The sequence below is a fragment of the Hyaloscypha bicolor genome (assembly GCF_002865645.1).
Source record: "Hyaloscypha bicolor E unplaced genomic scaffold K444scaffold_118, whole genome shotgun sequence".
Taxonomy (NCBI): domain Eukaryota; kingdom Fungi; phylum Ascomycota; class Leotiomycetes; order Helotiales; family Hyaloscyphaceae; genus Hyaloscypha; species Hyaloscypha bicolor.
The window spans coordinates 2,166,248-2,299,063 of NW_020194620.1; the positions used below are offsets into that span (position 1 = coordinate 2,166,248).

Genomic DNA, 132,816 nt, shown 5'->3' on the forward strand with positions numbered 1-132,816 from the left:
TCACCTATAAGGACAACATACCACGGCTCAAAAAGATTACTGGGCTAAAGCCTTCACGGAGTAGTTAAGACGGCGCTCTTGAATCTCGTGGAATGTTTTGCTTTGCGTAAGGTATTATATAAATATATTATTTGTCACGACAGTCATAGTACGTTTCCTTGTGTTCATGACAGACAGGAATGCATACTGACTATCTGGTGCAGTTGATGGAAATTTCAAGTAACGGTCTTCGTTCGCGGCCTATGGGATAGGTCAGCCGGTGTACGACGCTGGAAGACGAGGGAAACCTTCTCTAGCTTGAAGTGCATGCACCTCGTGTCTGTCGTCAGCACCAGGTCCATGTCATCAGTGTCATGGAGGAAGTCCATGTGGGAGTGATTGAAGTGCTGCCCATACTGACACCATCCCTGTCACGAACTTTCGATCATTGTACCACCAATAGCTGACAGAACGAGGCGCCATACTCGTCAAAGGCTTCCTTCAAGATGAAGATACGCGCTCTCCAGTAATTGGAGCTATCGATTCGCCGATCTACAGGGCTCAAGTGGACGCAGCAGATTGCATGAAGGTTTAATTATACTCCGCGTTGGCGGAAACGTGGCACAACCCGGAACTTTCGGGGGGTTACCACGATGACACGGCTAAAAAGCAAAATAAAACATGGGGTGCAGGGGCCACGCGGACCGCGTTTCTCTTCTAAGATCGATCAAAAGGGCCGTATTCTTGTACAGTACAGTCCTTTATTCTTTATCTGACTAGAGCTTTCTGGAAATCTACAGAATTATTTACATTAACAAAACGCCGCCTATACAGCAGAACAGATTATAATAGAAATACAATAGTATCATTAAACGTATAGGCATAAAACGTGTCGAGTGCCTCTCATCGAAGGCTGTCTTAAATTTGAAAGCTTCGAGTTCACAGGGCGAGACTACTTCTAATGACAATTCTTTCCCCTTACCTGATCAGCGTGAAACCCAGGTAGATGTCCAACAATGGGTATGGGAATCGATTACGAGAACGTCCAAGCACATATTGATTGTTGCCACACCGATTGGAAGATCCAATAATTAATTTGGCCCGCACCTTCGTCCCGATGTACGTCTTCGGCTTCCTAGCCGACCCAGTGGCCACAATGATTCAGGGCCCAGGAACTGCCGGAGATTATTAACCAGTCAAGAGAACTTCCAATCATTTGGAATCATGTAGAAAAGCAGGGGAAAGATTAAGATAGGATGGGATAGCGCAGGATGGGGATGAGTTTTGGCCGCTCCCCCACCCCACTGGCGTCGCCATATCCTTCGCTGGATATAGCACAAGGCTACTTGGTAACCCCGATTTTTAACACATTTCGCGGCATCCCTTTCTTGATTACACCACAAACGACGATATACCCAGCCAGTCAGAATCTCTTATTATTCCATCAGAGTAGCTAGTATGCGTTCACATGTGAAGCTGGGATGTCCGAGCCCACGGGCCGGCACAGGGATCGGGGTTTGAGGGGAAGGGAGATATCGCACCACTATTTTGTGGCTTCGTTGACATCGGGACAGTCTCCTTTTCCAGTCTGCCGTTTGACCAACAGTCAACGAAACCCTAGCGGGTCTCACCGACACTGCATCACGTAAAAGCCGAGCAGTCGGTGCCCGCCACTTGTGAGGTCTTATCAGAAAGAGGAACCCTCCATTGAAAGGTTTTTGTTGTTTTTTTAACGAAAAAATGTCAAACTTAAAAAAATTTGACAAGATTCTGTCAATTCGCATGTGGTAGGCTCATAGCGAGCGGCCTTCACAATGAGGCTCCACTGTGGAGGAATTCTCACAATCCTGGCCTTACTCTCCACTGTTGGAGCTCAACAGTGGTCTATCGCAAACATCACAACATGCGGGGTTTGCTGCTCCATATCTACATAAAGCCGATCTCTGGCTAATGGCATGCAGCTCTCTTGTCTTCTAGTAACAGTGCCAGAGGCTAATTGTTCATTGGCGGATACAAGTTGCCAATGCAAAAGTACAATTCTCCCAGCATTAACTTCGGCATGTCTGCTAGAAAATTGTACAATGCACGACCAGTTCAGTGAGTCATCGATGTCTATATTTCATGTATTTTCTAATAGTCTAGTTGTTGCGAAAGTGCAAGCTGCCACTTGCGATCTGCCGCATCCGAATCGCTCTGCTGAGCTTCTTTCTATCGCTGTTACTTTATTTGCCATAACATTTGTCTTCATCACACTGCGGTTGATATCAAGGATGTGGGTGTCTAGCACAATTGGAATCGATGACTGGATCGTTGCTCTGGCTTTGGTACGCATTAAGCTCGTAGATGAGCAGATACCTTTAGCTGGTGCTGATGGTCGTAGCTCCTATCTGTCCCATCGACTGCCTTCACGATTTCTAGTAAAAGGACCCACCTCGTTGCTAGAAACTGGCTGATTGTTTTAGTGGCAAATGAAGGCTTTGGGAAACATATTTGGGATCTTGCGGATGGCGGTCTATTGGATATTCTTAGGAGCCGTAAGTTCCCCTACCTTACCACCAAAGACGTTTTTGACTCTGGGTTAGTGTACATAGCTGAAAGTTTCTATGTGGTAACCCTCGCCTCAACAAAGATCTCCGTACTACTGCTCTACCTTCGCATCTTCCCACATGAGTCATTTCGGTATGCCGCATCTGCGACAATTGGGATGATTGCTCTGAGCACAATCATCATATTTTTCATGACGGTCTTCTCTTGTCATCCTGTTGCTTTCTTTTGGAACAAGGACATTCGGGGAGGGACATGCATTAACGTCAACAAACTGGCATACGCAAACAGTGCTATGAGCATTATCCAGGACCTTCTCATTGTCGCTCTTCCACTACCAGTGCTGGTGAAGCTGAATATGGGAAGGAAGAAAAAGATTGGAGTCGGCTTCATGTTTACCGTTGGAAGTTTGTAAGTATTGCCAAAGCTTGTTGATTTCAGACAGCTATTTAACAGAATCAAGTGGCTGTGTGGTATCCATGATCCGCCTCAAGTCCTTGCTCTCCTTTGGGAATTCACTAGACCCATCCTGTAAGGCCGCCGCACTCACAATCAAATTACAAAAGCTAACCTTCTTCCAGGGGACTATGTCAACGTTGTCATATGGACTATTGCCGAGCTCGCCGTTGCCATGGTCTGCTCATGCTTTCCTGCGATGCGAAACCTCCTCATACGCATCTACCCTCGAGCGTTCCTCTCTTCGATTCGCCATACCAACGACAAAACCCCAGTATCAATACCACAGAATTCAAACACAGGACTCAGACGTGCAAACCCTGGGCAAGAGGGCTTTGTTGAGCTTCAGCAGATGAATGAATCACAACTTTCAGACACGCCGCCGGAGGTCCCACCGAAAGAACCCTCGACGGTATACACTACAAATGAACGACGGCATTGGCCTGGGAGCTCGGGTTCGGTGTAATGTATTTGTATCTATGGTGTGTAATCGAGAGAGTAAATAATTCAAAATAGAAGCACCTCCCCAGGACTAGTGCAATGCCTTCATCTCATTGACAGGCCCTACCCTCCCCTAGCATCTTGAGACAGACCCTGATAGCGAGAGACAGATTTATTGAATCCAGCAATTTCCATCTGAGACTGCCTATTCCCGTTTGGAAATGTCGGTGGGAGACAGAAGTGTTGGATTGGGGATAGATAACGTACCCATCTCAGCCCTTATCCCGCGATTGCGTGAGTTCCAGTCAACCGTGACCTATTGTTTGGAGCCGAAGAGCCGAAGCCTGTGAGTTTTAAAGTTATGGGGCTTCGGTAAATCTCTGGAACTCCCTAGCTGAATGTCGAGAAATAGCGCTCAGTCGGATCGGGATCTGGAGGGAGTCCTTGTTGACGAGATTTCCGAGCTCGGAAGCCCTAAGCTTTTCAAAGCGTTAGAATGGCCAACGGTACAGGATGAAGAGTAAACTCCTAAATGATACAAAGGCTCAATTAAGCTGCGATTTGAAGAGGTGGACAATTGATTGACAAAATCATGGCCGCTGGATAATCAAGTCCTTCTCACTCCCAACCTGACTTCTGCTCTCAGACTTGCTCTCCACATCCTGTCTCATCGATGTCGTAATGAAAATGTCTCTGCCAAGATCGCCACTGCTGTTGCTTTCTCTCAAGTTGGGATTTCCTCTCTCATTGGCCTCCACTCTCGTCACGGTCTTACCACCAAGTTCAACATCAGTAAGTCGAATGGCTTTTGCGCTGCTGTTGATTCCGAAGATGTTGTCATGAGTTTTGGAGCGTGTGCCGCTTCGAGTTGATGCTAGAAGGTTCGGGAAAAACTTCGAGACGATGGGCTTGATTGCTGGGAGCGAGGCGCAGATAATGCCAGTGTAGACTTCAATGTTGGACCAGATGGAAGCGCCAACGTTGTCATCTGATAACCAAATCAGTGTGTCGCTCATTGAATTTAAATAAGAGAGAGAATCAGTCACTTACAAGTAGGATCTTGCGATACTGATATAACATACAGACTTTGAAGTCGCAGTACGCTGACGAGACAAACACTTTGACATAACTATCAGCCGATGAACTCCGAAGCACCATTAGGGGTGCTTACAATCCTCCCAGAGCGAAAATTATCATCAACCCAATCTTCTGTCGCCTTGGGAGTCTCAGAGATTTGAGGGTTTGTATAGGAAGAATTATGATGACAAGGTCCGTCAGAATGTTAAATGAAGCATTGAAGAACCACAAGAACTTCTTGTTGATACAATGCATGTCTGGAGTGGGAGACCAGAATGCCGAGACCGGGGTGCAGGTAAAGATGTTGGACATGATAGTCCAGAGACCATATGCTCCGACGAAGGCGAGGAATCCCCAGCAGGCGCGCCGAACTCCTTTGCTAACAAAAACACGGAGATATTGGAGGATGATTGACGCTTTGGTTAGAGTTAGAGAAGCGTTGTAAAAAATAATCGCTAGCCATAAGTACTGTACGTAAACCATCAGCTGGGTTACTTGTGGTGAAACGCTGCTGGGGAAGAATGATTACCTTCAACTGGTCTGTGAAGTCTTGTGGGTTTTTGGCCAATACATCCTCGAAATGAATCCCCTCTCCATATCTCACCTCTGGTATAATTTAGAAAATAGAATCGAAAGTGTGACTAATAGAAACAACTTACGTCTTTCAGTCATGGCGAAAAGAGCTACAGAGGAAATCTAAGAGCACTGTTAGTCCTGATTTATTTCAAGTTTTTAGGAATTGCAGGTGGGGGTAGTGGAACTTACAAATGAGCCAACGATAGCCACCTCGTCAAGACCTGAGTTTTTCAACACAACCAGTCTTGCATACACTCTCATAAAGACGCATATGGCAGCAAGTACCAGGAAGACGATACTGATGATCATCACCGTCGCCCCACGCGGATTGGAAGTCGACATCGTGTGTGTTTTCGAAGCAGTTTGCTAAGAATTAATCACACGAACTAAGTATGCTTAAGACGTAGGGAACGAACGAAGAAGACAGTTCCTTTTGATGTGGATTACGTGGGTAGATTTTTTGACTTTAGGAACGGGACCCAGGGTAACGGTACATGCGCTTTTAAGAGGGGTAAGCCGCGTCGCTCCAGATTTCTGTGCCCACTCATCTCGCGGCCGACTCGAACCCCCTGCTACTTACGAATGAGGCAGTGCCTGTGTACGGAGCACTGAAATATCGCAGGGGGCGGTCCAAGACTGACATGGGCACAGGCTGCACGTCGCTTCCCCACAACTATTGTGGGGATTCAGGATCAAATCGGGACCACCCCCTTAGGATGCATTAAGGATGGGCCCACTTTTCTAAAGTAGTGCTTGAATGCATACAAATGCCGCCGTATTCTTTTATGAGATTTTCAGCTATTTGCAGGAATTAACCGTGCCGCAGCATGAAAGCTGTGTTTGGGTAGATCGGTTGTTTCCAGCGCGCCGATTCGTCGTTGAATGAGAGGTTTTACTGCCGCCTCACTCCGAGATCCGAACTCTTTGCCAATCATACTACCCCCCTCCCCCCCACCTAAATATTTGCTATGCGTGAGGGAACTCGTAGCAAACAAGGGTGTTCCAGCCTTGGGGGATCGTACGAGAACTAACTTCCCGCGAAACTTTGCCAGGCTTTACTTTGTACTGTGCTAATCGCGTCATATCTGACAAGGTAGTGTCATGGGATAAAGCCAGCCCTGATCCCTGATGAACAATCTTAAAACATCACAAGTGCTGTCCCCAAACTGTGATATTGGTACTCCGCACTTACTGTACAGCAAAGACGATGGAATTCTTCCATTGAGGGTCAAAGCGGTGGGAGCGTTCCATCACACTGGTCAGCCCGCTCGAGGCTCATCTTCAAGGTTTTGGTGATTTTGTGCCGCATCGGGTTCGAGGCTCACAGCAGTCGAGACAGTATTGCGGCCCCTTATGCCCTCTTAAGGCCTCGAAGGCTGACGTTCATGGACCACTGGAGATTTAACAACTTGAACTTTAGTATTACTTCTTCTGCAGAAGTTCTGCCAGCACGTAGAGAGAAACCCGAGCTGTATTAACTTTTGGGAGGAACAGGAATGGCAGAAAACGCTTGCTAAGGATTGTGCTATCGAGCTGGAAGCCAGCTTCACCACATGTGCATCCTCAATACTTCGGGATGTCACTGATCTGCGACGAACGTCCATCGTGCATTGACAAAGACAGGTGCTTGTCTGCCATGTGATGATGTGCTTACCATGCGCGCAATGTTTCTCCGCCCATCTCGCTAGATGTTTGACAGATAACCGTGCGGTGGCGGGGGCGTCGTTCTACTCCGTAAACAATGTTTGCATGAGTACAGTGCTTGCTCGAGTCGTGATCAGCGATCAGCGATCAGCGATCAGCTAGGTTCATCTCTGCTTTGAGCTTTCCAGCTGAAGACAACACTGCAATTGGCTTGCCCCCCAAGGAAGTGCAAGCATCAGGGTTCGAGAATCTGGGGAATTAATTTTTCGAGGAAAATTCAAACTTTCTAGCTACAGCCGGGTATCTGCTAACCCACTTCTGTTAAGAGGGGCCGAAGCCCAAAGCTCGACAGCCGGGACCCCTGAAGGCGCCACTTCGATAGCCCGCTCCGAATCGAAGGTTATCTTCACTCCATTGGATTGAACCTGGGAGTTCGAGTCAAGACTCAAGAAGTCGAACGTTTGATCCGGATGGTTGCTTCTCATTCGTCTACGGCTCGCAACACTAGCCTCCCCGCTGCTAGATACGCAACATGCGGCGATGTTGTATTGGTCCCAGAGAACCCGTTTGCGAAGCTTTGAGGCTTCGAAGCCAAAAAAAGCCTATCTCTGCAATTCGAGAGGATTAATAAAGCGCCCAGCCTCCCTAATGATTTGGTCTGTGCAGGACGCCCGATGACCCTTTGACTGGTAACGGTATTCGCGGCTGCGGCGCCAGCAATCTTAACCTAACCACTTTACACGAAAGATTGCGAAATCGGAAGGATTCGATTTGATTCCGGCTCTAAAATGATGCTGGGAAATTGAGCGTTCCTGTTAAGGGGTTGGTGGCGGAATAGCGAGTTGGTGTGCTGCCCAAGAGATTCATTCGCGCGCACCAACCTTTGCCTCCACATTGAACCCTTTCAGTGCTGGCCGACGTGGCAGGCACGAAATGCACATACGGATGAGGCGTTGGTGGGCTGCGTATTCAAAAGGTAGGGACAAGACCTGGAGCGCCACATCTCGAAGATCGTATCCTGAGATAAGTCTTCCTGAACCCCGGACTCCTGAGTTCACTGTGAGGGAATCGAGTTCGAGGCCCTCTCATGCGAGTCTCGGAACAAGATTCGAATTGAGAGTGGAATTGGCAGTCCGTGATCCGATGAGGAATCGTGAACTCCAACTGCAGGAGCCACACTTCGCAAACCTTTGCTGCATGAGAGGAATAGAATTCTGATTGAACTGAGGTAGCATTGCAGGAAGAGTTTGCGGTGATGGGCTGCATGACACTCTGCTATCGATACACTTCTGGCTGCTTCATCAGCAGGCGATTTGAACCCCTTGTGGCCGTCTTTGTCACCTACTGAATTGGACGAGCGGTGAGAGTTTGTGAGAATCTGGGCTTTCAAGTCACAGGTCTTGAATGGATGTCCCTGCGTTGTATCGGCGTTCGCTTTTGAATAGTGTAATTTTGGACAAATAATGGGCATCAACACAGAAGATGAGGCACCAACATAGCGACCCAAAAGGCGAAACAGCTCTCACAATTGCGCGAAAATAACAGCGGGCAGGGCAATTGCCTCGTTCACGTGAAACCAAAAAGGGGGGTTGCTTAAGCGAGTTTTCGTCAAAAAGTTCTCTCCTTTTCTTGAGACAAGCCAGAGAACTATAACACTCACATTTAGCATGGCATTGGCCAATAGCAATTAGCTTGATTGTCTGCCTTCTACACTCGATCAGATTTCCTGCCCCCCCCTCTCATCAGATAGCAACAACGATGTCTACGTTTCCTCCCATCGCGTATATAAATCCCAAAAATCGTCTAGCTATCCTTCTCCCTTATCCCCGTTTCTGAAACCACCCTAAATAGAAAATCTTCTCGTCGAGATTTGCCCATCTCTCGGGCTGCTTGTCACCCATCCTCTCAACAGTCCAGGTAAAAGTTTTCCAGCGGTGCCGCTGTTCGTGGTCAGCAGTGTAATGAATAAGCAGCGAGTCAAAAGAAGACTCTGGATCTGCATGAACTTCTCCTAAACTTTCACGTCGTTGGCTCCGGTTGTGAAGTGGGTGGTTGGAATCCCACCTTTGCAGTGTACTGTCACCTCGATGAAATTCTCAAAGTTTCTCGTTGGTCGTGATTTGGGACAAGCAAGGGTATTCAGCTCGGGGTACCTGAATGCGCGATGGAATAGCTGTGGACTCACTCTGAGCTGCTGATTCAACGCGTTGAACTGGGAGTCGGGCAGAGTAAGCGTTGTGTCGATGTCTACATCTTCGAGTGTTGCGTTGCAGGCGAAGCCCCCATCTGTTCTATGGAGGACTGCCGAACCTTCCCCCACATTTAGGTCCAATTCGAGCAAAGCGGAGATTCCATATTGGGCATCGGAGCTGGATATCCGAAGTAGGTATTAGGATAAACTTCAATCTTGTGTGGTGTCGACGGTTCAGTGCACCTGGTGGGGTGCGAAGCAGTACGTAAGGGGTTGTACAGCACACTAGCTGCCGCTACCACGAGTTGGTTGGTCATCGTTCCTTCTCCAAAGTTTGCAAGGGCATTGGAGGTCGCAGGGAATGGTTTTGAAATGTCTGTTTTGCCCCAGATAAAAGTGAGATTCAAATTGGTCGGAGCAGACAGTCCGCAAGCAATTCGCGATCTTGTTACAGCCAAATTGGTTCTCAGTGATTCTGGTGCACCAGAAGTGCCCCGCTTTCCAGGACTCTGATATTGATCATGGGTATACCTGGAAATACCATATCTTGATACGTGAAACGAGGTTCGGAGATGTTCCCATGTATAATGAGACCAGCGCCCAAAATGCCTTGATCAAGATCGGCAGATGATTCTCCTTCATGCATGATACTGCTATATCTTACTTGTGCATTCGTCGCGAATGGGACATCCGCGAGGCTGAAGAGTTTGCTCACAATGATAGTAAGAAATGAGCCCAAAAAGCGCGGCGAAATTAGTTGCCGATACTGCCCACTGCATTAAAAACAAAGTGACTCTCTGGCCTTTACTACCGAAGTGCGACTTTGGAAAGCAAGTTTGGTTATATCCTGGAAACTGGCGCTGGTTGATATCTGCTATAGATCGCCAATGTCCTAACTGCAAAGTCCTGAGTAGAGAATAATGTAGCCACTCTGAACATGGCTAAGGCAGGCAAACATATCCTTAAATATCTCCACAACTTGCTTCAGAGGCACCAACAAAAGCCCATTGTTGCGTTCTGAAATGCGGAGTTCAGCTAGTAGGAGGGTGATAAGAGCTACCAAAGCGCCAAACCCGAAAACTTAGCCAGTAATATTCAATGGAAACGGATCCCAAAATACGATTTGCTTCGCGGCGGGCAAAGAGTTCGACTGTGTGCTTTCCTTGTTATCATGCCCAGTATTGGGCAATAGGTTCAACCTACGCTACCTATAACCTCTGTAGGTAGGTAACCTAACCTAAATTGATTTTATAGGTAGGTTACCTATAGGTTTATAGGTTCCGTAGGTTTAACCTACAGGTTTTCACGTGATCTTGGTATTGTTTCCGGCATCAGAATCGGTGCCTACAAAGAATTAAAAAAAAAAACTCTTAAAATACCTTCATAATATCCAGCTTCTCCTCAATTAATACCATATACTTGAGTGCTTTTTGTTGTTTTTACCGTACAAAAATAGCGCTAATCAAGCTGTGCCAAGCCCCTGAAAGGCACCCCCTTTTTTCAGCTGACAAATCAAGATGTCGAGCTTCCCAAGCGATAGCATCTTTTTCCCTGATCCCCATAAGAGCTCTGAATCTGGTTTGATTAATCAAGCGTACGAATTACTCCGGAATTCGCTTGAGAAGCTAGGGCATAATCTGTGACGGCAGGAACAAAGCAATGGAACGATGCTCAAAGATCTATGATTCCAATGTCCTACAAAATCTAAAGCTAAGGAGAGAAGGAGAGAAGTGAGGTGTGGTAGTGGATAAGTAGATATGGCCAAGACCACTGAAACGCCGAGCTTTGGAAGTGAGCTTGGTTTGAACCATAGCTTGGAACCTTAGCTGAAACCAACCATGTGACACCAGCCGTCACATAATCCCTAAAGATGACGGTTTTGATAATTTGGTAAAGAAGGATAATGGAGAAGATAACCAAGTTATAATTAGTAGTCAAGGCGTAATTTTAATTTAGTGAGAGCTTATGTGGGTAAAATAGTGGAGAAGATAAGTATAATAAAGATTCAAGGAGTTAGGGAGACTATTTGGGGTTTACTTATGCTACTAGGGTTTAACCTAGCTTGTATAAAGTATAATTAAATTATTAGAATACTATTTTGTCTTGAAATATGAAGTGCGATTAAGTATTATATTGTGGAATTAACAGGATAGCTAATTTGGCTGTATTTACGTGAAAATCATAGGTTAAACCTATACTAACCTACGACCTATATAGGTAGGTAACCTTACCTATATGAGACCTGTAGGTAAGTTACCTACATAGGTATAACCTAGATTGAACCTAAATTACCTTACCTAATGCCCAACACTGATCATGCCTATTATTGTCGTGACATAATGGCTCATGTCTGTGTTTGAATAGAACAACCTGGCTTCAAGATAGGGTTTAGGCGATTTGAGGCTAGTACTACCCTTTCCGTTCAGGAGGGAGTTGAAGCCACGGCGATAACTCAGCACAGCTGCAAACGCGATGAGAGTTCTTGGGCTGAACATTGCTTTTGGGCGCCTGGAAACCAAACTTATCAACGCAAGGGATTCCACGATAAAAGGACAAGGCGTCTTCCAATAACACGTACTAACAGCACACCCACACGTAGTCTGCTTTCCCGGATAGTAGCTGTGTCGTTTCCGGGGATACCAGTGTTACTGTCCATCAATGGTGGGTGAGCGATGATGGCAGATGTTGCTCGGTAGTATATAACTACAATATCTCGCAAAGTTGATCCTTGGGAAACTTGTTCCAAGGTAAGTTTCGAATTGCTCTGCAATAATACCCCCATGTAAGATTACATTGAATTGTCAACGAAGAAAAACTGAGCCATGCTGTTGATGGCCGAATTATCCGGAAAAGTGTCGCCAGTGTCCGTGTTGTCTACTGTAGGAATAAATTTGACAGAAGCAAAAATTGTGTCCCTGCCATGTCCCAAGGCAGCCGGCGGAGTTCAATTGAATCTGTACTGAGCAGTGGTATCTCGTTGATTTCCTTAACGACTTTTTGGATCTGGCGAGTTGACTTGCGCAGAAATTGCGTTGATCTTGGAACAGAAGCATTTTTCATGGTCCCGTTGGTACAGTCCGTACTTAATCCTGTGAAGAAAGGTTCTGCTCCTGTAAATAAGGCCCCAGAAGAAATGGCGACACGTCTTGTTTCGGGAACATTCTCATTGCAGGTCCCCCTCCCGAATGTTACCCACGAGAAAAGATTATTATTCGCCATCTCTATGTTATCATTATTGCTAGTGCTGAGAGTGATGATGATGTTGGATACGGAGACAACGGCATAAAGTATGAGGACTACAGGGCATTGGGAGACTTTTAGACCCTCGAGCGTACAGACGAAGCTAGCAAACTCGCTAAGGCCCTATTCCCAGGCCCCTCCCTTAAAAGTAGCCTATGCGCCTTTGACAAGGGCCGCCACACCTTTTCAGCACTTCTCCCCCGTACTTACAAGGGAGTCGTCGCTAAGGAGGCCTATAATCGTTACCTATTCAACGTCCAAGCGCTATAGTTACTCCACCAACAGCGCTATAACCCTTGAATATCTACTTATCCCCTGCGAATGTCATATAACGCCTCTTTATATCAATTTAGGGAGCACAGTCTAGGGTTATAGGTACTTATAGTGAGCGCTTGCCCTAAATTCGTACCCTATAGAGCACCAAGGGCCAAAATGACCTGTATTCCAGGTACTTTATGCCGTTGTCCCCGTACAGTGCATGAACCCAATAGGTAACGCAGAGTTTGATTCTCCCCCACTAGAGTGACACCAACGCCGAGGATATATTAGGGTCTGTTGGTGGTGGCGTCGTACTGATAGAATCGCTGGATACACAGCCCAGAGGCTTGAAAGTTCGACGGTTTGCAATCTAAAGCGGAGAACATGCCATCTAGTGTGGCTTGTATGAGAAAATTTGATGGGATATCTATTGTATGGAAGATTTGAAAGGCTGGCTCCGAGTTGGTGCCTTCGGGGAAATTGGCATTGTTGCATGCTGTAATTCCCAGCAAGAAGTGCACCTGGGCTTTGATTTCACCTTTTCGAGCAGGGTTGGGTTGTGGGATTTTTTGAGGGGATGGGAGGCACTGGCCTAGGAATTGTTGGGTGGGAGGGGATGGCACGATCAGATGCGTAAGGCAATATTGTCAGCAATGTAGATATTGATGCTGATCTAGTAGGACGATAACGACAGACGAAATATGACCCAAATCTATCTTGACGAGGACAACAAGAAACAGAGAACTCCAAACAAGTATCTATACACCCCCCGATGATTTTGCCTGCCTGGCCCACGCTATGCAATGACCGCCCATTACAAATGAAAATCAGAGGCCATCCAGAAAGCAGTGCTGAAGATTGAGAAGTTCAAGTAAATGACTCCCACGCCTTAGACTCTGCTACCGTGATGACTGTCAATCTACATAGAGCACCCAATATCGTAGACAACCAGGCTCTGTCCGCTTGTAGGAGCAGGGACAGATGCAGCAGCAACCGAGAACAGCTTGCAGACTGGGCTGCCTCCTGAGGTCATGGTTCCAAACTCGAAACTGCGAATATGTTAGTGGTGGGAAATGATAGTGGTGGGGAGATGACTTACGACTTGCATGAAGAGTCAGCCTGGCATTTAACTTTGCAGGCAGCTGCGCTGTTGATGTTGGATGGAGTGGAGATCGGGCTCGCGTTGTTGGTTGGGCCAGTGGGAGCCGCACCACACATGTTGGCGCGCTTGTGCTGGCCTTGGGCTGGGGTGTTGCCGGTGTTTCCGGTGTTTCCAGTGTTTCCAGTGTTTCCAGTATTTCCAGTGCTTCCAGTGCTTCCTGAAGAAGAACCAGTAGCGAGTCCCTGAGGATTCGAAGTCGTAGGGACAACGGAAGGAACTGAAGAGCAGGCCTTGTCGTAGGCAACGAGGTTTGTGCTGGCCTGTTTCGGGATTGCTGATGCAGCGACAGAGTAGAGCATGCATTCATCGGCATTGTTCACCATACCGAAAATGAAGGAGAGGCAAGCAGAGTTGGCATTGCACTGTGCGAGACAAGCGGCAGCCGTGGTAATTCCAGTTGGCTGGGACATGGGGCTTTGGCTGCCACTTCCTGATGGTGCGCTTCCGCAGGTTTGTCTCTTGTGATTGCCGCCTTTGGTGTTACCGGTGTTACCGGTGTTGGCACCAGTGGGGTTCGAAGTAGTAGGAACAACTGCTGGAACGCTGGTACACGCCTTGTCGTAGGCGATGAGGTTTGTGCTCGACTGCTTGGGGACCGAGGCAGCTGCGACGGAGTACAGCATGCATTGATCAACGTTGTTGACCATTCCGAATACGAAGGACAAACAAGAATTGTTGGCCTCGCATTGTGCTTGGCAGGCTGAGGCTGTTGTGATGCCGGTTGGTTGCGAAAGAGGAGTTTGGCTACCGCTTCCTGCTGGTGCGCTACCGCATGTTGCTCGAGCTGCGAGTTGGATGGGAGATGCGGAGACGCCAGCAACGAGAGCTGAGGCGGCGAGGATGGAGGTGAATGATTGCATGTTGATGGAGGAGGATTGGAGGATGATTTCGAGGGTGTGTTGAGGTAACAGATGATAAGAAATAGACGCTATTGAAAACTCTGCGAATAGGAAAAACCTAGGAGATCGAGGAATGAAAAGCTGACTATGAAAGTAAAGATGATGATGAGGGTGAAGAGAGAATATTTAGAAGAGATTTCATCTTGACTTTATAGGTTTTCTTCACCCCATTGTTTTGCTTCAGAACCCACCGAAATGTTATTTTGAGAATATCCCAAAGCTTCTGAGCATTGGTGATATGTTTGATGTTGACTCGCGGACGGGAAAACGCGTCGGAGATGACGTGAATGCTCAGCCCAGCAAGAGGATGACAATTTCAATCTCCAGACTACGGAGATATACCCGATTCTGATTGTGGGGAAGACTGCAGTGGCTTGATTGGCCATGGTTGGTCGAAAGGAGGTGAACAACCTGCGTAGGGCAGACGCTGTGGCATAACGTCTTCCCCTGAGCCCTGAGGCGATCACGCAACACGCGTTAGGTTATGCTAGGACCAAAATAGCCTTATTATCAGACTTACGCCAATCTGGTGGTTTGAAACAAGCTCTCATCCAAAGAAGAATGCGGGGCCGCACTGCTCAGCCCCAAAAATACCCCGACAGTCATGCGTTTCGCATCACACGTGACCGGGACATCTCCGGATTGGAAATGTTTCGTTTCAATAGAAGGACAGTTTTATTAACTGTTCGTGATATGGGGCAGGGGGATACGTTGGCTTCACTCGAAGCCACGCAGTTTTGAAGAAATCATAGGTCTGAACAGCGGTTGACCCTGTTTCGAAAGCACATTCTCACCCCAGCACCAAAGAAAGCAGAACATGACATTTTTCTTCACCACAGAAATTCTTTTGCTAAGCAACTGCTGCCAGTTCTTCGTGACGATCATGGAAAAATCATAGGTTCTAAATCGGGCGAGCAGCAATTTCAGAGATTGCTCATGCAATTGCGAACGGTGGGGCCGAGACACATGATGCGAGCTGTCAAAACCTTCTAGAAGTCCTGCGTGCATTGAATATGACGATCACTAGATATCCCCTGCAAGAATCGCAGAAGGTCTTGCTGTGAGGCAAGAATTCGTCGCCCATCCACTTCGAGGGAGAATTCTTCAGAGCACGTTTTCGTCTGATTGATGGGATGCCCGGATGAATGCCCCTCCAGCAATCTGTAAGCTCGTCAAGTCGTGAGGGGGCATGCGAAGACTGAGAAGAGGCCGTGCGGGCAGGCTGTGGGGCCACGTAAGTGAGGGTGGACTCATTGAGTTCAGTTGAGTTCAATTGCCCATAAGGAACTTTGTTGAAGTTGAGAAATCATACAGGAGTAGTTGGTTGGACGAGCACCGGGAAAACTAAACTCCATCTCCGCTGGTCCCTGACAGGGGTTCACGACCCCAGTTTCCGCCTGGCAGCGATGTGAAATTTATCCTCAACCTCACCAACAGATCTCTCTCTCCACCGCCAACCATCGTCAACTTCCCAATTCGTGACAATGGCACCCGTTACCGCCCCACAAAAAAAGACGCTCGGAAAAGTCCTCGTAATCGGCGGCTGCGGCTTCCTAGGCCACCACATCGTGGACCTCCTCCTCGAATCCTACAAGTGCACCATCTCGGTGCTCGACCTGCGCACGACTCGCAATCGCCGTCCCGATTCCGACAACGTGCAATACTTCGACAGCGACATTACCTCGCTCTCATCCATTCTGCCGATCTTCGAGAAGATAAAGCCAGATATCGTCATTCACACAGCGTCTCCTGTGGCCGTTGGCGAGAGCTCCGAGAGCAAGGCGAAGCTGCGCAATGCGATGTATAAGAAGGTCAACGTGGATGGGACACAGTGTGTGATTGAGGCGTGTCAGAAGACGGATGTCAAAGGGCTGGTGTACACCAGCTCTGCGAGCGTGATTAGTGATACGGAGACAGATTTGGTAAATGCTGATGAAAGATGGCCTGTTGTTCCGGCGAAGAACCAGAAGGAGTATTATTCTACTACTAAGGTATTCCCCCTCCCCCTCCCCTCCCCTCCCCGTCCAACCCAATTCCAATTCCCACCTCCAGCCTCCGTGACTCTCAAGACTAACGACATTAACAGGCAATAGCAGAATCCCACGTCCTCGCCGCAAACCGCTCCCCTACCTCCCCCTCCCTCCTAACCTGCGCTATCCGCCCCGCCGCCATCTTCGGCGAAGGTGACGTGCAAGTAATCCCCGGCACCCTCTCCGCCTACACAACAAACAAAACCGGCTTCCAGCTCGGCGACAACAACAACCTCTTCGATTTTACTTACGTGCGCAACATCGCACACGCCCATTTACTCGCCGCCTACGCGCTCCGCGTAACCTCGCAGACCTCCATCGCCCCCTTGGACCACGAGAAAGTAGACGGTGAAGTGTTCATCATCACGAACGACCAGCCAGTGTATTTCTGGGATTTCGCACGCGCGGTGTGGAAAGCGGCGGGCAATCAGAAGGGCACCGAGCATGTGTGGGTTATCGGCAAAGATGTGGGACTCGTGCTGGCGACGGTTGTGGAGTGGGGGACCTGGTTGGTGGGCAGGGATACGCCGTTCAAGAGGCGGATTGTGAGGTTTAGTAGTATGACACGGTATTATGATTGCTCGAAGGCGAAGAGGAGGTTGGGGTACCGCCCGATTGTGAGTTTGCAGGAGGGGATACAGAGGGCGGTGGCGTACTGGCTGGAGGAGCAGAAGAGCGAGGGGGAGAAGAAGGGTCAGTAAGGTTGCCCAATGGGGAGAGTATGAAAAGGGTTTACTTCTTCTTGGTGAGATATTGTGCTGTACATTATTGATATAATCCAGGTAAATGGCAGGAACATAATGAATTAATAAGCCGCGACTCTCGGCGTTTGAAAACGGTTAGCACAACCCTTGGAGGAGTGGGAATGGCAGTTAACTGGAAGGGCCACTCTCGGGTTTCCAGTCCCAAAGTGAATCAATCACCTTCTCCACGATTTTGCTGCAAATCGTACTCAATGTTGCAGATACATTTGGTACATTGACACTCCACACTCTAAATGTGTTCCGAGATTCACTCAACGTCGCCACCAAAAGCTCACGCAGAATGAATGCTTTAAAACGAATCTCATGAGGTGCAAAGGTCAGAATCCATTCTCACTAATGCACAACGCTGAACGCCATCCTATTTCCCCCGATCCCCCATCCAGCCGAAAATAAAGCACACTCCAGACCAGTAAACCCGGTTAGCCATCGTATATCGTCATCTTATCTGCTCCCGACCAGAACTTCATTGAGTCCAGTCGAAGAACCCCACAAAGTTCAAATTCCCTACGCCAGCATGCCAGCATGACCGCAAATGCACTCTGGTTTTGCCCATTCAACGAAGCATGAAAAACAGAAACGCTAATCTCAAATCGAATCGCTACTTCGCATGTATCTGTATCTGAGGAAGGAAAAAGGTTGGGTGGTAAATGTGCACACTGAAGTGAAAAAGTCTTCGGTTTTATTCCCTGATTTTTGTAAGCAGTGAGGCGAATGGTTTGGTGGACAGGCGGATAGGCTTACTCCATGCTTCGCTGAACCGCTCTGCGCAACTTGCGGTTGTACATCTTCTTGTCGTCCTCTGAACCCCAAAACAGCTTGGCAGCTTCCGGATTGACAAGTGTTCTTGGGTCGTAAGGCGGTGATTCCTCCTCCAACGCCTCAATAATGGCTTCGATATGTGACTTGACATCCTCTGCTCGCTTCGCCGTATAGCAAGGCGTGCCATCAGATGCGATGCGGTGGTGGAAGAGCTGTGTCTCGAACCGGGCTCTGGGTTGTTCCTCGGGGAATCGCGGACTGAAGAACAGCTTGATTCTGAATAGACCGCCATCAAGGTTCGTCATCGGACGTCCGAAATAGGTGATGGCCCAAACGAATGGATTCTTGTCAACCAGTTCGATGTCGAGAGTGACGTTCTTGTCGCGCTTGTACGACTCCACGACCTGTTCATACTGTCGTTGCAGGTTTGAAGCAACACCGCTTTCCTTCTTTTTGGAAGCCAAGCCTTCTGCAGCCCATCTTTCGGTCTCCTCGTCCATGGTCTTTCGAATGAGCCTTAGACGGCGCTCGAGTTCTGTATAATTGAACTTCCCATCCATTCCATTTCCCGGGCACTCGAAAGGCATGCGCGTGAAGTTTTGTCCATCAGTGACTTCGGTCTTGGCCTTGCTAATCGCTAAGAGGTAGGAATCGTAATACCAGAGGAAGCGGCGTTTGCAGAGATCCTTGAATGGATCGAAGTGTACAGAAGCCTCGTCGTATTCCTCTCGGTCGACCTCACTGCTATCGAAATCTCCATCACTGTCATCAATCATCAAGGACACCTGCGGTTGGACAGCACCCGATGGTGAGATGCCAAGGTATTCTTCAAGTCGTTGTATGACGGAGATTCTGAGGGTTTCGTGGCGGATCTAGGGACCTGACTTAGCCACAGCCATAACAAGAGGGTGAAATTTATTTACCTTCGCAACATAGTCCTTTTGATTTTTCTTGTCGCCCTCGTCGTTTGCTGTCTCGAAACCGGGCTCGTTCTCGTAGGGATTTGAGGACATAAGACTTTGGATGGAGATCAAAATGGATTCCAGGCCTTGCGCCGAAGACCACTCCTCTCCTCGTTCACCTCGCCATGTACTATTGAATTGTTAGCTGGTGCTCATTGCCTCTTGTCAAATTGCCCTTACCCAAGAATTGATCTGAACCCCAAGTTAGTAGCGCACAGAAATTTCGCGGATGGACCAACTTACAAGCAGACTTTCCCTCCTGCGTAGATATTAGGATTGTACCGACATCTTCCTCCATTCGTGGTCGTTGCAGTCACCGCTGGTGCCTTGCCCGGGTAGTCTGGATCTTCAGCTTAGCAGATGTTCGTCGGCAACTCGAAAAAATCGTACCTTTGCCAAATCTGACAGAGAACTAGGTATAGATTAGCATATGGCTATATTGCGCCACGTTGTTTGACAAACCTCGAAGAAACCAAACTCGTATGGGGTATCAGGAGGACCGACGATGATTGCCTTCACGTTACGGACATCGACATCTCGGCAAGCGACTGCAAGGGCTATGCAAGATCGTATTAGTATTCCTCTTCGTCAGATAGCAGAGAGGTCGCCTGCTGGGGGTACCTACAGAGGTCGGAGGACTTTTGGAGGTCAGACAGCTCCTATAATGTGCGTCAGCCTTGCGACCCCACTACTGCTCCTGCGCCCAACATACCCTTGTGATGCGGATTATCGAGTGGTTTGACATGGTGATGTCGATCGCGGATCAGGCGAGCTATGCGGATATCTGTGTTTCTTGTGATGGTTCATAAGGTGATCGGGGATGGCGAGGTACAAGGAGGTTGCGGGCGTGAAGTGGGCTGCGGGAGGGTCGAAAACGAAAAGCCGTTCGTCAGAACAAGGCAGGCAGGCGCGTCTGGCTCGCTTCAACAAATTTCAGCCTCACTGGGAAACTCTATTTTTAGACTGGGACTTTTCCACTTCCGCATCATTTTTTTGAGAGGATTCTTTGGTAAGTACAAATTTCCTTTGCTGGAGAATGTTATTCTTCACAAGTTCTGTACGTAACCCATGTTTCTATTACTGGATACAAGCCTCAGAATTGATATTTCAAAGCAGACTGGACTTCCCAGACAGGGGTCTGATCCTTCGCCTCGTGACTTGCTCCTGTAAGCCTTCAAGTTGCCGCTTATGGCAGTGCTGGTCGTTGTGTTTTCCTGAAAGGGAAGCATATCTTCCTTTCGCCTTGAACTCCGATCAAGATTAGGTGAGAGTCGCTCATCTTGCTATTTTGCAGCCGAGTCGAGGATTCCAGGAATGCCACCAGAGCCTCCCAGGGAATGCTCAACCGCGAACGTGAATACGGTCTGCGATCTACACGAGTTTCCAATATGTTTAAGCAAATCTGATGTGTTAATATTCTATTTTTCCTTGATCCAGCATCACTTTTACTGGCTGCCCTGAAGCATTGTCTTTTCGGGACGTTCATCGATTTTCCATGCCTCAGGCACCAAATTCCAAATCGCCCTGGCCCTGAATTAACCGCGAAGGAGCCCATACACCGCAGTATATCCATCTCCAACCTAGTCTCTGCTCTCTTCAGCGCGCCCACCGAGCACCCGCAGACAGCACTCTTACCTGCTTTTGATGCGAATAATAACGACTCAGAAGCAACGTGCCAACTTCGACAGTCGCAAGCCCCCTCGCTGGCAACTCGAGATTATCCCCCACACCGACATCCACGCGACCAGCACACACGCAATCGGGCACGAATAGCCTTCTCGCTACAGTTCACAGCCTCATATTGATGCAACAGTGAGAGCAGGAGGCATTCTTAGGAATCCTATTGCTGCTCCTGGTGGATGGTTGCCGTTTCAGATCCTGCGGGCTGGTGGTTCCTCGATATTTGAGTCGCCAACTCACAATCGCATGCGAGGCAAATTTATTGGCTCATTGCGACTCGACGACTTCGAAATACTGTACAGATTCCGCTATCAAGCCCGAATCGTCACCGTACCCGTTTGCTCTTCAACACCTCCACGCTGGCGACTCCTACTCGAAGAGAACGATCCAGGAGTGCAACCGCCCTTCGGGAACACCCTGGCACCAGAGCGATACATTGACTCGGGACCACAGGAGGGATACAGGATTGATCTTCGATGATGGGCCCTCAATCAGAGGGACACCCATCCGGTGATGGGCGCGGCTTTGGGGGCCACCTACAACTAGAAGATGGGAGACGATATCAATCAGACAGAGAGGTCGGCATGCAGGATAGATACCAATCAGACAGGGATGTTGGGATGCAAGACCGCTTCCAGCAGCCACAAGGTCGATATCAGTCGGATAGGGACATCAATATGCAAGACGAACCACTTCCCATGCCTGGCGCATTTGCACCAGACTCTCGACTGACCGCGTCGCCCTCGGGAAGTGCCAGTGGAAAGGAAAGAGATGGCGAACCCAGAGCTAGTGGAGAACGACGGAATCGGAACGGGAGAACAGCGTCAGGGCAGCTTAAGGTGTGCAAGAAGTGCGGGGAACCACTGACTGGCCAGTTCGTCCGCGCGTTGGGCGGCACATTTCATTTGGACTGCTTTAGATGCCGGGTACGTATTCTTGCTATGCTTGCCAGAGACCGCACTCGCTGACTACATGGCACTTTAGGATTGCGGGCAAATAGTAGCCTCGAAGTTCTTCCCGGTCGACGAAGAGAACGGTGAAGGACAATACCCCCTGTGCGAAACCGATTACTTCCGAAGGCTGGATCTCATATGTCATAAATGCAATGGAGCGCTCCGAGGATCATATATCACAGCACTGGATAAAAAGTACCATATTGATCACTTCACGTGCTCCGTATGCCCTACGGTTTTTGGAGCGCAAGACAGCTACTACGAGCACGATGGCCAGGTCTATTGCCATTTCCACTATTCAACACAATTTGCCCAGCGCTGCAATGGATGTCAAACTGCGATTCTCAAACAATTCGTGGAAATATTCCGGAATGGTCAGAATCAGCACTGGCATCCTGAATGCTACATGATACACAAGTTCTGGAATGTGAGGCTTGCCTCGTCGGAAGATAGCGAAGAAATTCAACGGCGGCTGGAAGATACGACCGACGAGGAAGGAAGAAACCGAGTGAAAGAAGAAGAGGAAAGAATGGAGGAGAAGGTGTACCGAATCTGGAGTGTTCTGTCAACATTCGAAGAGTCCTCAGCGGCATGCATATCAGACATGCTCTTGCACGTCAGCAACGGTGCATATATGGATGGGGTCTTGGTTGCAAAGAAGTTCATCTGGCACGTCGATATTTTGTTCCGATCTGCGGACAAACTTGATGCCACCATGACAAAAATCGGACCAAAAGGTACGTATCCCTTTCCATACTGGCGAAACCCCGTATCTTACAATAACAGGGCTGTCCTACTCAAGAGAGGCAAAGCTTTTGTGCAAGAAGATTGTTGCATTCTTCTCCTTGCTCTCAAAGACACAAGAAACTGGTGTCCGAAAACTTGGCGTTACACAAGAGCTCCTGGCCTTGGTAACCGGCTTGGCTCATTACCTAAAGCTCTTGATCCGAATTTGTCTTCAAGGAGCTTTGAAAGTGGAACGGGAGCAGAACAACCCCAGTTGTCTAAATGAATTTTTGGCCGATCTGAGCGATATGGAGGCGATAAAGAATGATGATCGTTCACTTGAGGCCACTGCCGGCACCCCTGGACCTTCTTCGGGTAATTCCGACTATTGCTCCAGCTGCCGCCGATCTATTGAAGACGAATGCGCTCGCTGTGGTGAAAGAAGGTGGCATTTGGCATGTCTACAATGCTCCAATTGTTCACGAGAACTTGGCCAGAATCTTGAAGATGCCCGGTGGAGCGAGAAGGATCAGCGAGTATACTGCAACAACTGCGAGAGTAGAGTCTTCCAGCCCGTCAGTGGATTCGAGCGTATCACCAGGTTACAACAATACGTCTTCCTGTTGAGAATTGCACTTGCAAGGCTTTTAGAGATTCTCAGAACCAGTGGGACACTCCCTCACACATCTGATGACCCAAACTTGAATGGGTACAATTCTGCTGAAGGTCATCGACTCGACTCACAAGCAGAACCTCCACTGTTGAGATCGGATACCCGCTCAAAATCGTACGGCGGGAACGCAGATGACAATCAAGTATCATCTTCATACGAAAGCACACTCAATGACGTTCGTCGTCTGAGGAGTACACGAATGGACAAGCATCTCTCTTCCACCATCAGGAAAGCAAGAACATCTCGCATTATGGACGGGCCTGAAAGTCGAAGTGCGAGACCTGGATCACCAGGGACTGAAGGGCCGGATTCAAAGAATGCCGGCTTCCAAATAGTGGAGGAGCGTGACAGTAACGGGGAGTCACGGACGGAGCTAATGTTCGGCCATCAAGATGCCCTCACCCTGGACGATATCCCGAGAATTGTGGCGGCAGAACAAGCCAAAGAACAACGGCCCAATGCATACAAGCACGCCCGCCACGAACTTTTCAGGACTTCCATTACTGAACCCAAGCTTCTAAATGGCCACCAACGTACTTTCTCCAATGGGAACGGCCTCGATGCGCCAACACCTGGGGAACCTTCTCCTCAACGCCTCGATGTTGGAAAGAAGTACTTTTCGGAGCTGTCTGCCTTAGAATACTTCATCGTTCGTCATGTTGCTGTGCTTGCGATGCAGCCGCTCTTGGAAGGTCATTTCACTTTGGAGGAATTACTTAATTTGATCGAGGCGAGGAAACCAACTTTCTGGAACAAGATGGGCAAAGCGTTCAAGAACGATGGGAAGAAAGGAGGCAAGAAGAAGGGAGTCTTCGGTGTACCTCTAGAAGTCATCATCGATAGAGATGGTGCAGATTCGACTGATGGTATCGGCCCAGGTGCTTTGCGGATACCTGCGATTATTGATGATGCCGTCACCACAATGCGGAAGATGGATCTTTCGGTGGAAGGTGTTTTCCGGAAGAACGGGAACATCAAGAGACTGAACGAGACCATGGCAGCTATCGACAAGGATGGATGCGATGCGGTGGATTTTTCCAAGGAGAACGTTGTGCAAATTGCAGCATTGCTCAAGAAATACCTTCGAGAGCTACCCGACCCAGTCCTCACTTTCAAACTACATCGACTTTGGATTGCTGCCCAAAAGATTGGGGATGAAGATAAACGCCGGCGCGTGCTGCATCTCACTTGCTGTCTACTACCGAAGGCTCACCGAGACTGTCTGGAGATTCTTTGTGCTTTCTTCAACTTTGTAGCTTCCTTCCATGAGGTTGATGAGGAGTCGGGATCGAAGATGGACACACATAATCTCGCCACAGTTATTGCGCCCAATATTCTCTTCACGAACGCCAAAACTCCCGTCGATGATAATTTCCTTGCAATCGAAGTCGTCCATACTCTTATCGAGTATAACGACCAGATGTGTGAAGTAGGTTCATCCAAATTTTCGTCCCCAAAACTTATTGCTAATGTTTTCTAGGTTCCCGAAGACCTTCGGTCGATCTTAGCGGATCAAACCTTGTTTAATAATCCTAGTGACATTACGACGAAAGAAATCCTCAAGCGATATGGAGACATTGGCACTAACGGTGGACCTCGGCGTCAAGTTGAAACAACAGAACAGTCGCCCTTGGGACGTTCTAAAGACGGGAGCGGCCGAGCCCTGGCACCAGTGGTTACTCGAGTTGACACTGATCCTTCTCAAGCCTACGCCTGGCAGAAAGAGAGCAGTGTTCGACATGTCCAGGAACCACCTGCACCTTGGGGTGGAACCTCTAACCAAAACACTCCTCCATCGCAGCAATGGCAAGGCCAAGATCTCGAACATCCATCGCCATACTCTCAACGGAATGGTACCCCAGACAGTCAGCAAGACAACCCAAGGCGAGACTACCGCAATTCTGGATGGGGTCGAGCACCGAACGGTTCAGTTGGCGTCACAGGAGCTGGTTGACACATCCACCTTCGTCACATAATGCATAACGTATATTCACTTCTGTTCAGCGCCGGGCGCTAGATATCCACGACCATAGTACCAAAAGAGAACGGGTCACTCTACGACCCAGTCACGGCCGATCTCGTTTCCTCGACCAAAAATCTGATTTCCTTCCAACAAGTTTCTACATTTGACAAAAACCCATTTGAAGCATTCACCCACGGCGTTTTCATTTTCCCCTTCAATCGGCAGAGGATTTGCACGTATCGGCAGTTGTGCTGAAGATTTGTATGTTGTCTATTTGATATGGCGCTTCCTTCGAGGAGCAGCAAGGTTCGTTTGGAGTACATGGTTCTGGCATCTTCGGGGGTGTTAACTTGAATGAAGCCTTCTGGGTGCATCATAGCGAATGGTGATGCTGTTCCCCCCCCCCCCCCCCCCCCCCCCCCCCCCCCCCCCCCCCCCCCCCCCCTTTTCCGATTTTCCTTTCTTCGAAACGGATGTCTATAGGCTCGAGTCCAGAGATAGAAGATCAACCAATGGAAGAGGAATTACAAAGATCCCGTTCATTACTAATGCTTGTACTTGTCGGTAGTCGTGAGGTTCGAAAGCAAGACCCACCTGTTGACCCTGGAAAATGTATCCCCAAAATCTGAAGCAAACCTTAATCGAGACAAAACTTTAACGACCAACCACGTTTTCACCCTTCCTGCACACGCACTTAGCACCTCGACTTAGACTCAATCAATTTTTGTTAAAGCAACTTTGGTTTCTTTATTCCGAGTTCCCGTCGCTCGGGCAGATTTTATATCATCCCGCATTTGAGTCAATTTTGATTTCAAAGCCGATGATGCCATGCGCGGGGCGTTCCCCACTACTACGTATGAAATATAACCCCACCTAAAAATCACTTTCCCAGTACGACATCCCACCTCTTCCAACACCTTTTTCCTCTCCATCCATTCCAATCTCATTTCCTTCAACTCAACTTCAAATAAACAGTGAAGGGAAGGAACAATGCCACCAATCCGCGTCGGGTTTCTCGGCCTCTCCCAATCCGGCTGGGCACCCGGTGCTCACCTCCCGTACCTGCAAGCCTCACCCGACTACGAAATCGTCGCTATCTGCAATAGCTCTGTTGAATCTTCTAAGAAGGCAATAAAGTTGTACTCGTTGTCTGATGCTACTAAAGCTTATGGGGATCCTGAAGGTTGGTCCACATTCACACTTCGGTGTTGGAGGGAGCCGAACACGTGACTGACGAGGGGTTTTCCTAGAGCTTGCGAACGATCCAAACATTGATTTAGTTGTGTGTAGTGTGAGGGTAGACAGACATTTGAAGACGATTAGTCCAGCTTTGAAAGCGGGCAAGGATGTCTATGTTGAATGGCCTCTTGGCAAGAGTCTTGCTGAAGCGAAGGAACTGCTTCGTCTCAAAAACGAAGGAGGTGTGAAGAACGCTGTTGTGGGATTGCAAGCACGACAAGCACCGCTTATCAAGAAAGTTAAAGAGATTATTGAGAGTGGAAAGATTGGCGAGGTGTTCAGTTCAACGTGGGTTGGGCAGGGAAGTGTGGGTGGCGAGGTGACGACGGAGGGATATGAGTACTTGACTAGAAGGGACGTGGGCGGGAATTTGGTGACGATTCACTTTGGACATGCGATCGACTTCGTGCAATCCGGTAGTTCCCCTTTTCTCCCAACCCAAAAGTCCAACTGACAATAGAATGAGTGCTGGGATACGGCTTCCAAGCTCCTCCGAAGACGTTGCTTGCCAACCGACGGAAATTTCAGAAAATACTTGGCAGCGATGGGAAAGTGATTGACGAAAAACGCCCAAAGACTTCAGACGACACCATCTTCCTACACGGTACCGTCTCCTCCGGCATTCCGCTCTCCTTCTCCCTCCGGGGCGGCAAACCCTTCCCTGGTATCCCAGGCATGGACTGGACGATCCACGGTGAAAAGGGGACGATTCGCATCACGTCCCCGACACCGTTTGTGCAAATCGGGTATGAAGGGATGAAAATTGAGGTTCAGGATGGAGAGGGAGAGAAGGTTGAGGTTGCGGAAATTGTGGGCGATGAGTTTGATGGGTTTAAGCATCCGGCGAGGAATGTGGGACGGTTGTACAAGGGGTTGAAGAACAGGGAGATTAATTGTAGTTTTGAGGATGCGGTGGACAGGCATGCGTTGATTGAGGAGATATATCGGGAGAACGGAATCCAGGAGTAGAGAGGTTAGATGAGACAACAAGCCAACTGGCGAAAATGTCAGCTGTGACTTCCTTAAATGTAATGATGTTCTTGATGAATTTCAAACTAGAATGTTGAGAATTTAGGCCAGATGATGCCAAAGCTAGCGAACGTCAAAGTGATATCTTCGGACGTAGATTATGAAAAAGGCCATTCCAGACTCAACGGATTACCTGAGATCCTTACAAAGCTGCGATCTAGATTTCGGCGGGTAGATCACCCGCAGTGTGGGGTGTCTCACGCGCAGTGGCGACGAGCAGGTATAAAATGCGGGGTCGATCTTCGACAGTGGACCCCACCATCCCAACTAACTCACAGTAACAGCATCTCAAAACACATCACGAACAGCAAACTCAAAACCAAATCAGCAACGCGATGCCACCCAAGCTCGGCCAAATCGTCGAAACAATCCTCTACACCTCCGACGCCCAGAAGCTCGCCTCATGGTACACGTCTATCTTCTCCCTAACCCCTTTCCTCTCCACGCCAACCGTAGTCGGTTTCTCACTTCCCAATAACACGATCTTGCTCCTCTTCTCTCGCTCTTCTACTACCGCCGACAAAGTCTTCCCCAGCGGAACGATTCCCAAACATGGATGTGAGACGGGTTTAGGACAGCATATGGCGTTTGCGTGTAAAGACAGGGAGGAAGTGGAGGAGTGGGAAGCGTGGTTTGAGGAGAATGGCGTCGAGGTGCTTGGGAAGATGGAGTGGGAGAGGGGTGGGAGGAGTGTTTATGTTAGGGATTGGGAGGGGCATGTTATTAAAGTTACGACAAGGGGGGTTTGGGAGGTTTATTGAGAGGGGGAATAGGGGAGACTTGTCGAGAGTGGCAGTGGGTAAGAATGAGAAAATAGTTAGGTGGTTATTATTACCACTATTGAGATTATTTGTTACTAAGAGCATTGAGCAATTCAAGTAATTCCGTCGCCAACAATTCCTGACCCTGATCGACAGCTCGTTGCATGTCTTGGAGTCTGCTGGCGCTCCATCTCTGTAGAGTCTTCTTACGACGGCCTCCAAACCATCTGCAGCTGTCTACACATCCAATTACAACATGCAGTGCATGAATTGCCATCTAAATCCTTATCAGCAACCTTAAACCCCCTTCTGAAGAAAGATAAATATGATTCTTATAAGAGGGAACTGCACACATAAACCAGAATTCTTGCCAGAGTGTACTGGGACAGTTGCGCGTAAACATACCCAACGCTGCGAAAAAGAACCCAATCGCCATAGCATTCTCAAAAACTACAATCGTACCAGAATGACAGTCAGACTCCCACCTCTTGGCGATTATAAGGCCCCTCTGTCCACGCAATATTTCATGACCCAATTTGAATATGTTTTGGGAGTAGGAGTGGAAGAGGTGGTTGACCGATTGTTAGAGCTACTTTGATGTTTTTGATTTTAATCTATAATGATACGGATTCGAGATGGCCGTGCTGCACAGCATCCAGGCAGCATGTTTGTGGCAGTGCTTAGTGTTATTATTAACCAAAACGAAACCAATGCTTTAGTAGCGGATAAACTGGCCCCTACCAAGCTTCTGGGACGACCGCACTCTCATCCCTAGGGAAAGTGATATGATGGAGATGCAGCTCGAAGTTCAAATCAACCTTAAGTTTTTTCTTTTCCGTGTCAGTAAGTTAGATGATGGTTTCATTGCAAGCCTGGACAAGGAGCCCAAGTAGATCAATCTTCCTTATTCTCGTCTTAGAAGTTGTCAAGCCTTGCGCCCAGCGCTGGAAACGAGGCTACATAATGGTATTCGGGATGGAAGTTACTTTTGATAACAAGCTGTCTCAGATGGGATAAATAATTTGAGGAAGGTGATGCAACGTAGTCGGAAGGTGCTGAGGTTTTACAAGGGCTGGTCTCCAGCAACTCTGGTACACCTCGCTTAAACGTTCGCTTCAGTTGGACTGGAGCTTACACCGATTTGTCTTATGGAAATTTGGGACTTGCTCTTCTTGGTACCTGCTTTCAACGTAGTCCCAAAGGTCTTTTAATTCTCATCCCGTTAGAAGATGAAGGGCCAGAAGAAAGCAGATACTGAAACACTCTATCCATGGCATAGTCAGTGATCGAAGGATTGAATGTTACAATGTAGCGAGACCAGTTGTCATGAATTGCAACTTTGCCTCTCTCAATGCATTTGCCAATCTCCAAATCGAATTGGCGGGTGAAACCCCCATGCCGTACATGTCTTATTCACGTAACAACCCCCCTTTCTCCTTTTCGCTTAATTCGCTTAACATAGGAGTCTAGGTAAAACCTACTGGCACTAATCGGCAACGATGTCTCACCCTCACCATATTCCAGAAGCCTCAATAAGAGAGAAATACTAGTGAGGATGAACATAATGTGTTCGTCTGATAAGGTTCGTTGGACAGTGCTATATTTTGATAGTCCCCAAATTTGTACGTGCAATTTTAACACTTCCCTCTTCTATCCAATTGTTTTTGAGGTAGAACAAGAGAGACATCACCTCCCCGGCAACGACTGAGCGTTGCATACTCGCCCTGGGCTCCTTTCGAAAGAACCGACCAGGGTAGATTTTCGGAGCTAACTTCGGTTACCCTAGTAGGCAGGAGACTTTCTTTTTTCGAAGAGTAATTTTCGCGTCTTTCAAGATAGTTCGAGAGTTAATTTCATGCGATAGTGAAGCTGTAATTCGACCTAAGGTCAGGATCAAGCCGACTACGGCTACGAAGGCGCGCGGCATTAAAGACCGTCCCTGTTTCAGAAAACGCCAAGAATGCCCAATCATCACAATAATTCCGCACGATATTATAATTTCCCAAATGCTAGTTGCAATTTTAGAAAAGAATCTATAAATATTAGAGAAATTTGATTAGAGGGTTAATAATAAAAGTAGGTCCTAGTGCTCTAAATCCCTCCCTTGCTTTGGAGATGGACGGTTTTCATTGCCGCGCGCCTTCGTAATATATTGAGCACTAGCGTATTTTGGTGCATAGTCTCTAGAAACCATCAGGACCAGCCTTGACAATGAGCGTGCTGTATTCGGTGAAATGAGACTCACATGGATAAATCGTGATATTTAGAATTACAGGCGGCAATGCTGTGGGCACACGGAATCGCTTGCCTGAGAGAACTGATAATCCCCAAACCGGGCCAAGTTGCACAATCATAACATCCAGCGTCCGTATAAGAAAAACAATATCACCGTGTTCTCGCCCAATTGAGCTAATGGCAATCTTGACGTCCGTATTCTCGCTGCCTGTGATTGCAGACAAGACTGATTTGTCGATCTCAGCGTTATTTTCATCAGCCGTTCTTAAGGTTGGCAATGGCCCCGAAGCATCTACTTCCTTGGACAATTCACGACAATCACGGCAGATAAGATGAAACAGTTTCCAAAAATCCTCCGCCGACGTCACTGGATTTTGAAAAGACGCATGGTGCGACCGTTGGTAGAAGGCGGTTGGTAGGAAACTCGGTTTGCGTATTCGAGCATAGCGAAGTCCTTCAACTCCTTAACTGTTAGCTTATCGCAAAACGAGTAACGCATCATGCCGGCGTAATTCTGCTAGATACTAGAAGCTACGCCAGTGAGACAAGGATATTTTTTGGAGCCTGAAGCCAAGTCTATTTTTAGTCAATTAATGAATCATGTGGGAAATAATGCATCTCAATCACAGGGTCAGTGTCAGAGAGATGTCTCCCCGTAAACTTGAATATGAAAGACATATATAATTAGTAAAGCCTGAGAAGATGGAAGACATACGCAAGCTCTAAGGCGGCTTCCATGTGCTATTGCAACTCTCACATGCTCACAATCTCACAATTTCAGGGACCGTGGAAGCTTGTGGTTCCTGCAACAGCCAGGTTCCTTCGATGTATTTTAGCAATTACCGACAAGGCATACAGACACGGCGAAGTGCAGTCGTAAGGCTGAAGAGTGCAGCAAGGAGAATCATATCGTTTGGAGTCACATTTGATCTGATTTTAAGGCGGTCGAGCTTGCGGTCAGAAGTTTGATCGGCGCGCTTTGCAATTCACAGTGAAAGCAGCAACACTTCCTTCCTCTTGTCCTTCCTCCTTTTTCTATTTCTCTATCAGATTTTGTCCGAGATTCTGCATCTCTGCTCTGTTTATTAATACCTGTTCTTTTGTTCTTCGCTCAAAAATTGTTCAACAGCAAAGTCACCAAAGGCGCAGGGGCTGCTGGCGATGTCAGCAAGGCTTTGCTGCCAAGACCCAAGAGATGCACGCTGACAGCCCATTTCGGGAACGTGATATGCTAATAGACCAATCAGACACAAGTCTCCGGAGAGCTTCTGGAATGGCGCTGTCAGCTTGCACCGAATTCGCTTAGGGCTGATATTTCAGGGGTCTCTGTGCCGCAAGTCGCGCCCCACGGTGAGGCGAAGCATATCTTCCCTCCTAATTTTCGTTTACGGTACCTGTACGATGTACTCGGCCTTCCTAAACATAGATTGCCAACGGCGCGACATAAATGACAAGATCATAACGAGAATCATTGAGGAATCCATACTCCACTTCATAACACACATCGTTCCTCCTTTCCACAATAAAGCATCGAGAAACGGTCCCAACAATGGCAACGCCATATATTTCTGTGACGGATACTTCAACATTTATCACAACAGAACCTGAAACAAGATATGATAATGGCCACCCGAATTCACCGTGGAGGAGAATCGCAATTATTCCCATATGGTCGTGGGAGTTGGGTTTCCTAGCAGTTAACACCATAATCACAGGCATGCTGATTGGCATCACCGAGAGTGGAAGTGGACCTGGGAAGAATGAAGTACAGCCGTATGAACACGGTCACTCTATGTCGATCTTTCATTGACAAATTACAGTTGGACAGTCCTCAACATCGTTTTTGCGTTAATCGCTTTAGGCATGACCTGCGGAGAAGTCATGGTCTTCGTATACCACGAGCTGACTCCGAAATTCTTCCTGATCTCCACTGTTGCGAAAATGGTCGTTGGAATTATACCTATAGGATTCCAGATCTATGTCGCGCAAACACCATGGGTACACCAATCAAACACACCCAATATCGCGTATCTTTACACCGCATTTGGGTTTAGCATTGCAGAATAGTACGTCCTTTCTCTTGCTTCACTTCTGGGGCTCGGAAGTTGTAGATGACTAACGTTTTGCAGTATTGGCTACATTGCTGCGCTGGTATATGGGATATACGTGTTCAAGAACGTGAGGAATCACATGGAGGGGCTTTACAGCAGTTATTCGGCGGACTCGGAGAGGACACGATTAACCTACTCATATACGTGAGCAGCATTGCCCAGACCGCGGGCACGACAGCTGTATATATTTGGCGGGAATATAAATAGAAGGAGATAAATTATACCCAGGGCGCAAAGGCGAACCCGAACATCAAAAACATTCTCTCCGCATGAGCGAAGGCTGCTGGATCTGGCTGGATATTGAGCTGAGTCTGATTGAATGCTGTCAGACTCCCCATTCATTCAAGTGAATTTTAATGCGATTTTCTTCATACTGTGCCATGATATTCTCTTCCTCTGTTTTCTCATTTCTCTCCGTTCTTCTTGCCTTTCGACATCTACCTATATTTTCAGAGCTATCTGGCTTTTCTCATGAGAAAAACTCCTTCCCTCCGGGTCAGAAATTCGAAGGGCTATCGTTGATTACGAGTATTGTTAGACACCTGGACTTTGCAAATCATCACATATACTATCGATTCCGGATACATCGTTTTGACTCACTGGCATCTCCGTATCTCCAATGAGGACAGCCTTTCCCTGTGGAAAAGGACTCCAACCAACAATCCCGAGCCCATGGTGGGGATCCTTCGAAAGTCAAGCCAAAGATCCTGCACGTTATGTTGACTAAATCCTCATAGGTCGAGGAAACTCCATGATATTCACCAGCAGTTCCAAATGTCAGCGGCAGCTCAAAATCATGGTATGTACTCGGATACTCAGTCGGCGAGATATCGGCCGTGTTCATAGATGCGTTAGAAAGGAATGCAGAAGTAGGAAGAAATCGAAGCGCTCCGGTTAGAGGAAGATCATATGGAATGCCGAGGAATTGGCGGACATCAGGAAACGGTGAGTTGATGAAGCCATTAAGAATTCCACTACTGGTCGTTACTTGGAGGCGGTACATTGAAGACTGACGAGGAGTGGCGCTTCCAGTTGCCGCTGGCGCGAGGAGAATGACAAGTGTAAATCTAAGCATTGCTTCAAATTTGCCGTGCGGATGAAGTTCAACAAAGCCAGATGATGCAGAGAGATGAATACTTGCTTGTAATCGATGAAATGGGTCAAATCGTGGTAGGGAGTCCAAATGCTGCGGCTCGCTGTGGTTATAGATTTGTCTGTTGCGCCTTCCCTACTCGTCATTGTTGCTCGACGCCTTGCCATATTTAGCTGATCATGCATCTTTAGCTTATTTCACCAAGTCCTTAATTGGTTACGACGATCTAGACTGTGGTGGTGGCCATTGGTCGGATGCAGCCCGAGGAGAGGGGTGTCTTAGGAAAACTCGATAATGTCTGAAAATCACCAGGAGCACTTCAAAGAATTGAACCGATGACCATTCAGTTGAATAATCTCAAACCTCAAACCCATAATGAACTACCAAACTGGACGTTGTAACGTCATGAGATGAATCTTTCGTTTTCATCTTTGCAGGAAAGAAAGAAAGCTCGGGGCGTTTCTTTTCATTGCCTTCCCCGCGTTCGCTGAGCTCAACAGCCAACTCACCGCATGTCTTTAGCTGACCTTTGCAGCATCAATCAGAAGTTCCGCTACCTTACCAGGAATAGTGATTATCGGCGCATGTCCAACACCCTTCAACTCATGCGCAGCAATCTTCACGCCCTCCCTCTCCTCCCTCGCAACTTGTTCCTTCTGAATGTCCGTCGCAATGATAAAATCACTATCCGGGATCAAACAAGTCGTGGGGATGAATTTATATCCCGGATAAGTGAGGACACCATGCCAGCAAGCAGTGGAATGATTCTCAAGCTGGGCGGTATATCTCTTCGCTTCTTCTTCTGGAAGATCTGGAAACAGGTATTTGTAGAAGTCGCCACCAGGCATGTAAGTGTATTCTCCCTTCAAAAATTCATCAAACTGACCTTTCTCGTAAAGGGTTCTGATTGGGATAACTCACTGCATTCTTCAGCATCTCCGGTTCCTCCTGCAACGTGAAAATGCTCTTTCCCACCACAGGCATCCAGCTAGCAACATAAACCAAAGCCACAACACCACCCCGCCTTCCTTGCTTCTGAAGGTCGACTTTCCCCAATCCTTCAGTGGCTTCAGTGCCAGGATACCCACCATAGCTGCTCATCACGACAACAACCTCTTTCCCACTGTCTACGACACCAGAAATCACTTTCTTGATGGATGCGGCGTCGTCCTGCATCGTTGGGGGCACTGTGTGCTTTCCTTCGGAATTGGCTGAGGGAAGAGGTGCGTTCACCCATTCGTGTCCCGCTTTGAGAGGAAAGGCGTAACTTTTTCGTACCAAGTGGGCTCAGTGAAAGAGCCCGGAACAAGAACGAAGACTGGTTTGGTTGAGGACATTGTGATATAGATTGGTGTTGAAATCTCGAAAGGATTGTAAGAATCTGATAGGGCTGAGTTGCGATTGGAATTCGGCGCGAGAAGAAGTCAAGTTATATTTTATTTCGCTACGGAGGTAGAGTATGTTTCTACGTTGTTTGATTGATAGATTGATTGATCATCAGGCGGACAGAGTGGACTCGACGCGGTCGAAAATACCGAGGAAAGAAGAGCGGGAGGCAAATTTACAGTACTGATCTGGCTGAGTAGGCCGCATAGCCCGCTAGCTCCGAATACGAACAGGGGAAGCGCCCACATGGTGGCTCAAGTCATTGACTAAGATTGCGACCCAACAACATATTTCGGGCCTTTCGCAAAGCTATTGGGGACGTGGGGGGAGAAGTTGTGTTGGTAAGCACCAAAGGCTACGTCTGTAGCAATCCCGAGTATTCGTCATTGGAATTCAAAGGCTCAAGTGAGGTAACTTTATTCTGAGGCTAGAAAAATATTCGAGTTTGAGATCAACTTTTAATGGTGGTATTGTGAGCAAGCCTTTGGACCGGCACAACCAGCATATGAAACCAATCGAGCACGCATATGCCATCAATCATATTACCAGCCTTACTTTCAATTTATCTCCCTTGACAATTCCATCCTTCTGTGCCATCAACTCAGGCATGTCCCACGTACAATTGATATATCGTCCAGCAAGCCAATCCCTCTTCTCTCCTACAAGATATACGATGGTGTCTGCACTCAGCTCTGCTGTCTCGGTGAAAACTATCAATCTAATCAGCAACCTATCTGTCACCTTTACTTCGAGAGTGCTCACCTGGTTTCAAACGATCAGGAACTCCCTCCGGCCCGCCCATCATATCTGTAGGAATATTCCCAGGATGAATGCAGAAAGCCAAGACCCCCTTGTCCTTATACTCCTCACTCACAAACTGCGTAAATCTCAAGACAGCCAATTTACTAGGTTGATAGTCACTCAACGTCCGAGAAGTCAAATGTGCACCCACACTACTCGTCGAAATAATCGTTTTATCGCCGCCCTTCAACATAAGTGGAAGGAAGGCTCTCGTTACGAGGTACGGGCCCCTAACGTTGACATTCCACGTGTGCCACCAGACCTCTGGATCGGTATCCGCAATCAAATTCATTCCTCCAATGACCCCAGCATTGTTAATCAAAATATCGAGTTTGCCAAACTCTTTTTCAACCAGTTTCGCTGCTTCTTCAGTGCTTTGCTGGGAAGTGATGTCCAACTTGACGCACAGAATCTTGGGTTCCAGTCGCTTGGCTTTTGCGGCAGCTGCGAGGAGCGCATTTTTGAGCGATTCTAGAGATGAGCGGGCGCCGAGTGCGATGTGGGAGGCTCCAGCTTGTGCGAAGGAGGTTGCGATGGCGAGACCGATGCCTCTGGACGCTCCAACTACGAAAACGCTTTTGTTGAGAGGTGAAGGATTGGAAATCGATGAGATGGCGGGGTAGGTGTCGTTGTGGACCTCGGATGTGACAGTATAATCACCTATAGTGTTGTCATTTTATAATTCAAATTGGGTGAGAGAACCAAGGATGTACCTGGCCCTTCAAGCATATTTGGTGTTCCTTGTGGAGGAGGCATGATGACGTGACTTGGATTGGGATCCAAAATCGGGAAGTTGAGAGTGTGTGTTGAGTGTCAGAATGAAAGCAGAAGCCAGCTTGTAATAATATTGTAGTCTTATAAATATTGATAGTCTGAGTCATTTTATGTCTATTTTTTGAGGCGAGGATCTGCATTGCAGAAACTGGTTTTAGTGGGCATCTCGGACTTTTGAGGCTTGAGGTACATTAATCCCGAACCTTTATTCGGAGTTAATATCTTACTTTACATCGGGTTTTAGAGTTGTCCAATCAAATTGAGTCCTGCGCTGTATGTTAATAATAAGCTCGACTTTGAATTAGAATCGTGAATGGACACTATGCAAGGTCCACAACACTCGCGGAGAGTGGAAATGTTTGTTATGTTGGATATGTTTCTGTTAGTTGCCCCTGAAAAAGACAGGCGAAGAGCCACTGGACTTTTGCGGCCTCGCCTAAAACCACAGCGGGAGCCCCCCTGAAAAATATCTGTACGACTTCACCCCAACTGACCTATTGACATTAAGAAGCAGAAGTTTCGAGCTCGATATTTGTCTCAACGGCAGGAAACAATTCAATTGTGGGCTTGCAAGCAACAGGGGAACAATTCTTCAACTGATAATCATGTATCGGAGCTGTAATTAACATCATTATCGGGCAGAGGTTCCCCTTGCCTGGCATTAACTGTATTATCGATAGCAAAGTAAACAGAAAGGTGTTTCCCATCAAGATGGATATTACCTACCTACAGACATGAGCATTAATCCATACTCATTAACTTCCTCTAACCACATTTTCGCACGACGATTCAGATTATCACCAGATTGTATCACTGCGAGGTTTCCCATTTTCAAGTGTCAATACCCGCCCAATGCCCCAGCCAATGATCGTAAGCACACTCCCACTCATCCTGAGTTCTAGCACTCCACAGCACCTTCCCAGCAGGTGCAGGAAGGAATCCAAGCTTGGTGCACAGAAAGGTGGGGAGATTATTCATCGTATGATACATCCCCTCGAAACAATACATGGCCATCAACGTTCTATGCCTACAACTTGTTTGAATCCTCTCGCGCCAAGGCGGTCGTGCATGTGCTGTTTCGGCTGGATTGAACGAGGCCCTTTTCGGAGATGTAGAAGCCCTATTCATGGAGTGAGGCGAGAATGGAAAGGTCGCAAAGGCCGGATGAAGATTTGTGGGGAACTGGAAACAGCATGATGATGGAATAAACAAGAAGAACTTGAAAAACTACGGTCAAGGTCTCTGGGCCATAAGTGCGATACTGAATTTTGGTATCAGCAGTTTCAATTTTCAACATAACCATAGGATATTTCACATACCTCGATAAAAAGCCCATCCATTTTTGCCTTGATGGCAGTCTGCACGATATCTGAGAAGCCACCGGTATCCGCTAGGCCATCCCACATTTGTGATAGTCCAAAGCAGCGCGCAAGAGGAAGTGGTACTTTGACCCGGGGCATCTGGGCATCATGCACGACGAGAGGCAGTTGCATCATTCTCGACATCATACGAGGATACGTCCGAAAGACTCGACATAGAAGAATAATACTCCCTTTTAGTGTCGTGACTCTTGGAGGAGATTGTTTGAGGCAGGGATACAGCCACCGTTCTCGCATGGTAGTGATGCTCACATCGGTAAGTGTTGATTGCGTCGGCGAATCATCATCATGGATGGATTTCTCTGCGGATATGGACGTGGGTTCTGTAAAATCATTTGGCTTGGTAGTGTATCACAACTTACACTCTGTGTAAAATTGGAAATCGGTGTTAGATGTGTGTCGTCGATGAAGTGCTGGAGTTTACGTTACTAGAAGACGAATTCTGGAGCGAGTTATCATGGCAAATATCAAAACTGTTCCGGACCGAGGCAATTCATTCAGAGTCAAAATTCAAATCGTCGCGTGATATCTTGCGATGGTAGTGTTTGGGAGACCCAAAGGTTGGCGTCGCTGTTGAGGCTCACGGGCAGCGTATTCGCAGGTCTCATTCTGACTGGAGCATCGAGAGCAGTAGGGACGTTGTTGGTCACAACGAGTCTTCGCTTTGAACACTGATGACAGGATTTTCATCGAGGTGATGAAATCGAATTCTCCAGGCATTGTTTGAATGGAGGAGGTACGAAGAGCCTTCCACTTATGTCAGCAACGGACATAAAGCTGGGTGAAGGACATAGGCCAGTATGATGCTTATAGACTCAGGATTAATTTTCCCTTTCGCTGATTCTGTTTTAGTCTGCAGACGTGAGCAACTGCTGCTTTAACCTGAGCTGAGGGTGAATATACCTGATCAGAGGGTGAGTATACCTGAGCAAAGCCTGAGCGGAGCCTGAACGGAGCCCGAGTATCCTAAGCACGCCCTGAGTCAGCCTGCGCACTATAATATAGAACTCATTTTGGCCTCCTGTAGGTCCCGGCTATAGTTTCTTTACCGAATTTTGCCCAGGAATCCGTTTCTACTCTCTTACAGGGTTCCTGCCGGAGCAGATTTTAGATCCCTCTTACCAAAGAGCTCGTGTAGTAGTAATTCAGCCTCACAAGTCAGAATACGGTGGGCTGTTTCGACCTCTGTAGCATGACTTCAGTGCAGCTCAGCTTCTGGATTGAGCCGGCTAACTTCATTCGATAGCACTAACGCTTGGTCTATTCCTTTTCATATATTGTGTTGAGGAATGTTTGCGTGCCTTGCTCAGTCCTTTGCGGCAGCATCGATGCTTACAGGGCTTGCCGTTTCTATTCCGCCCTCCGCTGCATACGTGCTTGCACTGCGACTTCTCATTTCGGAGCTGGACCACCTTGGGTTCTGATTCTTGAGAGGTAGGAGATTCCGCTTCCTCAGTCTCCTCATCTCGATTAGGCATCTTCGCTTCCGGAACATTATTCAAAGCGCAGGCCAAAAGAATGGCTTGTTTGAAATCTCCAGCGACCAAATAACTTTGAGGCTGCTGTCTATAAGACGGTTGGCTATATTTCTGCCGACGAGCCAGTTCCAACACCCTCTCCTTTTCTGGTCGCTGAATCACTTGGTCCCTCTCTAGATGTTTCTGTGTTAACTCATCAGCCTCCCGGTCATGTCTTCATCCCCTCTTTGTACTGAGGCCATCTCATAAGGGCTCAGCTTAAAGGTGAAGAATCCATCGATATAGTCAATAATCGTCCTTCGAAGGTGCCATTCAGGGAACAGGCCATTATGAATTTTTTCTATCAAAGGCGCGGAGCATTCGGGGACGCCATATTGGATAGCCAATACTAGCAGGGTATGAGCGAGGTACCCAACAAAATCTGACTCGGAATTCCAATCCTTCATGTGATTTTCTATGATAAGCAGCACGGTCTGTAACGCGTGTATGAGTCCCCTAGAGCAGGCTTCTTGGACGTAGTCAGCACTAACAACTTTGCGGCTGAGCTTGATTGTCCCCCTTTGGCAATGGCCGACCTTTGAAGAATGGCGACACGCACAATGCTTCCTCCAGCTCGCTTTTGACTTCCAATTGGGAATTATCGGGTCATCAATAATGGAATGAATGATTTCTGCGTGGAAGACTCGTCCGGAAAAGCAACAAGGATGAAGGACAACAACACCCGGTTACCGATATAACTCAAAATATCGCTTGCATTATCAGTCCATGTTGTGCCTGCTTTTGAAAGGAAGGGCGTGTAAGGGGTCTGAGATTTCGGTAGAACAACTGCAATGTAGGTCTACTAATCGTCTCGAAGTCTTTGAATGGCGTCCTTTCCAGTGAAGAAAAGGCCTTCTGAGGCCACGGGATCCGCCAGGAAGTTCTTCACTGTTCGGTGAAGCAGTTGAACTCGGTCAGAAGGGAGCACACCTTCAATTGCATTCTCCCCCTGAACAACCCTTCGTTGTGCAGCAGGTCTGATTATCTCGATCAGAGGCCTACACAACTTCCGTAGATGATAGCGGAATTCAGTCCATTCATCGATTGGAATGAGGTTCGGCTCGATAGGGTCATCTTGCTCAACAAGCTCAGAGACCCCCTCGGGTATTGCCAGTGCCTCGCGCAATTGAATGGCGGTAAGTGAATGGAAAGTGTTGGCACCACTGACCCACATCAGGGCCTTGCGTGCCGTGCGCCATCCATGTCCATCCAGTTTTGAAGAGAGATCCCGGATAATACTTGCGTGGAGGGATCGCAGGGCTCTAGGTAGCTTCTCCATCTTTTCATGTAGTCGGCGAAATGTGAAAGCCCGTGATTCGACTTCTGTGTTTAGAATAGAAAGAATGACTGTCACCCACAATATTACGCCGTTGGCGTGGCTTTCGAGGTAGGACTTCATCTTCTGGCACTCTTTCTCCTCTTGCTCACGGGATCTTCTCTGCTGCGGTGTTTCAACCCTTTGCTTCGCATGGCCCTGGCCAGAGGAAAACTTATTGTTATCGTAGTGATCCGTGAACGAATGCATGGCTCTGCGGACAGAGCCGACCCCAGATTCAATTATCTTCTGAATATCATCTGTGTTCTCGTGCTCGAAAATGATGAACTGCAGATTCTCATGGCGGCGATAATGGCTCCAGAAATGTGTTTCTATATCTGGCGAAGGACGACCCAGGATCAAAAGCTTCATCTTGGATGTAGAACATTCCGAAGCAATGAGGCTGAATTGAGAGAGGACAGTTCTTCTCTGTTCCTCTGCGGCATATACATCCTCTGATTCGTCCATGGCATCCACAACGCAGATCATTCGTATCCCTGTAGTAGAAATTGCCTTCAGGAGCCCAAGCATTGATTCCACGGTAACCCAATCTTTAGACAGCGGTGGGTGCTGCCGAGAGATGCTTCTGAAGTATCGGAAGAGAGGGGGCGATTGAAGAAGCAGTTGATACAATAAGGACTGCATCAGTGATTTGTGAGCCATGAGGATTTCGCCACCGCGGGTACTGTAGAACCAGTCACACATAAGAGTGTCTACCACATTCAACTTTCGTTTTCTGGACGATTGGGGTGTCTGTTTGCTAGGATTTTGGTGGTCGAGTATGCTCTTAGGAAGCACCGATTTACCGCTTCCAGGTTTGCCCTGAATCCATAGGTTTCCACAATCTTGTTGCTCACAAGCAAGATACGACGGATGCGTCCATATCCATTCTGTTGTTCCAGGAGTTGGATCAGCGATTTCTTCGCGACGGGAATATTGCCTATCGAAATATAGGCAACTCAGGCACTCTGTGATTGATTACTACAGCGTTTCCACTAGGGTAAACGACATAACTCCTTCCAAGAGGTGCCATAAATGAACATGGCAGCTGCAAACGAATTGTTCTTACCTTGATATTCCGCATCGCGCTTTACCCTTTTGACCAACGGTGTAAGAGCACCAAGGCCATGGTCTGCTGTACCAGTAAAAGCGACCCGGCAAAACGTCGGATGTGTGTCGCATAGATGATAGAGGGCGCTGTAGAGCCCGTTCTCCTGACTTCTATTCCATATTTCCTCCACATTGTCAATGGCAAAGACAATGGATGCACAGAGGCTGCTTTCTATAATAGATGAAGCCAGGAGGAGGAAGGGTTTGAGAGAGCCGAGGTCGACAATTTGGGTTATATCATCAGGATCGAGCTGTATTTCTTGAAGAAACCCATAGAAACTTCGCATATTTCCAAGATTCTCGATAACACAGCGGGATAACTGGACGCCGAACTCGCGTAGAACTAATTGAGGAGTTTATATCAGTCACTCGCTGATCGGAAGAATCGCATTGGAATATAAAGATATATGCAGCCGGCGGCTCGGTTCCAAGGGCTGTTCGGCCACATACCATAGAATGGATGCAGCAACATCCTTGCAAGTAGGCGCATTTGCGTGGTCTGAAGGTTTTTGGAAAAACAGGGCTCCCCCGGAGCGGATCCAACCAGTATATGGCGATGTGTAGCGAACATCGTTGGGAAAACCCTCCTCGGGAAAGGCTTTGCTCTAGTCATGAAAGCTGTATGGCTTTGAGCGGCCAAATAGTTTCGCAAACTCTAAGAGATTATCTCATTAGCCTACTACAATGCACGTTGACAACTAGCCATCTTCCTCTACAGTGCTTTAAATAGAAAGGTCTAGTATGTTTTCTTATACTTGGGCTATGGGATCTTAAGTATAAGCAAAATCCAACAAACAGTCTCGTTTTCCTAGGTTCTCGGTACACTCTCTCATTAATGTGAACACTTCTTCCGTCTAGATATATCTCTTGGTGATGGCTTGAATTTCCGGCATCTTGAACTCTTCTTCCCAACCAATGTTCTCGAGGCCCTGGCCGACATTGAACCGGAAGCCCGACTCTCTAGGAACAAACTCGAGTGGAACTTGTGGAATGTGTCGGCAATTTGGTCAGAGTTGGTCGCAATGTCCACCAAGACTTTTCCAATATCCAATAGAGACGTACTGAATGCAGTAAGATGGAGTTTACCAGTGCCTACGGAGACAAGGCTCTGGATCTGATCCTCCACCCTCCAGTTGAGGCCTTTAGAGAAGGCATCGGTAGCCTCTGTCCAAAGTTGATGAATCAAGTTATTTGCGCTCTCGCAAATGTTTTCGGTAATGAATCTCGCTTAAAAAGGGGTTCGAAGAACGACAGCAAAAATAAATTGGAACAGTGCCACTCAGTAGTTCACCACACCATCATCAGAAAAGGCCGTTCTCATTAGCAAGGAAATAAGGTTCAAAAAATCAAAACATACAACAGCAGGTATTCGCTGGTGGTCACCCACCCAACTACTAATCTGCCGATCTGAGGCTTATGTATGGCAGAGCGGACGGGATGCCCAGTTTGTCCTCAGTCTATGGTCGTATGTGGCAGAAAAAAGCTTAATAAAATATGTAATACCATAAATGAAAGTGCAGTTTCCAACAAATTGCGACGCTTCCTTGAAGACCGGTAACCGAGCGCTTCGTGGTCAAACCTTCCTCGAAGCTCACCACCCCAACTTACCCGGTGGTGTACTTTTGTGAATATTCTGGGTGACAGCTTCTTATACTCAGTGATACACTCATCCGCAGTCATGTGGAGCCTCCCAAGCATGATAGCAATGAGTCCCCGGGTTGAAGTACCTCCAATTATGTCAAAATAATCGCAGGGCAGTGGGGGATTGTCTAGATCCAAAGATTCCATAAGCTTCTGGAAAAGAAGCAGTGAAGACAAGCCTCGAACCCCACCTCTATCCAGAGATAGAAGGCAGAGTTCTTTGCCGTTGGTTTCGCTGCCACATCCAGCGGATGTCGTCATCGCTTGTTCCATCACAATGAGAACAGTGCAGTCTTTCTAGTAGCGAGTGCTGCACGTCCGTAGTTTTATAGGAGGCCGCAGGTAGTTCTCCGTACACACGAATTATTTCGCAGTCGGGCAAGACGCAGTACTGAAGACGTGTTCTGATACAGTCCGCCTCACTTAATGACAAAAGAAAACAAAATGTTCTCTCTGCATAGGCACTGCACGTGGTCAGGGGAAACGGGATTATATTTCCATTGGGCGGAATACGAGACGACGTGATACGCGCAACTTCTGAGGTTCTGCCGTAGGCACACCCCAAGGTGAGTTTTGATTTCATCCCGAAAATAAACACAATGCGGTGAATTACTGCCGGCGGCAACCAAATCGGGCAAGGCTCCTACAAACTAGCCCAAATAGGCTAAGTGCAACTTATTTAGACTTTTTAAGTATCTTTATTGCCTATCTCGGTGAAACAGCTCGCCTTGCTTTATTCTGCTTTGCGCAATTGAATTAATCAAATTTCTTTAATGAACCTTTTTTTTACCGAGAGGGAAGGTGGGGGGTTAGAGCTAATTAAGCCGGAATAATTATAATACAAATGAAAAGTCAAATATTAATTATTGAGAGATATATAAAAGTATTATAGTGTCTTAAAAGAGGCTTAGTTTTCTATTTTATAAGTTTAGAGTCATTTATATATTCAAAGTAAATATAAGCTTTATAAATAGATTTCTTTTATATAAGCTCTTTAATTTATAAGTCTAAGGTATTTTAATCGAACTTTTAATATTAATATAATTGCAAAGCGTTTTATTAAAGCTATGAAGCGCTTAGACCATCAAGATCTGTCTACATGTGCTATAGCAACTACACAATTTCCGCTCCTAGGCATGGACTCGTCGCGCCTATTCTCAAACTCATTAAACTCTCTCTTTCTATCAACAGCGATGTTCTTTCTGGGCTCCAGACTGTGCTAATCCGTCAGTCCGCCACCGCTTCATTTTCGTTAACTTGAGTCCGTTCACTCTCCTCAAACTCCCCAGCATGGCCTTTTCACGGAGCTTTCCAAATGCCTGAAGTTGGCTTCCTACCTACCGGGCTTTCCCTATCACACGAAACCATTCGGTAGCTATCTAACCATCTCCTTAGGGTCGTCCATCGAAAACGTGATTTGAGTAGTTCGGCGAAATCCGGAATCTTACTCTAGAGGAAAAGGATCTCGCTCGTATTGTCGCCCGACGCAATATGGCCATTCCAGCATATTTTTAATTTCGTGTCCATTTCACGCCAAAGGTAGACTAAGTGTAGAGTGCGGCCTCTCGGAAGTGGCTCCCTCGAGACGCTGTCTTGACTCAACGGATACGTGCTTCATCATCACGATATCCCCCTCTCCTGCCCTTTCAATATCCCCCACTCTCACCTTCGACTTCCCACCAATCTCATCCTCAAACGAATGTAGACTCTCCAGCTCAACATCCCGCCTCATAATAGCAGCTCGACTAGTATTCACTTTTGTTCCCACCGTAGTCGGATAACCAGTGCTTCGCTCTCTCTTTGAATCCGAGATCCCGGGATTGCCTCTATTCCGAATTATCGACCGGAAAGCAGGTAAATTGGCCACGACGACAGCAACCGCTGCTTCGATTGTTGACCATAGGGAAAGTATGATGGGCGCGTCGGCCATCGTTGTTGGGTCCGTCTTCGATTCGGCGGTGGCTTTGGTGACTTTGGACAAGCGAATGAAGGCAAATACTACGACAATGATGCCGAGAGAAAAGAGGCAAGAGAGGCCGAGCTTTTGCTTGAGTGAGATTCGCAGTGTCAAAAGAAGACGGAGTGGTAACAACATAACTTATGCGATAGTTAGAAAGAATAGTTAGAACAAGTCATGAACGGGAAATAGCATACTCAACAAGTCGGCCACAATATCCGCGCCAGTAGCGAATTTTATACTTGCGTCAGAGCGCTTCAGATCTCCAGGTGCCGAGCATCCAGCTTTCTCAGAAATTAGTTTGAGATTCCGCAAACGGGGACTCTTTACTCACATGCGCTCCAGTACTTTTGCAGAGGAACACAGGTCAAGAAGTTTGACAGCATGCATCCGAGGTATGTGAGTAGAACCAGGGTGAAGACTCCCCACCATACATGCATGTACTTTGGGATCCCAACAACCATTTGACGAAAGAAGACCAAAAGTGAAAACTTTCCTGTCTCTCAAGTTTCAGTAACTACACAATGAATCTTTAGAGGTATTGTCGAAAGACTCACCAGCCCAAAGCGTCGACCAGAACAGGAGCATTTGCCTAGAAGAACGTCAGAATCCTGAAGCTGGCATTGAGGTAAATAACCCACGCAAACATCAACTTCAATGCGGTGATTGTGCGAGCAGTGAACTCCGGGAGTGGCAATGGGAGCGGAGTCAACGGATTTACTGCTGCTGCAAGCAAGTATGCTCGGGTCATCTCAAAGATTGGTGCAGCAGTTGTCACCACGGCTGTCAAGCCCGTGAGGAAAACGAAGGCAACGATTGCAAAGTAATCCTCAGCCTGGAATCTGTGTTGGACTCTGAGACGTAGGATAACACGAGCTATTGTCGTTGTCAATCCCAGCGACCATAGTGTCCACACTATCACCTTTGGAAATTTCAGCAAGAGGGAGTACAGGGTGTGGGACAAGGTGTACTAACCATGAATTGAGTGTGGGTATACATGGCTTCTCTGGGGCGAGACTGTTAATGCTTTAGGTGGTTTTAAGGAATCTTCCAACGATCTAAAAGTCGGATTTCTGCTAGTAGATGGTGAGCTCTCCTCGTCGTAGAATGATTAATAATGCCGATCCCATTTACTGCGGGGGTCTCTTGCTTTAGTAAAGCTCTCGAATCCGAGACTGTGGTGGTCCTAAACTCCAACACACACTCTATGACGGGACGGGAGGCGAAACCAACTAAATTCGATTGGGTTTTACACTTTCTCACGAATTAAAAAATCCCAGCACTATGATTTAAAGTTTCTTAACCTGGGCGACGCCACTGATTCACAGGTACCCTAGGCATCTCCTCTGGGGTAGTTGTATGCGTTTACCACATACTTTGCTATCCGAGGTGCAGCGAGAGCGGAGTTCTTCGGGGTGGCACAAGCCAGAAAGTAGACAAATCACCCCGGCGAGCCGAAATCCCCTGTCTCGGCACAATGAATGCTGTAACTCAGGGGAAGTGCAGTGCATGAGGCACAGCCGGTTTACCGCCCAGATTCGTCCGTGCCTGCATCTTCCAGGGATAAAACAAACTCGGTACGCGTTATGGAAACCTTCAGCATTATCGCACAAATGACCTGACCGGCGGCGATTCCCATGCAATAAAGTATATTCTCCACCTTGGTTCCCTTTGAGGAAGCTGCTTAGCCTCGGCAACGATTTCCGGGTTGAGAACGCCACAAAGCGACCCAAGCGCCTTATCGACGGATCGTTCATGGTTGTGGACTTGATTGGAGGATTCGTGGACTGAATCTCAAAACAATTAACTGAGCATTAGAATATAATTATCAAAGGTAATTCAAGTATCAAAATGCAAAGTCTTTCTCCTCTCCATCACGCAGCATCGACCTTCCACCCTCCAGGCATCAAGTTCGTATAAACCTTGAGAGGGTCATACTTAGCCCGAATTGACCGAAGCTTGGCGAGATTTCCAGCGCCATAATTCTGGAAAATCTCTTGACCCAATCCAGCATCATTCATGTAGTGATATTGAGCAGCCTGGCCAGCCGCCGAGAGCTTCGCCTCGATTATATCTGTGACTTGAGCAGCAAAAGCGTATATAGTCGCATCGTCTGCTGGATCAGTCCACGAGAAATTTTCAACCATCCCTGGCAGACTATTAGCATCAATATATGGAGATGTAGCGGCAAACCCTACAGAAATACGGAGCCTTCGAGATGTCTACGCCCTGAGGGTTACCGCCTTTGTTGATTCCCTGTTGAATGAAATTCTTCGTCACAGGCTGGAATGCAACACTGGCTTGCAAGCCGGCTACGTCCCAGATGTTTGCTGTAACCATGTCTACGAAGGTATCGTGCACGATGCTCAATGCCTCTGCGGTAGCAAGACTGGATACGACACGAAATGCTTGTCTAGTTCCATCCGCAATCAATGCGTCGGTCCCCTCGACATAAGTTGCGAGTGTCGTAGAGCCATAGGTATTTTCGATCGCAGGGATCGCAGTGACGTTTGCGAGAGCTGGTTGAGTGCAATTAGTGCCATCGTAGAAAAGCGCTGAGGTGTAGACAGTAATATTGAGGGAAGCCAGCATGAATATTGAAGGGATCACGGCTGCTTTTGGGTCAGCAGAGCCATATTGACCAAAGTTTGCGACTGCGCTCAAGAAGAGATCTTTTTCAGTTGACGGTATTTCGGTGATTCCGGCGCAAACGGTAGGAGAGGTGTATGTGAGCAAGTCGAAACGAGTGACAATGCCGAAGCTGTTTCCACCACCTTTCAAAGCCCAAAAAAGGTCAGAATATTGTGTTGAAGTTGCTGTCACAATCTTCCCACTCGCAAGTACGACCTGAATCCAAGTCAACATAACTCCAGTTGCATCAGCGGAGTTCTCACCTCGTATGCTACGACATTATCGGAAGCAAATCCATGTTGGTTCGAATAGAACGAGATTCCGCCGCCCAAGAGTAATCCAGGCACACCGACAATCCCAACTCTTCCACCCAACGCAACCAGCCCATATGGTTCCAGATATGCATAAACTTCCTCCCACCGCCTACCAGGCCCAACCGAGACGTAGGAATTGTCACTGGAAAGTTGTATCTCATTCAGATCCGTCAAACCAATCAACACTCCACCGATTGTATTCGCGTATCCGGGAATGGGCATGTGCCCTCCTCCCCTCACAGCAAATGTTGCTTTCAGCCCAGTGAGGATCAGAATCGCGCTCGAGACATCCGTAGTGCATTTCGGTGTGAAGACACACGTCGGGGAGAGATAATCAGTAGGAGTCCAGAAGTCTGCAATCGATTGTCAGGCATTGATGCATTAGGCTTGAGTTTGGGGAAACCTACGTTCATTCTCCGCAGTGTAATTAGCCTCGCCGGGAAAGAAGACTTGTGTGCTGTATACGAGCTTGAGGGCTTTGCAAGCAAGCACTGTTGCATTGAAGCTTGTCGATCGTTCTACTTCCGAAGACGGTAGCGCAGTGGCTACTGTTGCGAGGAACAGTGTCGACAGAACGGAGAACTTCATGATTTACCTCACGCTATATTAAAAGGGAGTGAGGAATGGAGACAACATGGAGAATCCTCTCCTTCGAAAAGAGGGGGAAGCTCCATAGCGAAATCTGAGTCTAAATCGGAGATCAATGAAATTTGTTTACTCCCACGGGCTTCAATATCCTTGTACTCCTTGCAACGGACATCGGTCCCTATTCAGCAACTTAGCTCAATTGTCGTCGCGGATAAACTTGCTTGATCCCTGTAGAACAGAACCACGCAGCCTAATTTTCAGCGGCTTTTAGAACGGAGATACTCCGTACATATGGCGCCAACACAGAATATAATCTAGCATACTTTGACAGAAAGTGCGGCATTGTATGCGATCTTCTGACAATGTTGAAATTGTTAGCTGCGAGGTGAGTCGGTGTCTAGGGAAAATGTAAAACGACACCCCCCCAGGCTTGGCAATGATACCTAATTTCGGGTATTGATCAGTATTGATACCAGAATCGTAAGGTATCAATCCTATCGATTCTGGAATTCATTCTAAGCGAGAGTTGCGGACCCCACTGTCTAACCCCTTTAATTACGATTCTTTTTATACTTATTGCCTTTAATGGAAAAAGCAAGTATAGCGTTATAATAAGGGACATCGCTTTATTAGTTTTAAATAGTTTAATAATTTTTTAAAGGACTTTAAAAAAGTCGACTTTTTTGGTGTTCCTTGGGTACCCCCTCGCTAGCTCTCTGTCCCCCTCTCGCGAGGATAGCTAGAAGTACCTCTACATATAAATTTACTATGTAAGGTACTTAGCGAATTTCTCGCTTAGAATCAATACCGGATCAATACGGATCAATACTACCGTAAGTACGTAATACTAGGTAGTATTAATACCGGGTATTGATACCTCAGGTATTATTGCCAAGCCTGCACCCCCCGGGTGTCAATTAGACATATCAATGGATTTTAGAGTTTTAATAATGCCTAATTAGTTGCTTGTACTTACTTAAGTCCTTCTCTCGAATCAGATTTCCTAATATAGGTATAAGGAAGTTTGTATATAAGAGCTCTAATTTGGGGCGTGGAACAGGCGAGGCGTACAAGGTTAATTTCCAGGCGCTTGATCGCTAAATTTTCAGGCTCTTATAGTACCTCAAAAATTCCGACTTGCCTTACCTTCTTTAAAATTTCTTAAAATTACTAATTATTATATAATAAAAACTTTATATCCTATTAGCTTATAATCTGTATTTTTATAATATAAGAAAATAAGTAAATTATAACAATTATTTATATAGTAAATTAAACTTAAAGGAAAAGTAGATTTTTTGGTGTTCCTCTCTACTATAGGTTAGTCCGGCCCCCAATCGACACCCGGGGCGTCGTTTTACATTTTCCCCGTGTCTACTCGTAAACCCCATTTTACGACTCGGAAGACGCCGCCAACCCCGCCTTCAACCCCGCAAGTTCGGCACCCAAATTCTCCCTCGCCCCAACTCCGCGCCCAACGCATTCGAGAAATACAACTTCTCTCTCGCCAGAAACCTCTCGAGAACTCCCACTCGGCCTTTTGCATAATCTATTTCACTGAAATGCGCACACTCTTGTCTTATATGGCCAGCGTAAAGCTCATACTCTTCCCCCGACCTCCCAAGAACCTCCAAGCCGAAGTCTATAGTGGGCTGGGTAGCTGAGAAAGGCGCTGTAGTGGACTTTCAGCGCATGCCCTCCCGTCACTTTATGCCGCGATCTTCGTTGTGTCAGTTTCGACTTCCTGCCCTCGAAAAATGAGTGATATATAACGACGCACGATTGAGCCCGTCTTACGGAGGACGCGGCCATAAGTCTTGCAACCGGCAAGGGTGAGCGCCAAGCCTGAGGACGCCACAAGCCGCTGACCTAGCAAAGACACTGGGGGCTTGATAGCCTGGAGAAATAGCAAGCTTAGCGATATTTATAGGGCCTGTGCGCTATCTTTTGGTTCTCGAAAGCCTATAGAGCCCTGTAATTACAGCGCCCTCTGGTTGCCGTGCAACGGCCCTACCACTTAAGCGAAAAGTGGCGCTGACCCTGTAGTTGCAGACTTATGGCCGCGTCCTCCGTACTTGCTAATGAGTCGTAATTTTTTATTATTTGCTCTACCCAGGGTGTTTCTAAAGAACTGACAAAATTCATGGTAACTATATATCTGCAGTAGAATTCTCTATACTCACTATCCTACATAATGTGTGCCCGTATTTGCACACAACCGCAGGACTAGAGTACAAATGGAACGGGCATATACCGTTGATAATAAGCCGAGTCTTACTTGACAAAGCATCAAGTTCTCCTTGTTCCAATTCGACGATCTCGAGTACTGGAAGGTGGAAGTCATTAACCTATTCCGGATTTTTACCTGGAATTTGCACATACCTGATGCTAGACGATCCCCAGTTATGCCATTCAATTATCCACCAATTTTTCAAGCTTTGTTCTTGATCTCCTTGCGACTGTCCAATTGAGATTTGTGGAGAGATTTTTTTAAGCGATGAACTTGGGGGGGGGGGTTGAGGCGTATATCTATGGGCACCCAGGGCCACAATATTATATTCTCGGGGTGTTTGTGTCATTTGAATTGTCTGTACCTTTGCTCATGGTTTGTTACTTCAGGAGAACGAGAACAAGTTTACCTGATTATACGCTTATGCTTGTTGAGAAGTTGAATCTTTAATATCACCTCATACTACTAAGTGGCAAGACTGTCTCTCAACTGTTATACCTCGATGGCATTACTGGCCATTGTCCCGTGTTTGTGTGGTAGTTTGAAGTTGTCGGGCTTTTCGCATGATATTGATTCGTGATTGAGAATCACAAAAACCGCCAAGCCCATTCAGAGAAATTTGTGCGGAACTCTGGCGCAAAGGAAAAGCCCGCTCTTCAAATCGCCGTGCTGCCCTGCGCCTTTCATTTATTCGTCGTAAGTTTTTTTCCGATTTCAAGTCACGACATGTTTCGTTCCACGGACCTTCCTTCGTCCTTTTCAAGTTTGGGTTAGATGCTTTTAGGTAAAGATAGTCTGAATTGAATGTCTAAAGTATGCAAAAGAACAGGCAATCTCTATGAAGAGATGTACTTCATGTGACTCTAGGAACAGCATACCTAGCCTGGTAATATATCTCATAAGGAGGAACCAGTTTCGTCTTGCAATGAGGGTGGCCCGATCCAATGAAATGTCTCCCACGTGATTAGACTCACGGGCTCAAAAGTGTCTTTTCTTCTTGAGGCAGAGTATTGCAGCTACTCGTTCGGCCGGGCTCACCTGGTTCTCGCTTAGCACACTTACCAGGTGAGGGAGGGTAATACGTAAAAACCAGTAATACGCAAATTTTTCCCCGCCCCCCTACCATCGACTTTTCAACCTACCAAAATGTCACCCAAAGCAGAAGCTATTGAAGAGCGAATTGCTAAGGCCTCTGAGGCTATGGATTGAGATCCTAGGCTTAAAGGAATAAAGGCTGCAGCCTATTTTGGGGCCCCGTATGATTAATTAATGGCCCGGCGAAGGGGTCGTCCTGCAAGTAACTCTCGGGGTAGATATAATAAAAAACTCTCAGTACTATAAGATAAGTCTTTAAGAGATTATCTCTTAATACTCTATATCTCCGGGCAAAGTCCTAACCTGGAAGCGATTTAAACAGGTGCCTCCAGACTAGTTTATTATAATACTAGCAATATTAATTCCTCCGTATCTCGTAGATAAATAAAAGCCTGGATTGCCCGTAATTACAAATTCCTAAAGCAAATTCGAGAGAAACTAATATCTATGAAATGTCTAAGTATATATATTATAGAGGATATTAAGAAGTATTTTGCCAATTTTGACAAGTATAGGAGAAAATGGAGTATTTATACAGAGGATATATCTAATTTTAATAAGAGTGGCTTCCAAATTAGAGTAGTAACGGGGGATATTATATATATATTACTGGATTACGAAATAGTATATAATGCCGATCCAGATAATCGAGAATTAGTTATAGTCATAGCTATAATTAATTACGGTAAAAGGAAGGTTCCTATATATATTATTTTCAAGGGAGCATATTATCTTTGCGGAAATTTTCTATAAATACTTAATAGCAGTATCGAATTTGCATACTCTCCCACTAGTTTTATAAATAATTACCTGGGTTTATAATATCTCAAGTACTTTATTAAGTACTGTCCTCCTTTACGAACGGGTACCTATAGGATCTTGATTTTCGATAGGTATGGTTCTCATTTATCTAACGAATTTTTATATCTCTGCTAGAAGAATCGCATTTGACTATTTAGATTACCTATATATATAACTTACCTTCTTTAATTACTTGATATTATTATCTTCTAATCTTTAAAATACTGGTTTTAAAAGGAGCTTTGTCGAGAGACTTTCAATAGTACGGAGGAGTTTAATAAGACAGACTTTTTTGCGATTTTCCAGAGATTTTGGGATAGGGTTTTCAAGAGCCGGCATATCATAATCTCTTTCTTTAAGAAAACTGGATTAATACCTCTCAATTCGCTCAGAGTTCTATAGAAAATAAAGGAGTATAAAGAGCTTTTAAAGCATCCGCAAACTCTAACTCCTTCTATACGGTACTCTTTACTAATTTTACCTTCTTCTCCTAGTTTTGCTACCCCGCCACCCCGTACTCCTATCTACAAAGACTGGGCAGATTAGCCTATACTATTAATATTATATATACAAAAACAAGGTATTAATTATATTAAAAATCATATAATATAATTAATAAATAGTATATCTATTACTTCTTCGGTTTTACGTATACAAGAGAAGGTAGAAGCGGTATTAGAGAGGTCAATTTTAGCTAGTACTCTTGCTAGATAAAGGGTACTAGATCTGGGCCTTACAGAGAAGGAGCGTTTAGCTAGAAAAGAAGGAGCTAGTAAGATTATTCAGAAATATAGGGAGATTACTATGGAGCAAGGAAGAAAGGATATTGAGGCAGATAATGAGGATGAAGCTCGGGTAGTTAATATGAGGCATACTAGGCTAAGTAAGCCTTGGAGAAATAAGTATAAAAAAATAATATGAAGATTTGAAGCTAATTACTGGGACGTAATTAATTAGAAAATGAAGGCTACTAATCACGATTTATGGGAAAAATAGGGGTTGTGGTGGGCTAAAACTCCATGGTTCTATATATATAGGGAAAAATTTGCGTATTACTGGTTTTTACGTATTGCCCTCCCTCACCTGGTAAGCGTGCTAAGCGAGAACCAGGTGAGCCCGGCCGAACGAGTATGGCCACAGCTACACCCCTCGTTCGAAGTCAGATGAAGATTTGCGAGATCCATCTTGAACCGGTTGCCATTGCTTCCGATTGTCAAGCTAATATCACGTGGACTTACACGATTGAAGCCTTTCTTAATTGGGTAAGCTTCGCCCCCTTTTCCTGGCACGAAAACCTTTCTCATGAAAGGCGTCCTTCACTCCTCGACTGCTCAATCAATCGACACTACATACTGCATCGGCTGTGTACGGAATTAACGAGTGTGTTCATCCATATTTGGTCTTTCAGGTGACTAAAGGCTGGGGAATGAACAGGAGCGACGCGGCTCGAACGGGAGATCTTTGCTCAATGCGTCCTGTCACAAGCAGCAATTGATTATTCATATATGCGGGGTTGCCGTCAAGCAAACATGGGCGAGGCTTGGCAATTCAACGAGGCTGAAGGAAGGGAACGTGGCCACGCGTAGAAGGTACAGAAAGTTTGCTCATTTGAGATTGGTGGTGACGCCACATGTCTCAACCAGACTCAATACATGGGAGTCTGCAGGACCACGAGTCAAGTGGGTTGCAATTGGGCACCTTGCAAGGGGTGCTGTTATGAATTCAGCCCCCCTTTTCCTATCTTTATAGAGACACCCAACCTGCAGCTGAGCCTCCAGCCCCCACTACCACCCCACAAGTTCGATGCGCCAAAGCACTGTCACACATCCCCAGAGCTGGGCGGACCCATCCATGTCGACCTCCATCATCATCGCTCCCCTCATTCCCGAATCGGAAAGTGGTGCATACCGACTGCACTGCCACTGCAGACTTGCAGTCAGCCCCAGGTGGGGTTGCAGGCGGACTTTTGGCCTGGCCGTCTTCGCTCAACTGAGTGCAACGGTGTGCTGCCAATGAGCAATTGGTGGCTTTTGTTCTGCATGGCAGGAGGCAGAGGACGGGAAATGCTCTCGAATGTACTGTTCCGCGAGGCTGCGTCCTCCCTTGGGTCCGTAAGGCCTCGTTTCTCGAATGTCTTCTGCTCTCTGGTGTCCTTCCTTCGTTTTAGGAGAGCTGTGCGCTGAATGGCTTTGCAAAATCCAAATCTTTGCAACTATCCTGTTCGATTGAACCACCCCTTCGTCTCTAAGAGTTTGCACGAGGAACACTATGCGCGACCTGAACCGTCTGGAGGAACTCGCAAGGGGACACAATGTGTTAGATTACGGCAAAGAACGGCTCTCACCTTTCGAGCGTGCTCGGCGCGACTCCATTGCCACATCGTCAGTTGATCAAGCCAATGCCAAGGACAAGTTGGCAGTCCTGCGGACTAGCAGTGTCTACTGGAAAGACCCAACCAAGCAGAAGAGGAATCTCCTCAGGACGAAGAAGGAAAAAGCCGCCCTTCTAGACACATCTAGTTGGACATACACCAAGGCTGAGAGATTTAAGATTCTCGACCAGGAGATCCGTAATGGCGGTCCGCCCGGGCTGGCTCAGGCTGTTCTTGCCTTCGACATGAGGGACCCCTTGGATGTCAATGTTGCCTATGTCACAGATACTAATGGCGACGCAGTTTGCACTGGCAAACCAACTGGATGGCTTGAACTATGCGCCGCGCGTGGTGAAATCAATGATGTTGCGTACATCAGGCTCCTTACCAATTTCGGAGCGAGCCAGGCCTCCCGAGATATGGCTCTGCGCATCGCACTCGAGAGGAAAGCAATGAATACTGCCCAGGAGCTCTTTCGAAACGATGCAGACCCAAATGTAGCTGAAACTGTTGAGCATTTCCTTGCTGCTATCCGAGATCAGAACCAGCAAGTGTACACCATGTTCCTGATGGCAACGACGCCTCTGAACCCGTTCTACATCAATCAGGCCTTGGTCGAAGCCGTCGGCAGGGACTCGGATTTAGTGGGCTTGTTGATCGCGCATGGGGCTGATGGCATGCTCAATGATGGCCAAGCCTTGTGTGCCGCAATCGCCTTGAGAAGTTTACCGGACACTGCAATGATGTTGACTAATTCTGGCAATTTGTCAACAACAAGCCTAGACATAGCCACAGAAATGGTTTGTGCTGTCGAGGACGAAAAAGCAAAGATCGATTTTCTGGACATGCTCTTGAGCGCCGGGGCAAATGCCAATACATCAAGGATATACGATGAGTTACTAGGATCCGTCAAGGAAAACAAGGCCTCTATCGCAGAGCTGTTGATCTTCCATGGGACATCTCCTGATTTCAATGACGCTGAAGTTTTGCGATTGGCCGTCAGTTCAGCTCAAACAGATCTCGTCAATATCCTTCTGCAAGGGAATGTTCCCCAAGCAAGCGTTGTAAAGGCTCTTGAAGAAGCCAGTGGTTTGGAAGACCCTGATATTTTTGAGGAAATAGTCAGAGCTCTCCTCGAGAAAGGCGTCCCCCAGAATTCACTCAGCAAATGTCTCTGCGACTCAGTGGAGAAAGGCTACATGTCACTCGTGCCTGTGCTGATTGAGAAAGGTGCCATTTTGGACTATGCCGATGCGCGATGCGTTCGACAGGCACTGAAACGCAATGACTTTGGTTTGTTCGGGCAACTGCTCGAAGCACCCTGTCAGCCCTCTGTTCTATCTCAAGTTCTTCTCGACGCTATGACAATTCAGCCTCCGTCTGAAAGATTCGACATCATAAGTAGACTTCTCAATAAGGGAGTCTCTGGTATAGGTCTTCACATTGCACTTCAAACTACAGCTGCAAACGCAAAAGATCCAACGGACTACGGTCTCATTGAGGCATTGTTGAGGCACCACGCCTCTACTGACTTCTTTGACAACAGCGGCAACTGTGTGTGCACTGCAGCTGCACAGCAAGACGAGAGGGGGCTAGACTTGCTATGTCAGGGCAACCCTAGTCCGGATACTGTCTCAGCCGCTATTAACTTCTTGCCCGTGTCTTTTGCAACTGCTGAAGCTGGCGAATATGAGAAACAAGTCGGAATGATGTCCACACTATTGGAGAAAGGAGCCTACGGAACTTCTGTAGCTGAAATGCTCATTAAGGCCGCAAGAGACGATCACCGCGGAAAGGCTTTGACAGCGCTGATACACCACGGTGCCGACGCCAACTACCAACATGGCAAATCCATCGAAGAGGCGCTGACTTTGCCGCGAATTTCTGCGCTAGAAATGATCTGCAAAGGTTGCAGGATTGACAGTCACTCATTTGCAACTCAGATTCCAAATGCTCTCAGGCCACAAGGCTTCAGTCTCGACAAAGCAAGTTTGCTGGCGCACGCTTCGAAGGATGGCGGCTTCAAAGGAGTTCTTGATAAACCCCTTCTGGATGAAGTTGAGTCCAACGGCGGCCGCAGAGAAGTCATTGAGCTTCTTTTAGGCCTGGGCGCAAGCGTCAACTTCCAACATGGCCGAGCACTACAACACAGTGTTGTCACAGGCAACCTAGAAGTTTGTTGTCTTCTCCTCAGTGCGGGCGTTGAGAGACCTAATATTGCACTGGCTTTCCCGGCAACAAGTGGAATAAAAGATCTACCAACTCGATACAGCTTAATGGAAGTCCTTCTGAAGGCCGGACAATCCAAAATAGGACAGGATCAAGCGCTTGTCCAGGCATCACAAGAGGCCGTCCACCACGACCTTTCCCACGTTGAGCTCCTTCTTGCACATCAAGCTTCTCCCAATTTCAACGATGGTGCAGCCGTTCTCTGGTCAATCCAGACGAAGAATTTACCCCTCTCGAAACGATTCATGCTCACTGAGCTGAACAAGAAGACTCTATCAAACGCATTTACCCTTGCACGAAAGATTGAATGTACAAAAGAGGAGAGATATGCCATATTCGAAACTCTCCTAGAAAAATACTCTGACCAAAAGGCGATCAGCATGACTTTGATTGAGGCCGTGAGGCGCGATCCAGCTGACATCAAGACATCTACTCTCCTGTTGGATCATGGCGCGTCAATTGAGCCTAAACATGGGTTCGCAATGCAACTGGTTGCTTCGGCGGGCACCTTAGAGTTGCTCAATCTGTTCCTGAGCAAAGGGCCGAGTCAGACTGGCCGTGATGCGAGCTTTGCTTCCGTGACGGATTCTGCGCTTGACGCTGAGCAGAGAAAACTGATTTACAAGAGTTTGCTGGAAACCGGAATTACACAAGATCTCATCAGCGCAGGCCTATTGCAGGCCACTCGAGCCAACATTATCGATCACTCTCTCCTTGCGTTGCTCATAGCCTTCAATGCTTCTTTGGACTTCGATTCTGGCAGCGCAGCCTACGAAATTACTGCGAGAGGCGACCTGCCAACGTTGACTGTTCTACTACAAGGAAATGTGTCGCAGACGCAAACCTTGGATAGGTCTTTCTCAGCGTCCATGGGATTGAAAGGTTCAGGCCGTTTGGCAATAGCGAAGGCACTGCTGGAGAAACAGCCTGGAGTCAACCGCGAAACTGTCTCGCACCACCTTGCACAGATAGTGAAGGAGAACGACCACGATCTGTTGAGTTTGATGATGGACTATGGGCCAGACCCCGCATACAATAGTGGTAAAAGCTTAATTTTGGCTGCTCGGGCCGGAGATGCTAAAGCCGCAGAAATGTTGGCAAGAGCGAAAATCACCAGCGATACAGCAGGCCAGGCATTTGAGCAACTTCTGAATGCTCGCACTATCCAGTCAACGGTGGCTGGCTTACAGACAGCAAAGATTTTACTCTCCCTGGGTGTCACACAACACCTGATCGATCAAGCTCTACTGGATGGTTTTGACGACGATGTCAGTCAGTTAACTTCGGACCTGGTAGAGTTGTTGATACCGTACAAGCCCAACGTCAGCGGTGGCGAGGGTAAAGTTTTTGTCAAAACGGCAAGCAGCGGAAACGTGGAATTGTTCAGACGCCTTGCCTCACAGAAGCCAGACTTGGATGTCGTCATCCCAGCGCTCCTACGATCAATGGAGAAGGAAGACGAGCTCATTCCCTTCCTGGAGCACCTGGAAGAATGTGCTCAGAGAGAGTCTACGCCTCTTCAAGACTTCGTAATCTTCACGGCTCTTACAGAATTCCCTGAAGGCAATCGGCTGGCGAAACATCTTCTAAATAATGGGTGCCCTGCCAATAGCAGGACTGATGCGGAGCTGGATGCTTCTGTCGGAATGGAGGCCATGACTGTACTCATTTGGGCTCTAAGCCGTACCACGCCGACAATTTCTAAGGAGGTCATCGTGGAGATTCTTGAGGACGGCCACAATGGTGAGATTAGCCTTTACTTCCCCATCACTTTTTGAACTCATTTTGCTAAGCTCACTCCCAATACAGTCGAAGTATCCTTCGCAACCTCCGTAACACACACGACATCGACAATCATTGCCAGCACAGCAGGTCGGAACACCGTTCTGAAAAGATTGATCGAGATTGGCGTTGATATATCACATCATGACAAGGACGAGCACTCTGCCTTGTTTTATGCGAGCAGGAGTGGACATGTCGAGACAGCAGAGCTGCTTATCCAAGCAGGTGCCAAAGGCGATGATGGCAGCTTGCACGAGGCTGCAAGAGAAGCGCACCCGCAACTCATCGAGCTGTTGCTTGCAAATGGCCATCGTGTCGACTTTCCTTCCGCCATTCATGCCGAGGGACTGTTTGGCCGTACTGCACTGGAAGAGTTGTGTTTGAACGCCACGCCCGGAGCGGATAACTGGCAGAAGAGAATTCGTCAGTCCATTGGATTACTTCTCCCTGCTACGGTGGCAGAAATAACACAGAGCGGCGGTAAAGCAATGCTACATCTGGCACTTGAGAATGAGCATTCAGTGGCTGTCACACGCGAGCTGCTGACATTTCCAGCGGTCTGGGAGAACATCAATCACCCAATTTACTTGTACAAGGACGCTCAGGGCTATGTCTATTCTCCAACCAAATACGCCGAACTTCTCTTGGGAGCGGACAATGACAAGAAATGCCAGCAGCTCACCAAACTGCTGCGAGCGAGAAAGTGTAAAGGCAGGTTCTATGCGCATACAGTGGATCAACCGGAAGGCGCGGTAGGATTGCCAGAAGAGGTTGCGGAGGCAGTGAATAAGCAGAAACGCGCCGACCACGAGCAACGCGAAGAGCTGAAGAGAAGAGATGCAATCGCGGTTCATCAGCGTGCCATCGAAGCAGAGGATTACGAACGTAACCTCAAGCTTGCAAAGGAACGACACAACCTCTTGATGCGACAGCTGAAAGAGGAAGAAAATGCCGAGAAGCAAGTGGCTACAAACAAGCAAGCGATGACCGTGCGCCATGCGCAGGAACTTCAACGTGAAAGACAAGACGCCCTCAGAGCAGAGAACAAAATCAGACTCGAGGGTGTAGATGAAGAAGGGGCACGTAGGAGAAGAAACGCCGCCAGCGAACAGCAAGCTGAGCTCACTCATCAAGGCAACTTGTTGCGTAGCCAGAATGCGGCTCTGAAATCGAAGCTGGATAACGAGCAACAAATTATCAACGCGCGTGCTGCAGCTGCCCGAAAAGAATACGACCTACAGGTTGCATTGGGAGAGCAGAAGGTGCAAAGTGAAAAAGATCAAGCCTATTATAGGAAGCAAGGCTACTCTGGCTAATCGCTTTGGAATGTTGGAAGCAGGAAATGCTTGTGCCGGTTGTACAAGGCAAAACTGGCAAGATGTAGTTTGTTTGTTGACTCAGACGATTTGTGACGATCACGTAACGTAACCCCTTATTCCCCTTCTGGCCTATCGGCAGGCTTCATTTGTGTTTCTCTTCACTCACTACATCCATATCACTCTCATTTCTCTGATTAGGCTCCTCGATTGATCAGTCTTTACCCGTGTATCTATTCATAAGGAAGTAACATTGAAAACGAGTGGCTTAAAGTAGAACACATGGGAGCCACCAAGTGCTGTATCACGAATCACTCATACCTAGCGTCATAACTATCGTTGTATGCTGCATCTCCTCCTCCATCGTAGCCCATATCCACGGGATCATACCCAGTGTCTGCCTGATCGTCACCATAATCCTCCACTTGGCCTCCATCATAGTCCCCGGTTCCAGAATCGTCATAATCGTTGCCTGTCTCTACCCCATATGCATCACCTTCCATACCGCCTTCGAACGCATCATCAGTCGATGGCTCGTCATAGTCGTCGACAGCATCCAGGCCCTCATCCTCCAGTCCCGCCATTGGATCATCAAACTGGTCGTCCTGCTCTAATCCGTCATCGCCTATATCTTCCCCAAAGTCATCATTTGCCAAAGGATCTTCAACTTCCGGGTCACTTTGTAGCTCATTGTCTCCCATATCACTTCCAATTCCTTCATCTACGTCCGAAAACTGATGCTGTTCATCCCCACTTTCTTCCATAAGATTATCAATGTCCTGGTTTTCTGAGACCGCATCATTCATATCTTCATCTACATCATCGTTTGCAAACGATTCGTCAAGTTCTTGGTCGCTTTCGAGGTCCTGGTCTCCTACATCACTTCCAAACTGATCGCCCAGGTCCGAGTAGGGATTCTCATCTTCATTTTCGTTTGGATCGTCCAAGTCGTTCTCTCCAGCGGAAAACTCATCGGTCCCCAAACCAGAGGCTGTTTCGTCTTCTTCGGCCTGGTCCCCAACGCCCTCACTCCCAGAGTCATGGCTCAACCCTGGCTCTGATTCCATATACGCATTAGAGTCCTCCTGTCCGTCTTCACTGCCCTCAAAGAAGTTCTCCGGATCTCTCATTTCTCCCACGTTTTCGTCCTCAGCATAACCATCGATCTCTCCATCGCTATTCTGGAATAAATCCTCGACATTGCCCGGTTCCTCGTCGTGCCCAACTTCTGATTGCCTCTCGCTATCATATGTTCCCAGAGCTTGCTCCCCAAACAACTCATCGGGGTCCTCGTCAGCTTGTCCATCCTCGTCAAAAATATCGCCAGAATCAGGTATTTCCGGTAGGAAATTTGATTCTTCGTTGAACTCTACGGTGTCCTCGTTGTGGTCTTCGTCCAACGCCCAATCACTCTCCCCACCGTCTTGCGGATCTCCAAACTGATCGTCTGCGTCCGACGGAAGAGAATGGCCAGCGTCAATATCGAATGGATCTCTGTCTTGAAACTGTTCATTTTCGCTTTCATGTTCATCAGGAAAGAGAGGATCTTCGTTTTCTAAACCAGGATTCGGAGCAAGTGAACCGGCAGCTTCATTCTCACCCCACCCATGTTCGGTGCTGAATGGTTCGTCCTCATTTTCGCCTTGCGAGGGGAACAGGTTATCATTATGGTCGTCCGGGATTTCAGGATAGTTTTCAGTGATGTTATCATCGTTGATATTATCATGGTTTCCATCGTGCATGGCGTCAAGCGATTCATGCTCATTGGTAACTGTTTCGACCCCGCCCGTGTCGTGGAATGGGTTGTCCATGTCGGTTGCCCCGGCAAATACAACACCAGAGGTTCTATCGTGGCCCCGCTCATGCTTATAGTCATCCGAAGGATATAGAGGGTCCGAATCGTGCCAATCAAGGTTGGTGTCTCGTTCCCCGTGGTCCTTATGGCCGTCAATGGTATGGGGAGCCTCATCATGTGGATCATCACTTGGATCCTTGAGACCAGGGTCATTGGGATGGGTCGGCGTCCCAACATCGTCAATGGGGGTTTGAGCGCGTTCAGCCAGGACTTCAGTATGACCATCCGCGGGCTCGTCGGGGTGGTTGAGTGGAGGCTCTTTGGAAGATTCGGGAGATTCGATAGGCGACTCGTCGGGATGTTTATTTGGATGGTCAGGATATTCAGCGGCGGGTTTGTCTTTATCGTCGTCTGAGTGCTGGTCAGAAGATTCTTCTGCAGGCTTGTCTCTATGGTTTTCCGAATGTTCTTCAGAAGGCTCGGGAGATTTGGCGTGGCGGTGGTCGGGATGGTGAAATGGACTTTCATGAAGAGATTTGTCGTGATGATTTCCACTATGCTTGATAGAATGGGGGATTGGATGTTTCTGAGATTCGGCAGTGTGATATCCGTTATGGTTGACAGGATGGTGGATTGGTCGCTGGGGAGGAACCGCAACAGGATGAATTCCAGTATTTCTGATGGCGGCCGTGGCAGCTTTTGCCGACCTGCCAATGTGTATTTCTCCTCTTAGGCCTAGAGAAAAGCTTGGTCCATGCTTTCCTTGCGTGCCTGACGTCGCTGGCATCGGCCTCTGGCCCATGCCCATCTGATTTGGTGACCCACGGCTTGGAAAGGGATTCAAGTGAGTGTTTCTTTGTGGAAGCTGGGCACCACTCGTGAACGGGTTCCTTTGCTGCACCGAATGAGCAGGATTACAGTATATAGGGCTGTTTAAACTCTGATTTCGCGTAATACTAGGCACTATTCTTCCCGGAGCTATTGTTGGGCGTCGATTTATTGTACTGTCCGTGGGGTATTGGAGAGGGCCTCTTTGCAACAGTGGTTTTGAAGGGTTGAGATTATTTAATCCTTGATCGCGAAGTCTCTGTGGTCCTCCGGAAGTTTGAATTCCGGACAACGGCGTTCCGGGAGTTCCTGTAGCGCTTTGGTTCCGTATACCGTTCATCGGTCGAGAGATCGGATCTCTTCTGGCCGTCGCATTGGAAAACCTAGGACCAACTGGCCCTTGAACATCCACTCTTGGCCCTGTGGATACCGGTTGTGGCATACCGCTTGGGCCTTGTGGATTTAGGCTGCTTCCCCTCTGGCCGGCTGCGAATGTTCGAGGCATACTTGGTGGTTTTGAGCCACCGCAAGATACATTTCCAAGAGCACGAGCAGTTCCCGAGTTTGGTGTTCTGGAAGTTTGACCCGGCGTGGCACCAGAGACGGTCCCTCTCAAAGAGGTCGCAACGCTCCCGGGTCTGTTTCGTGAACTGCCCAAGATAGGGTCAGTTTTCCGAGAGGTTGGGTTCTCGGTCGCTGCTCGCTTCTCCTCCTCTACAGAGTGTAGCCCTCGATTATTTGCTGTTTGTCCACCGGCATGTTGGGTTCTATCAGTAGTGTTTAAAGCTGCCCTTGCTGGAGGAGCTCCCAGTTGCACGCCGGGGCTTCGACCTTCAATGGGAAAGGGGGATATTTGAACAGGCTTTCGAGCTATGGCTGGTTCGATAGGGGCTCTCGCGGGTGGATTTTCAGTCTTTCTCTCCTGCGCCGTGATGTTGATTTGATGTGATGCTCTCTTTGGCCGAAGGCCCGACATCGAAAGAGGTTCTTGCTCTCTTCCTGGAGCTTGTACTCCAGATGTTGGCTGAACTGATTCTGAAGGTCTGCCTGAGTTTCTTGGTGTCGAGCCTTCTTGTCTCCTTCTGAGGCCGATTGGATATCCTGGTACCTGAGTTCCAGGCTGTATTGGTCGTCTCAGTTTCTCTACAGATGGTAGAGGAGCTCGCGGCTCTGGAACCTTGTCACAGAGTCCTTCTGGACCCGAGACCACAGGTTGAGCCGCAGCAGCCTGCTCACCGCTCCCTAATGATCTATTTGGATTCCCCGCCGTATTTGGATTGTGCGTGCTCTGGAATGCGATGTTCGAGTCCATTGTACGGCTTGTCTTGGCACCGCCAAGGACATTTCCCACTGCTGTCTCGATTCGGCCAGTATCTTGTGCTGGATTTCTCTTACCCGGAAGCTTGTATCCGCAACCATCTTCGTCCCTGAGGTGCCTCTACTTCGCACTTCTCTCGCCTAAGGTTAAATGGGGCGAAGATAACTTGGCATTTGTGAGCTGGATCAATCAAGAGGAACTTCGGACGTCCGGAGGAGCGTGGAAAGCCCGGCAATCTCTCAGCCTTGGGGCTGAGTCTGTGGCTCCTTCGTGCATTGTCTTTCTAAAGAGCAGCCCAGCCCAGTACCACCTCTACATGGCCTCGCTACCTTTAGTTTGCTTGGTGCCGCCAACAAAATGAACGTGACACCGGCTTGTTTCCATCCTCACGGCGGATGCATGCGTCCTTTGCACAACTGGAAACTTGCGACCATGTCATTCGTTGAGAATGGCAGGGTAGAGCGGTCAAAGCACCAGGTTGCTGTTGAAAACAGGGGGGTGTGTCTGTATAGATGCAGCGTAGTGCTGCATCTCAATCCCAATTCTCCTGCAATGCAACGCAAACATTGCCCAGCTTTGGCGATGTGACAGTCCTCCTCAGCCTCTCGGAACAAGGCCCCCGGCTCCCGTCAGTAATTCTGCTCAGTTATGGTCCCACCCCGGATTCAAGGAGCCTGGAAGATGAGAGGCTCAAAGCGAAGACCCCGCTCCAAGCCCAAACTGGAGCTTTCCGGCATTTCTGTACTCTGGTACTCAGTATCCAAGGCTGACGTCTGGCAAGGGAAAGCAAAGACTCTCTCCACGTATGTAGCGCACTCGGTTCGACTTAGAATACTGCGCTGACAGTAGTAGGTGTTGCTTGTTTCGAACTCGGAGCCTTGCACCCTGTCGAAGTGTTCCAACTTTACCTCAAGTCACGCCGCGATGTCCTCCCCACAGTCCCCAAGACCAGCAAGTGGTTTTGGGAGAATTGCGTCCATGCCTTCATCTCCCATCTCTGATTTTAAAGGCGGTCTGGTGAGAAGCTCAACCATGAGTACCACAATGTCGGGCAGTTCATACAAGGCTACTGAGTCTTCGAGAGGTCAATTTCAGGATCAGCTTAATGCGATGGCTGTTGGGCTCGGGATCCCATTGACACTTCCACGGTCAATGCTCTCCCTTCCGAATCAACGGGCTGTCCCTGTCTATCCCAGTGACAAGGCAGGAGCTGAAGAGTTCTTGATGTCGCAACGGCCGAAAAGATTTCTGCTTGGGAAAAATTCGAAGGGATTCGCCAGTGATGAAGTTTTGCTAGGGCTGGACAAAGCTCTGGGAGGACGAGCATCTCCCCTTATCATCGAAGGCCTACTCCAGCTTGCGGAAACTGCTGGTGCTGGTGCTGGTGCTACAGCCTCTGGGGGTACTTTTACTGCGAATAAGAAGGGACAGGCGATACCAACACTCGCTTATCTCTTTACCAAGGCAGAACACTCCCAGCCGCCTGCTATCTGGCGATTGTTTCTTAGCCGAGTCCCGCAAAGATCTCTCGATGCATCACTTGCCAGCGTGCTGACTGATCGCGGCAGTGATGTTGAACGCGTCAGATCTTTGTTAGAACATGGAGCCAACCCAGAATTGTGCCAAGATCGAATCCTCGATTTGATAGCCTCCGGTTCGGAGGAGCTCATCGAGACACTGCTGTTGTCGCCACTCCTCAACAATGTTGAATTATTAAGTCATGGCCTCCTCATAGCTGCTTCCAGCAACTCCCTGCGGAATACTTGTATGTTACTTCTGAGAGGAGCAGATGCGAACTTCAGCCAAGCCGGCGCCCTGAAAAAAGCTGTTTCCGCACAGAGTCTCGGGGTGGGACTAGCTATCGTGATAATGGCCAAAGTCCCTGTCTCTTCAAACTATCTGGATGACGCGACTGGACTGATAGGTTCCTGGAGCCAGGAAAACCAAGACCCTTTCCTGAAAATACTTCTCTACGCTGGCGCCTCAGGACCTCGAACGAGCAAGACTGTGATACCATTCATTGCAGGACAAGTACATGACATTGTCTCTATCTTGATCGACTGCCCTGCATTTCGCCACGGTACCTTTCCTGCGCCAAAGTTGTTCCAGTTTGCTATAGAAACTAGAAATTCCAATTTGGCTTCAGAGGTACTGCGTTCGAGCAATAATCGATCATCTGCAGATTATGTTAGTACTGGTACTCATCTGCAGCTTGTCAAAGACTATTCTACGCGTGCAGAAGAAACTCACAGTATCATTTCGGACCTTTTGACGTTAGGTGTCGGTGGAGATTATACTTCCCAAATGCTTGTCGAGTGCTGTAAGCCGGAGCAGATAAGGAGTCCTCACATCATGGCTTTAATCGATCTGCTCATTCACTCGGGTGCTGCAAAAGCGACTTATTCTGACGGTGCCGCTCTTCACTGGGCAATCCAAGCAGCAAACCCTGCAATTGTGGGTGAGCTTGTAGCAACGAAGCCGACAAAGAAAGCCCTCTCCTCTGCTGTTCAATACACAAGCTCTTGCCTGGGGGACGAGAGCCCAGCAAAGCTGGAGATATGGTCCATACTGCTTGATGCTGGGGCTTCTGGACCGGCCGTGGACCAAGAGCTTGTCGTCGCCATTGACAACAACCCACACGCCCATGAAAAAGTGAGACTCCTGCTCAAGGGTGCTTCTCTGGACTACCTCGAGGGCAAGGCTATCGCCAAGGCTGTACAGTTGGAGAGACTAGACCTCTTAGAGACGCTCCTCGCACAGAAAGCTCCTCAGTATCTCACGTTCACATCGGTCTGGAAACAAACACGAAAGATGTTTGCGCTTGCTGGAAGTAATGACGGAATGTTACCATACACTCTAGCTTACATGCAAAGGGTCATCGAGACATTGTATGACTCTTCAAATGGCTCTGCTCCTCTCAATGAGCTTTTGCTCGATGCAACTCAATGTACTTCAAAGGAAGCTGCCTTAGTTCTGAGCAAACTCTTCCTCCGTTGGGGAGCGTCCCCAGACCATGCGCTGGGATCTCCCTTGCAAGCTTGCATCAAGCGAGCCGACACGAAAACACTTGCAGCATTGCTCGCTGCTAAAACTTCCAAAACTTCTCTGAAGTACGGATTGGTAGAAGCATTGTCATTGCGCGGAAACGATCGCCAAGCAATGCTCGAGATACTTGTCGGTACCGGATTAGAGAAGACCTCTTTGGATGCCGCCTTGCCACAAGTTCTGAAGGAAGACCGCTACGATGGCCCTACTGTTCATCTACTCGTCGAAGCAGGTGCAACATTACATAGCTCTTTTGGCGAGAACTTGGTACCGCCTTCGGTGCATCTTGATCAGCAGGTTGTCGAGAAGCTTCTTCCGGCGGTTGGGAGAAACGACAGCCTTCTTGTGCCACTCAAAGCTGTACTCGGTTGTCATACAGATTGGCAAAGTCCGGATGGGAAAAGCTTGTCAATGGTGAAGTTACTTGTCAAGAATTGTAGCAGAGGCACATGGTCCGATAGGTATTTCATTGCTGGGGTCAAGTCAGGAAATCGGCATTCTGCACAAATATTCGCAGACAACTTGTCATCAGACGTCATATACTCTGTTGCACTGCACGAGCTTCTGGTAAGTAATGGCACCGCACTCGACCGAAAGACCCTTTCAATGACCCAATATCTTCTCCAAAATGGAGCAAGAGGAAAGGTGATTGATGAGTTCTTTACACACGCCGCCCAGGCCCTCCGACATGAATGGGTCAGCGCATTGTATCCTTACCTCTCCGACCGCACGGTTGCTCTTTCCGCTTTCGACCTTGTTGTGAATTGCAAGGGGCCAGAGACTGCTCTGGCTGGTAATCGACTTGAGGTCGTGCAGTTCCTTCTCAAGCAAGGTCTTAAAGGCCCCGTCGTAGATGACGCTTTTGTAAAAGTTGCCTCTGCTGCGGATCTCAAGGCAATGAACGATTTCTCTCCATTTGTTTCTTCGAAGGCCACATTCTCAGAATCCTTAAGCTTGCTTAGTCAACGACAAGATCTTCTGACCTCGAGAGAGGGATTAGCTGCTACCCAAATTCTACTGGGCAAGGGCGCGTCTGACGTTTCGGTGGCAGGCGCAGCTAGAGCAGCAGCAAAAGCTCTGAGCTTGGCTGGTGTGAAGTTGATCATCGAAAAGTCTCGAAACAATCCCACAACTCACGCTGCATTCCAAGGGCTTATGGAACATGTACAACCACTGAGCTCTTCCAGTCTTCGAACTATACTTTTCTATCTGTTGGAGAACGGTTTAGCAAAGCAAGACTTGGAACATGTCGCTCGTCTCGCGGCCGCCGCATATGATGTCCCTGTGGTCAAAGCCTTAGCTATACAAGAGAGCGCCTCACATCTGTACGACATCATTTTCGATGAAATTGCTCTTGCACGGAACAGATGGCTCACTCCGGAAGGTTTGCAATTTGTCGAGTATCTGCTGGGGAGAGGCGTGTCTGGGCCAGCAATCTACAAGCTTGTCGAGGTAGCTTCAAAAGCCTTGCATCTATCAGCACTTCGAATACTTTTACCTGCATGTCAGGAGGGAGCACACAAAGGGAAAGGCGCTGAGATGGCCTTCAATTCCGTCGTGTCGGACGAGAAGAAGTGGACTTCCCCAGAAGGTTTGCAGGTTGTTAAGTTTCTTTTGGAGTCTGGGGCAAAGGGGGTTGCAGTTGAGAAAGCGGCAGCATATGCAGCAAAGACCTCAAATTATGACGCCTTGGATGTGTTCCTCAAAGGCCCTGCTGCGGCTACAGCGATTCCAGCTGCTTTCAAAGCTCTGACGCGGCACAAACCAGGACAACTCTCTTCAGATCAGCTTACCATCGCTTCCACCTTGGTCAAGGAAGGAGTTTCCACCGAGGTTCTGGCTATCGCTGCTATTGAGATGGCAAAGCTTCTTGACATTGAAGGGCTGAAGGTCTTATCTGGCTCACCAAATTTCCGCCAAGTCTCAGATGATGTGCTCCGAGCCATGTTGCTGAGCGAAGACTTGTGGCGTGCCGCCGCCGGAGTTCGCATCACGCATTTTCTCCTTGAGAAGGGTATCTCAACTAAAATGGTCGAAGCGGTAGCTTTGAGAGCCGCTAGAGCGCTCGATATTGACGTGCTACGCAATGTCCTGGAGTTCAACAGCTCTGTAACTGTGATAGAATCTGCTTTCACATCTATGACTGGCCTTGAGAAGAAATGGTTATGCCCGGAAGGGCTTCGAATCGCAGATTATTTGCTACAGCGAGAGCCGTCTCAAGGAAGTATCAATAAAGCCTTCATTCAAGCCAGTCAGTATTTGAATTCCGATGCCATACAGCTGTTACACCCTCATGTAAAGGACGTTTCAGTTTTCAACGAGGCCCTCTACCGGGCCGTGAGTACAGAGTCAGAATGGCTCTCTGAACTTCACCTTATACAGCTTCTCCTTGAATCCGGTGTTGAAGGAGATGCACTCGAATTTGCTTTCCTCAAAGGTGCGCAAGCTCTAGATATCGCTTCTCTAGAGTTGCTAGCCCCCAGGATTGATCGTCCGGAAGTGCACACCAAGGCAATTGCGGCCGCGACCGAAGGCACGACCCGATGGCTGCACTGCCTCAATGTCATCGAGTTTCTGCTCCATCACGGTGCAAATGGGGAGCCTATTGATAAGGCGTACATATCAGCATCCAAAGCTCTCGACCTCCAAGCGGTCACACTTCTCAGACCCCATGTTGCTGACATAGATACTCACAGCCATGCATTCCGCGCAGCAGTATCAAATGAGTCCTGGCTTTTGCCCAGCTCATTTGAGCTGCTCCAGTTTCTTCACAGCGATGGCGTGGCTAGTGATGCTGTTGGAGTTGCTTTAGTCTCCGCTGCCGAAGCCATTAACCCCCAAGTCGTTGAGCTTCTTTCACAGAATGCTGACGAAAAATGGAGTTCCCAAGCATTTATAGCAGCCACCCACGATGTCGGGAAATGGACATCACCAGAAGGATCAAAAACCATACAAATTCTTGCACAAAAGGGTGCTCGTGGTAACTCGGTGGATGAAGCCTTGATCAATAGTGCGAGGCTATTTCGACTTGATCTTGTCACCGTATTGGCCCCGAATATCGACAAGGAAAACTTTGGCTGCGTTTCACTCGCATTTGATGCCCTGCTTTCAAGCAATGGCGGAGACTCATCCAGCACGACCGACGCATGGATGTTCAATCCAGATGCATTAAATATACTGCAGATGCTTGTCAGTATGGAAGCCCACGGGGAATCTGCAAATGGTACGGCTTTAACGTCCCTTCTCCTATTTTAAATATGGGCAACTACTTAACTTGCTATTTTTAGATGCCCTAGTAAGCGCCGCAACATTGGGCAGCATTGACGCTGTCGCTATTCTTCTCCAAGTAGTAAATGACCCTTCAATCTACACCGATGCCTTCAACGCTATGACGGCTTCGGGAGAATTGTGGCTTGACAACTACTACTTCAGCCTCGTTGAAGCCCTTCTCTCACGTGGAACTGCTGATGAAGGTGTGCATTCTGCTCTTGTCACCGCAATTGGTTACGTGATACAGGATGTCGCTTCACAAGAACTGCTTGAGCTGCTTCTGAGCCACGATGCGGACGTGAATTTCGATCACGGCAAAGCTCTCCAACTCGCTGCTGAAAATGCACGAGAAGATCTTCTCGAAATGCTACTACCGAAAAATCCAAGCTCGCACTCAATCTATATGAGTTTGCAAACTGCATTAAGGGTTGGTCACGAGGAGGAGATAGTCTTTCATTTTTTCAAGTCAGCCACTGAGAATGAGTTTGTCCAAGAAAAACCGGATGTCAACAACTATTCAGACCTTGGTTATCCATTACTGTTTTATTGTCTCAACAACTATCCGGCGTCAGCCCGTCTAGCAAGAAAAATATGTGAGCTCAACGCGGACTTGTCAGCAACCCTTGATTGGGACATGTTCGAAAATGAGTATGACGAACCGCTTTCCGACGGTTTGACTCCTCTTTTGATTGCTTTGGAGAAGGATTGTTCAGACGATGTGATAGGCGTCCTGCTTGACCACGGAGGTGAGTTTGGGGAAATCTTTTTCAACAACCTACTGTGTCCATGCTAACTTATCTCCAGCGGAAATCAACTTTTCTACAGAGCAATATCAGGTCAGCCCGCTCATGACTGCTGCAGGGAAAGGAAGACTATCAGTAGTGTCAACTCTGATCGACCGTGGTGCAAGTGTAATCCAGAAAGACTCTCGCGACCGAACACCTTTGTGTCATGCCGCTCGCAATGGCGATTTGTCAACCATAAGGTCTATACTGAAGAAGAATCCCGCACGCAACGATGGCAGTCTTCATGAGGCAGCAAGGGAGCTTCACGCCGATGCGGTCAAACTACTTGTCAAAGCCGGCCACGACATACACTTTCCATCGTCGAAGCATGGGGGACGTAGTCCATTGTGTGAACTATGCCTTGTCTGCAGGAGGGCCTCTCAGGACCCCGTCGGCCTCCAGAGAACTCTCACTGAACTGGCTACTGCTAAAGCCGATCCTCTGAGGAAGTCGCGTGGTAGAACGGCTCTCTTTATGGCGATGGAAAACGAAAACCCAATCCCCGTTGTTACAGCCCTGATCGAAGCATGCTTGTGGAAGGATCTGAATGATCCACAAAATATTTATGAAGAAGGAGACTACTTCTACTCGCCCACAATGTACATCAAGAAAAGTAGAATCCAACAACCTGAAGCCACTCAAATGCAATTACTGGAGAAGCTCCAAGACTTCAGTGCAACGGACAGGTACTATGCCAAAGAGCGCATGCAGCAGCCCAGAGATGCTGTCGGAATGCCACAGCGGTTACAGGATTTGGACCACAAGAAATGGATACGAACAACTCGAATCGAAGAGGAGGAGGAAGATTTCGAACGCAAGCTCAAGAGAGCAGACCAAGAGGTGGCCAATCGGCAGATACTTAGTCAGAGACAACATTTGATGCTGATGGAGCAGCGCGAAAACATCGGACAGCAGCAGTCTATGCATACACTCGACACTCATCTCCTCGGCATGAAGCTGAAAGACAGAGAACACGGCATAGGACTCATGCACCAAGAAGAGCTCTACGACCGACGTTTGGGCGAGATGGCATCTGGAAATGTGATGAAGCTGAACATTGAGACTGCACAACACCACGCAAAGTTTGGCATGCAGCAACAAAGTCGGCAAGCCCAGTTACAGCACGAGGGTCTGACCCAAGAACAAAAGTTGAGCTACCTTGGTCAAGAACAAGGCATGCGGTATTCCAGTCTCGAAGCACAACAGGACCTCAGACTGGAGGGTATGTCAAGCGAAGCGGAACTCAAACGGCAGCAGCAGCAAGATGAGCTCAGGTACAGAGAATCAAGGAGCGGCGTGGATAGGGGTGATCTCGACCACAGACTACAGCATACCAATCAGATGAATACTGGTAAAATTCAGGCGAATCGCGAACTATCGGATATGGAGTACAATTCAAGGCGAAACAAGAATCTCCTCGAGGACGAGAACCGTCAGTCGCAATTGCAACATCAGTACGCGACCGACGAACGGAAAATCAGCACCCAAGGCGCTCTGAACCAGCATGAATACGCTCGAAACCAAGACCAGATCAACACACTCAGGAATAAGGGTCAGATCGAAATTGGAACTCGTGCAGCAGTGGGCCAGATTGAAACAGACACGATGCAAAACAAGCTGCAGATGACGCAACAAGATCGCAGTCACAAGATTGCCGCAGAACAGCAGCTGGGACAGGTCCAAAACCAGAACCTGGCAGAGAAATTCCAGATCACCCAGGAAGATCGCCACAACCAGTTGGAAACAGAAAGCAGAATGGGGCAGATCAAAGTTCAAAACCTGCAAGGCCAACTTGGTACCAAGCTGCACTACCAGAAAGCTTCAAACCAGGAGAGGCTAGGCTTTCAGCGACAATTTGACCATCAAACATTGCAGACTCTTCAGACCAAGGGAAATATTGAGAACAGCACTCTTGAAACTAAGGGCAAGATTGAGAATAGCACGGCATATCAGAGAGCGAACATCAATTTGGAGTACCAGCAGCGCAGTGGGAATATGAAGTTGGGGCAGCAGAGGGCATCCAAAGCTATCGATTTGCAGGCTCAGCAAGCAAGTGGCAATATGAGGATTGGGCAGACGAGGGCAACAGAGCAGATTAAGGCTGCAGGCAACCGCTTCCGGCATCAGGATAATTTGAATTTTAAGCAGCTTGGTGGGTAAGAAAGTTTGTAGCTTGGACAGTTACGGCCTCGTTTACTTGTTTTGGTATTGACTTGCTCTTGACTTCGTTTTACTTAGTTCACGAATGGGAATGACATGAATAATCACTGAGTCTTAACTTGCGTGAATTCGGGTCCAGCGCTGGCAATGCATTAGCGGGTGTAGAATTTACTGCCTAATTATAGGGCATTACAACGATTGAAGCGCTGGGTCACTGCGATTTCCGGTGCTCAGACCACCGTGTTCCGGGGTATTATTCTTTGTCATGCCCCGCCCCCTTTTTAAGCGAGTTGCTGAGCCAAGCGAGGCTGCACTCATGGCATTCCCCTGAACCGAGCTTGGCGCATACAACGCAATAAAACATGAAGATAATTCATCGGAGAATCAGGTTTCAACTTGTATACGATGTGAGAATTCAGCACGGAAATGGAACAGGCAAGTGCCAGCAACACCACAAACGAATAATTAAAAGTCTAAAATTATGGTAGTAAGAAATCTGTTATTCTCTGAACTGAAAATTGCTAAGAAAAGTTCTCTCCCTAGGGATCTAGCGTGCCAGCATATTGGACACTGCTCCTTCCTCAACTTCTGCGTAACCCTGCAGGGTTGGCATTTTACCCATCCGAACTCCCTGTTTAAATGGAGATCAAGTGTGGTGAGTTTAGTTCCCTCCACAGACCACAGCAGTTTAAGCCATGTAACATCATCATCCTTCTTCAAATTAAGCTAGCATAATTTCCTTATAAAGAGAGACCGTAACACTATATGCCAGCATAAATTTCCAAATTTCTTGTTGTTTCTCGTCCTCGAAACTAAGAAAGTGTGGCACAGTCCTGGTTCTTGTCCAAAGGAGCCTCAAAAAACGGGAGTGCGCTGTCAAGTTGGAGGTCCTTCTATGTCACACATCCTATGCCTCGCTACAGAACTTCTTCGAAGTCGTGTCGACAGGATGGGCAGGAATTTGTGCTCAAAGAGCCAGCGGGTCAGACAGTCGGAACAAAAAGACGTGCCCGGAAGCATGTCCGGTCGGTACTGTACCTCCGGCCCCTTGTCTGAGAAAGAGACACCATAATTTTCTCGATAAATGGGACGGATGGGTCTAATTTCAGGTAGGGTTTCGATCAGGCCTGATAGCACGAGTTGAGAAACCGCAGCGACTCTTCTCGCGGCTCCATCACCAAGGTAGTATTCCCAGTCGTCGGCCGTATTGTTATCGCTTCCGTCTGCTTGCATGGCCCGTAACTTGCATGAAGAATGCAGTGGTAGCTTGGATGATCCTGGCATGTATAGACATGACATCTTCTACTGTGCTCTAGAACTGGGGCTCAGTGACCGCAAAAAGTGTGATATATCACTACATGGCTGTCTGGAGTCGCCATGATGAGAGTAGTTGTGGGAGTTTGGTGGTTCTTGGAAAGCCTAAGGAATATCGAGAACTTTAAAAGAGATGTGATAGTCGAGGAAGAATGAATGGGGTAGCTGAGACAAAGAGATCCACGTCCTGTGCCATATAAAAGAGATAATATAAAACTGTTGTTCAGAAAATGAAGGCAAGAGGCAATGCAATACAACCGCTCATGAGAATAAAGGACACAATGATCTGGCGGGTTATAGAGTTAGTGAAATCCCTGTCAAAGAAATCAAATAAACCACAGCAGAGGGAGTGTCGTACGGGTACGGGTACTAGGCTTAGCTCAACTTACTCAGCAGCTCCCCTTTATTTAGCTAGACCAGAAGCTCCCTCAGAGCTTCTTTTAATCAGACAACCATTTATGCAAATAACTGTTCCTTACTCTCTGCAATAGGGAGGAAGGTTCCTTTTTGACACAAAAGTTATGGAATTCGACTTGTTCTCAACTTGGGGGCGCGAATAATACACAGTTAAGAGTGCAAAGGTCGGGATCACTCGAGTATGTTCTACATTATTTAGCTATACTCAGCCAAAGATGCAGCAAAAGATGGAAATTAAAAAAAGTTATTGGCGACGTACCGCATGGGGGGGATTCATGTTGAAATGAAGCTTGAATTGTTGTGTTTTTCTAGGAAAGCTCCAGCTTCCTTAAAACTCTGGAAATTACATCCCCACTTAAAAGTGGACCACAGAGCGCACAGCCCCTGATTTTCAATAATCCATGGAGTGTTTTGTAGTAAATAGCTATGAGCTTAGAATTTATTAACTGAGAGGGTCTGCCACAGGGTTAGTTGGTGTTTTTAGTTCTACATTGCTTACAATGTTGCGACATTTTCTCCTCAAGTCTGCAATTTGACAGTGCTACACGAAGGATGACTGATCGGCCTAGAAGAAAATTTCTTAAGGTTGAGGGGCTAAGGCAGTGATTCGAAAACCTTCTCTCGTAGTTGGTCCGCCGAATGTCCTCCAAACTCTTTGAGCATGTGGATGGCACATGAAATACCATCAATATACTCAAGGTTTCTCGTTCGCCGGTGAGCTTCTTGTAATAGTTCTGCTTGGGTCAGGAGTTCATCGTTTGAGAACATATAGACAATATCCTCTGGAACCTCAAGAATGGTATCATCAAGTCGCTCCCGCCGTGCGTCCTGATCGTCGTTTGGTCCAAGGTAATACTTCAGTACTTTTTCCAGATTCCCACGCAAAACCTGTAGCCGTTGAGCGTTGTCGTAAGTCAAGCGTTTTGGACAAATACTGCATAGATATGCTTCTTCAGGCTCATTCTTTTGATTCAGCTCAGCCCGAAACTTGTCGCCTCCAGCCTGTAGACGTTGAAAATCTGCTAGGGCTTGGTTTCTATTGCTTTGGGGAAGTTGAGGCGAGCCGTAAATGCAATCAGGGCACTTGGCGTTCGCTGATCTGTAATGATCGGGCTGATCCATGCAGCCACATTCATTTCTACATTTCTCAGTGGTTGACACTAAAATAGTGTGCCCACACTTGACGTTATAGAGGAAGCTACTGACTTGACACATTTTGAGGAGTCCGAGTGGAAGATTCTGATATTTTGGGTTGGAGCTGGGGTAAATATTTGGTTGGTATAGCATTGAGGAGTAGTGAGTATCGAGGATATAATTATCAAAGCTGTAAATGCTGGGTGATACATAGAACTGGGAACATGTTCATTTCGCCTCAATATAACAGCCGCAATGCCATTGTTCTGTGATAAGAAAGATGATAACGTAGTGAGGGAGCCGTTGAAAGAGTCATTGTTCAAATCTTCCTATTGTAGGCAACAAACAGTTCGTCTTCTTTTTCCCTCAAAGTGCTCGTTTTAATCTTACCTGCCAACCAAATAAATCTTTCAAGACCAATAAACTGCAGTTGAGACTGCAGCTATGAGTCACGTGCCTGAGGAGACAAGCCCAATAGCCGAGGCGAGAAAGGGGGGGCGATCGGGCGAAAATGGCTCTTTTCGGGTCGCCTTCCGTCCATTCAGGGATCTTGCATTTTTTGAATTTTGCAAATCTGCCTATCCAATCTGGCTGATGAGGCTGTAGTGCAGTAGCTCAGCATCGCAGCCTTACTATGACCAAATGAATTTTCGTGGAGTGTTCAGCCACCCCAAACAAGACTAGCGCACTGCACAGACCAAGTGCTTTCACAGTACTTCATCAGCACCTCTTCAACCTTACACGATCTTGATTCTTTAACCATCACCCTCCAACCTCCAACGTTCAACTTTCGACCTTCAGCATGGCCGTGATGAAGGGTCCTGTGGCCGCTCCCGTCAGCGACAGTACTAGCGCACCTGCTGCTGTCTCCTCACTCTCATGCGACTGGGCAAGCTCAGCCTCACTCGTGGCACAGATTCAGGCAGAGAAGCTCATCGTACCCGACGTCGTAGCACAGTGCGCGAATGTTTGCCAGGTTGCTTTTAATTCTACCAGTGCACCTGGTGTAAGTTCATCACGAATCCTTCATCTTTTCTACATTGCTAACGCGCTCATCAGGCATTGGCAGGTGAAGGAGTATGTTACAATCACTTTCGGGTCAGTTTTGACTGGACTCTTGCTGATACCCACTTAGATCATAATCTCGTACTTCATCCAAGTAGCTCTCGTCTGCCTCTTCGGAGCTCTCTTCCCAATCCTCATCTGCCTCTTCAACGTCTTCTCATGGAAAGTTGCTATCCGAAGAACCCCACTCCTCCGCAAGCTCCAGAAATCCGTCTATGAAATCAACGCCTTCTTCAGTATCTCTCTCTTAGTAGCCTCGATTGTCCGTTGGCGTCAGGCCCCTTCGGTCGTGGAGACTGTCTTGATCTCCTACGTCGTCTGGACTCAGCTCTTGATCCTCACCACCATGCTGTTCGGCCAACTTTCCGATAACGTGATGAACAAGGCGAATTTGACTTGGCACTGGCAGCTTTATTACTTTGCGATCTGTATCGCTCAGCTGGCCACGAGCTGTGTGGTAGAGGTCCCGCACCCAGGCATCTACCAAGACCTGGCGAAGCAGTGCCACAGTCAATACGGCTTCACCAATCTCAGCGCCTTACTTCCGGCATCCGAGAAAGGATTGATGACGTTGAAGTGGGACATTATCGGAGCACTGGGCGGTTTGGCGATTGCTATCATCGGTGGGGCCTTTGCCAAAGTGCTTCTGAAATTTACTCCCGCATGGCTGAGGAAACACGGCGGGGTCACCTTCCTGATCACCATCCTGCTATTGAACATTACCTCGGCTGTCGCCAACGCTGTTGTGACTGGAAGCCTTCGTGATACCCTGAGAGAGCTGAGTGGAGATCAACTTCCGGACAATGGCTGGAGTTATGGCCAGATCACTGCCATTCTGCTGTGGGCTCCGTTCTTCTGGGGAATAGCGAAGGAGACTTTCAGTCAGTATTCCGTACTTGGTTTGCTGTGGATTGATGTTAACATCAGACAGGGCATTTGAGAGAAAGAGATCTAGTTGATCAGAACGGGTCCGAGATGCAGGCAAAGGGGAACCCATCCGCGAACTCGGATGTTGTGCCACCACCATACACCCCGACTCCGAAGAAAGGCGACGCAACACTGCCTATCTAGCCGATCCTAAGATGGCTCTTCATTGCATACCGCATCTGATTTATGTTACGACTACTTCTGGGAGTAGAAATACGGGACAAGCCTATCTTTCTCTCATCCTAGGCGTCATTCAGTCTCAGCTACGCGGCGTGCGCGAAAATCCTTCAGAGAACTACTTGATTTGGTGCGCAGATCATATACGACTTCATGATACACGAGGAGATGAGAACTGTGGCTGCTGCTGTGGCTTGACGAATGGGTCTTTGGTAAAATTGAAACAGCTCATGGAGAAGAAAAGAGGAGTGCGGCGGGGTAAAACGCGGGGTTTAGCAGAATCTGCGCGAAATTATTCACCCATGGCCTATACCTCCGTAGAGTTCGCGTCCGTCAATGAATGCACATGAATTCAGTTAAGGATTGTGCGTTGAGAGTTGTGTTTTATTCAGCGATATATCCAGATTAAAAGCCATGACCTTACGCCTCAACCTTAGCTCCTAACCAACGCCTTGCAATGCAAAAATGTCACAGCGTCCTGCCAATCAGGACGGCGATGCTGACGCCGACTTCTTTGTTATATCCAGAACTCAATCTTTTTCGTCTCCTTTACCCCTTCCCTATTTCTTCCCAAAATGGTTGATCATTGCGTCTTCTTGCCATTCGCGAACTCCTTCTCACTCACAGCAACCGTCGGTCTAGATCTCATCAGCACCATCCCCAAAAAGAGTGAAGAGAACTTACACAGCAGCAACAATTGGCTTATTCTCATGCCCATGATACGTCTCCCCCATCTCATCCGTCATTTCCTCAACGCCCATCAGCAAAAACGGCATCAAGCCAAACATTAACAGTACTCCTGCTCCCAACCCACCAACCACGTAATCCGTCTCCCAGATCCATTCGCTCCAGCCTTTCTCATACATGAAAATCCCACCTGCCAACTCCGCCACCAACATAAAGCCCAATGCTAAAATTCCAATCGCTAACCTGAACCCTCCAACACGCGGGACCTCATAATTCACGACTATAAAGCGCGCCCAGAGCGTGTTTACGAGTAGGAAGAGGGGTAGCGTGATGAGTTCGGACTGCGGTTGCGTGAGGTGGTTTATGGGCTGTAAGCGTGCGAGGCGGAAGTATGTTATTAAGAGCCCGGAAGAGAACGAGAGCGCGAAGTAGAAGAAGGAAAGGCGGATGATGAACAGCGCCAGCGCAATATCCCACAGCAGTTCAAACACCGAAGTGCTGGTTTCGAAGAGGATCATGTTAAAGGTTGGGCAGTATCTGTGGTGCCACCTATGACTTGTTCTCGGAGTTGGTGTTGACGACGCTATTATCGGCGATTGATTTGATTTGATTGTTTGATTCGCGATTTCTGGAGGAATTTAGGTTGAACTGGAGGAGAGAGGTATTTTTGTGCGAAAGCGTGGTTTTATGACTGATGGGGAGCGCGTCAATTTTGTTGCACTTCATCTTACTATTGAGTGGGCTGACTTGTCACACCACATTAGCAAACGCGTTAGGCACCACGTGAGGAAAACGCCATGTCGATGAGGCGCTGGAAGTGAATGGGAACACATGACGTATATGCGGTGGCGTGAGTGAGCATGTGAGGTCTTTCCGTAAAAGGCGAGTTTTGGAGTTCCGAGATGTTTTTGAGGTTGCAGGTTCCCCCTTTTCTCGGCCCGGGAGAGCGTTTGCCGAAGCGAGGTCCGTTCAGCAATAAACTTAGTCGCAAGCGACCACTTAAGTAACAATTGAAAAGGAATCTTGTGTAGAACCCTTTCATATTTCACCTTCATTTTCTTATCTCGTCTTGTCGCCTGATCATATCTCGTATCACGTGCTTTCCCATCACTTTCCGCATTGTTGAACTAGCTTAATAATAAAGCTAGGGTCACGAGCTTGCATTGAAAACCAAGTAAACGATACTGAATTGACTGCTGTTCTACAGTGGTAAGTAGCCCGAATATATAGCCCTGAACGCCCTAAATCACATGCACTAATTACCCTATGCCAGCTGAACCGATTCAGCCCTACAGGGCATATTACAGGGCATTCTAGCTATCAGGATTCCAGCTATACAGGGTACTAAGCCCCATAGTGCACAGCCCCACGGCGTTCCGTTCCAGGGCTTACCAAGCTTATCAGGGGCCTCAGGCCCCTAATTTCAACACGCATCTTCCGGCGAACTAGCCTCAACCTCCACCATTCTCTCAGTGATCGTTGTAGTACTAGAAAGCAAAGGGGTCCTCCCTTCAGATTCCAGCACCCTCTACACCAGCTTTAAGCATTCAAACTTATTCTCCCACTCCTCCGTCAACTCCTCAAAACTTTCCGTTCTGCGCTAGGCCCGGATCCCGACACCAGGAACAAAAGAGACGTTGGAGACCATACCCCGCAAGCCGGCGTTTGCGAGGAAGGGTGCGATACCAAGGTGTACTGGCTGCTTTGCATGAGGGTAGTTCGACGTTGAGGGTGGAGGGGACTTCGAACGAGGTTCGAAGGGGCCACTGGGGATGGAGGGGTCGAAGGCGAGTTTCTTTTATGTCGGATCTGAGGACGGTAAAACATCAAGACTCGTATATGGGCCGAATAATTGCAAACAAAGCAAGAAGGATGCGAGAGCAAATACAGTAAGTGTTTATGGAACCAGGTAACGCAGTGCGTGCGGGGGTTGTAGCAAGCTATCAAGCTGTGCATTACCTGAAAGGCGCATGAGGAGTGGCCTGGGCTCGTGATTTCAGGCTCTCCGACCGAGCGAGATACTGTCGTAGTCAGACCGTAACATCGACGTGGACGAATGATCCACCCAACTCACGCTGGAGAATTTGTAGCGGCGCACAACCTCGAGTCTTTTTAAGTATCTCTGGATTTTCTGCCGGGGATGAAGCTGCTGTACTAGAGTCGCATGCGGGCCGGATTGAGGAGTTAAAAGTCGACAATGCGAAACACAGAATTCGGAGTACAGCTTCACCAATCCACCAAAATAAATCAGTTGGTAATGAAAATGATGCCCAAAGTTTGAATAGCCAGAAATATCCAGGTGCAGGATGCCTTCAAACCTCGACCTTGAGATAAGGTTTGGTGGCGATTCATTGAAACAGGGATTCCCTTTATATAGTACGAATCTGAGGGGTCCCGGGAGCCGCCGCTCGACGGAGATCTACGATGTACTCCGATGGCCAAGGTGGAACTTATTGAGGTAAGATAGGGCAAAAAAGACTGCAAGAACAACCATCTTCCATCGCAGCATCGAACCTCGAGATTTCAAGAGGTCTCGCAGACATCGCAGAGAGCGTTTTAAGTAAATATAATTCTCCCTCGTGTTGCTGCGCCATGGAAGACCCTGACGCCACCCTTCCTGTACATTTTCCCAAACACTCTCTGATAAGATGAATTCAGATCTGAGCATGGAAGACCCGGTTGCAAACCCTTCAGCCTCTTGATGATCTACACCAATAATCCAAGCATGAACGGCCAACTTGTAGCTGGATATAAGCACAAGCGACATCCGACCAGAAACGTCCGTGGTTAGGCTTCTTGAGAGACCGAACCTGGAGATGGAATGAATTAAAAGTAGTGTTAGGTTTTCTCAGAGTTCTGCTAACAAGCTCAGCCTCAATGTGACTTTTCGATTGTGCGTCGAAGGGATGGCCGGTAACCTAGATTCTCTCGAAAATGTGTGGCAAGGGAATAAGATTATCTGATTCGGTAGGATGGTCTGTCTATCCAAAGGTTTATGCTACATCGAGATCCACTTAATGTCGCTGCGAGGAGCGAGCTTTGTTGATATGGCATGCGCAACAAAGAAAAGACCGGCACTCACGACAATGCTGTGAATCAGACATAATCTGAGCTTCTACTATTTGGACTTCAGGCATACCTTGCTCCTTCTCCTGGTTACTTTGACACTTTATGGAAATCTTCCATGAGGAGTTTTGTCGCCTTTCTTTGCACACTGTGCCTGCCTCTGGATCAACGGGTTCAAAGTTTTCCTCGCCCACTTTGAGTATGACCTGCCTTGGATGACCTGAGGGTCCCCAAAATCGTCCCGATCCACCGCAGCATACCAATACTACCTTGAGGCTCTTAAACCTGCCAAGATTTTTGCGCAGTTCTCGCCCACCGGAATATTCTCCGTTGCCAAGGTCGAACTAGCCAGGAATGTAGGATCGTAAGTATTTGAGATGCAAGATAATTTGAGTAATCTGCTCAAGATCTGCAATTACTTCAGGACTCCCAGCTCCAGATCATATCCGTGTCTAACTGTTTGTTATAATACCCGAGGTTTATCAGGTCTCCACCACGAAGGTCGGCATAAAATGTCGAGTATTCAAAAACCGGCCGGTACCTCGAAAGCGCGACTTCACAGGAGATCAAACACGTTGTGAGAGTGACAGGGTTTGGGACCTTGGTCTCGGAAGGGCTGAAAAGCCTGCTGGGGTCGTATGCATCGAAGAAGACGCTCAAAAGTCGAGGGCCTGGGAGCGGGAATCCCCATATCTTTCGTTGAATCTCGATTGGAAGTCGAGGAAACGGAGGAAAAGTGTCGTGCTGCCGCAATCTCTCGTCCCAATCTGCCTCTTTCAATCGGTGTACGAGATCCTCTTTCTTTCCATCATTCCGAAGTGTTCGCGCGCTCAATTCGTCTTGGAGCCGCTGGATGCTCATCGAGGTGTAGAGGCTGATCATTGAGGCTGTTCAGTGACGGGCGGGAAAAGGGTGTTCTAGAATGCGACGCGACGGTGGGTAGGGTGGGATATGCAGATCCCATGATCACGTGAATGTCGTGCCCCACTTTCCTATCTCGGACGGGAAAAGGGAGTACCCAAAATTGTATCGTTAATTAAGCATTTCGGTCGGTGGGGATGTTCGCAAAGCTTCCATTCAAATTTTGTACATTGGGAGTTTTCCGAGGAAGACCCGACGAGTGGATATCACTGGCCCCACAGAATATCTCGAGAAAGTCAGTTTTTGATGAAGTTGCCCATGCATTTATCCTCACTGATCAATATCCCTTCGACTGAACATGGTTGCAGGGTTTAGCCCTTCTTGAATACAGACCGCGGGGAAAAGCCGAAAAGCCGTTCTGTTTCAAGAGACTTGTCTGAGGCTGTGTGGGAGCTGCTGTGAAAGTTTTGAGCTATTGCCACCATTCGATGAATGGTTCATAAGAAAGCTGTTCCCGGATTGCGAATTTGAGATCGACAGTTTGGCCCAGAACGTTCCTTGGTTGTGGGGAAGTTGCATTGATGAGAGGACCCGGACCCATTCCTGCTTCCTGTAAGCTTGTATGAGATGGTGTACGAGCACAGATAAGCCTACCTAGTGACTATTTATATCTGGCTCCGATTTCAATAATTGTGAGTTGCTATCCTTCTTCTTTCCAAATTTCTTTCGATACAGGCGCCACGTTAGGAGAGTAGCGGCCAACCCAGTCACGACGGGTGGGATAATCCAATAGTACCAGCTGTAAGGTTGCTTAAACATTGAAAGATTATCGCCTTTCCAGGGCCAATCGGCACCCAATGAGTTCTTTGGGAAAGTTTGATCTGCCAACCACGCAATTGTGGAAGGCCCTTTCTGCAAAATCTCCTCGCAAGGGTGGGCGTAGATACTCTAGCGCAGTATTAACATTTTGCTCCTTTGCCCTGTGAGAGGCGATCCCTGCCGAGTTATTTGACTGGCAAAAGGTCACCAAGTTCATCTGATTCTGCATCTTTGCCAGGAAGTTTCCGTTCTTTTGTAAGCCAGTGCCAGCAATTGCAAACATTCCAAAGATAATACCAGTGGCCACGAGAAGCCATTGAAGGACTGCGTTACAGATCAAGTGCAAAGGCGTTGTTTGAGAAACCAATTCGTCTCTGATGGCCTGAAGCAATTCCAGTTGTCGAGATGTCTCAGTGTCTCGCTGCGCTCGAAGATCCCAAAGGAGAGTCTCATTCCTGATCAATATTTGCTTGATGTCCATGTCTTCGTCATACTTCCTGCTCGGAAAAGATGATTCTTCGAAGCCTGGGGATTCACGACGTGGGTTGGTCGACTGGGCCATTTGGGAAATAGATTACCGCAGTATGGGGAGAGCAGAACATCAGAATGAACCCAGAATCCGGGAAGGCCTTTCTTTATGGGATAAAAATTCGCGTTGCCGAGGCTGAGCAAGCCACCATATCTCAGCACTGAGAAAATGAGACATGTGGCGCTGAAACCATTTTCAGCTGTGGAAGAATCACAAAAATCAATATCATGAGCATCTAAACATTCGAGCAGACGAGGTTACACGAGAGGATTAAGAGTATTCACGAGTGAAATTTCAAGTTGTTTGTTCACTTGAACCTAACCACTTATGAAATTCGAAGGACCGATACATCAGGACCAACCTTCTCCCCGTTATCCGCGGGGGGGGGGGGGGGGGACGGTCCGCAATGTGGACTTCTTCAACTAAACGTCACTATATTGCCACGATTAAGACATTGTTCAGCACATTATCCAAATAATTCAACACGTCCTGGACATCAAGTATTCGCAACGCGTTGGAGTATTTGCAAAGAAACTCTCTCACGGTCGAAGGCCGACCTTCTGGACCGCCGCCACATGATTCTTAAAGTCCACCCAAATTCCGAGGGACTTGTTGAGCTAAAATGGCCCCAAGGTGAGCCCTGCCAAGCATCCTAAATTCAGACGTCCTCACGCCCTAAGCAACTTTTTCCCTTTTTCCAAAGCATCGATCTCATTCTTCAAGTTTTTCCGGAGCTGCTTGGTTGAAATATCTTCTCCGGCAATAAGATCTAACTGAGCAGCAGATAAGTCGCTTACGAAAGCTGTCTCGAAGATTCGCAGCGGTGAGGTTGGTCCTGTCAAGAGGTAGAAATCGACACCTTGCATACATACGGTATCTACGAAGCGCTTTCTTGCAACCTCGTAATATGATTCCAAGATATCATGGATGTCTTGGATGGTGTGTTCCGAATTATCCATGGCCATGGATTGTTTGATCCGATCAAGCCGGACAACTGGGTTACGCGATTGCCAGGGGGTGGGATCTTTTTGAGGTTCTGTGTGCGTCTCCAACATCTTCTCTAGGCGGTCCATCCTGCACTTCTGCAAGTTCTTATTGAAGTAGGGATTCGTCGTCAAAGGCGTGCCAAATCGCTCGACTCGGATGATGAACTCCACATGGTCTACGGCCGCTCGATACCTGTCGACAAGTCGCTCTTGCAGCACCGACCACAGGCCGGAACGCACCCCTTCATCAGGGCAGACGTGGGCAAGGGCTTTGCAAGTGAAGTCGTGAACGAAGAACACGATATCGGCTATGTATGCTAAGGTCAGACCTTTCCAGTTCTTTGACTGTTCCTGCCATATTGTAGGCAATATTGAAGGCCCAATTGTTGCAAGGCCGAAACCTCTCGCCTTCCGGTACTCTTCTCCTATCCACTCGAGGATGCTGCGGTCACTTGGCTCGGGAGCCACTCCGTTCGTCGAGATCAGGTCGGAGAGTTCCGGGTACTCAAGATGAGGATTCCCAGCGTCCGCTTCCGACCCATTTGAGGACGTTAAACCGGAGGCTGGGGATCTAGTTGCCACTTCCTCTCTATCTTCCGATTCAAAGTCGACAGTATGCCCTAGTGTCTCGATATCTTTTGCGAAGCGCTCCATGCGTTCGACAGCCAATGTGGCAATCCTGAGCTCAGGAATGCTTCCGAACACCGTGTGGCGTGAATAGTACGCATCCAAGGCGCAGTTCGTCACATCCTGGAAAGTGTGTGACATTTCGAGCAAGAAACGACGCTGCTGGTCCGCCGATTCACGATCCGCCCCGAGGCGTTGGAGGTCCTTGCGGCTGGTCGAGAGCCTTTGCAAAATCTGGGCTTGGACCTTTGGGAACTCTCGGCGTGTGATACTCACGAGCAGCTCCTGTAGACGCCTCTGGAGTGCCGGTGTTCCCACCCGATCTCGGTCCAGCCTGGACCAGGGTTCCGTTAAGAAGAAGTCCTTCTCTGTCCTGTGGCGCGTATCGGCATCGCTTGAGAGCTCGCTCTGGCCCCTATTTCGGACAATGCAATATCCAAGACGGAGCGGGTTACGCTTTCCCTCCACGAGGCTCACCACATTTTCTTCCCCACCCTTGTCAATCAGGTCGGGTTTTGTGAGGACACCTAGCGTCCGGAGACCGTTAGGGTCTAACTCCTTAGCTATGGATAAGATCTCCTGAGTAGCAATGTCTGTGTTACTGGGGATGACTGCAAGGATGATAGTCCTCTCGCCTTTGATATGGTGCATCATCATCCTTCTCACCAAAGCCATGTCGTGCACTGTTGTTACACCCTCCGTCGGCGTTCTGAAGATGCCCGGGATATCGATGATGCTTAGGTTCTGTTTGTCTGGGCCACAAAGCTCTATGCTGAGGATATCGTCGCTGAAGGTAGATTGACTCGTTCCGAGACGTTGGCCGGGGCCGGGGATACCCATCAGTTGGCAGACCTGCGGTGACAGTAATCAGTCAAGAGTGATCAATGCTTGGAGTACTATGGCAGACGACGAACCGCGTGAAGGATGTCAAGAAACTCATTGCTGGTCAGAGCTGACAGCCCGTCCTTCACATAGCCTCGGAGCTTGTTTGTTTCTGTGGGGCTTCGATCGGGCCCTGGGATGATGGAGACTTTGATGCTAGTCGTGGAGCCACGCCGGAAGATGATCTGCGTTACGAATCTAGTACATAACCCACTGTCTCGTGGGAATGGGAGCTCAGAGAAGCTTTCAAGGACGGAACTCTTGCCACTACGACAGTCAGCAGAGGAGCTTCGGAATCAAACCAACTATACCTCGACTGATCTCCCACTACGGCAAGCTGTTCGAATCCAGTTGTCAGCGAGGAATACCATACAAGATATGCCTCTTACCTGCGGTAGGGCAACATAGTTTGACATTCCGAGCCCGCGTAACCCATCGATGATATCTAGCTGCGCTGGACTTACCAAATTCATCGCGGTGTCAGCCATAGCAGCAGTGAGGATTCGTGCGAGGAAACTAAACAGGTCGATGTACCGGAAGTAACTTAGATGAGATTTACAACTCCCCCATCCGCACTTCTCTGCGAGCCTTATACCATTTTCTTGGAAGAGCACCATAGAAGAAAGGGCCCACCCCCACCGAGCGCCGCGAGCCAGACAGCTTCAACAGAGAAGTGTCATCCATACAGATCCGGCTGACGCTGCATCTTGCCAGCGGAGCATATCGCAGGTCCTGCTGGCGGCTCAAAAGAAAAATAGTAAGGCAATCGGATCATCAACCGTTCAAACCGGTTTCCTTGCAGAAACTAATGATAGGATGCGGCTGTCTGGCGGTGGTTGGAATCGACCACTCCGAACCCTGCGTGCTTCCTATGCAGGAGGCCTCCTGCAGGGCAAAAAATCGTGAACAGAACTAGCAATTGGAGGTGGCAATCAATAATGGATCGTACTCGCATCTCCCTCGACAGAGTCTCGCAATAACAGTCCTACCTTCTAAAGCCACCTGGTATAGGTAACTGCAAGTCGCTACACTTCATCTGGTAACCACGTGACCAGCACTGGAATATTGCCCAACCTGATAACAGGACAATTATCCCGCAATCGAAGCAGTAGGCATGCAAGCTCTTGCGCTGGTGAGCTTCAAGGGATGTCTTCTGTGTGAAGAGCTGCCTGCACTCGGGACAGGGGTATTGGTCGATGGGGGGATAGGCGGGCTTCGAGCATGCTTCGTGGCTGTCAGAGGGATCGCAGCAGGTCAGGGGCAGTGCTTGATGGATTTTTGGTGCTGCATTAGAGACGGCATATCGGTGGTGTTGGAGATGCAATATTAACATGGTAGTCGTTATGAGCCAAGAAAAGGGGCTGCATTCAATGGGGGGAGAAGGGAAAAGAGACTAAGTGAGGGGTGACGGCAGCATTGCGGGGTAAGCGGCGTCTGTGTCTGTCATTGGCGGGATCCTTATCTTTTCATTACACAAGTACAGCTTATGGGTGGCTGGCCGCTCGTTCTGACCAGTCGCTCATTTATTGGAACTCATACTAAATGGTCGCCTGACAGTGCTGGTTCGTCGGATCCGTTTTCCGGCCCACATCTCTAGGCTTTAAACACAAGCTCAACCTTTCTACCCTTATAACCCCGTAGTATAATAGTCTAAAGATAATATAATATAGATTCTGTACTCAATCCCTATTAAAATAAAGGCTCTTATAACTTGAATTATAAGAAAATTATTAAAACGGCTCGTGCTTATTAAAAGTAAGATTTTGACTTGTCAAAGCGAAGCTTTCAGTTACGCGCGGTGGGTTGGTGTGGAAAATGTTTACGTGACAAGTAAAAGCGCTATCACATGACCAGGATCAATATTTGACCTGCTGCCGGAGGCTTAAGGGGGGGGGTTGGGGGGTCTCCCCCCAAGATTAAATGGTCCTATCTTCTCATCTTAGGAGGGGGGATTAGGGGGTCTGCCCCTAAAATTAAAGACTATTATCTTACCTCTGAGGGTATTAAAAGAATGCGCTCTCTTGCGCGCTTTGTATCCGGGGGTTTGGGGGGGGGCCGGGACCCCCCAAGATTGCAATATACTCTCTCAAAGAGAGAAAATCTGGCTTGTACTATTTGCATTTGCACTTTCTAATGCGGCCCCTGGTATCTATATACTGCAGTTAGGGATCAGGGGACGGTCACATGGTTGGTCACGTGTTATCAACTATGCATATCCCCATATATATAGCTCTTTCCTCCTCCTCTCCTCCTCTCTTGCTCTCACACATATCGTGTCCTGAGTCCTCGAGTTATTATTTATATATTATTGTGTCTCCACGTGACCTCTTTAGTACTATTAATAGATTTAAGACTAGATATATATTACTATTATATTAGATCTAGATAAAGTCGCGTACTTATTACGTAACTTATAAATATTTAAGAAAGATCCTACTTTTAAGCTCTTGTCTTTCTTCTTTTATTAATTCTTACTTACTATAATAGTATTAAACTTACAGTTTAGTTATTTATATTATAAGAACCGATTCTTCTTTTATCTTTGGGGGGGGGGGGGTTCTTCAGAAGGAAATGGATACTCCGAATAGTTGTCAGGCCTCAGCATGCCCCACTTTGAAGGTGCAATCTTTCACTGCAACAAATAAATGCAGCATCAAGAACACAGTCATGGAGAATGTTGATGGACGTGAGTGTATCATTTGAAATACGTTTGACAAATACTAATTGTGGTCGAGGACTTAGCAATCTCCCTGGAATTAATCCGGTCACTTTTAAGTAAACAATAAGGGAGGAAGAATTTTTTATAATATTTGTGCGATTCATGGAGTTCGTTATATATTGCCAATTTAGGTTGTGTTCTTCTGACCTTTTCCGGATTATCATACTTTGGGGACGGGTGAGGTTGGGAAGACGATCAGGAGCATCTAAAATACAATGACGCAAAACCCTCAATGGAACTCTACAATATCGAGGCTGCCAGTTGTAAGCATAGTGATAATAAATTTGAGAAAGTAAAGTAGTCGGGTTGCTCACTCTATTACACACTATTCCCGGTAAAGCCTGTGCTTATAGTGTACTAGGCCTGTAATTACAGCAGACCTCATAACTTTGCTTGTCGGCACGGCGAAACTCCGGGCCGACCATGACGCTAGACATGAACCTCAACCTTGGAACATAATGATCTTCCTGTAAACTTGCACATCTCAATCATCACAAAATATATGCCGGTTCAACATTGGTCTTTGCTTCAACAACTCGCAAATCATGATTATAGGCTTTCGCATAAGCCATGGCAAGCATCGCAGGCACAGATGTAGAGATATTGGTGCACACCACCGCGCCGAGCAGGGGGCAGGATGACACTCGATACCGCGCTCTTGCTCGAGCATACATGAGATTCCAACCCGAAACACATCAACGACTAGAAGAGGAGTCTGCCAGCAATGAGGTTGGTGTCTTGGGTGGACAGGCGCAGAGTCAGCTGCAAGGAGACCTACTGCAATCAACACAAGAAGAGAGGGAATCAGCCGCCTCATATCGCCCCGATGAGGAGGATGATGCGAGCACTGGACGGCGGACTTCTCTCCAAAGCGAGATTCTGGACCTCTCAAGCCACGCTCGCTCGCTGCAATCACCGATGCTCTCCTTCAATAGCGTCCAAGACAATATCGATTCTCCCGTCTTTCGAGGCCTGGTCACACGTGACGAGCCAGCCTCTAGACTTGTACAAACACAGCGAACTCAGGACTCATCGGACTCATGGCGACATTCATGGAGTAGTATTGCTGATTCTCAACCCGGGAACAATATGTCGGTGCCCGAATTCACTTCCCCTTCGCGGATTCTCAAGCTTTACCTTCCGAAACCTGGCAGTGCCGAGGAGCCTTCGCCACAACTAGGAGGTAGACAACACGCGGATCCTGAGACAAGCACTAGGAGCATATATACTAGCCAAGTGCCGCTATCAGATTCGCTCGAAAGTAGTAGAGTTCTTTCCTCCCCATCTCCAAACAAGCGGACCAGGAAGATTGCCGATCAAGGACCCGAAAATCGAAGTCACGATGCTCCCTCTATACAAGATCCCGATCTTAGTTTGAAGAGAAAGTGGCCCGAATCAAGCTCTGGGGAGATCCGCACAACCTCCGCGCCGCCGAGGATTATGGATGACTCTACAATACCTTCAGACAAGCATCCTCTTAGCCTGCTCACCAGTCCCAGGAAACGGCAACGTATTGACGTTTCAAGCTCTGAAAATATCGGAATAACCACCAGTCTGCCCTCCAGTCAAATCATTAAGGCTGTAAGGTCGAGTCCACCCAGCACAGATAGACCTTCCCCTTGGGCGAGCCTTCTTGAAGTACGCCCAGCCCCACCTACCACATCCACTGAGGACCTGACACCAGAGATGTTCATCACGGATACTCTGCACCAGCTGGCCTCGAAGATGCCTGCTGCACGTCTCTTTCGTCCTGTTGTGGTGACTCGGGAATTACGACCAATGGAACGGGGCTACTGGCTGCTCAATTGTGATAGCTGGGACGAAGGCCTTCGAAGAAGATGCTGGAATTTCCTTGGGGACCGCATTGGAAAAAATCTGGTTGGATGGGGAGTATGGTGCGTCAGAGATGCAGAATATTCGGCGATTCGAGTCTACTGCTGGGGCATCATAGTGGATTATATATACCTGCTTTTGTACCTTGCCAGTGAGGGCAAGATCAAGAATATCGGTGCCAGTTGGATAGGTGGCGATGGAAAGGTTATCATTAAAATGCCATCATGATCACGATTTGTCTTCTGCATTGAACAGTGGGCTCTTACTCCATATGTCAGGTCGGCTTCCATTCAGAAATATTCGTTTGCTACAGGCTTGATGGCTAACTAGCATGCAGTTCACCAAACTTCCGTCTCAGTATACTCAACACAGATCAGCCATCACCGGGTTCATCGATAAACATGTGCTTGGTTTTGCTCAAAGCAAGATCGTTCTGCCCTTGGCTCAACGCTGGACCCGCTGTGATTTCCTCACATGTCCCAGCGTTCCTCGCAACACCAGCCCCCGAAACCCTTTTTCTTGGAATTTGATTCCTATTATTTGTCGGGGAAATCAGCTTTGGACTTAGACTCGCCTCATGATCGGTTTTTGGATCGTGGACTGAGCCGCCCTTCGGCTCCAGGAGCGCCTTCACAGCAGCGTTGAATTGATGTCTCCAATGTCGCTGATACCACCAACCCACATAACAGGTGATGATCATCAAGACGATGGACGCGATTCCAGTGGGTACCCAGAAGTTGGTCGCGAGTCGAATGGCCTCCGCAGTGTTAGTGGAGATGTCTAGAGGATAGTCTCCCCTCAACCAGAATGAAATGGGTATCGAGCAGAGGCAGTTTCGGTACACGCCCAGGAGTTGAAAGAACGTCCCGAAAACAGCCGTAAACATGGATCCACAGAAAATGAAAGCGAGTAGGAATCCCATTATGGTTGGGTAGTTTTTTCTGGGTTTGGTGACGTACTCGACCACTTCGGCAGCAGATCGCTCTCCACTCGTCGAGGACTCATTGTCCTTGCCTTTCTCGGTCATTGATCTCTTTTCGGTGTACGTTCCAAAAGGTAACCAGGCAGCATGCTTTGTCCAAACCAAGGGCGTGAAGAAGTCGAACAACCAGATTATTCCGAGCCACACCTGGAAGACGAAGTACAGCAGGAAAGTAAGGCTTCTGCAAGCGAGTCCGAGGGTTGGGGTATAGTAACTCGTAATAAATGCAAGAACGAACGGAAGCACCATCAGCCCCCCGCTGATAACAACCATCCAAATCCAATCCCAAAGATCAAAGTGGAATTCTCCCTTGCCATGTCGAGCAACATATTTGCCTCTTCCTTCAGCATCCTTCGAAGTCGGGGACGCTCCGTATCGGAAGAACAGCTCGTCGATCCAGATTTTTTTGTTCTTGCCTCTCGCCCACATATCAACCGGGACGTACACACTGTGGTAGTACAACAGATAGAATTTGCGAAACCCCTGTCGAACTTTCATGTCACTTTCTTCCCAAGGTCCTCCTTTCTCGCTGGATACGATAATCTCCAGCGTGTTGGGGTTATTCCCTGCTAACAAGCAACCGGAAACGATGGCAACATGAGGAATTGTCATCCTGTCATCGAATTAGTATGGAATTTTGCTGCTTTTTGATGAGAGTTCAGGAGCTGAGGAGCCAAGCTCTTGAGACAGGAATGGTATGCCGGATTCTGTGAAGCTTCCAGACTCCCAGGTCTCACAAAAGAAACGGCAATTCGTTATTGAAAGAAGCTTACCACCACATTCCGAAAGCAAGTGCGTGTGAAGTATCGTTATCCCCGAGAACGCTGAGATTGCTTATCACGCCAAACAGAAAGGATCCTACGAAGAAGACGACTGGAGCTCCAATTGCTGCTCCGAAGCTTGCTTGGCAATCTAACATTCCCTTCAATCTTGTATCGGTGATTTTGCGATAATCCGAGTTGAGGGCCATCTGTTTATCTACCTCTGTGTCCATTTCTCTAGCCGAGGCAGGTTCAATGCGATTATTTGTTGTCGAATCTTCCTCCTCGTTCGAGCCACCTACGTTGGCCCACCGGTGCCTTGGCGGCTTGACCAAATGATAAACGTCTTTCCACACGCTTCGTGGCTTTTCAGGCTCGTCCTCTATGTCTTCCTTTTCTGGCAACCGGAGATTTCCAACGAGAATCGCATACAGCTGATGGATTCTTTTGTAAAATACTTCCCTTTCCGAAGTTCGGTCTCTCGGGCTCCCCGGCAAGTTTTCATCCGCCTCCTTCGTCGCACGCTTCTCTTCGGCCTTCAACTCGTGCAAAATGCTCCTTATGACCTTCCTATCCAGCGAGGCCTCATAAAGACCGCTCAAAATCATGGGTGCAGCCGCCGAGAACACCACCGTGACCCAAATGAGCGTGTTTACCAGAGCTATCCCAGCTGCGAATGTGGCTCTGAACGACATGAGGAGGAACGTCTTTTGTACAATAATGAACAGCTTGCACAGCTGGATACTTAATTGAACGACGCCATGCTTGCCAGACCCTCCTTCTCGGGTTTCTTTCTCAATCCAGTTTCTCAAGCGCTCCAACTTCCGCTTCTTGAAGAAGATTGTGAGGAGGAAATGAAGGACGAACGCGAGCTCGACCAGAACGTCGGTCGAAGCAGGCAATAGTTCATCAAAGTGATCCTTGAAGAACCCATCCCAAATCCCGATCATCGATTTTCGAGGTACGTTCAAACAGAACACCGCTGCTGGCAAGATAAAACCGACGAATGGCTGGACCCATTGACTCAGAGCCGTATTCGTTGACTTCTCCCAACCACCGCAGTTCTTTTTGCACCATGAATACGGTACGACAACAGGTTGGGCTCCGGATTTGTCTCCATTATAACTTGCACCGCATGGAAACTGCGACTGGCTCAGATTTATGGGAGGGAAATCGATGTAATCTTGATCCTTGTTTGGATTTCGAATTGGCTGCCCATCTTGCAGAACATATGACTCGCTCACAGCTTGCAAACAACATCGTGTGCTATTCCGACCTCCATTATACGGGGAATGTTTGAGAGGAGCTGTGTACAATGAATCAAGTTGTGGAAACGCTTGCGACAGATTCGAGTAGTGGGCTGATAGATTGAATCCAGACTGACTACGAACTGAACCAAGGATGCAGAGAAGGAATAACAGGGTAAACCTCTGGTAGGGCTGAACCCGAGCCATCCTGCTCCTTCTGGAACTCGTTCAATTCATTCAAAATACTAACGTTGAGAAGTGTGGTAGCTCGAGGTTGAAAGATGGGGATACAAATCCCAAAGGCGAAGAAGTGTCATCGCGCAAAGGTTGCAGAAACCAGAAACAGGCAGAAAGGAGAATCACCAGAAGATAAACTTCTTCCCAAACATGTCCCGCCGCCGCCAAGTCCGGACCGACTGTGGCCTCCCTCTCGACCCCAGCAAAGATCAACCCCATCGGGTATCTATTTAACAAGGGGACTTTTTGGACACAACGATCAGGAAGGTCTAATCCCCACTCAAAAGCGGTGATCGTTCGCTTTCCGGTTAGCCGCATGCACAGCGCCACACGGCCTATAAATACCCCAGATTCAGGAGTTCATGCAACATCATATTCCGCATCCAGCCGTGGTGTGGTGTATTTGCACAACGCCAGATTCCGACAGTGCTGCACGTCAGACGAGGTGCGGCAACGATCTCCTATTATTTTCCATGCTGATTTTCAGCTCGCGGAAAGGGGGAACAAGCGTATCACATCACCTGTCATAAACCTCCAATGTTCCAGTCTCCATTCTGGTAGACCCCCAAAAGGTTAAGTGTGCCAACATTGGCCCCTGGCCCCACCCCCACACCTTCGGCTGTAACAACCCACAATCTCAATACCAGCAAATCATGGCGCGAGAAGGCGAATTCGATAATTCAATCCATGTGTTTCAGGTGCGGTGGGCTCGTGGCGGGTTGCAGCAGCGGCGGGAACAACGGCCACTAAAATGGCAAACGGAATGGAGGGTGGCGCCTTGGGGGCCGCTGAGGATCCCGAAACGAGGTGAGATTCAAGACGCACGACCAACCGAATGGGAACAGAGAACAGGGAGCATTAAGTGAGCGCATGATGCATGCGTGGGGTTTCTAATTGATAGCTTTCATTGGTCTGATATTTTCCAAGTCCAATGCTTCGATTCGTGGACTCACAATTTCAGATCCAGTGGTTGGACCATTTTGCTCCCCAAGTTAAATATTCTTTTTTTCGGCTCTCAACTATGGCATGTCTCTTGAAGTCTCGCTCTCCATCGAAACTCACCATTTGAAGGAGAGGTTCAATCTCGTTTTCGTTGCATCCAGCACTGAGGGACCAGCTACCTGCTGTCTGTCATCTCGTTTCTAGCATTCACATTAGTGGCACCAAATTTCAACAGAAAGCGGCGAATTCCCTCAATATCCCATTGGCATCATGCTATATTATTACCTACTGTCTCGGACTTGTGCGTCATTACTTGATGTTTGGGTTCTCTTCGAACGTTCAAGCAGTCGAATCTTCAGGAGTCTCCTCGTGGAGTAACATCCAATTGGTATTTCCTTGTTGTACCGGAGACGAGGTTATTTGACAATATACTCCCAAACCATTTTCCAATCCCATAACATATTTACACCGACCTCCTCAACTCCGGACTCATTCCTCAATATCACAACTTCGCCTTCTCCTGATCCTTCAAAGCACCACTAATCGGCCCCTTACTACCCCCCTCCCCCGCAGCCTCCAAAGCCCACCCACTAACCCCCATCATCCTCTCACTCTCCAACAAAAACATCGTAAAGCCCTCCATCCCCACCTTCTCCGGCCTCAACTCTTGTTTCCTTGCCTGCTCGTGCGTCCTCCTGTCCATACCATGCGACACCATAGCCCCATTCAACGTCGCTCCAAACGGCCCAAACCCCTCCCCCTTATTCCACACACTCTCCTCCTCCTGGCTATTAATAACGACACCAGCAAACTCACTTATAGAATTCCTATGAAAGTACGGCGGCCGATACGTACCCTCCATAACCAGCCACCTAGGCGGAAAAATCGCAAAATCGACAACCGCAGTCCCCGGCTCACGATGACTCGGCGCCGTGAGCACAGTAGAGATACTCGGATCCGGATGATCGAACGAAATACTTCCAATCGCACTGAACCTCCCAAGATCGTATTTATACGGGTAATACGTCCCATGCCAAGCAGCAATATCGAACGGGGTGTGCGCTTGGCTACACTGCCACAGCTTGCCTGCCAATTTCGTCACAACCGTCCAAGCCTCTCTCTCACACGTCGCTACCCCGTTCGAAATGCTGCCTTCGAAATAAGCTGTAGGGATCTGGAAATCTCGCACATTGGCAAGAGAGCAAGATCCAATGGGTCCCAGTTCGGGAAGTTGGAAGTGCCCTTGATATAGTTCACAGATATAGCCTCTTGCCGGACCATTCGGGAGGCTGACTCGGTACCGGATCCCGCGAGGTATGACGCAGATTTCGTTTTGGCGCACGAGGAGGTGCCCGAGTTCGGTGTGGATGTCGAGGGTCCCGGATTGCGGGATGATGAGGTAGTCGCTGTCTGAGGAAGAGAAGATGGTCTGTGGTGGCATTGATTCTGAGGCAGCGTATATCATATATGCTAGTCCTTCTTTCTTTGCTGGGGAGCCGGACTTGGCTATTATTTTCTGCGATGAAATCCAGTCCTGGTTAGGCGTTATGGGGAAGTCATTCCAGCGTAGAGCGTTGGGTGTGAGATGAAACTCTTCATCGGATGACAGAATTGAGGGAGAGCGATAAGAGGAGGGTAAGGGCGAGAAATCGGAATGGGAGAGGGAGGGATGGACGAGGTAGAGCCATGTTTGGAGGTTTTGAGAGCGGGGGGCTGTGAATGAGGTGCCGGAGATGCGCTCGGTGCTTAGGGAGAAGGGAGGCAGTTGGGGACTGTTTATGCCAATGGGGAGAGCGCCTGGTATGGCTTCGGATCTGTGTTTGTCAGTTAGGTAAAGGACAGAAATGAGGTGAGGGGGGTGTACTGATGGTAGCCCCCAAATCCTGAGAGGTAGGTGTATTTCTCTGGGACGCTGAACTTTGTGACGGGCATCTTGTCAACGTAGCCACTCCCGTCAATTCAAAATCGCAAATCTTCATATCCCATGAGCTGCTTACGCTCAAGTTGCATTACCGTCGATGCTGAGGTGTTGTAGAAGTTCATATGAATCCGCATTTCATTAAGTGAGTGATGTGAGGTGTGCCCCACCTCAAATCCCTTGTCAACCCCGCACCTCTCCACCACAACCCCGAGGTTCCTCTCCCATACCTCAGTCACTCACACGTGCATCTCAGGGCCCCACTTCAACCTGACTATCTCTCTCATTTCCTAATCCTGGAAATATCCCTCTTTCACAAATATGAAGCTTTCATAACAGATCCAATCCCTAAAATGGCAGAACCGACTCAAATGCTCATCCTCTCCATTCCCGCTTCAAAACCAATCGAAGATACAACTTCCCCAGCTGGCAAAACATGGCAAGAAATATTAGAATTGATACGAAAGTCAGAAGGGTACAAGAGGTTATATTGGGGTCGTCACGTCGAGAAACCAGACGATGTTCAACTACACATCGGTGAGGACCTTCCCACACACCCACTCACTCAAAGCCATCACATCACATCCTCAACCTTCCCCTACCCATACCCAAGGATCTCTCATTACCTCCTTAACACCTCATTCCCTCGTATCGAATTACAAGAACATCTAACCCGCAACAGTCCGCGGTCTCCTCGAACACCACCACACCTTCCTCACCTCGCCCTCCTACCTGACCCTCACCACCCTCCTCCAAGCCCTCGGAGCCGACAACAAGCCAACAATCCGCCACGCGCTCATCTCAGAGTTTTCACAGCCGTGTAAGGGTTTGGGAAAAGGCGCGCCAGTGACAGGGACAGCGATCTACCTCTCCACCACCGCCTCCTGGAGTCTCGCATGGACGGCCTGGGTCTCCTTCGTGCCGAGCGTGCCTGGATTCCTCGGTCTGCGTCTTGTCCCCATCCTTCCCTTCCCACCTCTCAATCCGCATCCCTCCTTCCAAAAAAAAAAAAGGTTTCCATTTGCTGACCAATTCTCACCCAGGCATCGCGGGCGGGCCGGTGCTGGAAGCGGTCAAGGGGGAAGAGAGGGCCTTCGTCGCGCTCGTAGGCTGGGAAAGTATAGCTATGCACGAAGTAAGTGCGCCCCCACCCCCTATCCTCAACCCTGATCGCTGATCGCTGATCGCTGATCCACCTCAGGCGTATCATCACACTAGACATTTTAGAGAGGAAGGGAGGAAGGTGTTGCTGGATGAGGCGGAAGGCGGGTATGCTCATTATGGGCATATTGCCTTCGCTCACCATGAGGCGAAGGGAGAGAACGGGGAGAAGGGAGGGGGAGGAGCGAAGTTATGAGTTTCCGAGTGGAAAGGCGAAGACGGCGCGTTGGGATGCGGAGACCTCTCTTCTGATCTCGCGGCTGGTGGAGATGGCGAAGCCATGTAACGGCGCGAGAGATGTGGGGTAGAAACGATCCAGGAATCTGTGATGAGAGAAGGCTGTGGACTTCCACCAGACTGTAAGAGCGAGAGAAGATGATGGGATCTAAATCACGAGGATGAGGGAAGAGCAGGGCAATTTTATGTCTTAATATTGCAAACTTGACTGCTGTCTACAATTCACATGCCGCACCATCTGCTTGATATGCCTCACTTACGGTGCCTTCCCCCTTGTTATCACCTCCTTCAATCTCCCTTCGCACCTTCACTCAATCTGAATATCCTCCCGCAATCAATCCTTAAAAAAGAGGGAAGAAAAAGAAAAAGAATTCCCAGCTCTTGGGTATTTCCACAACAAGGGCACAAATTCCGTCAAATTCCAACATTGTACCAAAGGAAGCCCCCTCCCCTCCCCTCCCCTCCCACTCTTCCTCATAAAAGAGGACCCCCTCGACAAACCCCCCTAATAAATATTTTTGATCCCGTCGCGATAACACGCTTGCAAGGGCCATTCTCAAGAATCGAAATAGCGAAGCAAGGAAAGTAACACGTCCGTGTGTAAATGCAGCAAATAACCACACATCGCCATCGCCATCAATTCCAGGTAAGTCAGTTAAAAACGCCTCTGAATCCCTGATTTGCATTTGATGCCCCCCGTCCATCCATGACCATTCCGTTAACGCCGCGCTTGTTTTGTAAAGCAAAATAAAAACTTGGTTGTAAAGGAAAAGACTTTGTGATTGATTCGACCGAGGTGCGATGTTCTGACAGTGTGTAAAAGAAAAGTTTTCGCGTTGAGTGGTGGTATGTTTTAGCGAGCATTCTTGCTCGGTGAGCGTTGCATAATATAGTCGGCGCGGTTTGATGCTGCCGAGGGCGCTCTTGGAGTTGGTTCTTCGTCTAGGGGATTGACTTGAGAGTAGGAAGGCTTGGGTGTTTCCATTAGGTCGATTGGAGCGACGTTGTCGGCTGAGGCTTGGAATTGCTCGGGAGGTGTCAAGGTTGCGCCAGTGGCCTCTGGGGAGGTTATTGTTTCTTCGCTAACTGTGAGAGGTACTTCGACAGTATCTGCGCCTGGGGTGATATCAGAGCTTGACACCACGCTTCCTCGGCTGTTGGTGCGCATCATCTCTGTCCCAAGTTTCGAGCCACGGTGAGCCTTGACCGCGTTCTTTGGGCTCTTCTCTCGCACGCATACGCCCAGTTCGTCATCCTCATCATCGCCAGATTCAACACATTCGTGGCGATGTCTCTCGATAGATTCACGCTTAGCCTGAATCTTTTCCGAAGATCGTTGCCTGATAGGAATCTTGTGGACGATTTCCATTCGAGCAGGAGCCGACTCTTCGTGGAGTAGATTTGGAGGTAAAGCCTTGGGAAGTTCGCGTGAGTCGAGGATAGCCTCTTCGCTGCTGATACCCAGACCACCAGGTTCATCCCAATCTCCAGTAGCTTTACGGCTAATGACGACCGGTACATCCTCGTTCATCAATGACTCAGAATCGCCAAACATGCTTGAGCTAATCGAGTCTCCACGACTCGATCCCCTGAAGCTGCTGCCGAGCGCGTGAGCATAGCCAGATGAGCCAGACGTTGGACTATCCTCTAGTCTCAGGCTCTCAGTTCGGAGACCTGAAGGCTGAGGGTACGGTATGGGATTCGAGACAGTTTGCCCAGGTGCCGGAGCCTTCCACTGACAAAGCCTGCACATCGCTTCCGTCAACTTGGAAGTCGTCGGAGGCTTGTCGATCAAAGCGTCGAAGTGATGAGGATCTTGCAACTCCTTGAGATAGCCTGTAACAGCAACAATCGGAGTCTGCGAGTTGGCATTCTTGGTCTCTCGAATCATTCGGGCCACGTCGGCACCGTTAATTTGAGGCAATTTAAACTCCATCAAGATGATGTCGAATTTGATCTCACTCATAGCATATCGTAAGGCTTCAGCTCCGGTCGAGACAGTAATCGTTCGACATCGCAACTTTTCAAGCAATTTCTCCATGACCATTCGAGAGACTGGATGATCCTCGCAAATAAGCACATCAAGAGAACGGAAGATAGGTCCATCAGCGAGGGTGATATGTGACATGCGCCTGGAGCTTTGACGACGTCGTTGAACACGAAGAAGAGCATTCGCCTTCTCACCTTCGTTGTCTGACGACGATGGTGACATGTCAAAAACCTGGCTTCGTCGCTTCCGGTGAGAGAACAAGTCTGCCGGAATTGGGCTGCCTTCCTGAGAACCAACGGTCTGGGAGCGAGCACGATTCGAAGAACCGCTGGTTTGTCTTGGTGTCGTGATCTTCTGTGGAGACAATGCTAATGGGGGCGGAATCTGAGCGCTTCCTCGACTCTTGATCGGAGACGACAGAGCTGAAACAGCCTTTTGAAGAGTAACAGGCATTCGAGGAGCTTCAAAGAAGCTTCCAGGGGCCAACGAGCTGCTTGACTGATGTGATAGACTTGACGAGTTGCTTGAGGTTTTGCGACGTCCTTCCCCATTTTGGCCAGCGACAAACGAAACAAGCAGAGGCGAAGATGGTTGTGAAGCCCTGCTTGGTGACGAATTGGCTTGGCTGAATCCTGAGGGTGACGAAGGTCGGTTGGAAGCCTTAGCATTGGATAGTGTTCGTTGTATTGGCATAGGTAGAATCGGACTTCCCTCCAGAGTCGGCTGGGGAGAGCTGACGCTGGTGGCAGACACAGGGGGGCTAGTGATGGGCTTGCTCTGAGCGGCCATCGCCTCGGCCCGAAGCTTCTGAATAACATCCTTATTCGCCTTCTCCAAGACCGGCAAGTTCTTGAAGGCAAAGTTTCCGAAGTCATCAGCAACTACCGGCTCGCTCAATCTGCGACTCTTCATGTCCCGCACGTGTGGCGGAATGTGTAACGGCATTAGTCCTCGCTTGATCGAGTTCACTTGAGACCTCACTCGAGACAACGCGTCGTGGGGTCTCTCGTGGTACTCGGCACCTGGCGTCGAGCTTGGTGGCGAAGACTGATCTTCCATCTCTTCTGCAAAGGATTGTAGCGTAGCACCACGAGCATCGAAGTACTCTGTATCTTCCGGGTTTTCCGGCGCTGGAACGAATTGAGCATCGTCCTCGAGAAGCGTTTCCCAATTTACGCCTTCGAACCAAGCGTGGTTTCGGATCTCTTCACCACCGCAGGAATACTTGTCGTCGTTATTCCGTCCAAACCGATCCTTGGGATCGAGGCAGAGGAGCTTGTTCATCAGCTCTTTGGCTTCAGGGGAAACTTCGATATCGTTATCGTCCGGCCAAGAGATTCTCCGTGCGAGGATGTTCTCAAACACCTCATCGGGTGTGCCTGCATGAAATGGCGGATATCCGTAGAGGAACTCGAACAGAATGCAGCCAACAGACCACCAATCACTCATCTCATCCTGGCCCACACCATTCACGGTCTCGGGCGCAAGATAATCCGGCGTACCAACGAATCGGCGATTCGTGTCGTCGGGATCAAACAAAGCCATCGGAGGCGGCATCATACTGTTTTGTGGCGGGGTGTTCTTCTGCTCGGAGCTAGACTGGGTTGTAGTCTGGTGAAGAGACAATGGGTCAGGCGAGCCATTACCATTGCTTTCGGTCTCGCTCATTTCCTCGATGGGAGATCTTCTTTGATTGAGCATTTGTTGGGCTTGTGGGTCGTTGAGAGAGAAGCTGCTGAACATCTGGTTCAATGTTTCGCTACCACCGCTATCGCTTCGACCGGATGTACGACGCGATTCCTTGTTCATAGTACTTTCTCGGCTGAGAGTGAAGTATGATGGTGTCGTAAGACCACCTGCAAGATCTGGGGTCATTTGAGGTGTAGAGCCAGGGGAGTGATGCCCTTGAAAATCGAATGAAGTTGAGCGCGATGAGCTAATCGAGGTAGTTCGTGCGAATGGGCCTTGCTTAAGCAAATCCGGAGCAGACTCGTTTGTTGTGCTATTCAGCACACGCTTTTGACGACCAATCAATCCCATTCTCGACAGACCAAAGTCCGTCAGTTTCAGATGACCTTTCTGATCAATCAGAAGATTATCAGGCTTCAGATCGCGATGAACGATCCCACGGTTGTGAAGGTGTTCCACACCTAAGATCACTTCCCCGAGGTATTTCTTCGCCCAGTCTTCTGGCAAGCCACCAAGAACCTTGATGAGAGATGCACAATCTCCACCGTTAAGATACTCCATGACCAGATAGAGGTAATCTTTACTCGAAAATGTCCAATATAGCTTTGCAACAAAGTCGCTCTCGCCTTGCCACATCATGATGGCTCTCTCGGCTTTCACGTTGGTAACTTGATTCTTGGCAACCATGTCCGCTTTCTTCAAGACCTTGATAGCATAGTAATCACCGGTCGATCTCTTTTTCGCCAGATAGACGCTTCCAAACGCTCCCTTGCTGATGGGTTTGATGATTTCGAAATCCTTGATGGATGGCGGCACTGCTCGTGCTTGCGGTGCACTGACAGAGGCTAACCGTGGAGATGGTGGAGGTCGTGAAGGATCCGAGCCAGCAGCTGACGACTGACGTCTGTGGTGGGATGGAATGATAGCAGGAGAGCTGAATTCGCTGCCGGGGAGCATTGGCGAAGCAGTAGGGGAAACAATGCCTTCATGGGGAGTCGGCAGACCAGCACGCGGCTTTGCTATCCTTAATGGAGATGATGGTTGGGGCATTCGAACTGGTGACTCCTGACGCCGAGGGGAAGAAGTACCAGGCAGAATGATGCTTCTTCGATGGCTTCGGCGAGAGCTTGCAGCACGTCGAAGGTCGCCAAACTCTGAGACAGGGGATTCGGTTCGTGCGGGTCGAGACATCAATGATGAGGATCTAACGCTTCCATCGCTATCACCAGCATCGCTCTCGAAGAACAGGGACTGCCGACGGGAATCCTGAGACTGCGAGAGAATACTGCTGACTTGGCCAGTGTGCGATCGCGGAGTTGGGCATTCCTTGGGGCTGCTTGATCTTGTCGAGGCAATTGTAAATGAGGTTCTTCGACCGCCTTCTCGCTCCAGTTCAGCTGTACGGAGAGCTTGGGCCAAAGAGGATGGTCCATCAAAAGATCCAGTGAAGAACCCGTCATCGTGTGCAGGAGTTCTCTCCTCCTCCGCATCAGAGTCTGTGAGATGACCAGCGGCAATCTTCGCGGCCTTTCGCATCGCCTCATCGATACAGTCTTGCACAATTACCGTGAATTCCATGCGAATACGTTCCGAGTACTCGATAATCCTTCGGTGGCGAAGCACAGCCTCAACTTTCGCCTTGGCTGCTCTCTCGCTGTCTGCACACAGCAATGCAAGCCCTTGCTCCTGATCCAGGGTGTTTGTGCTCGGAGACTGCCACTGGATAACCTGCGATATTCGGGATTCCGATTGCGGGGACTGCGTGCGAAACTCGCCAGGAGCTTTCGAAGATGCTTCCTTAATAGCTGGGGTACTGATCTCGATTGAGGTGTCACAGAGATCCAGCAGCAGCTCGACAATTCGTGCTTGAGGGCGTCGTACTGCGAATGACCGTGCGCGTGCATGACCGAAGCCGGAAGTCGAGGGATCTCTTGATCTTCCACTTGGAGTACCTGGCGAGGCAGTTCCGGACGAGGAAGATGTCGAGGAACTCGGTCCGATTGGCATACCTTTGTACTCAGCTTGCGGTGGTGCGAGGATGGGTTGTTCGCCCGAATTTGGTCGTGATTTCCGTGCTTCGAGAGCATCGAGAACTTTGACAATCGCATGACGGTGCTCTGTAAGATTCTCCTGACACATCTGAACTTCCATCTCGGCCTTGTGTTCTTGTAGACAGAGCTCAGTGTGCTTCTCGAACCACCACGGCGGAATCTGACGCTCGCAGATCCGACACAGGACCGGTAGAGGTGGTGCATGGTGCTGCGGGTCCTCCAAACCTGCCTCAGCGAGGGTTGTAAGGTAGCTTGCCAGGACTTCTGCTCCAGAGCCTAGGGAATCGACGATAACAGACGGCAGGTCGATTTGTATTTCGCGTGGGGCAATCCAGGGTCGAATCATCCACATCGTCTCCAGCAGTGTTAGCAAAGTAATTAACGCGTAATAATTGCAACTTACGTGACTTTCGCCTCCAGATGATCTGTCGTAGACCATGATACCTTGCCCCTCCAGATCAATAGTAGAAGGTTCTTCCGTAGCCATTGGAACATCTTCGCCCTCGGGCTCGAGCTGGTCCGTAATCTCGATGGGCGCCAACCTCGAGGCAGGACCTAATTGAACTGTGAATCGTACAAGGTGACTTCTTGAGTCGTCCTTCTGCATCGACTCCACTATCTCTGCAAAGACCTCTTTGTTATCACTGACCAGAAGGTCCTTGATGGGCTTTCCCTGGACAGACTCGAACGTGGTGCCGATGACATCGGTCCACGAGGGACTGACCCATCTGATTATGCCGTCCAAGCTGAGATCCATGATGACATTCATTGTCTGCTCTGCCGCCTCGCGCAAGTCTTCCCTCTCCTCCCGAATGTCTGCACTGAGGGAGCGTTCCATCTGACCACCAGCCTGCGCACGCAGCTGCGAGACAGCCGGGGGTGCCAGCATATCATTGTTCTCCTCCATGGCGGTGTAGATTCCTCGGAATCCAGTGCTTCGCCAACATTGGCCGTGTCTTGTGGTGTGGTTGTCGAATTGCCCTCCAGACTAAGCAACCATTGGGACCATGCGTGAGCGTGCCTCTTGTTATCCGTTATCGTGGGCTGCAAGTTTGGGACCGTACTTGACTTCGGGCCCAGCTGTGCTGTCCGGCGGAGAGCCACGGACTAGCAACTTGTGCTGGCGAGAGACATCATGGTGATTGATGCTGATGTCTCCGTCTGTTGTGGTGTAAGCGCTGATGCTGCAGAGCGGAGCCGTTTGGTGGAGGGGAGACTTGCTCCAGCGAAGGAGAAGCACACCCAGCTCCGTGTATCGTGTCGAGAGGCAGGACCAGCAGCCGCACGGGACCCTGGGGGGGGGGGCGCAATGGTTGAAGTCGAGTTGTCGTGAGCGTGGGCGTGCAGCAAAATAGTTTGTCGTCGAAGGAATTATTATTCAGGACCCTTCAAGTTTCTCGACTGCTTTGCTTGATTTGCCTTTCCGAACACGCGAAGCGACGGGCCACAAAGCGGGGATGAGGTGGGCTCGCGGTAGAAGCTGGACCAATCACAGGCCCCGCATGCGCCAACGGAAGGTGCAGCGTCCAAACAAGCCCCCAGTCAAGGAGTCACTTCAGTAAGTCCCGTCAGTCACTTAGGGAACCGGCCACTGCACTGCCCACGCTGCCATGCTGCCCATGCTGCCCATGCGCCCACGCTGCCCACGCTGCCCACGCTGTTGCCCTCCTGGCGGGAGCCACTGACGATGCCAGCTGCGTGCTGCACTGCTGCACTGCTGCAATTGTTTTGGGATGGCGCTGACGAGGCGCGAGAGATTCAAGGAACGAACCAGCGCTGCCTGCCTGCCTGCACAAATTGACTTGGCCGAGAGCATGATGGAGCACAATAATAATCAACCTTCGCAGCCGCAGCTCTCCTGGCCAGTGGTACTCGGGTATGCTCCCGCTTCTGCTCTCATACTTTCTTCCTTCCTCCCCTTCCTCCCTTCCTCCCTTCTCTCTCCCTCCACCCACACCAGCGGCATCACTGCCGGTGGGAATAAAGAGCACATGTGCCCATCTTGTGTGCCAGTCAATTCAGATTTGCAGATGTCTTGGCACCTTGCGCGTCTACGTTTTGCAAGGCTGCATTGTGGTTTCTGCCTCTGCCGCCCTTTTCCCAAACAGACACCAAGTCTTGCCTAGCGACACTGGAGCTCTCTGACCAATGTAGCGTGTTGGATCGGATCATTTCTGGATCACCCGCGATGGAACGATTTGCGCGTCATTAGAGCCCTAGCCATCAGCTGCAGGGTGATCAAGCCAATTACCCAGATTAGGCCTTCGCGGATGCTTATCCATCGTCAACTCAACACTTCATTTGTAACGCCAGAGCTGTGTGTCGGGGCAGAAATGCTGTCTTGACTCTGGATGCACGGCGGCGGCATATCTCAATATCTGGAATGCATACCTTACTTGGATGCATCCACGCATCAGACGGGGATGGGGGGGTCTGGTAGTCAGATGTATCGAGATCTGAGGCGCGCTGCTGGATTCGGACCATCTTGCCCTTCCGATGCACCAGGATGCCAGATTGGTGTGCCGTCAGCCGTGCTGGTGCTGCTGCTGGTGCTGGTGCTGTTGACAAACCCTCGCCGCCGCTGCAGCTGCAGATGTGTTCCTCGAAGGTTCTTTCTGTGCAACCAAGGCCTGCCCTGTTGCACTGCGCCGAGGCTGGCGAATGAAGAAATTTGCCACCCGACCCTGTGACCGAAGCAACCGGAGCCCGAGGAGGTAACCCCCTGGCATATAACTTTGGCATGCACCACACAGAGAAACAAAAGCCAGCTACCCTCTCCGTATCCCACACACCACCATCCATACCTGCGGAAGCAATCCCTCCTCACACCGCTTTCCTCGACCTATCGCAATCCGTCCACCCCAGCCAAAGCTCTCTCTCGCAACAGTTCAACCCAGCACCTACATGACGACCCCTCCACCGTGACCTCGACCTCTAAGCAGTCCTCACAGCTCCTTCTCTCACTGGGTAGAGATCACCACACTCACCTCCTCGCCTGCAAGCACGTTCAAGGTACCGTCAACATCCACCCAGCACCCAGCACCCAGCACCCGTCCCACCAAAACCTGCCGTCCGTCTCACCCCAAATCGCAACCACTCACGAGCATGCATGCGGCCAGCCCAATTCTCCGCGTGCCAGTCACCAGGCCGGAAAACGGGTCATCGTATCGGGCTCTCCTCCTGTGCGTTAGCACCCCCAAGCTGCTGTCTCCAAGAAATGCCATACAGCGCTCCCCTTCTGCTCATGGTGGGGCCACCCGCATGCTCAAACGGGCGACTTTACTTTTCCATCACTCTCCCACCCCAAGACAGACATCGACAAATGATGCATCACACGACAATCGATCGCCCTAAGCCCCTTGGAAGCTAACCCTCTTCCCCTCCCTGCCTTCCAAAATCGCTCGAGATGTCTCAGCCTAGCATCTATCTGCGCTAAACGAGTCATTGACCTATCCGGGGAAGCAGAATCTCCAACCCGGAATGTGGGGTTTTTCCAGCTAAAACTTCTGAACTCCGTTTGAAGAGGGGAAGGGCTTCAAACGCGCGCCAGTTGGTGGTCTTATGGCCGGACTGAAGCCTGCACGTGACCCTTGCAGTGGTCATGGCAATTGGTAATGGAGTTCACTGCATTAGTTATGCACGAGCTCAAAATAATACTTCTCGCACTCGGAGGCTTCCCTCAAGCGTGTTAGGTTGTGCTAGGTCGGGAGGATTCGAAGGAATTGTGGGGATGACCAGATGTTGCGCTGGCACTGTTTCGGATCTAAATCTGGATCTCACTTCCTCTCGTTGTCTTTCTCTCCCTCGCCTCATCATCCCGTCAACTGCCGTTGCTTCCTTTGCATACACAAACTAAGTACACACACACATCTTTTAGCGTTTGTTTTGCACGTCTCAATGTGGAGAACTGACGCAAAAGTTGCGCGGTCTCACTCACTCGTAACCTACTCAGACGCACCTCAAGTTTTTGAGAAGCCAATGACGAATTTTCTCACTACTCCTTACTCCTTATACACAAGCACTCAAAGTTTCCAGAGAGAGGATGAGTGGGTATCGCGCGTGTTGAGACGAATATGCTGACGAGGTGTCAGGATATTTCGGATGCAGTTTATCTTGACTTTGACCCGTATTGAGAGATGAGACTATCAAGCGATACAAAACCACGTTATTTTGGGGGTCACGGCCACACTTACGCCATTTGACAGCATTTATGATTCATTGAGAGTGGTTGCACGAAGATTACAATTCAATATAGCTGTCAAGGTGAGAAGCTAGTGCTCACAGGGCTCTTAATATGAATAAAAGTATGAGTAACGCAGGTCGGCTGACTACAAGAGTTCTCTGATCACTCAATAAATGGTCCTCACATGACAAAGGGAGTTAAGCAATCTTCGAATGGCTCTCTGGTCATCGAATCTCGACATCAGGTTGGATGCCAAAGCCTAATCACGTGATTATTTCTGAACTCTCTTATCAACTCCGACTCTCGGAGCGAGAGTGTCTTTTATCACTGTTTCAAGTACTGCACACCATAGTTCAAACCTGCACTCAGATCCCAGAAGTATTTCCATTTCAAGCACAAGCTCGAGTAAAGGTCACGTGTACGCCAAGCTTCGTTGCAGATCGCACCCGAAGATCTCCGCCTTGTGTTGCATGTCGCACAGCCCCCAGCTATCTATTCCAGTGACCAATTGCACTTCCTTCTTGATCCTTTGTTGCATATCGGCATTTAGAAGCTGACTGGATCTGCAAAGTACCATCCCTGCCGTATATTATTCCCCTCTACAAGCTCTCCTTGCCACCAATGTAGTTACGATATACCTGGCATTCGCACCGAAGCTACAAAGGAGAGGAGTTTGGAAGGCGTTATAGAGAGCGATCATTGCTAAATTATTTAAGCCGTCTTCAATAACCCCCTGCTCTTGTACGGGGTCTTCTTTAATAGCGAGCTCTATCACAAGTTCGACAAGAGAAAGGGGGTTGACAGTCGCTCGAGTGATGCTGGGACGACTTCGTAGCTAGCGGGACAATATTCGGGAGAAGCTCAGACGGCAGGATTTCTGTGTCATCTGGGCAATTTACAGATCATCCAGTTTCTGTCAATGTAGACTTCCTCGATAGCAAGAAGTGGTCAACACGCGGATGTTTCCACGAACATGAAGGACGCTGACAGCAAGTGGGATATGCATAGGCCAGTGCTCAGACCAACAGGATCCTGTGCCGTCTGAGAAGCTTTTTGTATCGTCCGGTCAGCCGACTATAAAGGATGTGTGAGAATGTGAACATAGCGAAATAGGAAGTGGAGACTCCTATAGTCGTGAAGCGAGAAGTCTCGCTAGGTGTGAAGATATTGTCTTGAGGATCTAAGACTTCAATGTTCTCTTGGTCTCCTTTGACTAGCTGCGCAGCACGACTCCTCATCTATTCGACCAGTCTTCTCAAGCTTCTAACTTCCACATGTCACGATTACAAAAACTCTTTGAAATGATGCGCAAAGATCTCCGGCCTGTTGTAATGGCCAGCATAATCCTATCCACCGTGAGCATTCCCTCCTCAAACTATCCCTAAGTATCAACTCACCAACACATATTTAAATCTCACCAACTCCTCTCTATCAACCTCAGCATATACAATCTCCTCGCCCTTATTCTCCTTACCTGCCCCATCAGCAAGCACCACCCCCCACGGCCCCACAATCGTCGCCCCCCTCTTCTCCCTCTCTTTCTCCAGAAACCCTCTCGCCTCCTCATTCACACCATAAGCCAGGACAGCACCCTCATCCACCACCGCCACCGAATTAATCACAAAACATCCCAACGAGCTAGCTAAAGCCTTCGTATATAACAAACTCGCATCCCTCACACTCCCCCCAGGCGTAAAATGGCTTGGCCAGGACGCAACATGCACAACTGGATACTCCAACCCAACACAGTACTGCGCAAGGGGATTCCCGTTCTCACCGCATATCAGGCTGCTTACGCAGCCAAACTCCGTTACCATCGAACACTTAGACCCAGTTGTCCCAGGGGCGTGAATCACCCTCTCCCCTTTCGTAGGAACGAATTTCTGATGCTTATGCAGCAGTTCACCATCACGTCCAAAGAAAAGCTGCGTATTCCACAACGTCCCCGTCGTCCCTCCCCTCTTCTCATTGACCCCCACCACCGCATAAATCCCCGCTTCTGCACAAGCAGCTCCGATCGCCTCGGTTTCCGGACCAGGCACTTCGACCGCTTCGGCGAACAGTCTGGTGAAGAGAGAGGTTGCGGGGTCCGTGGCGAGAGGTAGGAGCTCCACCCAGCCTGGATATCCTGCGATGAAGGTCTCCGGGAAGCCGATGATGTCTGCTTTGTTTTTCCCTGCTTCGAGAATTAGGGAGAGGACTTTTTCGGTGGTGGATTTCTTGTTGAGGAAGATGGGGGAGGCTTGAACGGCTGCGAGTTTGAGGAGTCTTTTCTTCGTTTGCGGAGGGGTGGGGGTGGGCATCTTGAAGTTGTGGGTGTTTTGGCTTGGATGGGGCGGCACTGGTTTTGACTTGAGAGGTTCACACTCCCTAGGATTTGCTACGCCCTTGGGTGCACAAAAGGCGCACTTGGATAATACAGGTAAGCTCGGGATAACTCTACCCCGAAGCCACTGGTAGTGGAAAGAGTTTCTTACATAGGCAGGTAAAATGTTTGTCTTTCATCCCCTTCATAGGAACTTTGCAAGGGTCCCAATTTCGGGAGGTGTACGTTCGAGGTACCGCAAGTGTGTCCACGACAGATCACCAAGTGAAGACTGGCGAGACTTAATATCTCCTTAATATTCACAAAAGCGATTTTACAATATGAATCTTAATTGTATTCAGTTTACTCTGTGCTTTTCTTTCCTTTGATGAATCGTATTGATATCTATACCCTTGACCAGTACAATGCCCCTGGCGACGTAACTACACCAGGTGGCACAGTTTCTAAACTTTCCTTCCCTCTCTCTCTCTCTCTATTTCTCTATTTCCCATTCCGTACGGGGAGATGACCAGCGGCAATTGCTCGTACTCTGCGCTGGAAGAGTAGTGCTTTTACCAAAAGTCTAACCCGTAACTCAAATTAACATTTCCGCTGCAGCTCTAGAACTTTTCGAAATTGCGAGGCTTCTATCATTCCTGGATTTGTTTCTGTACAGTCTATTGGAAGAACACAGCATTCTTGGCTCCTTGCTTGATTATGGTGGTCTCGGCTGATGGATATATGTGCTGTACGTTAGATGCGCCTATTTCGGGATTTGCTGAATGGCCTTCGAAATGGACAACCCCATGCTGTTGTTTCACCGAAGAATTCGTCACCGAATCCTCCATTTAGCGAGCCACTCCAGTGCCGATTCGGAGTTCGCTTGTACCTGGTGCCCTGAACATTATCCGCCAGAGCCTGTTGCGGCACAGCCAGGCTCAGAGCATGCCAAGAACCAACAACCAACATCGACTGCGCCTCCCCACAATCTACCACATAAGTCAATCACCAGCTCTACCTCTTCTTCTTCTTCTTCTTCTTCTTCTTCTTCTTCTTCTTCGTGGTCTCGAACATCGATTCCCTGATTACTGATAGACACCTTTTCACAGCTCTCGATCATGGCTTCCCTTCTCATCACACGTGGTCTCCACTCTCTGATCGCCTCTCGAGACAGCACCCCACATGAGAGCGTCGCCTGGAATGCAATCACCAGACGAGATTCCGAGAAACATCAGGTCTTGTCTACGGTATTGCTCTTTGTATGGGTTGTGATCAACATCGCACTCTTCGTACCGGTGTTTTTCATCGTGAGTAATTTCCACAAACTACAACACGCGTCTCGAATCTCGACCACGTTAACTCACAATTTTACAGCTCGTGTATACACTCACTAGGCTCTACCCAACGCTTGCAATCGTTGAGGACGCTGATTCCCCTCCTGACTATGAGCTTGTCTCCGGGAAGGAAGTTGATATCGATGAGGATGGGAAGGTCGACGCGGGCAGCAATTCGAAAGACACGACCATCGAGACCGACAATTCACTTGATGGAAAAGGATCCTCAGTAACGCTCATGCCAGACGAGACAGCAGGTATCCCTTCTACCCCGTCTCAACCAGTAACCTCCGGGCTCCTCGCCACTCTCCGCCTCCTCCGCGCAAGTGGCGGTGGTCTCTTCAAAGCCTTCAGATGGCAGTTCCTGTCCAACTGCGTCGTAGTTATGGTTTTTGCTTGCCTCAGCTCAGTCCCGTACTTGCCATATCTCGCCTCCTCCATCATCGCCTCTCTCGCAGCAACCAAGGTCGAGACAGCATGGACCCACGCCGCCGTGTCCACGCAGCGGGATGGACGCCTCTGGAAAAAGTTACCCAGCTACCTTGCGATCTTCAAGGCCACAGCTATCCCTCTTGTCGCCGAGGCTGTAGTAATAGAGATCATCAACGCCGTCGCGTTTCTGCCTCTTGGTCCAAGGACGGGCAGTTTTGACTCTCTGGGCGTCATCCCCCGGTTCGCTCACAACGAGAGCCTCCTGAGGCTCTCTGTGGTCATGGTGCTCTTCTTCACGCTATACACCTTCCTCCTGGTCCCGACAGAAGTCATCTTGACCCGGACACGGGCCAGCAGTATGAGCACCCCTTCCCTTGTCCAAAGAAATTTCTCCCGAGCAGTTTTGTTCTCATTTCCGCTCAAGACAAAACTCAAACGCTCATGCTTCTACTCACTATTTTTCGTACGAGCAAAGTGCGAAAGCTGACCAAAACTTTTCTCTAGTGCTCCCTGATGATGCTAGCACACTGGTTCCGCTTGATTCGTCGATCCGGTCACAGAAGGCGGAGCAGATGGGCTTCATGTCATGGATCCACGCATGGCGGACGTTCTCTCGCGCATCTTGGGTCAGGATCGTCAAGATCTACGCTAAGATCTTCGCCACTACGATCCTAGTTGAGTTCGCTGTTTCCGGGCTCATTATTGCGCAAGCTCTGCTTTACTCAGTCGTGATGCAGCCAAAAACGGCTGCTCATTAGAGTGTTGTGGGATTGTTGACACTGAAGCTATTTGGATTAGGTTGGTCAAGCTTTCTGCAAGATAGCAGGTGTGGTGGCTCTGAGAAAATATAGATAGGGTGTTTGGGTGTTTATCCTCACTGGATCCGCTAGAAATAGGGGGGACAAGTGTCCCCAAAATACCCACGTGCAATCCGTTCCTTCGAAATCAATGGTTTTCATCCATCAGTACGCCGAGGGAGCTAGCTACGTTCGCACGTCTTGCATACTGTTGAAACTGTTTCCAGACAGCATAGCGGCAGGTATCAACATATTGCACCAGCTTTAGATACTCTACATGGTAGTAACTAGTTCCAAAAACTTCTCCTGCTTCCTCCACCCTCACTTCTTGTGTTGATACAAAACGGAAACAGAAACGGTCTTCCATCACGTATGGTCCCTGCGTAATACAGGAAGAGGCATCAATGAGGTGTCAAAGGTAAGTGCCTACGACGCCGCCCGTCTCATGGCGCGATGATACACAATCGATCTTAACGCACTATCGATCCTAACGATCACATCATTCCATGAGCCTTGGTCAAAGCCTTCTGGGATGGCTTGCACGCGCGGCAAAGCACAATTTGAAGTGTTGCTGTTTCTCGCCTCCATGTCTTGTCAAGGCCAGGGATTAAAGCCTGCTTGGGTGCGAGTTGCTCAGCAATGGAGACTTAGATTGTGTGTTGATTGAAGGAAGTAAGAATTCGTCTGCGGAAAGAGGGCAGACGTTGGACTACTGGAGGCAATTCGAGGTAGGAGCGAGCGCGACTGGCTGCTTGAAGGTTCGGAAGCAGGGACTGCTGGAGCAAGTTGCGCTGGAACGCTTGTGGGATGTGCTTCGAATTGTGAGGGGAGGTGTTTCCGTGGAACAGGCTTTCGCAGAACATCTTCTTGCAGCTAAGGTTGCGTGCTGATCCAGGGGAGGAAGGAAGAGAGTCGACGGAGACGCGATGGTCTTGGAGGAGTATGAGCAGAGGGCATGTTGGCTTGTTGAGGGACTCCCTCCTTGTGCTCTTTGTCTAAAAAGAAGAAAAGTCAATAGCTTGTGGTGTGATTGGGTGCAATTTCTGTGCTCTACTCCGCTGTTGATTCCATCTCCAAGGGCTGAAAAGAAGTCTAGTGAGGCTTTAATCTCTGTAGGATGAAGAGCGCGAGGTAGGTGCGTGAGGAGAGACGGTAGACTTTGCCAATATGCTGCAGCTCCACCTTGAAAACCTTTGGCAATGAAGTTTTGGAGCTTCAATACAGCGGAGGTGGTATTGAGTTCGTGGTGCCTGGAGAATTCAGGATGGTCTTTGTATCTCGCGTAAAGCATGGGAGAAGGCAGAGAATATCGAGCTTCAAGGGTAGAGTCAGTTTGAGGTCAAGATCAAAACTCGAGGGGGGGGTTGAGGCGTACCCGTGGGATGAGAGTGAGAGCGATATTCTCGCAGTTTGAAGTGGCTGTTCCTTCATAGAGTTGTCGATAGCTTGACCAGGGACGAGGATAGACTTTAGTGAAAGAAGCTAATCAATCTAGTGTATCAGGAGCGACATTATTGAAGGACATTGGAAGCTAGAGGTTGCTTCGTAGTTCTTTTGAGCATTCTCGCTAGTGGACCATGAGCTCAGTTCTCCACCTCCATAGAAGTCAATCTCGTAGCGCCAAAAAGCTGGATATACTATTAGGAATGTTTTTAGCTTTTTTGCTCTCTCTCTCTCTCTCTCGTTCTCAATTTGAGGTGGAAAAACTGGGAGTGTAAATGAAGGGAAAGGGAAAGAGAGTCGGGGAGGAAGACTAACCTCAGAAAGCTAATCAAACAGTCAATTTGTGCCTCCATGAAACAGAATTTGACTTATTCTTGACCTGCTTGCTGAATTTGACGTTGGCTCTGATCTGCAAGGCGTCTTAGACTGAGTGAGGAAAAGAGCAAGAGCCTTCTTGCCACCCTTAGGTGTCTTCCAGGTTCTCGCTACTGCCTTCACTACCGGCGTCGTAACCATCCTTCTGACCCATGCCAGCCAGCTTGAAACCAATGGTCTGAACCTTGTCACCGTCCTGCTGAGGCCAGCGCTTCATCTTGCTATCCAAGCGGGGCTTGAATAGCTTGTACAAGGCGCGTTCCGAAGACCAAGACCTGGGCATCCCCCTATCCCGGGTACAGTCCCTCACCCAAACGTAGGTAACGCGTTGTAAGATGTCGGTAAGTTCTGCTGGTCTAAGGTACGTGCTACTCCTGTCCGCAAGGGAGCCCCCTGTGGCGGCTCCAGCCACAATAGACAGGGATCGGTCCAACAGCTGGTATCAAGGAATAAGGAATATGAGCTGGAAGGTGGGCTTGAGGCTGGACCATCGGAAAGAGTTGGAAATAGGCAAATGCTTAAGAGCCAAGATGTTAGTTAGTTGGTGGAACGACATTTCCCGACTCCTTGCTTACCATTGCTCAGTTGCTCAATGGAATATGGATGGATCTGCCATATTTGTTGAGATGTGCTAATTCCTGACAGAGTGTCTGTTGCCGCCGTTCAAGGCGAGTCCAATCATCTCTGTCACAATCCCCACTTGTCCAGATATTAGCATCGCTAGAGATGCTGCCTGTGAAACCCTCAACAGTTGAACTCCTCCTTGCTGAGGGAACGGAGCAGGAGAACCGCCATCTGGGCACTCTTGTTGCTCCATGGGTTGCCCAGGTGGAGGATCCATGCCCTGGTTCTGGGGCCGTATTGTGGAATTGTGGACAGTAGGTAATGATACATGGCCGCTCTTAGTTGGTGGAGTGATTTTTGTAGTCCAAAGTGGCAATCTTGTTGTCGGGCTCCTGGAACAGACTCTGTGATATCAAAAGAAGCACGAATCCCAATGGAACAAAGGTCACCATGGCTCTTCTTTCATAGGGTGACTTTGGCAAACCGGTCCTGTGCCCGACTTAACATGTCATCAAGATTCTGCTTTGGCTCTTGAAAGACCTCACCAACCTTCTCCTTATATTTTTGAAGCATCTCGTCGAGGTTCTTGGAAGGCTCCGAGTGTTGGATGAACGATCTCAGTAGAACTTGCAAAGAGGGCGACACTCACTGCCTAGCCTTCTGCAATGACAGATGCATCTCCTCGCATGACCCCGCAAGCAACTAACAGTGGATTCCGCAGGTAGTCGTTCCTGATGCGGTCTCGTGGCGCCAACGGGTAGGAAGGCATTTGAGGTTTGACAGGACAATGGGTCCCGCCATAATGAGGTTGGCACAGTGGGTTATCTTCGCAGATTCGGATGAAGAGACTTCTCCAGGTTCAGATCCCTGATTCAAGTCAACAAATGTTCATGTCCGAGAAGGAGGGAGGGGGGTGGAGTGGAATGGGTCTTATATACCCTGTCGGATGCTGGTCAAATGCCTTCGACACAAAACAGTTGAGTCTTCATCATTCTAGATGCCTCCAATTGTTGGTTAACTCTAGGAAGAGAGAAATACGGCAATGGCTTCGACATACTTTTCTGGTGATTGACATAACTTAACGAATAGCATGGCCTTGTGGGGGCGTCTTGCACCTTGAAGGAGGCAGTCTCGCCGGATGCCAATAATATAACTCCGATTTCTGGTCAGTGGAAGGCAACGATTCTTGGTGTCTATCTTAGATATCTGGTTGATTCTGTCAGGAGTTGTATGCTTGAATATTGGGTGACGAGAGAAGCTTTGCAGGGAGCACCGAACAAGCTCGGTTGTAGCTGGAGAGCGGCCGACTTTCGTCCCTTCAAATTCACCATGCCAACTGCTGTCAAATTGTCAGTAACTGTCGGACGAGAAACCAACATAGCAGATAAATTTTGTCTTTAATAAAGAGATTGCAACAAAATGCGAAGACTAACAGATCAGGAAGTGCTTGGATGTATAGCGTCAGCCTTTATGAAAGGCGAAGCGCAGAAAGGGGCAAAGCGAGATCGGACGGAAGACCAACCCCCAAACCAAAAGCGATTGCGGGAAGGGAGATTGTGAATAATCAGAGGAAAACAAACAAAATTTGGATGCTTGCAGAAGAAAAAGTTTGTATTAGCCTCGCCATGAGCAGAGGAGGCGGACCTGAAGGCGAGAACAGAAGGCTCTTTGCACTTCGGCGTAAAGGGCTTGTTACCATTTGACTAAACATATTGCCTTTTGCTAGGCAAAGAGGTTCAGACTTACGACTGATCTGCAGAAAACCTCCTCAACGCGAGACGAGGGCTCAACTTCCTAGGGCGGTGCTGTGGGGAGAAGAAGGATGTGACATGGGAGGTGCTTGGGACGAAAGGGATATTGGAAATTATGGGACGGTAAAGGAAATGGCAGGCGGTAATGGGAGACGCCTAAGTGATAAAGGAGAGGTCTTTGTGGGAGATAGACCTTCTTGGTGTTGAAAGGCTTGGGAAAGAAGCAAACTAGGTATTGCCTGCGAAGCCGGTGACTCCTTCCTATACCCCAGCCACTATGCACGTGATAGTACTCAACGAAGCGAGCAGTCATCGCACAAAGTTGGTCTACTTTCTTAATTTGTTGTCTTCTTGTTCTACCCTCATCACACCCTCTGCTTCTCCTCCTCACATCTCGCCTTTAAGCTTGACTATGTTGCCTCCTAGGCACAATCATCACCCCTCTCTCCTTCTCCTGCTTTCCTAGGCAGGCACAGCAAGCACAGCAGGCACAATCAACAGTCCAGTCAAAGACCCTACCTAAGTTGATCATTTCCAAGTGTCGGGTTTGCCGCGAAGGTAATTAACTGATTTGTCTTCAATCATCAAACGAGACCAAAGATACATCCTGTCACCGCTGGATAACACTGAAGCAAGTTTCTTGTGGAAAACCCATACCGGAGTCTGAAGTCTTGGGATGAGACTCCGCTTTAGCTAACCAGTGAGTTCACTACTACTCTTCAAGATAATCACACTAACTTTTAGACAGTTGCGAGCTCTTCTTGATCCATCAAGAGCTAGACTGGAACATCGTCAACTTGTGGACTAGGACATTCCACGGGAGCGTAATTGAACCCGGAGACGATAGCGGTGGCTGGGATCCCGAAAGGCCCTCTCGTTTCTTCTGAACTACTGCACAAAGACCTTGCGGAGGCTCCTTCTACTAGCTACCAGAGAATGAGAAGGACAGCGGACATACTGGACAGCTCCTGGGACATTACCACAACAATATCACGCGTTGCTAGATTGCTGTCACTTTCGAGACAATGGATGTGGCAGACGTGATCGACATGATGTCAGACTTGGCAGACCATGTAGTCACATCTTCATAGCCATTGACCCCTACTTCATTTTGGGCTGAGGTCAAGACTGGTGACTACCTTATTTGGAATATGATCCTCATAAATTGCTTGCTCGTATGAACCCCCCAGACAATGAAGCCAAGGTAAGTTTTTCCTGGCTGGATTCATTTGGGAGATGATTCTAACTCCCGCTTAGATACAGGAGAACTACAAGAGAATCAATTCAAATCGTGCTGTCTAGAATTATTCCCCGTCCGACAATGAAAGAGAGGAATATTAAGATTGAGCATCTGTCGGGTTCTAACTCTGCTCTTGATGAGGCTTACGAATCAAAGACCGAAGATGGAGAGAACGTCCATTACACGACTGCAACTTCCACCAATAAGCGTAGTCCAATGTTACAAACACGCTGATCCGGTCAATTGATGACCCAGATGCCAATCAGCAAATAGTGGGATGGCGGTGAACTTTGAGATACCCAGCCCGCTTTCTTATTACTCCGTGAGAGCTCCGCCGAGATCAACTTGAACGCTCTTCACTCTGAGGCAGTCGAGTCCTTTTCCGAACTATCAAAGGCCATTCCCGAAGACTCCGACCAGGACTCCAAGACCAAACAGAGGCTTGAGTGGTTATAGTGACGCTCGAACAGGCATTCCCTCGGAATACCAAGAGGCGCAATGTGCGTTTGGGGATTCGATTATTGAACACAAAAGCGACGCAGAGTGCGCTTAGGTCCATTGAATAATGTGATCACTGGGGCAACTCTTGCTCTCCTTCATAGACATATCCCTGGTCAAATCATCGACAGTCTATGAAGGAGAGCAGGATGATGGATGGCACGCTCCGGCAGAGCCATCCGAAATCTTGGGTGAACGGGGCTCCTCAATATGTCTCTAGGGGATTCCCATTGTACAATCTCGAGGCACGTAAGCTTTTCCCCCTCACATTTGAGAGTTATGACGCGCTTGTTCGGAATGTATGCTAAAGTGTATGAATAGGGCTGGATCGTAGCAGGACATATTGAAGGATTGACGGATAGATACCTGGGTTCTGGCGTTGGAGTTGGAGGACCGGTGGTCGCCTTATTTCTGGCGTTGGAGGGCGTTTCTTTCTTCTGATACCCAGGGAGCGGTAAGGACGGAATCGTTGAGGTCAATTTCCTGCACAGCACAGAGAGAGGACCATAGAAAATGGGTGACTATTAACATACCAAGTCCCAAGTTGCAATATGCAAAATCAAGTCCCCCCATTGCTTCCAAGTTGTCTACCGCTAAAGTCATACTCAACTTTTTTTTTCGCTGATTCTGTTTTAGTATTTGGACGTGAGCAGCTGCCGCCTTAACCTGAGCCGAGGGTGGGCATTCCTGAGCATGCCTGAGCACGTCCTGAGCTCGGCCTGAGCAACCTGAGTATACGGCAGAGTCAGCCTGAGCATATACTAAGGGGCCATTTTAGCTCCTATAGGGACTTGTTCCGGCTCCCTTAATACTCGGTTATACTTTCTTTATTTTATCTCCTATTTTGGCTTCCTTATAACCGAGATTCTTCCGAGCCATTTTTAGAACTATATTTGCTTATATATATATAATAAATATATTAGTCTTATTATTTTATAATATCTTATTAATATTTATAGAAGTAATTTTATATAATACGAATTTTAGTAATATTTAATTTTTTCTTCTTTACTTTTATATATTTTAATATTATACTTTTCTTATATATTTTCTTTCTTTTTCTTTTCTTTTAGTTTTTATTCTACTTATAGAAAATAAAGAACTAAAATATTCTAATAGTTATTTTAATAGCTATTTTAATAACAAGTTTAATTTCTATATTATTTATATATATATAATATTATTTTAGGAAGGGGTTTATACTAGTTCTATTTTAGTAAATAATTAGAATAAAAATAACTAATTTACTAGTTAGTTATTATAAGATTTATATAATTATAAAATTGCCTTATTAAAGAATTATATTAAAGTTTAGGAAAGGAATTATATATATTATATAAGAAATAATTATATTAATAGAACTAAGAAAAAAGAAATTACTAATAGCTAAATTTACTAATAATAATATTATATAATAATAATAATATATTAGGAAATAGTTATATTAGTATCTAGTAATATTAGGAAATTTATATAAATTCTAATAATTCAGGATTATATTAGTACTAGAGCTTTATTAATAAAAGAGAAAAGAAAATTAGCTAGTAAATATTAAGTAAAAATAAAGATTTATATAATATTAATACTATATTTTATACTAAAGGCTAGTAATATTAGGAGATTTATATAAATTCTAATAAAATAGAATTATATTAGTAATATAGTTTAATAATAAATAAATATAAAATTAGCTAAATATAAATTAAATAGAAATAGAAATTTATATAATAATAATATTATATTTAAAAGAAGTTATATTAAGGGCTAGTAATATTAGAAAAATAAAATAAAATAATAATATAATTATAATATATATAGGGTTATATATAACTTAAGAATATATAATAAATCTCGGATATTACAGGTATTAATTAGAGAGATTAGCGGTCCTTTAATATTATAACTAATTACTATTTATATTATAAGTATTAGGCTTATAAATTACTAATTATATATATATTATTAGGGCCTCTTATTTAAAGGAGGCTTCTCTAAACCTTATAGGAAGAATAAAGATTAGTTCTATACTAAATTTAATACTATAGTTTTATAACTTACTAATTTATTCTATTATTTTATTACTTACTAATAAATATCTTATAAGCTAATCTCTTTATTCTTAAAGAAAGTAATTTAATAAGTAATTATATCTCGAAATCTGCAAAATATATAATCTTTTACTAAAGCTATTTCTATAGAAAAAGTTAACTAAATTAATTCTAATACGAGTAATAGTAAAGGTTTATCTAATACTTTTAATAGGGCTCCTTAGAAGTCTCTATAAATAAGTAATAATAACAAAAATAATTCTAGTAATAGTTAAGATATTAAAATTAATACCTAAGTTACTATTACCTAAGCTATAAAATAGGACTTATATACTAAAGTTAAAGTACTCTAATAAAAGCAAGAATTAGTAAATATAATTAATTAATATATCCTATAATTAAAGTAATATAAGAATACTTTTAGAAATATCTTATAATTTATTATATTTTATAGAAACTTTATTTATAAGTCTACTTTATTTTCCTTAGTAATTCTTACTAAAGAACTTCCTAAAATAGAATTAGAACCTATTTTTTCCCCCTAATATAATAAGCTTTAAAAGTAATTTTAATACTATTTATTAGAAGCTATTATATAATATCCTGAAAATATATTTAAATTAAGAAAAGCTTCTTAAAGTTCAAATATTTAACTTATATTATAAAAAGTTTCTTAAGAAATAAAAAATATTTATATTCTTCTAAAAAGTAGTTTTTAGGATCTAATTTTAGACTTATAATAGATATTTTTCTAGAATTAATTCTATTATAAGTACTTTTAGAAATAAATCTTATAATATTTGGGAGGCTATAATAAAGCAAAGCCTATTATTATATAAGGTTTATTAGAAGTAATTTAAGGCCTATTTAGCTAATATATTTTAAGTACCTTAAACCCGTTAATAAGATATCTTTAAGAAACTCTGAGATCTTTATTAGAAAAATAATAAAGTAATTACTAAGTTATATATTTGGATAATTAGTCTTAAAGTTAACTAGAACCCATATCCTAAAAGAAACCGGATCCGGATTCTTAATACTACTTTATCTAACTATAAGACTTATTAGATACTTATATTTATTCTCTTAGGAAATAAAATAATATTTATTTCTAAATAGCTTAAAAAAGCTCAGTAAATAAAGTATATTACTTATCCTAAATTAAGAAAAGTAAAAACGGGAAAGTCTAGTAAAAATAACTCTATTTCTAAAAATTCTAATTTAGTAAATTCTGATTTATAAAACTATTAAAAAAAAAGAATAAGTTCTAATAATTATATAAGAAATTCTCAGGTAATACTTTGGCCTCTTTAAGGCCTTAATAAAGTAATAGTTTTATTTTAGATATAGTTTATTAAATTTATAAATAGAAAAAATACTTCTTAGAAAATATAAAGTATTCTAAATATACTAAATAGAACCCTAATAAGGCCAAAACTATAGAAGAGTTAAGGTATTTATAAAAGTAGGTTAATACTATAATTATAGAAAAGTATTCTAAAGAAAACTTTTCTAAGAAATAAAGAAAAGAGAAAATTAAATCTTAAATATTAATAATTTTAGCTATAATAAAAAAGATATATTACTTTATATAACTATTTAAGTAAGATTAATATAGTCAGAAATAAGTACCTTAAAGATATATAATAAACTCGGTAATACTAGATTAGATTATAACTTTCTTAATAATAATTAGGTTTAAAGCTAGGGCTTTATTATCTTAGCTAAATATAATTAAAAATTTGTAATTTTTTATAAGAACTAATTTAAGGTCTATTAAGCCTATAATTTTAAGATATTTATTATAAATAATTATAATAAGATATATTCTTTTAAGCTCTAGTTCTATAAATATAAAAATATTAGCTCTTATAGCCTTATTTTTAGTATAGAATTTTATAAAGTAATTCTTATATAATATATAGACTATATTAAGAAATAAGAAATATATATACTTATATAGCCTAATAATATTAAGATTCTAATACTAAAAGAATTTAGTAAGAAGCTTAACTAGTATCCTAAACTAGTATCTTAAGTTTTATTTTTAACTAAAAGCAAATATAATTATTCTAAATAGTAGGCTTTATATATTTATAATAGTTATTAGATCTTTATTTTATTATATAATTCTAGTAATACTAAATAGAAGTTTTTAATATAGCAAATTAATATTCTCTAGAAAAAGGCCTTAGAAATATCTATTTATTTCCGAGATAATAAATATAAAGACTTTTTAGAGGTTTTTAATCCTAATAAAGCTTTAGAACTTTCTAATTTTAGTAATATTAAATATTTTATTAATATAAATAATATAATTCTATATAGGCCTTTATATAATTTATTAGAGACCTAATTAGAAGTATTATATTTATATTTATAGGATATACTTTATAAATATTAGATAAGGCCTAGTAAAAGCCTAGTAAAAATACCTATTCTTTTTATTTTTAAGAAAAATAAAGAACTATATCTTTATATTAATTATTATAAACTTAATTAAGTTATAATTAAGAATTAGTATCTGCTTTCTTTTATTAATAAGATCCTTAACTAGCTCTAAGAAGCTAAGATTTTTATAAAGCTAGATCTTAAGAATATATATTATTAGATAAGAATTTATAAAAAATATAAATAGAAAACGGCTTTTAGGACTTACTATAGCTATTTTAAATATTTTATAATATTTTTTAGACTAGCTAATATATTAGTTATATTTTAAGTATATATTAATATTATATTTATAAGGCTCCTGAATTATTTCGTAATTATTTATTTAGATAATATTCTTATTTATTTCCGAAATAAGAATAAATACTATAATTATATTTACTAGATATTTACTAGGCTATATAAAAATAACCTGTTTTATAAACTTAGTAAATATAAGTTTAATATTAAGGAAGTCGAATTTTTAGGCTTTTTTATTAGAATAGAAAGTATTTATATAAATCCTAAATAGGTTTATAGTATTATTAGATAACTAGAACTAGAATTATTTTATAATATTTAAGTATTTCTTGAATTTATTAATTTCTATTATAGATTTATTTATTATTACTTTCAGGTAATTATAAACTTAATAAATCTCTTAAAAGAAATAGAAAAGGGCCGGAAATCTGGTTTCTTTATATAAATAAATAAAGTAGCTAAAAGCTTTAAGACTTTAAAAAAAGCTTTTATTATAATACTTATTCTAGTTTATTTTAATTTTTCTAAAAAAATTTATATTAAAACTAATATATTAAAATTTATAATTACTAGTACTATTTTATAATAAATTAATTCTAGTAATAGCCTGAAAAAATACTAGTATTTAGTAATATTCTAGTTCCGGAAACTTTCCGGAGCTAAATATAACTATAGTACTTATAATAGAAAACTACTTATAATTATTAAAGCCTTTAAATATTAGTACTATTATCTTAAAAAGTTTAGGTTTATAATTAAGATTATTATAAACTATAATAATTTCTAATACTTTATAAAAATAAAGTATTTAGAAAGCTATTAAGTATATTAGGTAATATATTTTATAATATATAATTTTAATATTATTTATTATAAAGGCGCCTTAAACCTAGTAAACGGATTTAGTAAAAGACCTAATTATAAAAAAGGTTTTATTAATATAACTTAGCTTCTAATTTTTTAAAATAAGCTAAAGAAAGCTTTTATAATTATAATTTAAAGGTTTTTATAAATATCTAAAAAGTTTCTTCTTTAGAATAAGTATTATTTAATACTTACTATATTTATAATAACTAAGAAGAAATATTTATTATAAAATAAGTAAATAGATTATTTTATAAATTTCTTAATTATAAAATTAGTTAAGAAATAAAATATAAAGAAATACTTTAAAAGCTCTATTATTATAGCTAAGGTAATAGAAATATTTATAACTATATTATTTAATAAAACTAAAGATTTCTTAATTTCTCGAGTTTTTGAATTAGATAATTATAAATACCTAATTTCTTATATATAAATATATACGGCCACTAAAAAAGCCATAGTACTAGCTTCTTTATCTAAATTCTTTCTAGATATTATTTAGGTAACTTAGAGAAATAATTCTTAATATTAGAATATCTTAAAATAAAGATTTAGTAAGAAAAATACTAAGAAAAAAGAAATCTGGAAAAATAATTTAGGCTTATTTAGGTACTATTTAAGAATTATTATATTTAATAATCCTACTTTATATTAAGAAGTTATAAAGCTTTATTATAATAACCTAATAGCTAGATACTATAAAATAGAAAAGATTCTCGAGCTTTTTAGAAAGTTCTAGTATTAGGAGAATATAGAAAAAAATATTTATAATTATTATTAAAAATATAATATTTACTAGAGAATTAAGATAAAGAAGTATTTATTATATAATTTACTTAGTAGTTTATTATAGCCTAAAAAATCCTGAAATAAGATCTCTATAGATTTTATTATAAGTCTATTATTATATAAGAACCTAGTAAGAGGTCCCGATTTTAATATAATTCTTATAATTATTAACTAGTATTCTAAAATAATAAGATATATTATATATTATAAGATTATTAATTTTCTAGAGCTTATTAAGATTATATAGAAATATGTTTTCTTAATCTTTAGCTTCTCTAATAGAATTATTTCTAACTAAGAAATAGTATTTATTAGCTAGTTCTAGTTTGCTTTTTACTTTTATTTAATATATAAATAGTATTTAAATATAGCTTATTATTCTTAAATAAATAATTAGATAAAAAGGCAAAATTAGGCCCTAAAATACTACCTGAAATATTATTATAATATCTAAAAAAATAACTAGTTTAAGAAATTATTTTTTATAGAATTTATATATAATAACTTAAAATATTAGGTTTTATAAAATATATTTTTCTATATATATTATAAATATTATTCTTAATTTCTATAAAATCCTAAGAACAGGATTATAAAAAAAGTATTAGCTATATATAAGAAACTAGAAACCCTTAAAATAAAGTAAAAAAAGCTTAAGAATTTATAATATTATATATAAAATAACTAGGAAATCTATTATAATAAATACTAGTTAGCTAAATATTATTTTAAAAAAGCTTAGGTAATATTATTAATAAGAAATATTAAACTTAAAATAAAAAAACTTAAGCTAAAATTTATAAGTTTATTTAGAATTCTTAAATATATTAGTAATTTAGTATATAAATTAAAACTATTAAATATATATAATTATTTATATTTAACTTTTTATATTTCTCTTTTTAAAAAATATATAATAAAAAAGAATTAGAAACTATATTTATATTTCTCTAAAGAATTTCCGGAATTAGTAAATAATAATAAAGAATAAAAATAAGAAATAGAAGCTATTATTAATTACTAATAAGATAATAGAAGTAATAAATAATAATATTTAATTAAATAAAAAGCCTGGCCTAAAAATTATAATATCTAGTTATTTACTTTTCCTAATTTTAAAAATTTTAAGAAATTTCTAAAATTATATAACTAAAACTATAACTTAGAATCTAAAACTATTTTTTAATAATTTCTTAAAATTAAAAAGAATTCTAAACTATTAAGAAAAAGATTACTTAAAAGAAAAAAAAAAAACTAGAATAATTAAGAAAAGGCCTAAAATAGTAATAAAAATACTTTTTTTCTAGGTTTTTTTTATTTATAAAAGTTTTCTAGAATTTTATTAAGGCTTATAAGAATTATATTTAAATTATTAGAAAAAGATTTAGGATTAAGAAAAATTTATTATAAATAAACTAGCTATAAGTATCTTAAATAAATAACCTTTAATTTTTATAAATTCCTAATTTCTAAAGTAAGAATACTAAATACTAGCCCTATTTAGGACTTAGTAAAGAATTAGCTAATACTTTCCGGAATTCGCTTATTTTTTAATAAGATATAGTTATATTATAATAATATTAATATTAAGAATATTAAGAAAAGCAAATAAGAAGCTTATAAAAAGCCTAAACTTCTAAAATTAAGTCCTAAATAATTATAAGTATTATATTATTAGTACTTAAAGTACTAGTAATAGACTATTTAGTAATCTCGATAATAATTTCGGTAATAAGATTAATATCTTAAAAATAAACTTTATAGTATTCTTTTAAGGAATTAGTAAATATCTAAATATATTAGAAAAAACTTATATTTAAAATACTAATCCAAATAATATTATTATTTGCCTTATTAAGATAAGAAAAAGAATTCCAAAGCTTATTAGTATTCTTCTAGTTTTTAAAAACCTAATTAATAATATTATTTTTATTAATATAATACTATTTAGGATATATTTTAAGAAATTTCTTAAAGATTATAATAATATTTTCCTAAAACTAGTAAGCCTCTAATAAGTAATAAGAAATCTGAAATCATATTAGTTTTAATAGATATTAAAGCTAAAAAACTTACTAATATATAAGATTTAGAACCCTTATTATAATAGTTATAATTCTTTTTACTAGATACTATAATATATAAGATAAAGAAATTAATAAGTAAATACTTGAAATATTTCAAATATTTACTAATAATAGAAAAGAAGACTATAAGATTACTTTTATACTTATTATTATATAAGTAAATAATAAAGTTAAAAGAAGATATTATAGAATTAATTAAAAATAATTAAAAAAGACTTAGAGAAAAATAAAAAAAGAAGCTAGAAAATAATAATAGAAAAAGTTATTATATATATAATTATTAGAAAGAAAAAAAGTATATAGTAATATAGAAAGATTCTTTTATAAAGATAAAGAACTACCTAGATTAATTACTAGTTTTTATACTAGTCCTAATTAGAAATTAGTATAACTAATTAATACATATTCCTAGAAGCCTATAAATAATCTCTAGGACCTTAGAAATATTTATATAAGTTTCTTATATAAATATTTATTAAATTCTTTTTATATAGCTATTTAGATTATTCTAATATAAGATCTAATAAGCAATATTAATTTCGTAAAATAGTATTTTAGTACTTTAGATTAAGCTAATTAGAATACTTAAATCCTAAATAAAATTATAATTACTAGCTAGCTCCTATATCTGGAATATAATTACTCTTTTTTCCTACTTACTTAATTCTAATCTAATTAGATGATTTTTATATCTATTATCTAGATTATATTAGTAAAACTACTTCCTAAGATACTAGAAGTTTACCTTAATTAAATAATTAATTAATTAAATATTTACTAGAATAAATTAATAGATTTTAGAAATAAGATCCTAGAAAAGAAATATAGTTATAATATATACAGGATTATATATAACTTAAGAACATATAATAAACCTCGAATATTATAGGTATTAATTAGAGAAATTAGCTACTCTTTAATATTATAACTAATTACTATTTATATTATAAGTATTAGGCTTATAAATTACTAATTATATATATTATCGGGGCCTCTTATTTAGAAAGGGCTTTCCTAGACCTTATAGGAGAAATAGAGATTAGTTCTATACTAAATTTAATACTATAGTTTTATAATTCACTAATTCATTCTATTATCTTATTACTTACTAATAAATACTTTATAATAATTTACTAATAAAGAAAATACGAGATTATTAATATAATTTCTATAATTAATTTTATTTATATAAAGATTTAGAATATTTCAAATAATAAGGCTTTATTTATATTTAACTTTTTTCTTTTATATTAAATAAAGAATTAAGCTAAGCCTTAGTATAATTCCTTTTTTAATATAATTTTATTATTATATAAATCTAATTATAATTATTAAATACTAGTTATTTTAAGTTTATTTAATTAATATAACTTTATTACTAAAATAATTCTGCTTGATTTTATTTATATAAAACTTTTAGTCTTTTATAAAAACGAATTTTTTTAATTACTTAATTATATCTTATAATAAATACTATAAAAGAGAAACTATAATAAAACAAAAACTTATATAAAGTATACTAGAATATAAAACGTAACTTAATAGTAAAATAATAAATTAAAAGTATAAATAATAAAATATATAGTATATAAAAGCTTAATTAATTAAATATTTAAAAGAAATTATTTTTTAGAACTATAGAAAAACTAGCTTTTTATATAATTTCTATAAGTTATATATAAAAGACTATAGCTTTTATTATATAACTAAAACCTTAAAACTATTAAAATAATATAATTTTTAGAAAGTATAGCCTATTATATTATATCCGATTCTTATTTATTTATATTTATTTCCTAAATACTAAAAATAATAAAATAATTAGAATTCTTCTTTATTAGCTAATCTAATTTCTTCTTAATATATCTAAAATAAGATCTATTATTCTTAAATAATCTTATTTTATATTTCCGAACTTATTTAAAATTAATTCGAATTTACTTAGCTATATTCTTATATTAAATCTAATATAATTCTCTATATTAATTAGTATTTATTTTTAATTATTATTTAATTTCTGCCTTTATTATTAGGTATTAAAAAGACTTATTATAATAAATTATATTATAAATTATACTAATATATTTTAAATAAATAGCTTTTTCGAATTTCGTATTATTTATAGTATTTTTAAATTAATCTTTAATAAAAGAGAAAAGCTCTAGATAAGAGGCTTTAATAACTTTATAAGAGACTTTATTTTCATATATTCTATTTTTAATAATAACTAGATTTAATAATAACTAGATTTATTAGAATTATAATAAAAAGCTTATTAAATAGCAAATTATTATTAAATTATTTTTTAGTTTCTATATTATCCGAGAATTATTACTTATTTATAATTCCAGACTTATAAATTATTTAGCTAAAAGCATTTATTTATCTAGTTAAATAAATTATATTTAAAATCTTTTCTTTTATTACCTTTAGTAAATACTTATTTATTTCCTTAGCTATTTTTAGCTTAAAATTATTAGAAATAGAAAAATAATTAATATTTTTAAAAATTTCTTATTAAAAATAATAGCCTTCTTATAATTTATAAGGAAAAAATAGCTAGTATTCTAATACTCTTTACTAAGGTAAAATTCGCTATTTAAAGCTTTAGTAATAGCTAGATCTTTAGTATTACCTTTATACTAATTATAATTAATATTTCCAGAAATATAATATCTAGCTAACTAAGAATAAATAATTAAGTAAATAAGATATTTATTTAATATCTTATAAGATCCGAGCTATATTAATAGATCTGCTATTAAGAATTAAGAAACTAAAATAAAATAGCTATTATCTAGATTTCTATATTTTATTATATTATTTTTTCGGAAATAAAATTATAGTATTTCTATTTCCTATATTAAGAGCTTTTAAATACTAAACTTTTTAATTTACTTTAAATAATCTTTCTTATAAATATAACTATTTATACCCAGATTAGTAATATTAGATTTAGAAATAGAAACTATAGTATTAAATTAGAGTTATAGATTTGGGTAGAATTAATTAGAAATATAATACTTATATTTATATTTTTTAATTTCCTAGTTTTTAAAAAAGAAATCCCGAGTTTTCTTATTTATTTAAGTAATAGAAATATATTTCTTGCCTTTAATAACTTTATAGATCTTAGTAGCTAGCTTTAGAATATCCTTAATAATATAAATATCTTTTATATTAATAAAGAAAATATTAGTAAACTGCTAAATATATATTTTATAAAAAGCTTTAAGGAATTTATTAGTAATTCTATAATATTCTTACTTATAAATAAGTCCCAAAATACTATTATATATTTTTTTAAAAGTATATTTATTTTACTAAATAAGTATTAACTTCTATTTAACTAGTATCTTATAAATATATTAGTTAATTTTAATTTTTCCGGATTTAATATTCTTAATTTTCTATTTTTTAATTCTAAATATAATTATAGGAATCTTTTTAAATAGTATTTTTCTCTTTAGAATAAAGGATTTCTTTTTACTTATATCTTCTTTATTTTCCTCTATTTTACTAGTCTTATACTTAGATTAGTATTTAAATTTTTACTATTTATTAAAAGTTTTAGGCTTAGCTTACTTTCTTTTCTTATTAGGTTCTTTTTATTTAGTTATATTAGTTCTACTAGTCTTATTAGTAGATTTATTACTAGACTATATTAAATTAGCTTTATTTTTATTAGCTAGATCTAATTAAGTTAAAGCTAAAATTATAATAGAAATTCATTTTTTAGGCTTATTTTAAAAAGCAGAAAAAGGCTTATTATTATAAACTTTCTTAATTAGAATTCCGGAAATATTAAAAATATATTATCTAGTTTTGAGATTATTAGCTAATAGTAGTTTAAAACCTAATTCTCTAGATTCCAAAATAGCTTTAGTATATTTAAATACCTTAGTAATATTTAATTTATATTATAATAAGGTAATATTATAGTAGTAGTAAAGAGCTTAAATTGAGCTAAAGGCTATATACCGGGCTAAAAGTACTGGCTATATGCTAAGTCACGTGCAGTGGCACTATATAACTAGTACCACGTAATAATTTAGTAAATATACTAGTATTCTAATACTTTTTATTTTTAATATATTTAAAATAGCTTTATTAATTAACTAAATAGCTTTATATATTAAAGCTTTTATTTTAAAAAGAAAATATAACTTCTTATAAATGTTTTTATTAAGGTTATTACAAATATTATTAATATATTAGCTAAAGGCTTTATTATATAATATAATTTTATTCTAACTCTTAATATTAAAATT

At 45.7% G+C, this 132,816-nt stretch overlaps 36 protein-coding genes across 36 annotated transcripts; 14 read left to right on the forward strand and 22 right to left on the reverse strand.

The window, feature by feature from the left end:
- Window positions 1-1,583: 1,583 nt before the first annotated feature.
- Window positions 1,584-3,728, forward strand: K444DRAFT_70837 (uncharacterized protein). Its single transcript, XM_024888182.1, has 8 exons — window positions 1,584-1,889; window positions 1,941-2,076; window positions 2,122-2,303; window positions 2,360-2,396; window positions 2,442-2,513; window positions 2,562-2,934; window positions 2,987-3,054; window positions 3,105-3,728. Exons 1-8 carry the CDS (start codon window positions 1,794-1,796, stop codon window positions 3,443-3,445), a joined length of 1,305 nt encoding a protein of 434 aa, XP_024733577.1. The 5' UTR covers window positions 1,584-1,793; the 3' UTR covers window positions 3,446-3,728.
- Window positions 3,729-4,010: 282 nt separating this feature from the next.
- Window positions 4,011-5,415, reverse strand: K444DRAFT_633053 (uncharacterized protein; the record flags this gene model as incomplete). Its single annotated transcript, XM_024883562.1, has 6 exons — window positions 4,011-4,408; window positions 4,471-4,505; window positions 4,592-4,965; window positions 5,027-5,103; window positions 5,157-5,193; window positions 5,263-5,415. 6 exons carry the CDS (start codon window positions 5,413-5,415, stop codon window positions 4,011-4,013), a joined length of 1,074 nt encoding a protein of 357 aa, XP_024733578.1.
- A 3,122-nt stretch (window positions 5,416-8,537) lies between these two features.
- Window positions 8,538-9,554, reverse strand: K444DRAFT_633054 (uncharacterized protein; the record flags this gene model as incomplete). The annotated part of the gene is made up of 4 exons (XM_024883563.1): window positions 8,538-8,657; window positions 8,903-9,086; window positions 9,152-9,417; window positions 9,450-9,554. 4 exons carry the CDS (start codon window positions 9,552-9,554, stop codon window positions 8,538-8,540), a joined length of 675 nt encoding a protein of 224 aa, XP_024733579.1.
- Window positions 9,555-13,325: 3,771 nt separating this feature from the next.
- Window positions 13,326-14,428, reverse strand: K444DRAFT_536257 (uncharacterized protein; the record flags this gene model as incomplete). Its single annotated transcript, XM_024875360.1, has 3 exons — window positions 13,326-13,455; window positions 13,506-13,785; window positions 13,942-14,428. 3 exons carry the CDS (start codon window positions 14,426-14,428, stop codon window positions 13,326-13,328), a joined length of 897 nt encoding a protein of 298 aa, XP_024733580.1.
- A 1,523-nt stretch (window positions 14,429-15,951) lies between these two features.
- On the forward strand, window positions 15,952-17,198 carry K444DRAFT_645293 (C-3 sterol dehydrogenase/C-4-like protein; the record flags this gene model as incomplete). The annotated part of the gene is made up of 2 exons (XM_024885076.1): window positions 15,952-16,458; window positions 16,554-17,198. The coding sequence occupies 2 exons, from the start codon at window positions 15,952-15,954 to the stop codon at window positions 17,196-17,198; spliced, it is 1,152 nt and encodes a 383-aa protein (XP_024733581.1).
- Window positions 17,199-17,556: 358 nt separating this feature from the next.
- K444DRAFT_616528 (UBC-like protein) lies at window positions 17,557-19,843 on the reverse strand. The gene is made up of 9 exons (XM_024880937.1): window positions 19,695-19,843; window positions 19,608-19,641; window positions 19,445-19,539; window positions 19,373-19,394; window positions 19,226-19,322; window positions 19,163-19,174; window positions 18,944-19,112; window positions 18,003-18,892; window positions 17,557-17,947 (listed from the first exon to the last, which is right to left on the reverse strand). The coding sequence occupies exons 1-9, from the start codon at window positions 19,725-19,727 to the stop codon at window positions 17,941-17,943; spliced, it is 1,359 nt and encodes a 452-aa protein (XP_024733582.1). The 5' UTR covers window positions 19,728-19,843; the 3' UTR covers window positions 17,557-17,940.
- Window positions 19,844-21,360: 1,517 nt separating this feature from the next.
- K444DRAFT_535985 (RhoGAP-domain-containing protein) lies at window positions 21,361-24,968 on the forward strand (the record flags this gene model as incomplete). Its single annotated transcript, XM_024875338.1, has 4 exons — window positions 21,361-21,588; window positions 21,647-22,352; window positions 22,402-24,443; window positions 24,495-24,968. The coding sequence occupies 4 exons, from the start codon at window positions 21,361-21,363 to the stop codon at window positions 24,966-24,968; spliced, it is 3,450 nt and encodes a 1,149-aa protein (XP_024733583.1).
- Window positions 24,969-25,885: 917 nt separating this feature from the next.
- Window positions 25,886-27,291, forward strand: K444DRAFT_616530 (NAD-binding Rossmann fold oxidoreductase family protein). The gene is made up of 3 exons (XM_024880938.1): window positions 25,886-26,160; window positions 26,228-26,632; window positions 26,683-27,291. The coding sequence occupies exons 1-3, from the start codon at window positions 25,968-25,970 to the stop codon at window positions 27,183-27,185; spliced, it is 1,101 nt and encodes a 366-aa protein (XP_024733584.1). The 5' UTR covers window positions 25,886-25,967; the 3' UTR covers window positions 27,186-27,291.
- A 230-nt stretch (window positions 27,292-27,521) lies between these two features.
- K444DRAFT_616531 (Glyoxalase/Bleomycin resistance protein/Dihydroxybiphenyl dioxygenase) lies at window positions 27,522-28,135 on the forward strand. The gene has a single exon (XM_024880939.1). The coding sequence runs from the start codon at window positions 27,581-27,583 to the stop codon at window positions 28,004-28,006; it is 426 nt and encodes a 141-aa protein (XP_024733585.1). The 5' UTR covers window positions 27,522-27,580; the 3' UTR covers window positions 28,007-28,135.
- Window positions 28,136-31,656: 3,521 nt separating this feature from the next.
- On the forward strand, window positions 31,657-32,646 carry K444DRAFT_666239 (uncharacterized protein). Its single transcript, XM_024887167.1, has 3 exons — window positions 31,657-32,014; window positions 32,062-32,307; window positions 32,371-32,646. The coding sequence occupies exons 1-3, from the start codon at window positions 31,791-31,793 to the stop codon at window positions 32,498-32,500; spliced, it is 600 nt and encodes a 199-aa protein (XP_024733586.1). The 5' UTR covers window positions 31,657-31,790; the 3' UTR covers window positions 32,501-32,646.
- A 1,228-nt stretch (window positions 32,647-33,874) lies between these two features.
- On the reverse strand, window positions 33,875-34,831 carry K444DRAFT_616533 (uncharacterized protein). The gene is made up of 2 exons (XM_024880940.1): window positions 34,367-34,831; window positions 33,875-34,308 (listed from the first exon to the last, which is right to left on the reverse strand). Exons 1-2 carry the CDS (start codon window positions 34,619-34,621, stop codon window positions 33,964-33,966), a joined length of 600 nt encoding a protein of 199 aa, XP_024733587.1. The 5' UTR covers window positions 34,622-34,831; the 3' UTR covers window positions 33,875-33,963.
- Window positions 34,832-35,245: 414 nt separating this feature from the next.
- On the reverse strand, window positions 35,246-36,399 carry K444DRAFT_616534 (putative short-chain type dehydrogenase). The gene is made up of 3 exons (XM_024880941.1): window positions 36,346-36,399; window positions 35,594-36,292; window positions 35,246-35,541 (listed from the first exon to the last, which is right to left on the reverse strand). Exons 1-3 carry the CDS (start codon window positions 36,386-36,388, stop codon window positions 35,369-35,371), a joined length of 915 nt encoding a protein of 304 aa, XP_024733588.1. The 5' UTR covers window positions 36,389-36,399; the 3' UTR covers window positions 35,246-35,368.
- Window positions 36,400-37,526: 1,127 nt separating this feature from the next.
- On the reverse strand, window positions 37,527-38,505 carry K444DRAFT_633064 (uncharacterized protein; the record flags this gene model as incomplete). Its single annotated transcript, XM_024883564.1, has 3 exons — window positions 37,527-37,667; window positions 37,726-38,108; window positions 38,370-38,505. 3 exons carry the CDS (start codon window positions 38,503-38,505, stop codon window positions 37,527-37,529), a joined length of 660 nt encoding a protein of 219 aa, XP_024733589.1.
- A 1,433-nt stretch (window positions 38,506-39,938) lies between these two features.
- On the reverse strand, window positions 39,939-42,340 carry K444DRAFT_694396 (uncharacterized protein; the record flags this gene model as incomplete). The annotated part of the gene is made up of 4 exons (XM_024887865.1): window positions 39,939-40,190; window positions 40,233-41,585; window positions 41,687-42,070; window positions 42,178-42,340. The coding sequence occupies 4 exons, from the start codon at window positions 42,338-42,340 to the stop codon at window positions 40,105-40,107; spliced, it is 1,986 nt and encodes a 661-aa protein (XP_024733590.1). The 3' UTR covers window positions 39,939-40,104.
- A 2,078-nt stretch (window positions 42,341-44,418) lies between these two features.
- K444DRAFT_595351 (uncharacterized protein) lies at window positions 44,419-46,448 on the reverse strand. Its single transcript, XM_024878388.1, has 6 exons — window positions 46,301-46,448; window positions 45,967-46,247; window positions 45,883-45,917; window positions 45,660-45,821; window positions 45,523-45,609; window positions 44,419-45,465 (listed from the first exon to the last, which is right to left on the reverse strand). Exons 1-6 carry the CDS (start codon window positions 46,322-46,324, stop codon window positions 44,897-44,899), a joined length of 1,158 nt encoding a protein of 385 aa, XP_024733591.1. The 5' UTR covers window positions 46,325-46,448; the 3' UTR covers window positions 44,419-44,896.
- Window positions 46,449-47,083: 635 nt separating this feature from the next.
- Window positions 47,084-48,983, reverse strand: K444DRAFT_666243 (FAD binding domain-containing protein). Its single transcript, XM_024887168.1, has 4 exons — window positions 48,678-48,983; window positions 48,220-48,623; window positions 47,524-48,172; window positions 47,084-47,474 (listed from the first exon to the last, which is right to left on the reverse strand). The coding sequence occupies exons 1-4, from the start codon at window positions 48,856-48,858 to the stop codon at window positions 47,200-47,202; spliced, it is 1,509 nt and encodes a 502-aa protein (XP_024733592.1). The 5' UTR covers window positions 48,859-48,983; the 3' UTR covers window positions 47,084-47,199.
- Window positions 48,984-52,570: 3,587 nt separating this feature from the next.
- K444DRAFT_535503 (uncharacterized protein) lies at window positions 52,571-52,936 on the forward strand (the record flags this gene model as incomplete). Its single annotated transcript, XM_024875292.1, has 1 exon — window positions 52,571-52,936. A coding segment is annotated over one exon (366 nt), but the record flags the coding sequence as incomplete, so codon positions are not given.
- Window positions 52,937-53,722: 786 nt separating this feature from the next.
- On the forward strand, window positions 53,723-53,905 carry K444DRAFT_536474 (uncharacterized protein; the record flags this gene model as incomplete). Its single annotated transcript, XM_024875379.1, has 1 exon — window positions 53,723-53,905. A coding segment is annotated over one exon (183 nt), but the record flags the coding sequence as incomplete, so codon positions are not given.
- Window positions 53,906-55,128: 1,223 nt separating this feature from the next.
- K444DRAFT_666244 (uncharacterized protein) lies at window positions 55,129-60,639 on the forward strand (the record flags this gene model as incomplete). Its single annotated transcript, XM_024887169.1, has 3 exons — window positions 55,129-59,327; window positions 59,394-60,572; window positions 60,608-60,639. The coding sequence occupies exons 1-3, from the start codon at window positions 55,253-55,255 to the stop codon at window positions 60,637-60,639; spliced, it is 5,286 nt and encodes a 1,761-aa protein (XP_024733595.1). The 5' UTR covers window positions 55,129-55,252.
- Window positions 60,640-65,228: 4,589 nt separating this feature from the next.
- K444DRAFT_567455 (uncharacterized protein) lies at window positions 65,229-73,982 on the forward strand. The gene is made up of 4 exons (XM_024877168.1): window positions 65,229-65,426; window positions 65,476-70,891; window positions 70,956-71,684; window positions 71,743-73,982. The coding sequence occupies exons 2-4, from the start codon at window positions 65,548-65,550 to the stop codon at window positions 73,881-73,883; spliced, it is 8,214 nt and encodes a 2,737-aa protein (XP_024733596.1). The 5' UTR covers window positions 65,229-65,426; window positions 65,476-65,547; the 3' UTR covers window positions 73,884-73,982.
- A 2,226-nt stretch (window positions 73,983-76,208) lies between these two features.
- Window positions 76,209-76,829, reverse strand: K444DRAFT_633071 (uncharacterized protein; the record flags this gene model as incomplete). The annotated part of the gene is made up of 1 exon (XM_024883565.1): window positions 76,209-76,829. The coding sequence occupies one exon, from the start codon at window positions 76,827-76,829 to the stop codon at window positions 76,209-76,211; it is 621 nt and encodes a 206-aa protein (XP_024733597.1).
- Window positions 76,830-77,550: 721 nt separating this feature from the next.
- On the forward strand, window positions 77,551-78,884 carry K444DRAFT_633072 (uncharacterized protein; the record flags this gene model as incomplete). The annotated part of the gene is made up of 4 exons (XM_024883566.1): window positions 77,551-77,754; window positions 77,808-77,825; window positions 77,884-78,694; window positions 78,745-78,884. 4 exons carry the CDS (start codon window positions 77,551-77,553, stop codon window positions 78,882-78,884), a joined length of 1,173 nt encoding a protein of 390 aa, XP_024733598.1.
- A 616-nt stretch (window positions 78,885-79,500) lies between these two features.
- On the reverse strand, window positions 79,501-80,122 carry K444DRAFT_633073 (uncharacterized protein; the record flags this gene model as incomplete). The annotated part of the gene is made up of 2 exons (XM_024883567.1): window positions 79,501-79,555; window positions 79,602-80,122. The coding sequence occupies 2 exons, from the start codon at window positions 80,120-80,122 to the stop codon at window positions 79,501-79,503; spliced, it is 576 nt and encodes a 191-aa protein (XP_024733599.1).
- Window positions 80,123-82,868: 2,746 nt separating this feature from the next.
- Window positions 82,869-83,908, reverse strand: K444DRAFT_71179 (uncharacterized protein). Its single transcript, XM_024888262.1, has 2 exons — window positions 83,866-83,908; window positions 82,869-83,817 (listed from the first exon to the last, which is right to left on the reverse strand). The coding sequence occupies exon 2, from the start codon at window positions 83,550-83,552 to the stop codon at window positions 83,091-83,093; it is 462 nt and encodes a 153-aa protein (XP_024733600.1). The 5' UTR covers window positions 83,553-83,817; window positions 83,866-83,908; the 3' UTR covers window positions 82,869-83,090.
- A 351-nt stretch (window positions 83,909-84,259) lies between these two features.
- K444DRAFT_71191 (uncharacterized protein) lies at window positions 84,260-84,917 on the reverse strand. Its single transcript, XM_024888267.1, has one exon. It carries the CDS (start codon window positions 84,910-84,912, stop codon window positions 84,358-84,360), a length of 555 nt encoding a protein of 184 aa, XP_024733601.1. The 5' UTR covers window positions 84,913-84,917; the 3' UTR covers window positions 84,260-84,357.
- A 392-nt stretch (window positions 84,918-85,309) lies between these two features.
- On the reverse strand, window positions 85,310-88,048 carry K444DRAFT_616543 (uncharacterized protein). The gene is made up of 4 exons (XM_024880942.1): window positions 87,764-88,048; window positions 87,686-87,711; window positions 87,407-87,641; window positions 85,310-87,344 (listed from the first exon to the last, which is right to left on the reverse strand). The coding sequence occupies exons 1-4, from the start codon at window positions 87,989-87,991 to the stop codon at window positions 85,548-85,550; spliced, it is 2,286 nt and encodes a 761-aa protein (XP_024733602.1). The 5' UTR covers window positions 87,992-88,048; the 3' UTR covers window positions 85,310-85,547.
- On the reverse strand, window positions 88,027-88,738 carry K444DRAFT_71204 (uncharacterized protein). Its single transcript, XM_024888271.1, has 2 exons — window positions 88,364-88,738; window positions 88,027-88,286 (listed from the first exon to the last, which is right to left on the reverse strand). The coding sequence occupies exons 1-2, from the start codon at window positions 88,705-88,707 to the stop codon at window positions 88,244-88,246; spliced, it is 387 nt and encodes a 128-aa protein (XP_024733603.1). The 5' UTR covers window positions 88,708-88,738; the 3' UTR covers window positions 88,027-88,243.
- A 1,838-nt stretch (window positions 88,739-90,576) lies between these two features.
- On the forward strand, window positions 90,577-92,607 carry K444DRAFT_71472 (uncharacterized protein). Its single transcript, XM_024888331.1, has 2 exons — window positions 90,577-92,199; window positions 92,264-92,607. The coding sequence occupies exon 1, from the start codon at window positions 90,664-90,666 to the stop codon at window positions 92,152-92,154; it is 1,491 nt and encodes a 496-aa protein (XP_024733604.1). The 5' UTR covers window positions 90,577-90,663; the 3' UTR covers window positions 92,155-92,199; window positions 92,264-92,607.
- K444DRAFT_666252 (uncharacterized protein) lies at window positions 92,491-95,578 on the reverse strand (the record flags this gene model as incomplete). The annotated part of the gene is made up of 3 exons (XM_024887170.1): window positions 93,682-95,578; window positions 92,598-93,521; window positions 92,491-92,554 (listed from the first exon to the last, which is right to left on the reverse strand). Exons 1-3 carry the CDS (start codon window positions 95,121-95,123, stop codon window positions 92,491-92,493), a joined length of 2,430 nt encoding a protein of 809 aa, XP_024733605.1. The 5' UTR covers window positions 95,124-95,578.
- A 778-nt stretch (window positions 95,579-96,356) lies between these two features.
- On the reverse strand, window positions 96,357-98,138 carry K444DRAFT_654687 (putative homogentisate 1,2-dioxygenase). Its single transcript, XM_024885953.1, has 2 exons — window positions 97,960-98,138; window positions 96,357-97,909 (listed from the first exon to the last, which is right to left on the reverse strand). Exons 1-2 carry the CDS (start codon window positions 98,025-98,027, stop codon window positions 96,598-96,600), a joined length of 1,380 nt encoding a protein of 459 aa, XP_024733606.1. The 5' UTR covers window positions 98,028-98,138; the 3' UTR covers window positions 96,357-96,597.
- Window positions 98,139-98,366: 228 nt separating this feature from the next.
- K444DRAFT_535487 (uncharacterized protein) lies at window positions 98,367-99,370 on the forward strand (the record flags this gene model as incomplete). The annotated part of the gene is made up of 4 exons (XM_024875289.1): window positions 98,367-98,550; window positions 98,696-98,956; window positions 99,057-99,148; window positions 99,215-99,370. The coding sequence occupies 4 exons, from the start codon at window positions 98,367-98,369 to the stop codon at window positions 99,368-99,370; spliced, it is 693 nt and encodes a 230-aa protein (XP_024733607.1).
- An 894-nt stretch (window positions 99,371-100,264) lies between these two features.
- On the reverse strand, window positions 100,265-106,048 carry K444DRAFT_535859 (putative Serine/threonine-protein kinase cek1; the record flags this gene model as incomplete). The annotated part of the gene is made up of 2 exons (XM_024875325.1): window positions 100,265-105,496; window positions 105,545-106,048. 2 exons carry the CDS (start codon window positions 106,046-106,048, stop codon window positions 100,265-100,267), a joined length of 5,736 nt encoding a protein of 1,911 aa, XP_024733608.1.
- Window positions 106,049-110,483: 4,435 nt separating this feature from the next.
- Window positions 110,484-111,807, reverse strand: K444DRAFT_567469 (nitrilase/cyanide hydratase and apolipo protein N-acyltransferase). The gene is made up of 2 exons (XM_024877169.1): window positions 110,722-111,807; window positions 110,484-110,670 (listed from the first exon to the last, which is right to left on the reverse strand). Exons 1-2 carry the CDS (start codon window positions 111,625-111,627, stop codon window positions 110,608-110,610), a joined length of 969 nt encoding a protein of 322 aa, XP_024733609.1. The 5' UTR covers window positions 111,628-111,807; the 3' UTR covers window positions 110,484-110,607.
- Window positions 111,808-112,747: 940 nt separating this feature from the next.
- Window positions 112,748-114,153, forward strand: K444DRAFT_633083 (uncharacterized protein; the record flags this gene model as incomplete). The annotated part of the gene is made up of 3 exons (XM_024883568.1): window positions 112,748-112,936; window positions 113,004-113,751; window positions 113,900-114,153. 3 exons carry the CDS (start codon window positions 112,748-112,750, stop codon window positions 114,151-114,153), a joined length of 1,191 nt encoding a protein of 396 aa, XP_024733610.1.
- A 577-nt stretch (window positions 114,154-114,730) lies between these two features.
- On the reverse strand, window positions 114,731-115,825 carry K444DRAFT_71555 (uncharacterized protein). Its single transcript, XM_024888354.1, has one exon. It carries the CDS (start codon window positions 115,481-115,483, stop codon window positions 114,902-114,904), a length of 582 nt encoding a protein of 193 aa, XP_024733611.1. The 5' UTR covers window positions 115,484-115,825; the 3' UTR covers window positions 114,731-114,901.
- Window positions 115,826-116,098: 273 nt separating this feature from the next.
- Window positions 116,099-117,147, reverse strand: K444DRAFT_633084 (uncharacterized protein; the record flags this gene model as incomplete). The annotated part of the gene is made up of 3 exons (XM_024883569.1): window positions 116,099-116,446; window positions 116,654-116,978; window positions 117,059-117,147. The coding sequence occupies 3 exons, from the start codon at window positions 117,145-117,147 to the stop codon at window positions 116,099-116,101; spliced, it is 762 nt and encodes a 253-aa protein (XP_024733612.1).
- Between the last annotated feature and the right edge of the window lie 15,669 nt (window positions 117,148-132,816).

What these genes read in the sequence shown, in the direction of transcription:
- K444DRAFT_71555 (XM_024888354.1), bottom strand. Translation starts at nt 115,483, where the DNA reads ATGCTTTACGCGAGATACAAAGACCATCCTGAATTCTCCAGGCACCAC.
- K444DRAFT_666239 (XM_024887167.1), top strand. Translation starts at nt 31,791, where the DNA reads ATGGCAACGCCATATATTTCTGTGACGGATACTTCAACATTTATCACA. An exon ending in GGGAAGAATGAAGTACAGCC is followed by an intron (nt 32,015 to 32,061) that starts GTATGAACACGG and finishes GACAAATTACAG; the next exon opens with TTGGACAGTCCTCAACATCG. An exon ending in GGGTTTAGCATTGCAGAATA is followed by an intron (nt 32,308 to 32,370) that starts GTACGTCCTTTC and finishes AACGTTTTGCAG; the next exon opens with TATTGGCTACATTGCTGCGC.
- K444DRAFT_595351 (XM_024878388.1), bottom strand. Translation starts at nt 46,324, where the DNA reads ATGTATACCCACACTCAATTCATG. An exon ending in GCATTGAAGTTGATGTTTGC is followed by an intron (nt 45,918 to 45,966) that starts GTGGGTTATTTA and finishes ACGTTCTTCTAG; the next exon opens with GCAAATGCTCCTGTTCTGGT. An exon ending in TATTGTGGCCGACTTGTTGA is followed by an intron (nt 45,466 to 45,522) that starts GTATGCTATTTC and finishes CTATCGCATAAG; the next exon opens with TTATGTTGTTACCACTCCGT.
- K444DRAFT_70837 (XM_024888182.1), top strand. Translation starts at nt 1,794, where the DNA reads ATGAGGCTCCACTGTGGAGGAATTCTCACAATCCTGGCCTTACTCTCC. An exon ending in CAAACATCACAACATGCGGG is followed by an intron (nt 1,890 to 1,940) that starts GTTTGCTGCTCC and finishes AATGGCATGCAG; the next exon opens with CTCTCTTGTCTTCTAGTAAC. An exon ending in GAATTCACTAGACCCATCCT is followed by an intron (nt 3,055 to 3,104) that starts GTAAGGCCGCCG and finishes ACCTTCTTCCAG; the next exon opens with GGGACTATGTCAACGTTGTC.
- K444DRAFT_567455 (XM_024877168.1), top strand. Translation starts at nt 65,548, where the DNA reads ATGTCCTCCCCACAGTCCCCAAGACCAGCAAGTGGTTTTGGGAGAATT. An exon ending in CCACGGGGAATCTGCAAATG is followed by an intron (nt 70,892 to 70,955) that starts GTACGGCTTTAA and finishes TGCTATTTTTAG; the next exon opens with ATGCCCTAGTAAGCGCCGCA. An exon ending in CGTCCTGCTTGACCACGGAG is followed by an intron (nt 71,685 to 71,742) that starts GTGAGTTTGGGG and finishes ACTTATCTCCAG; the next exon opens with CGGAAATCAACTTTTCTACA.
- K444DRAFT_616534 (XM_024880941.1), bottom strand. Translation starts at nt 36,388, where the DNA reads ATGCCTCCTCCACAAGGAACACCAAATATGCTTGAAGGGCCAG. An exon ending in AAATATGCTTGAAGGGCCAG is followed by an intron (nt 36,293 to 36,345) that starts GTACATCCTTGG and finishes ACAACACTATAG; the next exon opens with GTGATTATACTGTCACATCC. An exon ending in TCCTGATCGTTTGAAACCAG is followed by an intron (nt 35,542 to 35,593) that starts GTGAGCACTCTC and finishes TTAGATTGATAG; the next exon opens with TTTTCACCGAGACAGCAGAG.
- K444DRAFT_71179 (XM_024888262.1), bottom strand. Translation starts at nt 83,552, where the DNA reads ATGATCAGCCTCTACACCTCGATGAGCATCCAGCGGCTCCAAGACGAA.
- K444DRAFT_616543 (XM_024880942.1), bottom strand. Translation starts at nt 87,991, where the DNA reads ATGGTGCTCTTCCAAGAAAATGGTATAAGGCTCGCAGAGAAGTGCGGA. An exon ending in ACTATGTTGCCCTACCGCAG is followed by an intron (nt 87,712 to 87,763) that starts GTAAGAGGCATA and finishes GGATTCGAACAG; the next exon opens with CTTGCCGTAGTGGGAGATCA. An exon ending in GTAGTGGGAGATCAGTCGAG is followed by an intron (nt 87,642 to 87,685) that starts GTATAGTTGGTT and finishes TGACTGTCGTAG; the next exon opens with TGGCAAGAGTTCCGTCCTTG.
- K444DRAFT_71191 (XM_024888267.1), bottom strand. Translation starts at nt 84,912, where the DNA reads ATGGCCCAGTCGACCAACCCACGTCGTGAATCCCCAGGCTTCGAAGAA.
- K444DRAFT_71204 (XM_024888271.1), bottom strand. Translation starts at nt 88,707, where the DNA reads ATGTTAATATTGCATCTCCAACACCACCGATATGCCGTCTCTAATGCA. An exon ending in ATACCAGGTGGCTTTAGAAG is followed by an intron (nt 88,287 to 88,363) that starts GTAGGACTGTTA and finishes TCCAATTGCTAG; the next exon opens with TTCTGTTCACGATTTTTTGC.
- K444DRAFT_567469 (XM_024877169.1), bottom strand. Translation starts at nt 111,627, where the DNA reads ATGCCCACCCCCACCCCTCCGCAAACGAAGAAAAGACTCCTCAAACTC. An exon ending in TGAGATTTAAATATGTGTTG is followed by an intron (nt 110,671 to 110,721) that starts GTGAGTTGATAC and finishes CACGGTGGATAG; the next exon opens with GATTATGCTGGCCATTACAA.
- K444DRAFT_654687 (XM_024885953.1), bottom strand. Translation starts at nt 98,027, where the DNA reads ATGCCCGTCACAAAGTTCAGCGTCCCAGAGAAATACACCTACCTCTCA. An exon ending in GGATTTGGGGGCTACCATCA is followed by an intron (nt 97,910 to 97,959) that starts GTACACCCCCCT and finishes TGACAAACACAG; the next exon opens with ATCCGAAGCCATACCAGGCG.
- K444DRAFT_71472 (XM_024888331.1), top strand. Translation starts at nt 90,664, where the DNA reads ATGGCAAGCATCGCAGGCACAGATGTAGAGATATTGGTGCACACCACC.
- K444DRAFT_666243 (XM_024887168.1), bottom strand. Translation starts at nt 48,858, where the DNA reads ATGAAGTTCTCCGTTCTGTCGACACTGTTCCTCGCAACAGTAGCCACT. An exon ending in TTACACTGCGGAGAATGAAC is followed by an intron (nt 48,624 to 48,677) that starts GTAGGTTTCCCC and finishes AATCGATTGCAG; the next exon opens with ACTTCTGGACTCCTACTGAT. An exon ending in ATAATGTCGTAGCATACGAG is followed by an intron (nt 48,173 to 48,219) that starts GTGAGAACTCCG and finishes ACTTGGATTCAG; the next exon opens with GTCGTACTTGCGAGTGGGAA.
- K444DRAFT_616531 (XM_024880939.1), top strand. Translation starts at nt 27,581, where the DNA reads ATGCCACCCAAGCTCGGCCAAATCGTCGAAACAATCCTCTACACCTCC.
- K444DRAFT_616528 (XM_024880937.1), bottom strand. Translation starts at nt 19,727, where the DNA reads ATGTCAAACCACTCGATAATCCGCATCACAAGG. An exon ending in CGATAATCCGCATCACAAGG is followed by an intron (nt 19,642 to 19,694) that starts GTATGTTGGGCG and finishes CGCACATTATAG; the next exon opens with GAGCTGTCTGACCTCCAAAA. An exon ending in AAAAGGACTATGTTGCGAAG is followed by an intron (nt 18,893 to 18,943) that starts GTAAATAAATTT and finishes TCAGGTCCCTAG; the next exon opens with ATCCGCCACGAAACCCTCAG.
- K444DRAFT_616530 (XM_024880938.1), top strand. Translation starts at nt 25,968, where the DNA reads ATGCCACCAATCCGCGTCGGGTTTCTCGGCCTCTCCCAATCCGGCTGG. An exon ending in AGCTTATGGGGATCCTGAAG is followed by an intron (nt 26,161 to 26,227) that starts GTTGGTCCACAT and finishes GGGTTTTCCTAG; the next exon opens with AGCTTGCGAACGATCCAAAC. An exon ending in GATCGACTTCGTGCAATCCG is followed by an intron (nt 26,633 to 26,682) that starts GTAGTTCCCCTT and finishes CAATAGAATGAG; the next exon opens with TGCTGGGATACGGCTTCCAA.
- K444DRAFT_616533 (XM_024880940.1), bottom strand. Translation starts at nt 34,621, where the DNA reads ATGCAGGACGACGCCGCATCCATCAAGAAAGTGATTTCTGGTGTCGTA. An exon ending in CGGAGATGCTGAAGAATGCA is followed by an intron (nt 34,309 to 34,366) that starts GTGAGTTATCCC and finishes GAATTTTTGAAG; the next exon opens with GGAGAATACACTTACATGCC.